This window comes from Panulirus ornatus, chromosome 56 (genome assembly GCF_036320965.1).
Source record: "Panulirus ornatus isolate Po-2019 chromosome 56, ASM3632096v1, whole genome shotgun sequence".
In the NCBI taxonomy this organism is placed as follows: Eukaryota; Metazoa; Arthropoda; class Malacostraca; order Decapoda; family Palinuridae; genus Panulirus; species Panulirus ornatus.
The window spans coordinates 31,706,274-31,850,452 of NC_092279.1; the positions used below are offsets into that span (position 1 = coordinate 31,706,274).

Here is a 144,179-nt window from a genome sequence, read left to right on the forward strand (position 1 = left end):
GTGAAGGGGGCTAATGGGGAAGTAATAACAGGTAGTGGTGAAGTGAGAAGGAGATGGAGTGAGTATTTTGAAGGTTTGTTGAATGTGTTTGATGATAGAGTGGCAGATATAGGGTGATTTGGTCGAGGTGGTGTGCGAGGTGAGAGGGTCAGGAGTAATGGTTTGATGAAAGCTTTGCGGAAGATGAAAGCCGACAAGGCGACGGATTTGGATGGTATTGCAGTGGAATTTATTAAAAATGGGGGTGACTGTTGTTGACTGGTTGGTAAGGATATTTAATGTATGTATGGATCATGGTGAAGTGCCTGAGGATTGGCGGAATGCATGCATAGTGCATTGTACAAAGGCAAAGGGGATAAGAGTGAGTGCTCAAATTACAGAGGTATAAGTTTGCTGAGTATTCCTGGGAAATTATATAGGAGGATATTGATTGAGAGGGTGAAGGCATGTACAGAGCACCAGACTGGGGAAGAGCAGTGTGGTTTCAGAAGTGGTAGAGGATGTGTGGATCAGATGTTTGCTTTGAAGAATATATGTGAGAAATTCTTAGAAAAACAGATGAATTTGTATGTAGCATTTATGGATCTGGAGAAGGCATATGACAGAGTTAGTAGAGATGCTCTGTGGAAGGTATTAAGAGTATTTGGTGTGGGAGGCAAGTTGTTAGAAGCAGTGAAAAGTTTTTATCGCGGATGCAAGGTATGTGTACGTGTAGGAAGAGAGGAAAGTGATTGGTTCTCAGTGAATGTTGGTTTGCGGCAGGGGTGTGTGATGTCTCCATGGTTGTTTAATTTGTTTATGGATGGGGTTGTTAGGGAGTGAATGCAAGATTTTGGAGAGAGGGGCAAGTATGCAGTCTGTTGTGGATGAGAGAGCTTGGAAAGTGAGTCAGTTGTTGTTCGCTGATGATACAGCGCTGATGGCTGATTCGGGTGGGAAACTGCAGAAGTTGGTGACTGAGTTTGGTAAATCTGGGAGTAAATATCAATAAGAGCAAGGTTATTAGTTTCAGTAGGTTTGAGGGACAAGATAATTGAGAGTTCAGTTTGAATTGAAAAAAACCGGAGGAAATGAAGTATTGTAGATATCTGAGAGTGGACTTTGCAGCGGATGGAACCATGGAAGCGGAAGTGAGTCACAGGTTGAGGGAGGGGGCGAAAGTTGTGGGAGCGTTGAAGAATCTGTAGTAGGCGAGAAAGTTACCTCGGAGAGCAAAAATGGGTATGTTTGAAGGAATAGTGGTTCCAATAATGTTATATATGATGTGAGATGGTTTGATCGAGTAAGTAATGAAAGGGTAAGGTAATGTCTGGTAATAATAAGAGTGCATTTGAGAGAGCAGAAGAGGGTATATTGAAATGGTTTGGTCACATGGAGAGAATGAGTGAGGAGGATGGATGTGCTGGAAATGAGATGTTTGAGGACAATGTGTGGTGTGAGGTGGTTTGATCGAGTAAGTAACGTAAGGGTAAGAGAGATGTGTGGAAATAAAAAGAGCGTGGTTGAGAGATCAGAAGAGGGTGTTTTGAAATGGTTTGGGCACATGGAGAGAATGAGTAAGGAAAGATTGACCAAGAGGATATATGTGTCGGAGGTGGAGGGAACGAGAAGTGGGAGACCAAATTGGAGGTGGAAAGATGGAGTGAAAAAGATTTTGTGTGATCGGGGCCTGAACATGCAGGAGGGTGAAAGGAGGGCAAGGAATAGAGTGAATTGGATCGATGTGGTATACCGGGGTTGACGTGCTGTAAGTGGATTGAATCAGGGCATGTGAAGCGTCTGGGGTAAACCATGGAAAGCTGTGTAGGTATGTATATTTGCGTGTGTGGACGTATGTATATACATGTGTATGGGGGTGGGTTGGGCCATTTCTTTCGTCTGTTTCCTTGCGCTACCTCGCAAACGCGGGAGACAGCGACAAAGAAAAAAAAAGTATATATATATATATATATATATATATATATATATATATATATATATATATATATATATATACGTTGAAATGTATAGATATGTATATGTGCGTGTGTGGGCGTTATAGTATATACATGTGTATGTAGGTGGGTTGGGCCATTCTTTGGTCTGTTTCGTTGCGCTACTTCGCTAACGCGGGAGACAGCGATTAAGTATAATGAAAAACAAAATAATTATATATATATATATATATATATATATATATATATATATATATATATATATATATATATATATATATATATATATGTGTGTGTGTGTGTGTGTGTGAGTGGATGAGTCTATCTTCGTCTGTTTTCTGGCGCTCTCTCGCTAACGTGGGAAACGGTGATTAAGTATAATAGAAATTATATTTTTTGTTCATAATAATTGCTGTTTCCCGCGTTAGTGAGGTAGCGTCAACAGTGGATTGAGACTGAGAGGTAATATCCTCACTTGGCCCCCTTCTGTGAAAACTGGAGGGAAGGATTTCCAGCCTCCTGCTCCCATTGCAATTTCTTTCCATACTTTATTCCTGTTTTGTCACCTTGTTATTGTTTTGTTTTATTATCATTTGCTTAATCTTTTTATTTCATATGTGACGTCATAATATTACGTCATCCCTCCCGACCCCTCGCTGGTCCTGCACACGTCACCCACCTGGGTCAGGTCAAGCACTTTGCTGGGTCAGTGTGGGGGGGTCGTCCTCGTCTTCCCCCAAGGTGTCCCTCGCCTCCACCCTAACCTAACATGACCTTGACCCCACTCCGGGCACCATGAGCCTTCCCCTCCCTGTCATGACCCCCAGTTTGACCTCTGCCCTCTGGACGCAGGCATCAAGATCGCCCTGGCGCTGGCCGAGACGCGAGCCTTCAAGAAGTTTGGGACGAGGTTTTACTCACGACCGATGCCCGGGTGTGAGTACGCTGCCCTCTGGACGGACGCCTACTGGGAGTGTCTGGCTCGCCACTACACCTCCACCATCTACCACCCGGTCGGCACCTGCAAGATGGGTCCATACTGGGACCCAGGAGCCGTGGTGGATCCACAACTCAAGTGAGTTACACCGCCTGAAACACTGACTTGATTTCCCATTTTCTGTGACCTGCTCGTTGTAGATGGTCGTCGATTTCTTGATTGTAAGTCGACTTTGTCTCTATGATATATTCTGTAACGGTGTATTTCTTTTTTTGTTTCTTTTTTGACATTCTGTGTTCACAGGGTCGTAACTGCCTTTTGAACTGGATGTGAAACACTTGTAAAAATTCCCGTTGTTTAAGTTTAGAGGCACCAGACTACCCTGACTACAACACTCACTCTCCATCACAGACGGAACACTTCTGTATACAACACAACATTTTACCGCCACTTTCTCTTCAGTTTCAGTCTGTATAAATCGTGAATAATAATCATTCAATATAAACCTTTCTATCGTCTAGATTTCTGGCATTTGTGTACGAAACTTATATAGATGTTCCTAGGTTGAATAATAATGAAAATACTTATTATTATACCTATTATTATTATTATTATTATTATCACTATTATTATTATTATTATTATTATGATTAAACTAGTATGTCACTTCCTTGCTAATTTCCATTAGCTTCCAATAATTGTCCGGAACCTCCGAACTGGCGGAAATACTGACTGGAGGAAAATTCAGGAAACACCTTCCATATCACTGGGCTACTGGTACTAAACGCTTGGCTCAGTACATCTTACATATATATATATATATATATATATATATATATATATATATATATATATATATATATATATATATATATATATATATATATACATTTTTTTTTTTTTTTTTTTTGCCGCTGTCTCCCGCGTTTGCGAGGTAGCGCAAGGAAACAGACGAAAGAAATGGCCCAACCCACCCCCATACACATGTATATACATACGTCCACACACGCAAATATACATACCTACACAGCTTTCCATGGTTTACCCCAGACGCTTCACATGCCCTGATTCAATCCACTGACAGCACGTCAACCCCGGTATACCACATCGATCCAATTCACTCTATTCCTTGCCCTCCTTTCACCCTCCTACATGTTCAGGCCCCGATCACACAAAATCTTTTTCACTCCATCTTTCCACCTCCAATTTGGTCTCCCACTTCTCGTTCCCTCCACCTCCGACACATATATCCTCTTGGTCAATCTTTCCTCACTCATTCTCTCCATGTGCCCAAGCCATTTCAAAACACTCTCTTCTGCTCTCTCAACCACGCTCTTTTTATTTCCACACATCTCTCTTACCCTTACGTTATTTACTCGATCAAACCACCTCACACCACACATTGTCCTCAAACATCTCATTTCCAGCACATCCATCCTCCTGCGCACAACTCTATCCATAGCCCACGCCTCGCAACCATACAACATTGTTGGAACCACTATTCCTTCAAACATACCCATTTTTGCTTTCCGAGATAATGTTCTCGACTTCCACACATTCTTCAGGGCTCCCAGGATTTTCGCCCCCTCCCCCACCCTATGATCCACTTCCGCTTCCATGGTCCCATCCGCTGCCAGAGCCACTCCCAGATATCTAAAACACTTTACTTCCTCCAGTTTTTCTCCATTCAAACTTACCTCCCAACTGACTTGACCCTCAACCCCACTGTACCTAATAACCTTGCTCTTATTCACATTTACTCTTAACTTTCTTCTTTCACACACTTTACCAAACTCAGTCACCAGCTTCTGCAGTTTCTCACACGAATCAGCCACCAGCGCTGTATCATCAGCGAACAACAACTGACTCACTTCCCAAGTTCTCTCATCCCCAACAGACTTCATACTTGCCCCTCTTTCCAAAACTCTTGCATTCACCTCCCTAACAACCCCATCCATAAACAAATTAAACAACCATGGAGACATCACACACCCCTGCCGCAAACCTACATCCACTGAGAACCAATCACTTTCCTCTCTTCCTACACGTACTCATGCCTTACATCCTCGATAAAAACTTTTCACTGCTTCTAACAACTTTCCTCCCACACCATATATTCTTAATACCTTCCACAGAGCATCTCTATCAACTCTATCATATGCCTTCTCCAGATCCATAAATGCTACATACAAATCCATTTGCTTTTCTAAGTATTTCTCACATACATTCTTCAAAGCAAACACCTGATCCACACATCCTCTACCACTTCTGAAACCACACTGCTCTTCCCCAATCTGGTGCTCTGTACATGCCTTCACCCTCTCAATCAATACCCTCCCATATAATTTACCAGGAATACTCAACAAACTTATACCTCTGTAATTTGAGCACTCACTCTTATCCCCTTTGCCCTTGTACAATGGCACTATGCACGCATTCCGCCAATCCTCAGGCACCTCACCATGGGTCATACATACATTAAATAACCTTACCAACCAGTCAATAATACAGTCACCCCCTTTTTTAATAAATTCCACTGCAATATCATCCATACCTGCTGCCTTGCCGGCTTTCATCTTCCGCAAAACTTTTACTACCTCTTCTCTGTTTACCAAATCATTTTCCCTAACCCTCTCACTTTGCACACCACCTCGACCAAAACACCCTATATCTGTCACTCTATCATCAAACACATTCAACATACCTTCAAAATACTCACTCCATCTCCTTCTCACATCACCACTACTTGTTATCACCTCCCCATTTGCGCCCTTCACTGAAGTTCCCATTTGCTCCCTTGTCTTACGCACTTTATTTACCTCCTTCCAGAACATCTTTTTATTCTCCCTAAAATTTAATGATACTCTCTCACCCCAACTCTCATTTGCCCTCTTTTTCACCTCTTGCACCTTTCTCTTGACCTCCTGTCTCTTTCTTTTATACATCTCCCACTCAATTGCCACACACACACACACACACACACACACACACATATATATATATATATATATATATATATATATATATATATATATATATATATATATATATATATATATATATATATACACGTCCACACACGCACATATACATACCTGTACATCTCAACGTATGCATGTATATACACACTCAGACATATGCATATATACACATGTACATAATTCATACTGTCTGCCCTCATTCATTCTTGTCGCCACCCCGCCACACATGATATTACTACCCCCTCCCCCAGCATATGCGCGAGGTAGCGCTAGGAAAAGACAACAAAGGCCACATTCGTTCACACTGTCTCTAGTCTCTATCAACCTAATAAGTCAGGATGGCTCAGAGCGTGACGTAACTTCTGTGTAGACCGCTAAAGTCTCCTTGAACTTCACCACATATTGATGTATGGGTTTCCCTCACCAGTTACCCAGAACAAGTGGAAATTTCATGTAACTAACCACCATTTATGAAAGTGTTTTGCCGCAACAGATTGCCTAACTTTGCCGCCATTTTCAGAGTGTACGGGATCTCGGGGCTGCGCGTGGCTGACGCGTCCATCATGCCCACGTTGGTCTCGGGCAACACCAACGCGCCCGTCATCATGATCGGGGAGAAGGTGTCGGACATGATCAAGCAGTACTGGTACGGCAGATGATGAAGGCCCACACGGGACACGACACCTTAGTGCTCATCCGCTGCCATCACTCTACAGGCATTAACCAGGAAGTGTTCCAGTAATATTCCTGGGGTTTATTTATACAGTGGACAGCTTCTAGGAAAAATAATTACTTTGAAAAAGTTAAACTTTCTGAAAGTTTTTATAGGTTAAGTGTGTCAAATCGAGTCTGTCACTGTACATATACGAATCAGATTTGTACAAATATATATACATACTGACCATGAAACATTCGCCAAAAGTGTTTTGCTCAATATGAAGACTTTGAAAGCCTCAGTCCCACCTGATGAATCATTGCGTGAGTCAAGTACGGTCATTGGTTAGTGAGCTGAACTGGAACATAATGTGGCACAATCCTCCAGGGTCCCACACACACACACACTCCGCGGGCCAGGCGTGTGAACATGACCCACCGCCTGGGTTTGCTACATGGTCATCACCAGAAGCAGCGCCTCCCGCCTGCCTGGTACACGTGTGACGGCTTACTGCTACAGGAAGATGGAGGGCGAGGTCAACACTGTTCCTAACATTCTTCATTGTGTAACATGAATGTAGACGTGTACTGTGCTGGTGGACGGTGGTGTGGGCGACCAGCTTCGTCAGGGGAGGTAAGGTAATGTTGGTAAGGATTGCTGTAAGAAGCAGGTGTGTTAACGTGTGATCAACACACACACGGTCACTTGTCACGCCCCGAGGTGAGGGGCTCAGGTGTGAGGCCAGGTGTATCAGACAGGCCTGAGAATAGGTTTACAGCCAGGTGTGATAAACATGGTGGCAGGTGTATGAAAGAACCAGAGGTGTACTGGTGCAGTTGACAGGTGTGAGGCAGACCAGCCCCTCATTCTAGTCATTGTTAAATAAGACTGTAACCAAGACTGTATCCAAAACTGTATCCAAGACTGTATCCAGGACTGTCATCCTGACCTCCAGTCTGACACAGGTCACTCCTGACAGTCAGTCATCAGCTCCTACGTCAGGTGTGCCAGTCAGGTCAGGACGTGTCAGCACACGCTGGTCTCTGTACTGATGACCGTGGACCACAGGATCACCCGCTTCTTAAACACCTTTTCATTCAGTGATGACTGTGTTCTTATTCCAGTAGGTGCTGCCACCTGCACGGCAGATGAGAGTCTGGTGTCCAGTAACCAGGCTCTAGTGATGGTGGTAACTGGTTACCTGATGGTGGAAAGGTAACGCACCATCGACACCACAAAGGATTGACAACAAGTGGCAGTAATACCAGGAGTGACTGCCAGTGGTGAGGAGAGACAACATCCAGACCACCATAACAACATGATTCGTGTGATAACGTCACATGTGTATTTGTACATTGCCATGACCCAGGACGCCACACACCATATGTTTTGTGTATAAACAGCCATAAGTCTGATATACACCGTAATTTCATTGTACTTTACTAGAAGCATTTTTCAGTCCAAAGATACCTAGACTGGAGTAAGATATTTGTAGAACGTATTTTGTGAAAGACTTTTGAGTGCTGATGGAGACTTAAGAAACAGGTTCCAAATATTTGCCGTGCCATCCTTAGAAAGTAAGAGTCATATGTAAACAAGTGTAAAACCATTGTGTTGTTCAAACTGTAATTGTTATCAGGTAATTGTCTTGTTATTAACAGGTAATTGTTACTTGTGAAGAATAATTTACTTATTTTCCGGTAGGATGAAATAAGTAAGAGGCTTTTAAACAACTACAAAAAAAAAAATATGGGAAGAATGTTTATTTGTGTTTTCTCTCATTAATATTTCAATCATTTCTTCTTGTTTTCTTTCCTTCAGTCCCTCCTCCTGTGTACTGCTGATAATGAAATACATTTCCTGTGTGATGCTTCCCTACCTCAGTGTTGTATATCTATTTATTTTGTTGTGATGCGACAAGATTATAGGACGCTTCCATATTATGGAACATTAAGTACTTCCCTGAAGGAAAACTTGGACTCTCTTGTTGATATAACTTTAAATTATTTAAGTTAATAAATGTTATTAACGTAAGTGGTATGTTATTTTACTGGCCTGTTGCTCTGCTTGATTACCTATTGCACGAAATTCTCGTGTTTAACCTTATCACTGTATGATATTCTCATGTTTAAACTTATTACTGCTTGAAATTCTCATGTTTAACCTTATTACTTCTTGAAATTCTCACGTTTAACCTTATTACTGCTTGAAATTCTCATGTTTAAACTTATTACTGCTTGAAATTCTCACGTTTAACCTTATTACTGCATGAAATTCTCATGTTTAACCTTATTATTGTATGATGTTCTCATGTTTAACCTTATTACTGCTTAAAACTCGCACGATTAACCTTATTACTGCTTGAAATTCTCATGTTTAACCTTATTACTGCATGAAATTCTCATGTTTAACCTTATTATTGTATGATATTCTCATGTTTAACCTTATTACTGCTTGAAATTCTCATGTTTAACCTTATTACTGAATGAAATTCTCATGTTTAACCTTATTATTGTATGATATTCTCATGTTTAACCTTATTACTGCTTAAAACTCGCACGATTAACCTTATTACTGCTTGAAATTCTCATGTTTAACCTTATTACTGCTTGAAATTCTCATGTTTAACCTTATTACTGCTTGAAATTCTCATGTTTAACCTTATTACTGAATGAAATTCTCATGTTTAACCTTATTACTGCATGCAATTCTTATGTTAACCTTATTACTGCTTAAAATTCTCATGTCTAACCTTATTACTGCATGAAATTCTCATGTTTAACCTTATTACTGCTTAGAATTCTCATGTTTAACCTTGTTACTGCTTGAAATTCTCATGTCTAACCTTATTACTGCATGAAATTCTCATGTTTAACCTTATTACTGCTTAGAATTCTCATGTTTAACCTTGTTACTGCTTGAAATTCTCATGTCTAACCTTATTACTGCATGAAATTCTCATGTTTAACCTTATTACTGCTTAAAATTCTCATGTTTAACCTTATTACTGCATGAAATTCTCGTGTTTAACCTTATTACTGCTTAAAATTCTCATGTTTAACCTTGTTACTGCTTGAAATTCTCGTGTTTAACCTTATTACTGCTTAAAATTCTCATGTTTAACCTTGTTACTGCTTGAAATTCTCGTGTTTAACATTATCACTACACGAAATTCTCGTGTTTAGCCTTATCACTGCACGAAATTTTCGTGTTTAACCTTATCACTGCATGAAATTCTCGTGTTTCTCTAACCTTGGACAAACAGGATAAAAGAGAGGGAAGTATTATGTGGAAACATCTAAAAAGGAACACGTTAGAAATGCTCGTGGACGACCCCTTCCTCCCCTGGTTATAGGTTGTGAATTATATTCTCCCACGGAAGTTCCATGGTCGAGAGCTATTTAGTTTTCAACATAACGACACCAAAGGCATCATAAGACGTCCACATGTTCTCAGGTTCGTCTGATGTGGACTAATAGCTTTGGAAGACCGTTTTCTGTAATAGGTTCACACTTGGACTGCAAAAAATTCAGCTAGAATGATAATAATGAATTATGTAAGTTGTAGTCATTCAATGGGGGAACTATTACATTTCTTGGTATTTCACAGTTTCCGGGCACCACAGAAGTATCTTTTGGGTACATGTGAAATGCATATCAACGGACGAATTAAGTTAAGTAAAACTGAATTTAGATCGGGTAAGTTTGCAATGGAGCATTATAGTTATAGACATCCTCTGATACGATATAACAGAACTATGAAGATCAAGTATGATGTGAGGTAAAAGTCAGAAAACTGGTAGAAATCAACAGAACTTATGAAAACCTCATACATCATCACCTTGGGGTCCAGATCTAGTAGAGTTATTCAGTATTATAGTCGTTATATATATATATATATATATATATATATATATATATATATATATATATATATATATATATATATATATATATATATATATATATATATATATATATATTGGAAAGTATTACAATTTTGCGCGTGATCAAGATATTCCTATGAGTCCACGGGGAAAATGAAACACGATAAGTTCCTAAGTGCACTTTCATGTAATAGTCACATCATCAGGGGAGACACAGAGAAATATAAGTTAGTTGATATATATCGAAGAGACGAAGCTAGGACGCCATTTGGTAAACATGCGATTGTCCAAGACATACAACGAGAGTTCATAAACTTATCATTTTACAAATTCTATCAACAATAAAGTTATCTAATTTGTATAATAGACCATCGCTACTATTAAGATTATAATTCTTTGTGTATCTAATGATAGAAATATTCTCGTGGTAATAGAGTTAGAGTTAATAACTGAGATGGCGTTACTCCAGTCAATACAATGATCATAGTTTTTAACGTGATTAAACAAGGCATTTGATTCTTGTCCCGTTCTTATACTATATTTATGTTGCTTAAGTCTAACAGAAAGATCCTTACCAGTCTGCCCAACATAAAATTTATTACAATTTCCACATGGCACTTTATAGATGCACCGAGGAGGATTTTCTGGTAAATTCCTGATTAAGATATTCTTTATAGTATAATTGTTGCTGAAGGCAACATTTACATTAAGGGATTTAAGCAACATGGGAAGTGAAGTAAAATTATTATTAAAAGGAAGAATTAAAAGATTCTTGGTGTCAGTGGGAGGTTTGGGCTCAACTCTATAAAATGATTTCTTTGCTAACTTAAGGGATTTATCAATGAAAGATCTAGGGTACTTTAACTTAGATCCAATAGAATATATCTTCTCAAACTCAACATCAATAAACTCTGGACTGCAAATACGTAATGCCCTAAGGAACATAGATTGAAATGATGATAATTCAACTGTCATGTTGAGATGAGTAATAATGGATATATGAGCATACATTGGTAGGTTTTCTGTATATGCTAAACTTAAACTTGTTTCCTTGCTTATGGATAATGCAATCTAAAAATGGTAACACACCATTATTTTCCTTTTCTTCAGTAAAGTTGATGGAAGGTACTAAATTGTTAAGTAAGGAGAGAAATATTTGTAAATTTTCATTTGTTGGCCAAACACGAAGAACATCATCTACATACCTAAAGCAAATTGCATTAGAAGGTAAGATATCCTTTAGAAATTTTGTTTCAAAAAATTCCATATAAAGATTACTTAGTACTGGTGAAAGAGGGTTACCCATTGCCATACCAAATTTTTGAGCATAGTAATCTCCACTGAATTGGAAAAAATTGTAAAATAAGTTTATGAACGCTCGTTGTATGTCTTGGACAATGGCATCTTTACCAAATGGCGTCCTAGCTTCGTCTCTTTGATGTATATCAACTGACTTATATTTCTCTCTGTGTCTCCCCTGATGATATGATTATTACACGAAAGTGCACTTGGGAACTTATCGTATATATATATATATATATATATATATATATATATATATATATATATATATATATATATATATATATATATACTTTGTCGTTGTCTTCCGCGTTAGCGAGGTAGCGCAAGCAAACAGACGACAGAATGGCCCAACCCACCCACATACACATGTATATACATACACGTCCACACACGCACATACACATACCTATACATTTCAACGTATGCATACATACACATACACAGACATGTACACATATGCACATGTACATAATTCATACTTGCTGCCTTTATTCATTCCCGTCGCCACCCCGCCACACATGAAATGACAACTCCCTCCCCCCGCACGCGCGCGAAGTAGCGCTAGGAAAAGACAGCAAAGGACACATTCGTTCACACTCAGTCTCTAGCTGTCATGTATAATGCAACGAAACCACAGCTCCCTTTCCACATCCAGGCCCCACAAAACTTTCCATGGTTTATCCCAGACGCTTCACATGCCCTGGTTCAATCCATTGACAGCACCTCGACCCCAGTATACCACATCGTTCCAATTTACTCTGTTCCTTGCACGCCTTTCACCTTCCTGCATGTTCAGGCCCCGATCGCTCAAAATCTTTTTCATTCCATCCTTCCACCTCCAATTTGTTCTCCCACTTCTCGTTCTCTCCACCTTTGACACATATATCCTCTTTGTCAATCTTTCCTCACTCATTCTCTCCATGTGACCAAACTCTTTCAATACATCCTCTTCTGCTCTCTCAACCACACTAATTTTATTAACACACATATCTCTTACTCTTTCATTACTTACTCGATCAAACCACCTCACACCACATATTGTCCTCAAACATTTCATGTCAAACACATCCACCCTCCTCCGTACAACCCCCCTATAGCCCATGCCTTGCAACCATATGATACTGTTGTAACCACTATTCCTTCAAACATATCCCTTTTTGCTCTTCGAGATAACATTCTCTCTTTTTATAAATTTTCAACGCTCCCAGAACCTTCGCCTCCTCCCCATCCTGTGACTCACCTCTGCTTCCATGGTTCCATCCGCTGCTAAATCCACTCCCAGATATCTAAAACACTCCACTTCCTCAAGTTTTTCTCCATTCAAACTTACCTCGCAACTGACTTGTCCCTCAACCCTACTGAACCTAATAACCTTGCTCTTATTCACATATACTCGCAATTTTCCCCTTTCACACACTTTATCTGTCACCAACTTCTGCAGTTTCTCACTTGAATCAGCCACCAGTGTTGTATCATTGGCAACTGACACTTCTCAGGCCCTCTCGCCCCTAACCAACCATCCATAACCATCCATAAACAAATTAAACAACCATGGAGACATCACACACCCTCTGCCGCAAAACGACATTCACTGGGAACCAATCACTCTACTTTCTTCCTACTTGTACACATGCCTTACATCCTCGACAAATATAAATTTCACTGCTTCTAGCAGCTTACCTTCCACACCATATATTATCAATACCATCCACAAAGCATTTCTACAAACCCTTTCATATGCCTTCTCTTGGTCCGCACATGCCAAATGCCAAACCATCTGTTTGTCAGTGCATCTCTCACGCATATTTTTCAAACCAAACACCTGATCCACACATCGTCTACCACTTCTGAAACCAAACTGCTCTGTCTGATGCTCTGTACCTGCCTTCACCCTCTCAATCAATACCCTTCCATACAATTTCCTAGGAATACTCAACAAACTTATGCCTTTGTAGTTTTGAACACTCACCTTTGCCTTTGTACAATGGCTCAATGCATGCATTCCGCCAATCCTCAGGCACTTCATCATGGTCTATACATACAGTGAATGTCCTTACAAACCAATCAACAACACAGTCACCCCCTTTCTTAAATAAATCAACTGCAATCCCACCCAAACCCGCCGCCTTGCAGGATTTCATATTACACAAGGGAAGGCTATCATCACCACCTCTTCTCTCTTAACCAGACCATTCTCCCTGACTCTCTCACTTCGCACACCACCCCGTGCAAAACACCCTACATCTGCCAATCTGTCATCAAACACATTCAACAAACCTTCAAAGTACTCACTCCATCTCCTTCTTGCCCCCTTCGCCGATGTTCCCATTTGTTCGTTTTGTCGTTTTACCTACTGCCAAAAAAAATCTTTTTATTCTCCCTGACGTTTAATGATACTCTCTCACCCCAACTCTCATTTGCCCTCTTTTTCAACCCTTGCACCTTTCTCTTGATCTCCTGCCGCTTTCTTCTACGTATCTCCCAGTCATGTGCACTCCTTCCTTGTATGTATCGTTCAAACGCCTCTCTTATCTCTTTCACTAACGGCTTTATTTCTTTATTCCACCACTTACTACCCTTTCTACTATGCCCTCCTCCCACCTCTTTCATGCCACGTGCACCTTTTGCACATGTCATCACTGCTTCCCTCAATACCTTCCACTCCTCCCCCACTTCCCTAACTTCATTTGTTCTCACCTTTTGCCATCTACACTCAATCTCTCCTGGTACTTCCTCACACAAGTCTCCTTTCCAAGCTCACTTACTCTTACCACTCTCTTCTCCCAAACATTCTCTCTTCTTTCTTGAAAACCTCTACCAATCTAACCCTCGCCTCCACAAGTGATCAGACATCCCTCCAGCTACCCCTCTCAGCACATTGACATCCAAAAGTCTCTCTTTTGCGCACCTATCATCTAACACGTAATCCAATGATGCCCTTTGACCATCTCTGCTACTCACATTCGTTATTCATTTATCATACGTAGTCGCTGTCTCCCGCGTTAGCGAGGTAACGCAAGGAAACAGACGAAAGAATGGCCCAACCAACCCAAATACACATGTATATACATAAACGCCCACACACGCATATATACATACCTATACATTTCAACGTATACATAATATACATTGACATATACATATTCATACTTGCTATCTTCATCAATTTCCGTCGCCATCCCGCCAACATGAAATGGCACCCCACTCCCACACGTGTGCGCGAGGTAGCGCTAGGAAAAGACAACAAAGGCTACATTCGATCACACTAAGTCTCTAGCTGTCATGTGTAATGCACCGAAACCACAGCTCCCTTTCCACATCCAGGCCCCAAAAAAACTTTGCATGGTTTACCCCAGACGCTTCACATGCCCTGCTTCAATCCACTGACAGCACGTCGACCCCGGTATACCACATCGTTCCAATGCACTCTATTCCTTGCACGCCTTTCACCCTCCTGTGTGTTCAGGCCGATCGCTCAACATCTTTTTCACTCCATCTTTCCACCTCCAATTTGGTCTCCCACTTCTCCTCGTTCGCTCCACCTCTGACACATATATCCTCTTTGTCAATCTCTCCTCACTCATTCTCTCCATGCGACCAAACCATTTCAATACACTCTCTTCTGCTCTCTCAACCACACTCTTTTTATTATCACACATCTCTCTTACCCTTTCATTACTTACTCGATCAAACCACCTCACACCACATATTGTCCTCAAACATTTCATTTCCAACACATCCATCCTCCTCCGCACAACCCTGTCTATAGCCCATCCCTCGCAACCACATAACATTGGTGGAACCACTGTTCCTTCAAACATACTCATTTTTGCTCTCCGAGATAACGTTCTCGCCTTCCACACATTCTTCAACGCTCTCAGAAAATTCAACCCCTCCCCAACCCTGTGAGTCACATTCGTATACTTTTGTATATCTCTCTTTTTAAACCAGGTATTCCTAATCGCTAGTTTTTTGTCAGCACACAAATCCAAAAGCTCTTCACCAATTCCATTCACAACACTGAATACCCAATGTACACCAACTGCCGCGTTACTTACCTTCGCATTCAAATCACCACCTACAACCTTACATCACATATAGCACCCACCTACAACCTTACATCACATATAACACCCACCTACAACCTTACATCACATATAGCACCCACCTAAAACATTACATCACATATAGCACCCACCTACAACCTTACATCACATATAGCACCCACCTACAACCTTACATCACATATAGCACCCACCTACAACCTTACATCACATATAGCACCCACCTACAACCTTACATCACATATAACACCCACCTACAACCTTACATCACATATAGCACCCACCTACAACCTTACATTACATATAACACCCACCTACAACCCTACATCACATATAGCACCCACCTACAACCTTACATCACATATAGCACCCACCTACAACCTTACATCACATATAGCACCCACCTACAACCTTACATCACATATAGCACCCACCTACAACCTTACATCACATATACCACCCACCTACAACCTTACATCACATATAGCACCCACCTACAACCTTACATCACATATAACACCCACCTACAACCTTACATCACATATAACACCCACCTACAACCTTACATCACATATAGCACCCACCTACAACCTTACATTACATATAACACCCACCTACAACCTTACATCACATATAGCACCCACCTACAACCTTACATCACATATAACACCCACCTACAACCTTACATCACATATAGCACCCACCTACAACCTTACATCACATATAGCACCCACCTACAACCTTACATCACATATAGCACCCACCTACAACCTTACATCACATATAGCACCCACCTACAACCTTACATCACATATAACACCCACCTACAACCTTACATCACATATAACACCCACCTACAACCTTACATCACATATAACACCTACCTACAACCTTACATCACATATAACACCCACCTACAACCTTACATCACATATAACACCCACCTACAACCTTACATCACATATAGCACCCACCTACAACCTTACATCACATACAGCACCTACCTACAACCTTACATCACATATAGCACCCACCTACAACCTTACATCACATATAGCACCCACCTACAACCTTACATCACATATAGCACCCACCTACAACCTTACATCACATATAGCACCCACCTACAACCTTACATCACATATAGCACCCACCTACAACCTTACATCACATATAGCACCCACCTACAACCTTACATCACATATAGCACCCACCTACAACCTTACATCACATATAGCACCCACCTACAACCTTACATCACATATAGCACCCACCTACAACCTTACATCACATATAGCACCCACCTACAACCTTACATCACATATAGCACCCACCTACAACCTTACATCACATATAGCACCCACCTACAACCTTACATCACATATAGCACCCACCTACAACCTTACATCACATATAGCACCCACCTACAACCTTACATCACATATAGCACCCACCTACAACCTTACATCACATATAGCACCTACCTACAACCTTACATCACATATAGCACCCACCTACAACCTTACATCACATACAGCACCTACCTACAACCTTACATCACATACAGCACCCACCTACAACCTTACATCACATATAGCACCCACCTACAACCTTACATCACATATAGCACCCACCTACAACCTTACATCACATATACCACCCACCTACAACCTTACATCACATATAGCACCCACCTACAACCTTACATCACATATAGCACCCACCTACAACCTTACATCACATATAGCACCTACCTACAACCTTACATCACATATAGCACCCACCTACAACCTTACATCACATATAGCACCCACCTACAACCTTACATCACATATAGCACCCACCTACAACCTTACATCACATATAGCACCCACCTACAACCTTACATGACATACAGCACCCACCTACAACCTTACATCACATATAGCACCTACCTACAACCTTACATCACATATAGCACCCACCTACAACCTTACATCACATATAGCACCCACCTACAACCTTACATCACATATAGCACCCACCTACAACCTTACATCACATACAGCACCCACCTACAACCTTACATCACATATAGCACCCACCTACAACCTTACATCACATACAGCACCCACCTACAACCTTACAACAACAGAAATGTTCCACCAAGATGTGAAGCATCAATTGTAACAACAGACCACCCGCTCATACAGTACATGAACTATTACAAAAAGAGGAAAAGTTGAGAACATTATTTGATGAAAAAGAAAATGAACTTCATCACACACACAATCTCCTTGATGATGACATAGATATGATGAACAACTTGATTATCTTTCTCAAGGAAACGGAAATAATCAAGATGATAGAAAGTGGTTCACAGGTTCGACTCTGTGCCGGAGCTGGCTTCATGGTGTGGCTGCTTCTGCTTTGGGCTGGTTGTGTGGTGGGCAGAGCGTTTTCCTCACTACGTTGCTGGCTTGGATCGTGGGTGGCTGGGTTTGAGGCTGGTTCCGTTATGGTATCGGGCTGATGAAGTGCCGATGTTATGTTATGATTTATATATGTGTTTCATGTTATGGTGAAGGACTATCTCTCATCTGTCCTAGCTTTATGACAGTGCTTCTGGCAGCTGCACCACTGGATGTGGTGACGACTAGCTTGTGTTTGCTGCCACGTTGACATAATATCCACTTACCAACTTTATGTTTCGATATCTATATTTTGCATCTTTATTGGTATTCATATTTATTCATTATGTTCCCCCACTTTAGGTTTAGATAGCACTTATAGGATCATTATATAGCGACTTGATACAGTCTAAAATGAAACAGGGTTACAGGCCTATTGACCCTTCTCATAGGTCACTGGCCATTAGACCTAACAAGCAATGAAGATGGTCGTATGTTTCTATAATTAGTTTATCTGATAAAAACTGATTTTGGGGATGAGTTGATCAATCGCTTATATACCAGGGAGATGAAGCGATCCCTTAATTTCAGTTATTATAATTATTTCAATTATGTATTTGGTACTTCCTATGTGTTGAATATTTACCTTGTGTCGTCATATATCTTAAATGTATTATGAGGAGCACATTCATGTGTTATCCGGTAAAATATCAATATATTCCAATGTGTGAATTTTTACCCAACCATTTCAGTCAGTCTGTAGCAATGAATTAACAAAAATGTTTACTTCTTTTGTTCCACAAATTAAAATAGATGAACAATATTATATACTTGTTACTCTGAATTCGAATCTGTATTTAGAATTGTTCTATCATCATGGTTGTTAAGTGACAGAGCAATTAAACTGTACAATCAATGTATATTATTCATAAATAAGTCTGGTATTACGATTAAAAACTTACTTACAAAATGTGTAAGTATGTGATTTTCGGTTATATTTGGCCTTAGGAACCCACCTGCTTAGTGTCCAGCAGTTATCTGCTACCACAGAGGGAGTGGCAACACTTTCTTCAGAACCGCTTTTCTATGTCCAAAATGTTGTGGTGAAATCTCCCTCCACCTGCTCATCACTGACTGACCCAAGATTTACCGGGAAGAAGTCTAAGTGCGAGTGTATAAAGTGGAGTTTTGGACTTATATTGCACGCCAGAGCTTTATATGAACTCCATAGATCTTTTACATCACAGTAGTTTTCTGATCTGTGATTCCCAAAATATCTTTGCAAACTCTCTTAAATGACAGCCAGACAGTTTTTTAAACTTCATTTAGGTTTTCATGAAACTTTTCATCTTGAAGCAGTCCCCTGATCTGTGGTCACACAAAAATACCCTACTTAATTTTTGCATCACTGACTCTGGGCAATTTATTCCTCAAATATGTGAATCCATGACCAGTTTTATCCATACCATTGACGAAGTTCTTCATCAACCCGAGCTTAATGTGCACAGGAGGCAGATACATTTTCTCAGGATCAACAACAGAAAGATTAATGACATTTCTCTTACATGGAGTCAGTGACGCTCGTTTTGGCCACAGTTTCTTTGCATAATGATTGTTCTTGTCCCGGCTGTCCCGCTCACAAAGGAAACAACACAACTTCATGAAACCAAGTTGCATTCCCAGTAGAAGTGCCACAATCTTTAGGTGACCACAAACATTCCACTTAAAATCCCTATACTTAATTCTTTCCAGCAGAAGCTACGAGTTATCATACAATCCTTCATGTTAGCTGGGTGAGCCAGAGGGACGGACGGGAACTTACTTCCGTTGTGGAGTAGAATCATTTTCAAACTTACTTTTGATGAGTCAATAAACAAGCGCCACTCGTCTGTGTTATATTCGTGACCAAGTGCCTCCATAACAGAACAAACTTCATTGCAAAACACCAGACCATATTCAAGGGAGAAAAATTCTTTGAAAACGACATGGCCATCATGATAAAAACAAACTAGTTTCATTCTAGAGAAGATTCCAACCCTTTAACCTGGAACCTAAATGTTCAGATTGCTTATAACATAAATCTAAACCGTGGACGAGATCATTAAGATCATCTTGACTCAACCAATGTGGTTCACTTGAGGAACAACTTCAAATGTTGGATCCATATTGTCCTCTACTTGGTCTACTTCCTCATCACCAGACTCATCATCACTCACTATCATGTTTCTTGGTGGCTCTGGCACAGGTCACTCCCAACTGTGAGGACCTGGCCTCATAGCTGATGGTACATTGGGACATTCAACAGTATGATTGGGTTCTGATGTTGTACCATTTATATTTGTCAGGCAGAGGTAGCCATCCGAAGCGTGATCTCTGGGTTCTCTCCAAACCATAGGAATAGCAGAAGACATACGACGTGAACCATTTTGCCCCCATACTGTGGTAAGCCTGACCCATGCGACTCAAGAAATATGTGGACCTGAATTTTATCCTGGTGACCCACTTTACAACCAAGGTCATGCTCACAGCATTTATTGATGAGGGATGTGAATATATATGAATGTTGATCCACTACAGATGTAGAAGGAAGGATACGGAGTGTTTACACAGTTTCTGGTCATTATCATAATGGATGGGGTATCAACACAACACTTGAATACACAAAAGCACAATTTCTCAACAGCGGAAAAGACACTGTTTACACATTCAGTCCCAGTCTACAACTGATGGAGAACTGCCACTCAGGACCAGGTGGCCGGTGTTGGAATGTCCCAACATTACCAGTCGTGTTTCTGCAGACCTCTGGTGGTCACTCATCTATCCAGTCTTGTGCTTACATAAAGAAGTTATTGCACTTCACAAACAATGATAATAGTTGTGTTTGTTAAACTTTTTGTTACAAATGCTCTGTAGATCAGTGGGACTTATATACTGTACTTAATGATATGTGAGGTTGCTGGAACAAAAAAAAAAAGATAACATCGGTAATAAAAAAATTTTGAAAAACATACTTGGATTCAGTGTGCAGCAAAACTACATAAGAAACATCTTTCCAATGAGACAAAATCTATTGACCAGTGCAATGTGTGTGTGTGTGTGTGTGTGTGTGTATGTGGTCAGGTGGCCTCGACTTGTGGTTGTAACTTGACCCTGACGACCTTAATGACCTCATCTATGCTCAAATTACCAACCCACATATTCTTATCATTCATCATTTATGTAATCACTTATATATGATTTTGGTATCTTTATGTAAGACACCTTTGAAAACATATTTCTTTGATTTAGTAAACGAATTTACCTCGTCAATTTCCGTCCTACAATATAAGATCCAAGATAGTAGGGTGAATCATATCAAATATAACAACATTAGATATAAAGGAATGTGGCGAAACAGAAGCTGACATCAGATGAAGGATGACAAAACACATCATTTCCATTTCCTAAATAAACCTTAAGAACCAAGACGCAGCATATAACCCTTGTTCCTCAGTGACCATTACTCGTAAATATGAGTAACTAACACTATAACGAAATTATTAGAAATATCAACAAATTCAGTAACTTAATAAATAATAAACAAGTGTAAAACATCAGAACATCTGTACAGGAGGATCACGTCCACATCAGAGGAATCAGGAATATGTACAACACGTCATTGTTTCTGACAAAACAGACCAATGTATTTTGTACTGAGGAGGCACATTCTACATGTACGTTACATATATGTTACATATACAAGAGAACATTTCTGATGGTACAGTTTTCTGTGTGGCAACGTCTTACACATAAATGCCAAGTAATGCGACTGTACGTTTATACTACCACCATACTGGACTGTACACACGTCTTCCTATATTGTATATCACAAACCCTATTCAAAAGAATATTTTCATATATATATATATATATATATATATATATATATATATATATATATATATATATATATATATATATATATAATTTTTTTCTCCATATTATACTTTATGGCCGTCTCCCGCGTTAGCGAGGTAACGCAAGAAAACACGAAAGAATGGCCCACCCACCCACATACACATATATGTACATACGCACTTACATATGCACATATACATACCTATACATTGCAATGTATACATATATATACATACACAGACAAATACATATACACACATGTACATATTCATACTTGCTGGCCTCACCCATTTCCATCGCCACCCCGCCACACATAAAATGGCACCCCTCTGCCCCCGCGCGCGTGTGAGGTAGCGCTAGGAAAAGACACAAAGGGCACATTCGTTCATACCAAGTCTCTAGTTGTCATGTAATAATGCACCGGAAACCACAGCTCCCTTTCCACATCCAGGACCCACAAAACTTTCCATGGTTTACCCCAGACACTTCACATGCCCTGGTTCAATCCATTGACAGCACGTCGACCCCGGTATACCACATAGTTCCAATTAATTTTGTTCCTTGCACGCCTTTCATCCCCCCTGCATGTTCAGGCCCTGATCACTCAAAATCTTTTGCACTCCATCCTTCTACCTCCAATTTGGTCTCCCACTTGTCCTCGTTCCCTTCACAACTGACACATATATCCTCTTTGTCAATCTTTCCTCACCCATTCTCTCCATGTGACCAAACCATTTCAATACACCCTCTTCTGCTCTCTCAACCACGCTCTTTTTATTATCACACACCTCTCTCACCCTTTCATTGATTACTCGATCAAATCACCTCACACCACATGTGCTCAAACATCTCATTTCCAACACATCCACCCTCCTCCGCACAACTCTATCTATAGCCCACGCCTCGCAACCATATAACATTGTTGGAACCACTATTCCTTCAAACATACCCATTTTTGCTTTCCGAGATAATGTTCTCGCCTTCCACACATTCTTCAACGCTCCCAGAACCTTCACCCCCTCCCCCACCCTCTGACTCACTTCCGCTTCAATGGTTCCATCCGCTGTTAAATCCACTCCAAGATATCTAAAAAACTTAACTTCCTCCAGTTTTAATCCATTCAAACTCACCTCCCAATTGACTTGTCCCTCAACCCTACTGTACCTAATAACCTTGCTCTTATTCACAATTACCCTTAACTTTCTTCCTTCACACACTTTACCAAACTCAGTCACCAGCTTTTGCAGTGTCTCACCCGAATCAGCCACCAGCGCTGTATCATCAGCGAACAGCAACTGACTCACTTACCAAGCTCTCTCATCCACAGCAGACTGCATACTTGCCCCTCTCTCCAATATTCTTGCATTTACCTCCCTAACAACCCCATCCATAAACATTTTTAACAACCATCACGCACCTCTGCCGCAAACCGACATTCACTGGGGGAACCAATCACTTTCCTCTCTTCCTAATCGTACACATGCCTTACATCCTTGATGAAAACTTTTCACTGCTTCTAACAACTTTGCCTCCCACACCATATATTCTAAATACCTTCCACAGATCATCTCTATCAACTCTATGATATGCCTCCTCCAGATCCATAAATGCTACATACAAATCCATTTGTTTTTCTAAGTATTTCTCACATACATTCTTCAAAGCAAACACCTGATCCACACATCCTCTACCACTTCTGAAACCACACTGCTCTTCCCCAATCTGATGCTCTGTACATGCCTTCACCCTCTCAATCAATACCCTCCCATATAATTTACCAGGAATACTCAACAAACTCATATCTCTGTAATTTGAACACTCATCTTTATCCCCTTATCCTTTATACTATGGCACTATGCATGCATTCCCCCAATCCTCAGGTACTTCACCATGAGCCATACATATATTGAATGTCCTCACCAACCAGTCAACAACACAGTCACTCCCCTTTTTTAATAAATTCCAGTGCATTACCATCCAAACTCGCCGCCTTGCCGGCTTTCATCTTCCGCAAAGTTTTCACTACCTCTTCTCTGTTTACCAAACCATTCTCCCTGACCCTCTCATACTCTCACACACACTCTCATTTGCCCTCTTTTCACTTCTTGCACCTTTTATACATCTTCCAGTCATTTGCACTATTTCTCTGTAATTTCGTCCAAATACCCCTCTCTTCTTTTTTACTAATAATCTTACTTTACCCACCACTACACCACCCTTTCCAATCTGCCCAATTGAGAGAATAATTGGTGTACATGGGGTGTTCAGTGTTCTAAATGGAAATGGTGAAGAGCTTATAGATTTGTGCGCTGAAAAAGGACTGGTTATTGGGAATACCTGGTTTAAAAAGAGAGATATACATAAGTATACGTACGTAAGTAGGAGAAATGGCCAGAGAGCGTTATTGGATTACGTGTTAATTAATAGGCGCGCGAAAGAGAGACTTCTGGATGTTAATGTGCTGAGAGGTGCAACTGGAGGGATGCCTGATCATTATCTTGTGGAGGTGAAGGTGGAGATTTGTAGAGGTTTTCAGAAAAGAAGAGAGAATGTTGGGTTGAAGAGAGTGATGAGAGTAAGTGAGGTTGGGAAGGAGACTTGCTTGAGAAAGTACGAGGAGAGACTGAGTACAGAATGGGAAAAGGTGAGAAAAAAGAACGTAAGGGCAGTGGGGGAGGAATGGGATGTATTTAGGGAAGCAGTGATGGCTTGCGCAAAAGATGCTAATGGCATGAGAAGCGTGGGAAGTGGGCAGATTAGAAAGGGTAGTGAGTGGTGGGGTGATGAAGTAAGATTATTAGTGAGAGAAGAGAGGCATTTGAACGATTTTTGCAGGGAAATAATGAAAATGAGTGGGAGATGTATAAAAGAAAGAGGTAGGAGGTCAAGAGAAAGGTGCAAGAGGAGAAAAAGAGGGCAAATGAGTGTTGGGGTGAGAAAGTATCATTAAATGTTAGGGAGGATAAAAAGATGTTTTGGAAGGAGGTAAATAAAGTGCGTAAGACAATGCAACAAATAGGAACATCAGTGAAGGGGGCTAATGGGGAGGTGATAACAAGTGGTGGTGATGTGAGAAAGAGATGGAGTGAGTATTTTGAAGGTTTGTTGAATGTGTTTGATGATAGAGTGGCAGATATAGGGTGTTTTGGTCGAGGTGGTGTGCAAAGTAACAGGGTTAGGGAGAATGATTTGGTGAACAGAGAGGAGGTAGTAGAAGCGTTGCGGAAGATGAAAGCGGGCAAGGCAGAGGGTTTGGGTGGTATTGCAGTGAAATTTATTAAAAAAAAAAAAAGGGGGTGACTGTGTTGTTGACTGGTTGGTAAGGTTATTTAGTGTATGTATGACTCATGATGAGGTGGCTGAGTATTGGCGGAATGCTTGCATTGTGCCATTGTACAAAGGCAAAGGGGATAAAGGTGAGTGCTCAAATTACAGAGGTACAAGTTTGTTGAGTATTCCTGGGAAATTGAATGGGAGGGTATTGACTGAGAGGGTGAAGGCTTGTACAGAGCATCAGATTGGGGAAGAGCAGTGTGGCTTCGGAAGTGGTAGAAAATGTGTGGATCAGGCGTTTGCTTTGAAGAATGTATGTGAGAAATACTTAGAAAAGCAAATGGATTTGTATGTAGCATTTATGGATCTGGAGAAGGCATTAGATAGAGTTGACAGAGATGCTCTGTGGAAGGTATTAAGAATATATGGTGTGGGAGGCAAGTAAGAAGCAGTGAAAAGTTTTTATCGAGGATGTAAGGCATGTGTACGTGTAGGAAGAGAGGAAAGTGATTGGTGCTCAGTGAATGTAGGTTTACGGCAGGGGTATGTGATGTCTCCATGGTTGCTTAATTTGTTTATGGATGGGGTTGTTAGGGAGGTGAATGCAAGAGTTTTGAAAAGAGGGGCAAGTATGCAGTCTGTAGTGGATGAGAGAGCTTGGGAAGTGAGTCAGTTGTTGTTCGCTGATGATACAGCGCTGGTGGCTGATTCGGGTGAGAAACTGCAGAAGCTGTGACTGAGTTTGGTAAAGTGTGTGAAAGAAGAAAGCTGAGAGTAAATGTGAATAAGAGCAAGGTTATTAGGTACAGTAGGTTTGAGGGACAAGTCAAATGGGAGGTAAGTTTAAATGGAGAAAAACTGGAGGAAGTGAAGTGTTTTAGATATCCAGGATGGATTTGGCAGCGGATGGAACCATGGAAGCTGAAGTGAATCATACTGTGGGGGAGGAGGCGAAAGTGCCGCGAGCGTTGAAAAATGTGTGGAAGGCGAGGACATTATCTTGGAAAGCAAAAATGGGTATGTTTAAAGGAAAAGTGGTTCCGACAATGTTATATGGCTGCGAGGCGTGGGCTATAGATAGAGTTGTGCAGAGGAGGGTGGATGTGTTGGAAATGAGATGTTTGAGGACAATATGTGGTGTGAGGTGGTTTAATTGAGTAAGTAATGAAAGGGTAAGAGAGATGTGTGGTAATAAAGAGAGTGTGGTTGAGGGAGCAGAAGAGGGTGATTTGAAATGGTTTGGTCACATGGAGAGAATGAGTGAGGAAAGATTGACCAAGAGGATGTATGTGTCAGAGGTGAAGGGAATGAGGAGAAGTGGGAGACCAAATTGGAGGTGGAAAGATGGAGTGAAAAAGATTTTGAGTGATCGGGGCCTGAACATGCAGGAGGGTGAAAGGTGTGCAAGGAATAGAGTGAATTGGAACGATGTGGTATACCGAGGTCGACGTGCTGTCAATGGATTGAACCAGGGCATGTGAAGCGTCTGGGGTAAACCATGGAAAGTTTTGTGGGGCCTAGATGTGGAAAGAGAGCTGTGGTTTCGGCGCATTATACATGACAGCTAGAGACTGAGTGTGAACGAATGTGATCTTTGTTGTCTTTTCCTAGTGCCACCTCGCGCACATGCGGAGGGAGGGGGTTGTCATTTCATGTGTGGCAGGGTGGAGATGGGAATGAATAAGGGCAGACAGTATGAATTATGTACATGTGTATATATGTATATGTCTGTGTGTGTATATATATATATATATATATATATATATATATATATATATATATATATATATATATATATATATATATATATATATATATATATATATATATATATATATATACATATTACTAATAACTTGTTAGGTATCATTAGTACGATCAATCACTTCACAACTTAACTAGTGTTAAATCATCACCAAAAGTGTCTTTACTGATGTTTAATATGTTACTTCCATCATCCAACACACAAAGGCAGACAATACCATTTTCTACGTTTAGTTATGATAATCATCCACAAAGTTGTATACAAACTGACTCTCCCACCGAGACACTAGCACGTCACACCACCTGGTCACCTGTGCATGGTATAGAAGTCAGGGCAACTCATCTTCTGTTTCTTTGTTCTTTTGTCAGTGATCTGTATAATTCATAATTTAGTAATAGTTCCTGACTGACTTTCACTGCTTCGTGACAGTGAAATATTCACTTACACACGTTTTTCACTAATGTTGTTACTGTGTCTATACACTCTCTCTCTCTCTCTCTCTCTCTCTCTCTCTCTCTCTCTCTCTCTCTCTCTCTCTCTCTCTCTCTCTCTCTCTCTCTCTCTCTCTCTCTGTAACGTGTGTGCCGCAGTGGAGCGAGCGCTCGTGTGCCCTTCATCTGCAGCCAGGCAGGCACAGGCTGAGCGTGTCGCCTCACCGTCGCTTCATGTTACCTGCGTCTTTATCATCTTTTCTCCTCAGTTCCTTCTCATGTTGGCTCGTTATTCTTCATCGTATGTGCTTCCCCGTCGTCGCCCTGTGCCTCGTCCTGGCCCTCCTCACCCCAGCCCCTGGTCCTCCTGCCCACTACCAGCCTGGAAGTAGGTGGTGGTGAGGTAGGTGGCCATCCTGGAGACCTGGGCCTCCTGGCTGGCCTCCAGCTGCCTCAGTGTATCCAGACCTCCGCAAGCCTCGGTCACTCGCACAATCGACTCCTCGTCCTCCGTTTTCTGTGGCATCATCATTATCATCAACAGCAACAACATAAATAACAAAGCCTTACAATATCAGTACAATGTTCATAACATTATAATGCAAGATGCAACCGACAACGGCCGTACCTTGAAGTTACTACTGACACCGTGCCTTGAAGTTACTACTGACACCGTGCCTTGAAGTTACTACTGACACCGTGCCTTGAAGTTACTACTGACACCGTGCCTTGAAGTTACTACTGACACCGTGCCTTGAAGATACTACTGACACCGTGCCTTGAAGTTACCACTGACACCGTGCCTTGAAGTTACCACTGACACCGTACCTTGAAGTTACTGCTGACACCGTACCTTGAAGTTACTACTGACACCGTACCTTGAAGTTACTGCTGACACCGTACCTTGAAGTTACCACTGACACCGTGCCTTGAAGTTACTACTGACACCGTACCTTGAAGTTACTACTGACACCGTGCCTTGAAGTTACCACTGACACCGTGCCTTGAAGTTACCACTGACACCGTGCCTTGAAGTTACTACTGACACCATGCCTTGAAGTTACCACTGACACCGTGCCTTGAAGTTACCACTGACACCGTGCCTTGAAGTTACCACTGACACCGTGCCTTGAAGATACTACTGACACCGTACCTTGAAGTTACGACTGACACATTACCTTGAAGTTACTACTGACACCGTGCCTTGAAGTTACTACTGACACAGTACCTTGAAGTTACGACTGACACCGTGCATTGAAGTTACGACTGACACAGTACCTTGAAGTTACGACTGACACCGTACCTTGAAGTTACGACAGACACAGTACCTTGAAGTTACGACTGACACCGTACCTTGAAGTTACTCCTGACACAGTACCTTGAAGTTACGACTGACACCGTACCTTGAAGTTACGACTGACACAGTACCTTGAAGTTACTACTGACACAGTACCTTGAAGTTACGACTGACACCGTACCTTGAAGTTACGACTGACACAGTACCTTGAAGTTACTACTGACACAGTACCTTGAAGTTACTACTGACACAGTACCTTGAAGTTACGACTGACACCGTACCTTGAAGTTATGACTGACACAGTACCTTGAAGTTACGACTGACACAGTACCTTGAAGTTACGACTTACACCGTACCTTGAAGTTACGACTGACACCGTACCTTGAAGTTACGACTGACAGTACCTTGAAGTTACTACTGACACAGTACCTTGAAGTTACTCCTGACACAGACCTTGAAGTTACGACCTGACACCGTACCTTGAAGTTACTCCTGACACAGTACCTTGAAGTTACGACTGACACAGTACCTTGAAGTTACGACTGACACAGTACCTTGAAGTTACTACTGACACAGTACCTTGAAGTTACGACTGACACAGTACCTTGAAGTTACTCTGACACAGTACCTTGAAGTTACTACTGACACCATCCAAACACCATACCTTCAAGTTACTGCTGACACCATCTGGTCACCATACCTTCAAGTAACTGCTGACACCATCTGGTCACCATACCTTCAAGTTACTGCTGACACCATTAGGTCACCATACCTGCAAGTAACTGCTAACACCATCTGGTCACCATACCTTCAAGTTACTGCTGACACCATCTGGTCACCATACCTTCAAGTTACTACTGACACCATCCAAACACCATACCTTCAAGTAACTGCTGACACCATCCGGTCACCATACCTTCAAGTTACTGCTGACACCATTAGGTCACCATACCTTCAAGTAACTGCTGACACCATCTGGTCACCATACCTTCAAGTTACTGCTGACACCATCTGGTCACCATACCTTCAAGTTACTGCTGACACCATCTGGTCACCATACCTTCAAGTAACTGCTGACACCATCTGGTCACCATACCTTCAAGTTACTGCTGACACCATTAGGTCACCATACCTTCAAGTTACTGCTGACACCATCTGGTCACCATACCTTCAAGTTACTGCTGACACCATCTGGTCACCATACCTTCAAGTTACTGCTGACACCATCTGGTCACCATACCTGCAAGTTACTGCTGACACCATCTGGTCACCATACCTTCAAGTTACTGCTGACACCATCTGGTCACTATACCTTCAAGTAACTGCTGACACCATCTGGCCACCATACCTTCAAGTTACTGCTGACACCATCTGGCCACCATACCTTCAAGTAACTGCTGACACCATCTGGTCACTATACCTTCAAGTAACTGCTGACACCATCTGGTCACTATACCTGCAAGTTACTGCTGACACCATCTGGTCACCATACCTGCAAGTTACTGCTGACACCATCTGGTCACCATACCTTCAAGTTACTGCTGACACCATCTGGTCACCATACCTGCAAGTTACTGCTGACACCATCTGGTCACCATACCTGCAAGTTACTGCTGACACCATTAGGTCACCATACCTGCAAGTTACTGCTGACACCATCTGGTCACCATACCTTCAAGTTACTGCTGACACCATCTGGTCACTATACCTGCAAGTTACTGCTGACACCATCTGGTCACCACACCTTTAAGTAACTGCTGACACCATCTGGTCACCACACCTGCAAGTAACTGCTGACACCATCTGGTCACTATACCTTCAAGTAACTGCTGACACCATCTGGTCACTATACCTGCAAGTTACTGCTGACACCATCTGGTCACCACACCTGCAAGTAACTGCTGACACCATCTGGTCACCATACCTGCAAGTTACTGCTGACACCATCTGGTCACCACACCTGCAAGTAACTGCTGACACCATCTGGTCACCATACCTGCAAGTTACTGCTGACACCATCTGGTCACCACACCTGCAAGTTACTGCTGACACCATCTGGTCACCATACCAGCAAGTTACTGCTGACACCATCTGGTCACCATACCTGCAAGTTACTGCTGACACCATCTGGTCACCATACCTTCAAGTTACTGCTGACACCATCTGGTCACCATACCTGCAAGTTACTGCTGACACCATCTGGTCACCATACCTGCAAGTTACTGCTGACACCATCTGGTCACCATACCTTCAAGTTACTGCTGACACCATTAGGTCACCATACCTGCAAGTTACTGCTGACACCATCTGGTCACCATACCTGCAAGTTACTGCTGACACCATCTGGTCACCATACCTTGAAGACATTACTGAGGGCGTCAAGGGCGACTAGGACGAGGCCGGTGTTGTGTTGGTCGGCCATGACGGTACACAAGCAGGCCACCACACCGAAGCTCACCAACACAGCCACCTGCTCAGTCGTGCACCCGCACGTCAAGTTCGCCAGCGCCCACGTCGCCTCCTTCCGGAGCTCCACGTCCTTCTGCTGGTAAGGTCAGGCGTGCACGAGGGTAATGTTTGGTCATATGTACTACGTGGTGTTGTAGGGGGAGGGGGGATTGTGCCTTCTACGGGAGATGTGGCGGCCCTGTACACTAGGTGGTGTACCTTCCTGTACACCAGGTGCCGTCCCTTCCTGTACACGAGGTGGTGTACATTCCTGTACACCAGGTGGCGTGCCTTCCTGTACACGAGGTGGCGTGCCTCTCTGTACAACAGGTGGCGTGCCTTCCTGTACACAAGGTGGCGTGCCTTCCTGTACACGAGGTGGCGTGCCTTTCTGTACAACAGGTGGCGTGCCTTCCTGTACACAAGGTGGCGTGCCTCTCTCTACACCAGGTGGCGTGCCCTCAGTGAGAACTCATATGGAATTCCACGTTCCTAAGCATAAGCCTCAGAGTAATACGCCTATCATTTGCCTGAATATATATATATATATATATATATATATATATATATATATATATATATATATATATATATATATATATATATATATATATATATATATATATATATATATCGCAAAAGCTGAATGCAAATGACGTGAGGAGAGTGGGTGAAGAATGGGATGTATTTAAGAAAGTAGTGATGGCTTGCACAAAAGATGCTTGTGGCATGAGAAAGGTCGGATGTGGGCAGATTAGAAAGGGTAGTGAGTGGTGGGAAGGCGAAGAAGTAAAGTTGTTAGTGAAAGAGAAAAGAGAGGCGCTTGGACGACACTTGCAAGGAAGGAGTGCAAATGCCTGGGAGATGTATAAAAGAAGGTGGCAAGAGGTCAAGAGAAAGATGCAAGGGTTGAAAAGGAGGGCAAATGAGAGTTGGTGTGAGAGAGTATCATTAAACTTTAGGGAGAATAGAAAGATGTTTTGGAAGGAAGTAAATACCGTGCATAAGACAAGAGAATAAATGGGAACATCGGTGAAGGGGGCAAATGGGGAAGTAATGACAGGTAGCCATGAAGTGAGAGAGGGAGATGGAGTATTTGAAAGGTTTATTGAATGTGTTTAATGATAGAGTGGTAGATGTAGGGTGTTTTGGTCGGGTTAGTGTACGAAGTGAGAGCGTCAGGGAAAATGATTTGGTAAACAGAGAAGATATGGTGAAAACTTTGCGGAAGACGAAGTCCCGCAAGGCGGCGGGTTTGGATGGTATTGCAGTTGAATTTATTAAGAAAGGGTGTGCCTGTGTTATTGATTGGTTGGTAAGGGTATTCAGTGTATGTATGGACCAAGGTGAAGTGCCTGGGGATTAGTGAATGCATGCATAGTGCCACTGTACAAAGGCAAAGGGGATAAAGGTGAGTGTTCAAACTACAGAGGTATACGTTTGTTGAGTATTCCTGGGAAATCATATGGGAGGGAATTGATTGAGAGGGTAATGGCATGTACAGAGCATCAGATTGGGGAAGAGCAGTGTGGTTTCTAAAGTGGTAAAGGATGAGTGGATCAGGTTTTGCTTTGAAGAATGTGTGTGAGAAATACTTAGAAAAACAGATGGATTTGTATGAAGCATCTATGGATCTGTAGAAAGCATATGATAGGGTTAATAGAGATGCTTTGTCGAAGGTCTTAAGAGTATATGGAGTGGGAGGTAAGTTTGCTAAAAGCAGAGAAAAGTCTTACGAAGGATGTAAGGAATGTGTACTAGTAGGAAGAGAGGAGAGTGATTGGTTCCCAATGAATGTCGGTTTGCGGCAGGGGTTGTATAATTTGAATATGGATGGGGTGGTGAGGGAGGTAAATGTAAGAGTTTTGCAGAGAAAGGCGAGTATGAAGTCTGTTGGGGATGAGAGGGCCTGGGAAGTGAGTCAGTTGTTGTTCGCCGATGATACAGCTCGAGTGGCTGATTCGAGTGAGAAACTGCAGAAGCTGGGGACTGAGTTTGGAAAAGTGTGTGAAAGGAGAAAGTTAAGAGTAAATGTGAATAAGAGGAACGTTATTAGGTTCAGTAGGATTGAGGGACAAGTTAATTGGGATGTAAGTTTGAATGCGCGAGAGGTAGCGCTAGGAAAAGATAACAAAGGCCACATTCGTTCACACTCAGTCTCTAGCTGTCATGTATAATGCACCGAAACCACACCTCCCTTTCCACATCCAGGTCCCACAAAGATTTCCATGGTTTACCCTAAACGCTTCACATGCCCTGGTTCAATCCATTGACAGCACGTCGACCCCGGTATACCACATAGTTCCAATTCACTCTATTCCTTGAACGCCTTTCACCCTCCTGCATGTTCAGGCCCCCATCGCTCAAAATTTTTTTCACTCCATCTTTCCACCTCCAATTTGGTCTCCCACTTCTCCTCGTTCCCTCCACCTCTGACACAACTATCCTCTTTCTCAATCTTTCCTCACTCATTCTCTCCATGTGACCAAACCATTTCAAAACACTTTCTTCTGCTCTCTCAACTACACTCATTCTATTACCACACATCTCTCTTACCCTTTCATTACTTACTCGATTAAATCACCTAACACCACATATTATCCTCAAACATTTCATTTTCAACACATCCACCCTCCTCCGCACAACTCTATCTATAGCCCACGCCTCGCAACCATATAACATAGTTGGAACCACTATTCCATCAAACATACCCATTTTTGCTTTCCGAGATAACGTTCCCGCCTTCCACACATTATTCAACTCTCCCGAACCTTCGCCCCCTCCCCCACCCTGTGAATCACATCCGCTTCCATGGTTCCATCCGCTGCCAAACCCACTCCCAGATATCTAAAACACTTCACTTCCTCCAGTTTTTCTCAATTCAAACTGACCCCCCAATTGACTTGTCCCTCAACCCTACTGAACCTAATAACTTTGCTCTTATTCACAATTACTCTCAGCTATCTTTCCCACACTTTAGCAAACTCAGTCACCAGCTTCTGCAGTTTCTCACACGAATCAGCAACCAACGCTGTATCATCAGCGAACAACTGACTCACTTCCTAAGCTCTCTCATCCACAACAGACTGCATATTTGCCCCTCTCTCCAGAACTCTTGCATTCACCTCCCTAACAACCCCATCCATAAACAAATTAAACAGCCATGGAGACATCACGCACCCCTGCCGCAAACCGACATTCACTGAGAACCAATCACTTGCCTCCCTTCCTACTCATACACATGCCTTACATCCTCGATAAACACTTTTTTGCTGCTTCTAGCAGCTTACCTTCCACACCATATACTCTTAATACCTTCCGCAGAGCATCTCTATCAACTCTCTCATATGCCTTCTCCAGATCCATAATTGCTACACAAAAATTCATCTGTTTTTCTAAGTATTTCTCATATACATTCTTCAAAGAAAACACCTGATCCACAAACCCTCAACCACTTCCGAAACCACAATGCTCTTCCCCAATCTGATGCTTTGTACATGCCTTTACCCTTTCAATCAATACCCTGCCATATAATTTCCCTGGAATACTCATCAAACTTATACCTCTGTCTTTGCCTTTGTACAATGGCAATATGCATGCATTCCGCCAATCCTCAGGCACCTCACTATGAGCCATACATACAATGAATATCCTTACCAACCAGTCAACAACACAGACACCCCCTTTTTTAATAAATTCCACAGCGATACAATCCAAACCCACCGTCTTGCCGGCTTTCATCTTCCGCAAAGCTTTCAATAACTCTTCTCTGTTTACCAAATCATTCTCCCTGACCCTCTTACTTCGCGCACCACCTCGACCAAAACACCCTATATCTGCCAATCTATCATCAAACACATTCAACAAACCTTCAAAATATTCACTCCATCTTCCTCTCACTTCACCACTACTTGTTATTACCTCCCCATTTGCCCCCTTCACCAATGTTCCCATTTGTTCTCTTGTCTTACGCACTTTACCTCCTTCCAAAACATATTTTTTTCTTCTCCCTAAAATCTATGATACTCTCATCCCAACTCTCATTTGCCCTCTTTTTCACCTCTAAACCTTTCTTTTGACCTCTTGCCTCTTTCTTTTATACATCTCCCAGTCATTTGTACTATTGCCCTACAAAAATCGTCAAAATGCCTTTCTCTTCTCTTTCACTAATAATCTTACTTCTTCATTCCACCACTCACTACCCTTTCTAATCTGCCCACATCCCACGCTTCTCATGCCACAGGCATCTTTTGCTCAAGCCATCAGTGTTTCCCTAAATACATCCCATTCCTCCCCAACTCCCCTTACGTCATTTGCTCTCACCTTTTTCCTTTCTGCACTCAATCTCTCCTAGTACTTCCTCACACAAGTCTCCTTTCCAAGCTCACTTACTCTCACCATTCTCTTCACCCCAACATTCTCTCTTCTTTTCTGAAAACCTCTATATATCTTCACCTTCGCCTCCACAAGATAATGATCAGACATTCCTCCAGTTGCCCCTCTCAGCACATTAACATCCAAAAGTCTCTCTTTCACGCGCCTATCAAGTAACACGTAATGTGGCGGTTGAGGGTATAATTGGTGTACATGGGGTGTTCAGTGTTGAAAATAGAAATGGTGAAGAGCTTGTGGATTTGTGTGCTGAAAAAAGGACTGGTGATTGGGAATACCTGGTTTAAAAAGAGAGATATACATAAGTATAGGTATGAAGTAGGAGAGATGGCCAGAGAGCGTTATTGGATATATATATATATATATATATATATATATATATATATATATATATATATATATATATATATATATATATTTTTTTTTTTTTTTATACTTTGTCGCTGTCTCCCGCGTTTGCGAGGTAGCGCAAGGAAACAGACGAAAGAAATGGCCCCCCCCCCCATACACATGTATATACATACGTCCACACACGCAAATATACATACCTACACAGCTTTCCATGGTTTACCCCAGACGCTTCACATGCCTTGATTCAATCCACTGACAGCACGTCAACCCCGGTATACCACATCGCTCCAATTCACTCTATTCCTTGCCCTCCTTTCACCTTCCTGCATGTTCAGGCCCCGATCACACAAAATCTTTTTCACTCCATCTTTCCACCTCCAATTTGGTCTCCCTCTTCTCCTCGTTCCCTCCACCTCCGACACATATATCCTCTTGGTCAATCTTTCCTCACTCATTCTCTCCATGTGCCCAAACCACTTCAAAACACCCTCTTCTGCTCTCTCAACCACGCTCTTTTTATTTCCACACATCTCTCTTACCCTTACGTTACTCACTCGATCAAACCACCTCACACCACACATTGTCCTCAAACATCTCATTTCCAGCACATCCATCCTCCTGCGCACAACTCTATCCATAGCCCACGCCTCGCAACCATACAACATTGTTGGAACCACTATTCCTTCAAACATACCCATTTTTGCTTTCCGAGATAATGTTCTCGACTTCCACACATTCTTCAAGGCCCCCAGAATTTTCGCCCCCTCCCCCACCCTATGATCCACTTCCGCTTCCATGGTTCCATCCGCTGCCAGATCCACTCCCAGATATCTAAAACACTTCACTTCCTCCAGTTTTTCTCCATTCAAACTCACCTCCCAATTGACTTGACCCTCAACCCTACTGTACCTAATAACCTTGCTCTTATTCACATTTACTCTTAACTTTCTTCTTCCACACACTTTACCAAACTCAGTCACCAGTCACAGTGCATAGAAACGAGCACTTACATAGACCATACAAACCTCCAACAGCCAGGATCGAACCCGGGACCCCTGTGCAAGAGGCGGGAATGTAACCGCTAGGTTATGTGTCTGGCTAATAGGAAATAACTATTCAAATAGTAAGCACTCGAATACCCTTCGTCTCACGTTGGTGAGCAACGGGATCTACACCAGTCATTTCCCAACAGGCGCACATAGCCTGCAGATAGCATTTTACCGAACCTAACTGTACAACGCGGAGGTATATGAATACAAACATAGTGCATAGAAACGTGCAGTTTCATAGAACATACAAACCTCCAACAGCCAGGATCGAACCCGGGACCCCTGTGCAACAGTCGGGAATGCTACCGCTAAGCTATGGGCCTGGCTAATAGGAAATAACTATTCGAATACTATGTACTCGAATACCCTTCGTCTCACGTTGATGAGCAACGGGGTCTACACCGGTCATTTCCCAACAGGCGCACATAGACAGCAGATAGCATTTTACCGAACCTAACTGGCTGTCAGAGGTTTGTATGTTCTATGAAGGTGCGCGTTCCTATGCACTTAGTTCGTATTCATATACCTCCGCATTATCATACTTAAAGTTTCAAGTTATATAACAAACCTGATTAAACGCTATCAGGTTTCTCTTGATGAAGAAGTTTGGTAGTTAGATCCGGAAACCCACATACGAGTTGTACGTTATCACACAGGAGACGTGTTGGTAGTGTGAGGCACCAGTCATCATCGTACACAAACCTTGCTTGACTGGTCTCCCCAGACACACATCCGACACCTCTGCTGGTATAGCCATGACAGCTGTACGTACTGACCTGGTCCACGGCGGCTATGAGGGCTGGGACGACCTGTACTGACCTGGTCCACGGCGGCTATGAGGGCTGGGACGACCTGTACTGACCTGGTCCACGGCGGCTATGAGGGCTGGGACGACCTGTACGTCTATGACCAGCTGGATGTGGTTGGTGGTTCCAGCTGTGATGTTGGAGAGGATCCAGGCGGCCTCCCGGGCGATGCCTGGGTTGGTGTGGGTCAACAGCTCACGGTAGATGGGCAGCGCGCCCGCCTGCACCACAGCGTCCGTCTGTACCAGCCACCACCACAACAACAACAACAACCAAATTAATGTTCATGTGTATACTAACGCCAGGTAGACTGGCAGCGCCTCCAGTTATGTGATCTTTTTTTTGGTCAAGAATTTTATGCAATCAGTAATCAAGATGTCAAACAATAACCACAATTATATTTAGTAAATCTAAAACCAAACTTTATGAAATTATTTACATATCACCAAAATGCTATTCATTATATTTCCAGGGAACTTTATCAGTCAATATTTGAGCCCATCAATGAGCACTGATACTTGTCTCACTTAACGCAAGTAAAAAGTAGAGTTCCTGCTTACAAGTTCTCACTTAAAGGATTAGCGTGTGGTCATCACTTATGATCAGCACTCCCGGGGAAATCATGATTCTGACCACTTGTTGGTCATGTTGTTATCAACACCTGACGGTACAACCCGCCCTTACTAACTACATGATTTTATCTGACAACCCATCTGTCCCTCCCTCAGTGGCCAGACGACCCATCTGTCCCTCCCTCAGTGGCCAGACGACCCATCTGTCCCTCCCTCAGTGGCCAGACGACCCATCTGTCCCTCCCTCAGTGGCCAGACCACCCATCTGTCCCTCCCTCAGTGGCCAGACCACCCATCTGTCCCTCCCTCAGTGGCCAGACGACCCATCTGTCCCTCCCTCAGTGGCCAGACGACCCATCTGTCCCTCCCTCAGTGGCCAGACGACCCATCTGTCCCTCCCTCAGTGGCCAGACCACCCATCTGTCCCTCCCTCAGTGGCCAGACCACCCATCTGTCCCTCCCTCAGTGGCCAGACCACCCATCTGTCCCTCCCTCAGTGGCCAGACCACCCATCTGTCCCTCCCTCAGTGGCCAGACCACCCATCTGTCCCTCCCTCAGTGCTGTGTGAGTCACTAGTGAGGGCCATACGACCCATCTGCCTCTTCCTCAGTGCCGTGTGAGTCACTGGTGTGGGCCAGACAACCCATCTGTCCCTCCCTCAGTGGCCAGACCACCCATCTGTCCCTCCCTCAGTGGCCAGACGACCTATCTGTCCCTCCCTCAGTGGCCAGACGACCCATCTGTCCCTCCCTCAGTGCCGTGTGAGTCACTGGTGAGGGCCGTCCTACCTGCAGGTTGGTGCCAGCTGCGACGCTACCGGTGGCCCTCAGGGCCGAGGTGATGACCCTCTCATAGTCTGAGTACAGACGCTGCACCATGTCGCTCACCAGACCCACCTCCACCAGCTCGTCCACCGCCTCCGCACCCATGTCCGCGAAGTGCGCCGTCCCCCACAGTGCGTCGGCTGCGGCCAAGCCACGCACGCGTTATACACACGTAGGTCAGTCACGACCGCTCCAACAACACCTTCCTTTACGTCAGAGCTACAACCATAATCTTAAGCATTACAACAGGCTACAACCATAGTCTTAAGCACTACAACAGGTAAACAGACACACACACACTCATAACTGATAGGTCTGAACTGTTATAATAACTTACCTTCACATCTTGTGTTACAAGCTTCTGTGATTGGTAACTGAGCAACTGGGTTGAGCCCCCAGGACCAGCAGTGTTAGGTACGGCCTTCAGTCACCTTGAACAGCTGCAGATGGTGTTCTAGTTAACTGGTAGTTACAAGCTGATGTTGACGACCTTAATGACCCACTCAGCAGTTGCAAGGTCAAGATATATCCCACATAACTAACCCACCTAACTACTGTGTCCTGAGTGAAGGTTAACCTGAACTGTGATTATGGTATATATGTCTCCTCACGTGGAACATCATACATTTATCTGTAAAGAGGAACTTCTCCCTTGTGTCTATAATACCTTGGACCTGTACTATGTCCCTGGACTATAATACTTCACCTTGGACCTGTACTATGTCCCTGGACTATAATACTTCACCTTGGACCTGTACTATGTCCCTGGACTATAATACTTCACCTTGGACCTGTACTATGTCCCTGGACTATAATACTTCACCTTGGACCTGTACTATGTCCCTGGACTATAATGCTTCACCTTGGACCTATACTATGTCCCTGGACTATAATGCTTCACCTTGGACCTGTACTATGTCCCTGGACTATAATGCTTCACCTTGGACCTGTACTATGTCCCTGGATTATAATGCTTCACCTCGAGCCTGTATTATGTCCCTGGACTATAATGCTTCACCTTGGACCTGTACTATGTCCCTGGACTATAATGCTTCACCTTGGACCTGTACTATGTCCCTGGACTATAATGCTTCACCTTGGACCTGTACTATGTCCCTGGACTATAATGCTTCACCTTGGACCTATACTATGTCCCTGGACTATAATGCTTCACCTTGGACCTGTACTATGTCCCTGGACTATAATGCTTCACCTTGGACCTGTACTATGTCCCTGGATTATAATGCTTCACCTCGAGCCTGTATTATGTCCCTGGACTATAATGCTTCACCTTGGACCTATACTATGTCCCTGGACTATAATGCTTCGCCTTGGACCTGTACTATATCCCTGGATTATAATACTTCACCTTGGACCTGTGCTATGTCCCTGGACTATGATACTTTACCTTGGACCTGTACTATGTCCCTGGATTATAATACTTCACCTTGGGCCTGTACTATGTCCCTGGACTATAATACTTCACCTTGGACCTGTACTATGTCCCTGGACTATAATACTTCACCTTGGACCTGTACTATGTCCTGACTATTATACTTCACCTTGGACCTGCAATATGTCCCTGGACTATAATACTTCACCTTGGACAATACTGTAAGCCTGGACTATAATACTTCACCTTGGACTTGTACTATGATCCATGGACTATAATACTTCACCTTAGACGTTTACTATGTACCAGGACTATAATACTTCACCTTTGACCTGTACTATGACCATAGACTATGATACTTCACCTTAGACGTAATATTCCTGGACTACTATTTCACTGGACCCTGTGTCCTATATAATACTTCACTTGGACCTGTACTATGTCCTGGTACTTATATACTTATCCTTGGACTTCTACTATATACAACTTAAACTTCACCTTGGATTGTAATACTTGTCCTGAGTAATTTTACTTTCCACTATGACCGTAAGGTCTAATAAACTTCACTTGGCACTGCTGAAACTATGAATTCCCAGGTATAATAGCTTCAACTGGGACGTGTACTATGTCCTTGGACATAATACTTCACCTTGGACGTCTACTGTATTCCTGGACTATAATACTTCACTTGACCGTACAGTTTCTGGATTATACATCACCTTGGACCGACTATGTTTCTGGACTATAATACTACACCTTGACCTGTATATGTCATGGCATGATCTTCACCTTGCCTTAAATTATAATCTGCACTTGGACTGTCATGCCTGACCTATAATACTTCACCTTGGACCCATATCATACACTTAGATTATAATATTCACCTTGACATGTGCTATTTCCCTGGAATATAGTACTTCACCTTGGACCTGTACATATGTCCCTGACTATAATACTTTAATAAGGACATGAATTATATCCCTGAACTGTAATATTTCAATTTGGACGATAATATGTCCCTGGACCTGCACTGTGTATCTGGATTATAATACTTCACCGTGGACCAGTACTATGACTTTCGACTATAATACTTCATCTTGGACTGTCTATGTCCCTGATATATACTTCACCTTTGATTACTGCTATATATGTCCCTTGGACTATTACTACAACCTTGACCTTGCTTGTTCCCTGACTATAATACTTCACCTTGGCCCGAAATATGAACCTGGACTATAATACTTCACCTTGGACCTGTACTGTGTCCTGGACTATAATACTTCACCTTGGACATGTATTATGTCACTTGACTATTACTCACCCTGGACTGTACTATGTCCCTAGGACTATAATACTTCACCTTGTCCTGTACTATGTCCTGGACTATATACTTCACCTTGGACCTGTATATGTATTCTGGACTATGATACTTCACCTGGACCTGTACTATGTCCCGACTATAATTTACCTTGGACTGTATATATCTTCTCAATATACTTCTACCTTGGACTCTGTCACTATGTCCGGACTATAATAATTCACCTTGGATCGGTAGTATGTCACTGGACTATAATACTTTACCTTGGACCTGGATGACTATGTCCCTGGACTAAATTACTTGCCTTGAATTTTGCGGAATAATACTTCACCTTGACATTCTATAGCCTGGCTAAATTCTTCATTGGACCTTGTATTGTCCCTGGACTATGAATACTTCACTTAGACCTGTACTATGTCCTGGACTATATACTTCACCTTGGACCTGTCTATTTTCCTGCTATAATGTACTTCACTTGACCTGTAGTATGTCTGGTCTTGATATTCACCTTGGACCTGTCACTATGTCCCTGGACTATAATACTTCACCTTGGACCTGCACTATGTTCTTGGACTATAACATGCCTTGGACATATCCCTGAATTTATCACCTTGGACTGTACTGTCCCTGGACTATAATACTTCACCTTGGACTTGTACTATGATACTGGACTACAATACTTCACCTTGGACCTGTGCTATGTCCCTGGACTATATTACTTCATTTTGGATCCTTACTATGTCCCTGGACTATATACTTCACTTAGACGTACTGATGTTCTGGACTATATACTTCACCTTGGAAATGTATTAGGTCCATGGACTATGGTACTTCACCTTGGGACTGTATTATGTCCATAGGATCATTCACTTCGCCTTGAGCCTGTAGTATGTCCCTGGACTATATTACTTCACCTTGGATCTGAACTAAGTTGCTAGACTATAATACTTTGTCTTGGACCCGTATTGTGCAGATGGAATACAATACTTCACCCTTGGAAAGTTACTATGTTCCTGGACTATAATACTTCACCTTGAACCTGTACTATGTCCCTACTAAGCACCTTAGATCTGTGTTATGTCCCTGGATTATAACATTTCACTGGACCTGTAGTATAACCCTGGCCTATGATATTAAATCTTGGACTTGTACTGTGTCTTTGGTCTATGATACTTCACCTTGGACCTGTACTATATCCCATGACTGTAATACTTCACATGCAACATGCACTATGTCCCTGGACCATAATACTTTACCTTAGACTGCCATGTCTTGAAGCATAATACTTCACTTGTACTACAATACTTCACGTTGGACCAGACCATGTCCTTGAACTACAGTACTTCACCTTGGACCTGTACCGTGATATTGGACTATAATACTTCACCTCGGACCTGTACTATGACTCTGAACTTTTATACCTTAACTAGGACCTGAACTATGTCCCTGGACTATAATACTTCACCTTGGACTTGTCCTGTGTCTCTGGGCTATAATACTTCATCTTGGACTGGTACTGTGTCTCTGGGTTATAATACTTCAACTTGGACTTGTACCATGTCTCTGGGCTATAACACTTCATCTTGGATTTCTACTATGTCCCTGGCTATGATACTTCACCTTGGACCTGTGCTATGTCACTGGACTATATTACTTCACCTTGGACCTGTACTATGTTCCTGGACTATATTACTTCACCTTATACTTGTAGTATGTCTCTGGACTACAAGTACTTCACCTTGGACCTGTACTATGTTCCTGGACTATATTACTTCACCTTCTACTTGTAGTATGTCTCTGGACTACAAATACTTCACCGTGGACCTGTACTATGTTCCGGGACTATAATACTTTACCTTGGTCTTACACTATGTCCCTAGACTATAATACTCACCTTGAACGTGTTGTGTCTCTGGACTATATTGCTTCATTTTAGGCCTGTACTCTGTCTTTGGATTATAATACTTTACCTTGAATCTTTATTGCGTCTGTGGACTGTAATACTTCACCTTGGACCTTTAGCATGTCCCTGGACTATAATTCTTCACCTTGGACCTTTAATGTCGCTTGACTATAATGCTTCACCTTGGATCTGTAGTATGTTTCTCGGCTATAATACTTTACTTCGTACCTGCATTATGTCTCTGGACTATGATACTTCCCCTATTACCTGTACTCTGTCCCTGTGCTATTATACTTCACTTTGGAACATTAGTGTGTCCCTGGACTATAATTCTTCACCTTGAACCTATAGTAAGTCCCTGGACTACGACACATCACCTTAGACCTGCAGCATGTCCCTGGACTATGATACTTCACCTTTGACTTATAGTATGTCCCTGGACAACGACACATCATCTTAGACCTGCAGCATGTCCCTGGACTATAATACTTCACCTTGGACCTGTAGCATGTCCCTGGACTATAATACTTCACCATTGACTTATAGTATGTCCCTGGACTACGACACATCATCTTAGACCTGCAGCATGTCCCTGGACTATAATACTTCACCTTGGACCTGCAGCATGTCCCTGGACTATAATACTTCACCTTGGACCTGTAGCATTTCCCTGGACTATAATACTTCACCTTTGACTTATAGTATGTCCCTGGACTACGACACATCATCTTAGACCTGCAGCATGTCCCTGGACTATAATACTTCACCTTGGACCTGCAGCATGTCCCTGGACTATAATACTTCACCTTGGACCTGTAGCATGTCCCTGGACTATAATACCTCACCTTGGACCCGTAGCATGTCCCTGGACTATAATACCTCACCTTGGACCTGTAGCATGTCCCTGGACTATAATACTTCACCTTGGACCTGTAGCATGTCCCTGGACTATAATACTTCACCTTGGACCTGTAGCATGTCCCTGGACTATAATACTTCACCTTGGACCTGTAGCATGTCCCTGGACTATAATACTTCACCTTGGACCTGGGTGTCGATGGAGGCGACAAGTTCCTTGAGGGCGAGAGCACACTGACGTCTTTCCTCGGGGGAGATGTGGGGCTCCTTGAAGCGGAAGAGGTTAGTGATGACCCAACACACCTGACGACGTAGTGACACCTGTGGTGGTGGTGGTGGCGGACGTGAGTGTACCACCCTACTGACTGACAGCCACGACACCCTTCTGACCTGGCTCACACGCATGGGACCTTACTGACTCTCCTGGGTCACATGGAGGGAACCTTACTGATGCTCCTGGGTCACATGGAGGGAACCTTACTTACTCTCCTGGGTCACATGGAGGGAACCTTACTTACTCTCCTGGGTCACATGGAGGGAACCTTACTGACTCTCCTGGGTCACATGGAGGGAACCTTACTGACTCTCCTGGGTCACATGGAGGGAACCTTACTGACTCTCCTGGGTCACATGGAGGGAACCTTACTGACTCTCCAGGGTCACATGGAGGGAACCTTACTGACTCTCCAGGGTCACATGGAGGGAACCTTACTGATGCTCCTGGGTTACATGGAGGGTACCTTACTGACTCTCCTGGGTCACATGGAGGGAACCTTACTGACTCTCCTGGGTCACATGGAGGGAACCTTACTGACTCTCCAGGGTCACATGGAGGGAACCTTACTGATGCTCCTGGGTTACATGGAGGGAACCTTATTGATGCTCCTGGGTCACATGGAGGGAACCTTACTGATGCTCCTGGGTCACATGGAGTGTACCTTACTGACTCTCCTGGGTCACATGGAGGGAACCTTACTGACTCTCCAGGGTCACATGGAGGGAACCTTACTGACTCTCCAGGGTCACATGGAGGGAACCTTACTGATGCTCCTGGGTTACATGGAGGGAACCTTATTGATGCTCCTGGGTCACATGGAGGGAACCTTACTGATGCTCCTGGGTCACATGGAGGGAACCTTACTGATTCTCCTGCGTCACATGGAGGGTACCTTACTGACTCTCCTGGGTCACATGGAGGGAACCTTACTGACTCTCCTGGGTCACATGGAGGGAACCTTACTGACTCTCCTGGGTCACATGGAGGGAACCTTACTGACTCTCCTGGGTCACATGGAGGGAACCTTACTGACTCTCCTGGGTCACATGGAGGGAACCTTACTGATTCTCCTGCGTCACATGGAGGGTACCTTACTGACTCTCCTGGGTCACATGGAGGGAACCTTACTGACTCTCCTGGGTCACATGGAGGGAACCTTACTGACTCTCCTGGGTCACATGGAGGGAACCTTACTGACTCTCCAGCGTCACATGGAGGGAACCTTACTGACTCTCCTGGGTCACATGGAGGGAACCTTACTGACTCTCCAGCGTCACATGGAGGGAACCTTACTGACTCTCCTGGGTCACATGGAGGGAACCTAACTTACTTTCCTGGTTCACAGGGAGGGAACCTTACTAACTCTCCTGGGTAACAAGGAAGGATAATCCTGACTCTCCTGGATCATAAATAGGGGCTCGTACTGACTCTCTTGGGTCAAAGGAAGACGACCTTACTGTAGTCTCCTGAGTCAGACAGATGGGTTCTTACAGACTCTTTTGAGCCACTGGGATGGGACGTTACTGAGCCACTGGGATGGGACCTTACTGAGCCACTGGGATGGGACGTTACTGAGCCACTGGGATGGGACCTTACTATCCTGGGTCGTTGCATGGGGACTTCACTGACTTTCCTGGGTCACAGGGAGGGGACCTCACTGGCTCGTCTTAGTGAAACAGACGTAAGCTTACTAATGCATCTGGATGACAAAGATTGGACTCTAATGGATGATTTGGGAGAGACTTTACAGACATGGATGGGTCATCTTCAGTGTGATATATATAAACATGTGACAACAATATTGACAAACATTTCTGGTGATGAAAACAAGGAGGACTCCCGAGCCTGAGGCAGGCGGCGGTGCTGGTGCTTACCGGCATAGTGAGGTGGATCAGGTTGGTCAGGGGTCGGACGATACCCGCCCGCAGAGCCGCGTCCCGGCACTCGGCCCCGTCGCCCACGATGTTACCCAGCGCCCACACCGCCTGCTCCTTCACGCCCATATTGGGAGATGACAGGAGCCGAACTAACACTGCTACTGCACCGGCCTCTGTAACAACAACCATACAGATGCTTATGTATACAAACAAATAAATAAATGAATATATATGAATTTTTTTTTTTTTTTATACTTTGTCGCTGTCTCCCGCGTTTGCGAGGTAGCGCAAGGAAACAGACGAAAGAAATGGCCCAACCCCCCCCCCCCCATACACATGTATATACATACGTCCACACACGCAAATATACATACCTACACAGCTTTCCATGGTTTACCCCAGACGCTTCACATGCCTTGACTCAATCCACTGACAGCACGTCAACCCCGGTATACCACATCGCTCCAATTCACTCTATTCCTTGCCCTCCTTTCACCCTCCTGCATGTTCAGGCCCCGATCACACAAAATCTTTTTCACTCCATCTTTCCACCTCCAATTTGGTCTCCCTCTTCTCCTCGTTCCCTCCACCTCCGACACATATATCCTCTTGGTCAATCTTTCCTCACTCATTCTCTCCATGTGCCCTACACATGGGGATAGGGGAGAAACAATACTTCCCACGTATTCCTCACGTGTCGTAGAAGGCGACTAAAGGGGACGGGAGCGGGGGGCTAGAAATCCTCCCCTCCTTGCATTTTAACTTTCTTTTTAAAAGGGGAAACAGTAGAAGGAGTCATGCAGGGAGTGCTCATCCTCCTCGAAGGCTCAGATTCGGGTGTCTAAATGTGTGTGGATGTAAACAAGATGAGAAAAAAAGGAGAGATAGTAGTGTGTTTGAGGAAAGGAACCTGGATGTTTTGGCTCTGAGTGAAACGAAGCTCAAGGATAAAGGGGAAGAGTCGTTTGGGAATGTCTTGGGAGTAAAGTCAGGGGTTAGTGAGAGGACAAGAGCAAGGGAAGGAGTAGCTCTACTCCTGAAACGAGTGGTGGGAGTATGCGATAGAGTGCAAGAAAGTAAACTCTAGATTGATATGGGTAAAACTGAAAGTTGATGGAGAGAGATGGGTGATTGTTGGTGCATATGCATCTGGGCATGAGAAGAAAGATCATAAGAGGCAAGTCTTTTCGGAGCAGCTGAGTGAGTGTGTTAGTAGTTTTGATGCACGAGACCGGGTTATAGTGAAGGGTGATTTGAATGCAAAGGTGAGTAATGTGGCAGTTGAGGGAATAATTGATGTACATGGGGTGTTCAGTGTTGTAAACGGAAATGGTGAGGAGCTTGTAGATTTACGTGCTGAAAAAGGACTGGTGATTGGGAATACCTGGTTTAAAAAGAGAGATATACATAAGTATACGCATGTAAGTAGAAGAGATGGCCAGAGAGCGTTATTGGATTACGTGTTAATTGATAGGCGCGCGAAAGAGACACTTTTGGATGTTAATGTGCTGAGAGGTGCAACTGGAGGGATGTCTGATAATCATCTTGTGGAGCCGAAGGTGAAGATTTATAGAGGTTTTCAGAAAAGAAGAGAGAATGTTGGGGTGAAAAGAGTGGTGAGAGAAAGTGAGCTTGGGAAAGAGACTTGTGTGAGGAAGTACCAGGAGAGACTAAGTACAGAATGGAAGAAGGTGAGAGCAAAGGACGTAAGGGGAGTGGGAGAGGAATGGATTGTATTTAGGGAAGCAGTGATGGCTTGCGCAAAAGATGCTTGTGGCATGAGAAGCGTGGGAGGTGGGTTGATTAGAAAGGGTAGTGAGTGATGGGATGAAGAGGTAAGATTATTAGTGAAAGAGAAGAGAGAGGCATTTGGACGATTTTTGCATGGATAAAAATGAAAATGACTGGGAGATGTAAAAAAGAAAGCGGCAGGAGGTCAAGAGAAAGGTGCAGGAGGTGAAAAAGAGGGCAAATGAGCGTTGGGGTGAGAGAGTATCATTAGATTTTCGGGAGAATAAAAAGTTTTGGAAGGAAGTAAATAAAGTGCGTAAGACAAGGGAACAAATGGAAACTTCAGTAAAGGGGGCTAATGGGGAGGTGATAACAAGTAGTGGTGATGTGAGGAGACAGAGTGAGTATTTTGAAGGTTTGTTGAATGTGTTTGGTGACAGAGTGGCAGATATAGGGAGTTTTGGTCGAGGTGATGTGCAAAGTGAGAGTGTTAGGGAGAATGATTTGGTAAACAGAGAAGAGGTACTAAAAGCTTTGCGATGAAAACCGGCTAGGCAGCGAGTTTGGATGGTATTGCAGTGGAATTTATTAAAAAAGGGGTGACTGTATTGTTGACTGGTTGGTAAGGTTATTTAATGTATGTATGAATCATGGTGAGGTGCCTGAGGATTGGCGGAATGCTTGCATAGTGCCATTGTACGAAGGCAAAGGGGATAAAAGTGAGTGCTCAAATTACAGAGGTATAAGTTTGTTGAGTATTCCTGGTAAATTATATGGGAGGGTATTGATTGAGTGGGTGAAGGCATGTACAGAGCATCAGATTGATGAAGAGCAGTGTGGTTTCAGAAGTGGTAGAGGATGTGTGGATCAGATGTTTGGTTTGAAGAATGTGTGAGAAATACTTAGAAAAGCAAATGGATTTGTATGTAGAATTTATGGATCTGGAGAAGGCATATGATAGAGTTGATAGAGATGCTCTGTGGAAGGTATTAAGAATATGTTGTGTGGGAGGCAAGTTGTTAGAAGCAGTGAAAAGTTTTTATCGAGGATGTAAGGCATGTGCACGTGTAGGAAGAGAGGAAAGTGATTGGTTCTCAGTGAATGTAGGTTTGCAGCAGGGGTGTGTGATGTCTCCATGGTTGTTTAATTTGTTTATGGATGGGGTTGTTAGGGAGGTGAATGCAAGAATTTTGGAAAGAGGGGCAAGTATGCAATCTCTTGTGGATGAGAGGGCTTGGGAAGTAAGTCAGTTGTTGTTCGCTGATGATACAGCGCTGGTGGCTAATTCGGGTGAGAATCTGCAGAAGCTGGTGACTGAGTTTGGTAAAGTGTGTGAAAGAAGAAAGCTGAGAGTAAATGTAAATAAGAGCAAGGTTATTTGGTTCTGTAGGGTTGAACGACAAGTCAATTGGAAGGCAAGTTTAAATGGAGAAAATCTGGAGGAAGTGAAGTGTTTTAGGTATCTGGGAGTGGATTTAGCAGCGGATGGAACCATGGAAGCGGAAGTGAGACATAGGATGGGGGAGGGGTCGAAGGTTCTGGAAGCGTTGAAGAATGTGTGGAATGGATGGATGGAGTGAAAAAGATTTTGAGTGATCGGGGCTGAACATACAGGAGGGTGAAAGGCGTGCAAGGAATTGAGTGAACTGGAACGATGCAGTATACCGGGATCGACGTTCTTTCAGTGGATTGAAACAGGGCATGTGAAGCGTCTGAGGTAGCCCGTAGAAAGTTTTGTTCAGCCTAGATGTGGAAAGGGAGCTGTGATTTCGGTGCATTACACATGGCAGCTAGAGACAGAGTATGAACGAATGTGGCCTTTGTTGTCTTTTCCTAGCGCTATCTCGCGCGCGCACGGGGGGAGGCGGGTGCCATTTCATGTGTAGCGGGGTGGCGACGAGAATGGATGAAGGCAGCAAGTATGAATATGTACATTTGCATATATGTATATGTCTGTGTATGTATGTGTATGTATGCGTTGAAATGTATAGATATGTATATGTGTGTGTGTGTGGGCGTGTATGTATATACATGTGTATGTGGGTGGGTTGGGCCAATTTTTTATCTGCTTCCTTGCGCTACCTTGCTAACGCAGGAGACAGCTAAGTATAATGAATGATATATATATATATATATATATATATATATATATATATATATATATATATATATATCATACAAACCTCCAACAGCCAGGATCGAACCCGGGACCCCTGTGCCCCAGGCGGGAATGCTACCGCTAGGCTATGGGCCTGGCTGATAGGAAATAACTATTCGAATACTATGTACTCGCATACCCTTCGTCTCACGTTGGTGAGCAACGGGGTCTACAACGGTGATTCCCAACAGGCGCACACAGCCAGCAGATAGCATTTTGCCGAACGTAACCGTACAACGCGGAGGTATATCAATACGAATAAAGTGCATATGAAGGTGAGCGTTCATAATATATATATATATATATATATATATATATATATATATATATATATATATATATATATATATATATATATATATATATATATATATATATATATATATATCATTACATGAAAATAGTAACTTTAGTTGTGCATATAAGGCAGGCATGAGTGTACGAGGTAGAGGACCTTACCCACGACAGCTCGTGTGTGCTGGGATGTGCCTGAGGCGATGTTGGTCACCGCCCACGATGCCTCCTGCTGCAGCTCGGGCCTGCAGGAGGAAGACACAGGTTACCCAGGGAATGGCCAGGTGTCTCCCCCACTCATGACCCTGGTCGTCGTGTCTCACTCATGTCCAGACCACACCTGTCCTTGTTGGTCCGCCTTAAGTCCACATCTGTCGTTGTGGATCCATATGAAGACCATACCTGTAGTTTCTGACCTCTTCTATGCCTTTAGTTTCGTACCCGTATCAACCCCATCCCTATCGTTCCTGATCCATCTCAAAGCCATGTTTACCATTTCTAACCTCTATCAGCCCATCACTATCGTTTTGTTTGTGCCTTTTTAAACCCAGTCATACCGTTTCTGACCTTACCAAGTCCATTTACTGGTTCAGTATGCCTAATACGAAAATCCGAAGTACGAAATGCCACAAAATTCCACACCTAAACACATTATTTTTTTTCACTGAATTAATGATATTTCATATATTCTTTTCTTTTCTACTGTTAAGTGCTTATGTGTGGATAGGTGTACGAAAATGAATGTTTATCAGTAGCGTATAAATTCAGAGTCAGGGATGAAGGTGACATAATCACAGGTTGTCCAACATGGGCGACTGAAGCAGTAACACCAGAGCTTTCTCATGGTTCACTGTTACACAAACTTTGTTTCCTGCACAAAATTATTAGGTGTATATGATTACCCTCATGCTGTGTGTATTAGGTGTATATGATTACCCTCATGCTGTGTGTATTAGATGTATATGATTACCCTCATGCTGTGTGTATTAGGTGTATATGATTACCCTCAAGCTGTGTGTATTAGGTGTATATGATTACTCTCAAGCTGTGTGTATTAGGTGTATATGATTACCCTCATGCTGTGTGTATTAGGTATATATGATTACCCTCATGCTGTGTGTATTAGATGTATATGATTACCCTTATGCTGTGTGTATTAGGTGTATATGATTACCCTCATGCTGTGTGTATTAGATGTATATGATTACCCTCATGCTGTGTGTATTAGGTGTATATGATTACCCTCATGCTGTGTGTATTAGATGTATATGATTACCCTCAAGCTGTGTGTATTAGATGTATATGATTACCCTCATGCTGTGTGTATTAGATGTATATGATTACCCTCAAGCTGTGTGTATTAGGTGTATATGATTACCCTCATGCTGTGTGTATTAGATGTATATGATTACTCTCAAGCTGTGTGTATTAGGTGTATATGATTACTCTCAAGCTGTGTGTATTAGGTGTATATGATTACCCTCATGCTGTGTGTATTAGATGTATATGATTACCCTCAAGCTGTGTGTATTAGATGTATATGATTACCCTCATGCTGTTTGTATTAGATGTATATGATTACCCTCATGCTGTGTGTATTAGATGTATATGATTACCCTCATGCTGTGTGTATTAGATGTATATGATTACCCTCATGCTGTGTGTATTAGATGTATATGATTACCCTCAAGCTGTGTGTATTAGATGTATATGATTACCCTCAAGCTGTGTGTATTAGATGTATATGATTACCCTCATGCTGTGTGTATTAGATGTATATGATTACCCTCATGCTGTGTGTATTAGGTGTATATGATTACCCTCATGCTGTGTGTATTAGGTGTATATGATTACCCTCATGCTGTGTGTATTAGATGTATATGATTACCCTCAAGCTGTGTGTATTAGATGTATATGATTACCCTCATGCTGTGTGTATTAGATGTATATGATTACCCTCAAGCTGTGTGTATTAGGTGTATATGATTACCCTTATGCTGTGTGTATTAGATGTATATGATTACCCTTATGCTGTGTGTATTAGATGTATATGATTACCCTCAAGCTGTGTGTATTAGATGTATATGATTACCCTCATGCTGTGTGTATTAGATGTATATGATTACCCTCAAGCTGTGTGTATTAGATGTATATGATTACCCTCATGCTGTGTGTATTAGATGTATATGATTACCCTCATGCTGTGTGTATTAGATGTATATGATTACCCTCATGCTGTGTGTATTAGGTGTATATGATTACCCTCATGCTGTGTGTATTAGGTGTATATGATTACCCTCATGCTGTGTGTATTAGGTGTATATGATTACCCTCATGCTGTGTGTATTAGATGTATATGATTACCCTCATGCTGTGTGTATTAGGTGTATATGATTACCCTCATGCTGTGTGTATTAGATGTATATGATTACCCTCATGCTGTGTGTATTAGGTGTATATGATTACCCTCATGCTGTGTGTATTAGATGTATATGATTACCCTCAAGCTGTGTGTATTAGATGTATATGATTACCCTCATGCTGTGTGTATTAGATGTATATGATTACCCTTATGCTGTGTGTATTAGGTGTATATGATTACCCTCATGCTGTGTGTATTAGGTGTATATGATTACCCTCATGCTGTGTGTATTAGGTGTATATGATTACCCTCATGCTGTGTGTATTAGATGTATATGATTACCCTCATGCAGTGTGTATTAGGTGTATATGATTACCCTCATGCTGGTGTGTATTAGATGTATATGATTACTCTCAAGCTGTGTGTATTAGGTATATATGATTACCCTCATGCTGTGTGTATTAGATGTATATGATTACTCTCAAGCTGTGTGTATTAGGTATATATGATTACCCTTATGCTGTGTGTATTAGATGTATATGATTACCCTTATGCTGTGTGTATTAGGTGTATATGATTACCCTCAAGCTGTGTGTATTAGGTATATATGATTACCCTCATGCTGTGTGTATTAGATGTATATGATTACCCTCAAGCTGTGTGTATTAGGTATATATGATTACCCTTATGCTGTGTGTATTAGATGTATATGATTACTCTCAAGCTGTGTGTATTAGGTATATATGATTACCCTCATGCTGTGTGTATTAGATGTATATGATTACTCTCAAGCTGTGTGTATTAGGTATATATGATTACCCTTATGCTGTGTGTATTAGATGTATATGATTACTCTCAAGCTGTGTGTATTAGGTATATATGATTACCCTCATGCTGTGTGTATTAGATGTATATGATTACCCTCATGCTGTGTGTATTAGATGTATATGATTACCCTTATGCTGTGTGTATTAGATGTATATGATACATAAATGGGTTCTGTGTTCAGACTTGGGTCCCATCTCTAAGACTTCTCATCATGTATATGAAAAAATTCCAAATTTCGCAATAATCCAAAATCCGAAACTTCTGGTCCCAAGAATTTCAGATAAGGGATAATCAACCAATATATCTACTGACCTAAGCCCATCCCTATCGCTTCAGACTCATCTCAACCCCATCCCTATCGCTTCAGACTCACCTCAACCCCATCCCTATCGCTTCAGACTCATCTCAACCCCATCCCTATCGCTTCAGACTCACCTCAACCCCATCCCTATCGCTTCAGACTCACCTCAACCCCATCCCTATCGCTTCAGACTCATCTTAACCCCATCCCTATCGCTTCAGACTCACCTCAACCCCATCCCTATCGCTTCAGACTCATCTCAACCCCATCCCTATCGCTTCAGACTCACCTCAACCCCATCCCTATCGCTTCAGACTCACCTCAACCCCATCCCTATCGCTTCAGACTCACCTCAACCCCATCCCTATCGCTTCAGACTCATCTTAACCCCATCCCTATCGTTTGTGAGCGCATTCTTTAGTCTCTTTCTTTTATTCCATGCGTCTGCTGCCTCACCTCTCGGTCTTGGTCATGCAGTGGACGAGGGGCTTGAGTAACCCTGCCTGGATGAGCTGGGTGATGGGCGGTCTGCTCGAGGACAGCAAGACCCGGGCCCGCTCGGCGCACCTCAGCTGGCGCCGCGCCTCGCTGCTGCTGACGCCCTCCACAATGTAGGCCACCTCCCCAGAGATGTCCTCCTCACCCTCGTCTCCTGCCTGATTGATCCAGGAGGAGGAGGAGGGGGAAATGAGGTGGTTAATAATGGTATTACTATCTTCTCCTCGTCCTGCCCAGTCATTTTCCTCCACTTATCACCAAAATTAAAGGAAATCATATAACAAGTTTTCACTATCAACAAATAAGTCATACTTCCTTTACTGAAATTCAGGGAAGATTTAACAAGTAACGAAGGTTGACATAGAAAAAGCATATTGATGTTCATATCTATGGAACATTACAAACACGACCATACGCCACTGTTGTAGCGGAAGGTCATCATATACAATGACTGGGTTGTCTGAAAATATAAGTGAAGAATGTAGATATTGTCTTGGTCAGGTACAGGTGAAGGTAGATATTGTCTTGATCAGGTACAGGTGAAGGTAGATATTGTCTTGGTCAGGTACAGGTGAAGGTAGATATTGTCTTGATCAGGTACAGGTGAAGGTAGATATTGTCTTGGTCAGGTACAGGTGAAGGTAGGTATTGTCTTGGTCTGGTACAGGTGAAGGTAGGTATTGTCTTGGTCAGGTACAGAGGAAATGTATATAAACTTCTCTGACTTATGAAGAAAGACACCTCCTCCAGAAATATTATCATTGTCCACTTAACATTATCGTTCGATTCGCCAAGTGTACAGCAAACACTGACTCTTGCCTTTTGACAGCCCGTTTTCTGTATACAAGTAGAGTAGAACAGATCACAGATATTGAGTTTTATAAATGACTTCATGATTATTATTTTGAGCATATTATATGATAAGTGTTTAACAATACAGTTATGATATAGTGTGGTCATTGTTTAATACGTTATGTTGATGTTTCCTGGTACAGACATAAGTACATTTGAGTTTAATGTTATAGATGGCTGTTACTATTATATAGCTAAACGTGAGAACATTTGTACAAGGCACAAAAAGAAAGGTGAGGGAAAACGGTGAAAGAAATAATGTAAAAGATCAGGAACTGAACTACAAAGAAAGTGGAATGCTGGTGGGCTGTCCAACTTATGGAAACGACTCTACCCACAACTAGTTATCATTGTCCTTTTAACTTAAGTGGTAAGATCTTAATGAATGCTTAAGATACATGAATTTATGGTATTTCTGAATTACTAGATCATTCTTTTTAATTACATATGTATCATCAGTTTCATGTAGCCATGTCATAAGACTGACATGTGCAATCACCTCTCCCGTGTTGACGTAACCTTTTAAAAATAAACAAAAAATCCACATTTTTCGTTCTGAATCTAGTTTTAAGAAGCAGTCAACCGTGTGAACACTGCCACTGTTTATAATCCTTCAGTATGATGAAGTCTGTGTCGTCTGACCACAAAATATAGATACACATATGATGGTGTTGCAAGACCTCTCTTACCAGTAGATGGAGGATCGGTCGAGACCTGCCCGTCACACATGATCTTTGTTTACAATGAAGAACAGCAAAATGAAGCCAAGGTTTGTTACTGCCTCACATGATGTGGTGCTGAACACCAGCTTTAACACAGGAGTAATACTAGGTAGTGTAACGCACGGGTCCGGCCAGTGTTGATACGGTGTTTCATGTTTACGTTTCTTTCGTGTGTGTTGCACTGGATGATACAGCCAAGGTACACAGATTACACTGAAGTTTGGATCTGATTTCTTACTCCGTCACACGTGACACATACAACTCAGTCATTACCTCAACGACCATTAGGGTTATGACCAAACTGTTCAGTAGGGAAGTACTCACATTTGTCGCCTCCACGTCCGTAGTGTCCTTGTTCGCTGGGTGGTTGGAGTGCTGGTGGTTCTGGTCGGCGGAAGATCCTGCGTCAGGCGACGTGTTCTCCGTCGTCGACAGATTAACCTCCTCCTGAGCGGCTCGCTGTCAACACAAAGATTATAACGTTGTCTCTACTTCAACTTTAGTGATAACTATTACCATTCAGTGGATTAAATGGGATTAATATCGGGATTAATATCTAATCTTTCATGATGATTATTCTTGAATGTACTGTAATTGCAAGCAGTGAAAACCTCTTTATACAAAGCCTTACTCAATATGACCATCGGTCATATTTCTCTTAACTATTCAACAAAATGTTGACGTATTGGTAGAATTTTAAGGACGACTGAGAGACAGCCACACCCAAGATCATATGTCCAGCCTTTTTGGCATCCAGACGCAGTATGGCCAGGGTATCACGTCTGTGGCAGCCAGCCTCACATGAAACCCTCACACATACTGCCAAGTGCAGAGGGAGAAGGTGGGTGGGCAGTCATCCCTCACACATACTGCCAAGTGCAGAGGGAGAAGGTGGGTGGGCAGTCATCCCTCACACATACTGCCAAGTGCAGAGGGAGAAGGTGGGTGGGCAGTCATCCCTCACACATGCTGCCAGGTGCAGAGGGAGAAGGTGGGTGGGCAGTCATCCCTCACACATACTGTCAGGTGCAGAGGGAGAAGGTGGGTGGGCAGTCATCCCTCACACATACTGCCAGGTGCAGAGGGAGAAGGTGGGTGGCCAGTCATCCCTCACACATGCTGCCAGGTGCAGAGGGAGAGGGTGGGTGGGCAGTCATCCCTCACACATGCTGCCAGGTGCAGAGGGAGAGGGTGGGTGGGCAGTCATCCCTCACACATACTGCCAGGTGCAGAGGGAGAAGGTGGGTGGGCAGTCATCCCTCACACATGCTGCCAGGTGCAGAGGGAGAAGGTGGGTGGGCAGTCATCCCTCACACATACTGTCAGGTGCAGAGGGAGAAGGTGGGTGGGCAGTCATCCCTCACACATACTGCCAGGTGCAGAGGGAGAAGGTGGGTGGCCAGTCATCCCTCACACATGCTGCCAGGAGCAGAGGGAGAGGGTGGGTGGGCAGTCATCCCTCACACATACTGCCAGGTGCAGAGGGAGAGGGTGGGTGGGCAGTCATCCCTCACACATGCTGCCAGGTGCAGAGGGAGAGGGTGGGTGGGCAGTCATCCCTCACATAGTGTCGGTGGTTCACATACTGATCTACTTGTCTAGATATCACTAAAATGATTGAGGAGAACGTATTCCATCATGACACAACATCTTCCTGTTGATTCTGGCGGCATTGTGACCATACATAGCTTACATCCAACATGGAACATCTAAGGGCAAATCTAGGCTACTTTAGAAGAGTGAAGTCTTTCAAAAAAGTAATTTTGAGAGATTACAAAAAAGTAATTTTAAGAGATTACAAAAAGTAGCTTTAAGACATTACAGAAAAGCGTCGTTAAGAGATTACAAAAAAGCAACTTTAAGGATTTCATAAAAGTAACTTTAAGAGAATACAAAAGGTAACTTTAAGAGATTACGAAAAAGTAACTTTACGAGATTACAAAAAGTAATTTCAAGAGATTACAAAAAAGCAATTTTAAGAGAATACAAAAAGTAACTTAAGAGATTACGAAAAAGTAACTTGAAGAGAATACAAAAGTAACTGTAAGAGATTCGAAAAAGTAACTTTAAAAGATTACAAAACGTAATTTTAAGAGATTACGGAAAACTTTAAGAGATTACAAAAAAAATCAACTTTAAGAGATTACAAAAAATCAACTTTAAGAGATTACAAAAAGTAACTTTAAAAGATTACGAAAAAGTAACTTTAAGAGATTACGAAAAAGTAACTTTAAGAGATTACAAAAAATCAACCTTAAGAGATTACAAAAAGAGCAATTTTAAGAGGTTCCGGAAAAGTTACTTTAAGAGATTACAAAAAATCAACTTTAAGAGAATACAAAAAGTAACTTTAAGAGATTACGAAAAAGTAACTTTAAGAAATTACATAAAAGTAACTTTAAGAGATTACATAAAAGCAACTTTAAGAGATTACATAAAAGTAACTTTAAGAGATTACATAAAAGTAACTTTAAGAGATTACAGAAAAGCAACTTTAAGAGATTACATAAAAGTAACTTTAAGAGATTACATAAAAGTAACTTTAAGAGATTACATGAAAGCAACTTTAAGAGATTACATAAAAGTAACTTTAAGAGATTACATAAAAGTAACTTTAAGAGATTACATAAAAGTAACTTTAAGAGATTACATAAAAGTAACTTTAAGAGATTACATAAAAGTAACTTTAAGAGATTACATAAAAGTAACTTTAAGAGATTACATAAAAGTAACTTTAAGAGATTACATAAAAGTAACTTTAAGAGATTACATAAATAAACCAGAAGATTAATAAATACAGACCTGCGATCATATGAAGAAAATCTGAAGTTTCTGAATATGATCATATTCGAGCGTAGGGCCATTCCCGTGAGCCCCTGTAGCCTACCAGAACATATAAACATTTACTTTAAAATTATCTTATTAAAATCATTACTCAAAATTTCGTAATATAAAATGTGTTGAATAATGTGAAGTGTTTTCTATAAATAACTACCCATAGTATTTTTATCACATAGTAAAAACCTCCATGTTTACCTGTGCTCACTCGTCGCTTTCATGTTCGATCACCTGGAAGTCACTGTTGCTTTACCTGACCTCGAGGTCGTGAAAACATTAGTGAATTGGGAAGATAATGAAGACGATATGGCTGAGGGAAAAACTCCTCTTGCGGAAGATTGGTCGCATTAACAAGTTAGTAACCTCATTACAGAATATGACTTTCAAAACAGATCATCCATCATTAGTGAAGAAGACAATATTAGACATTGTGAACACTACAGCAGCTCTGGATGAACTCATTAATTACAAAAAGATGTTGTCATACATTCATGAGTTTGGGAATGATCTCAATACTGGAATAAGAAATGCTTTACAAATTATAATTTTTTTATTGAATTCTTTCGCATGCCAGATTTTTTTCTTTGTAAGCCAACAGTCACTAATATTGTGAGCCAATTGTTTTTTTTTTCCGAATTAGGTCATTTGTGAGCCAAACTTTTTGTGAGCTAGGCGCTTCGTGAGCTGAGTGGTTTATGAATCAACAAATTTCTAAGCCAGCTGCTCTGCGTGCTAGTCATTGGAGGTTGATATGTAGAAACTTATTTGTCCCATATCATGTTGTAACATCTAGCTTAAGGAATAGTTATTCATTTTTTACATTTTTGTAATGTAACTTCTGGAACTTGCCGGTCGATTGTTCGCTCGTCGGTTGTTCGTTGCGCGCCAGAGGACGTTTGTAACGCGTGACGTATGACAACAACTTCTACTGACCTTTTTATTCTCCTCGGCTTGAGCTTCCTGGGCTCTCTGCTGCATCAGCTGTTGCTCCAGCTGTTCCTGCCGCTGCTTCTTCCGCAGCTGCTGCTCCTTCTTCTGCTGCAAGAGTTGCTGCATCTTCTGCATTTGCTGCTGCATCAGCTGCTGCATCTCGAGGGTCATCTGCTGGTGGATCTCCTGCAGGAACTGCCCGGTCGGTGGTCGGGAGTCCTCCTCGTCTTCATCCCTCTGCTCCTGCTTGATCTCCGGCAGTGGGTCGTGTCCGCCGCCCCGGGACCTGCCCACACCAACCGAGGAGGGCGAGAGGTCGTTACTGGTCGGTGCCCGTATGTTGGCGAGTCGTGTTTAACCCCTTGAGGACGACTGTACGACCCTTTCGTCTGATGGCCAGGTCCTCTTCCAAGGTCAGAAACAGGTGAAAGGCCAGGCCATCATATGGTCATGCTCAAGGGTCGTATTGTCGTGCTCAACGGGAAGAAAGAAGGGCGTAATAATATATGAACACATACATTTAGCATACAATACACTAGGTATGCCAACATGAGTATAACATATTCATGTATTGGCTTATGATACACTAAGTATGTCAACATGAGTATAGCATTCCTTTCTTACTCCAGCGAAATGAAACACGATAAGTTCCCAAGTGCACTTTCGTGTAATGATCACATCATCAGGAGAGACACAAGAGAAATATAACTGGCTATTGATATACAACGTAGAAAAGTAGCAAGGACGACGTTCAGTAAACAAGTGACTACCCGAATGGAGGTCGGGGTTCAAGTCTGGCGACATGCGTATCATAAATCTATCATTTGGACAAGAAAGGGAACTGATTGCAAATTTCATCAACTTAGTAAATATATATATATATATATATATATATATATATATATATATATATATATATATATATATATATATATATATCTATTATACTTAATCATCGTCTCCCGCGTCAGCAAGGTAGCTTAAGGAAACAGACGAGGAATAGGCCCAACTCACCCACACACATATGTATATACATAAGCGCCGATACACGCACATTTACATACATATACATTTCAACGTATACGTACATATACATACACAGACATATACATATATACACATTCCTATGAGTTCACGGGGAAAATGAAACACGATAAGTTCCCAACTGCACTTTCGTGTAATAATCACATCATCAGGGGAGACACAAGAGAGAAATATAACAGTCAGTTGATATACAACGAAGAGACGAAGCTAGGACGCCATTTGGTAAACATGTGATTGTCCAAGACAGACAACGAGAGTTCATAAACTTATCATTTTACAAATCTTATCAACAATAAAGTTATCTAATTTGTATACCATCACTAATATTAAGATTATAATTCTTTGTGTATTTTATAATGAAAGATTCAATGATGTTTCTCGTGGTAATAGTAATGCCATCTCAGTTATTAACTCTAGTTAGAGTTAATAACTGAGATGGCATTACTCCAGTCAATACAATGATCATAGTTTTTAACGTGATTAAACAAGGCATTTGATTCTTGTCCTGTTCTTATGCTATATTTATGTTGCTGAAGTCTAACAGAATGATCCTTACCAGTCTGACCAACATAAAACTTAAAACAATTTCTACATGGCACTTTATAGATGCTTCCAAAATTTTCTGGTGAATTCCTGATTAAGACATTCTTTATAGTATTATTGATGCTGAAGGCAACATTTACATTCAAGGATTTAAGCAACATGGGAAGTAAAGTAAAATTATCATCAAAAGGGAGAACTAAAAGATTCTTGGTGTCAATGGGAGGTTTGGGCTAACTCTATAAAATTATTTCTTTGCTAACTTAAGGGATTTATCAATGAAAGATCTAGGGTACTTTAACTTAGATCCAATAGAATATATCTTCTCAAACTCATCATCAATAAACTCTGGACTGCAAATACGTAATGCCCTAAGGAACATAGATTGAAATGATGATAATTTAACTCTGTCATGTTGAGATGAGTAATAATGAATATATGAGCATACATTGGTAGGTTTTCTGTATATGCTAAACTTAAACTTGTTTCCTTTCTATGGATCATGCAATCTAAAAATGGTAACATACCATTATTTTCATTTTCTACAGTAAATTTGATGGAAGGTACTAAATTGTTAAGTAAGGGGAGAAATATTTGTAAATTTTCATTTGTTGGCCAAACACAAAGAACATCATCTACATACCTAAATCAAATTGCATTAGAAGGTAAGATATCCTTTAGTAATTTTGTTTCAAGAAATTCCATATAAAGATTACTTAGTACAGGTGAGAGAGGGTTACCCTTTGCCATACCAAATTTCTTAGCATAATCATCTCCATTTAATTGAAATACACAGTCTTTTATACACAATTTTATCAGTTCAATGGAAACAGACTTTGAAACAGGTAAATGAATATCATCCAAGACATCAAATGAATATTCTAAAAGGTCATCAACTGGAACTTTTGTGAAAAGTGAGGAAACATCAAAGCTAACTAGTTTGAAATCAAAATTAACATTGATATTGCTTAGCTTGTTGACTAAATTTACATTGTTCATGATATTAGAATTTGATACCTTACCCACTAAAGGGCTTAATAAAGAAACTAACCATTTTGACAATCTATATGTGATGGAGCCTACTGAACTAGCTATAGGTCTTGCTGGAAAATTCTGTTTATGTGTTTTGATAAGTCCATACATATTTGGCAATGAAGGGGACAAAGATGACGAACTTTTGATAAGAGAACCATTACCTTTCAACTACAACTTCATTTCTTTATTGAAATGGGAATTAACTGCTTCTAAGGGATTTCACTGAGTTTAGAATATGTTGTGTCATCATTCAAAAGATCATTCATTTAGATAAATAGTTACTTTTGTCTAAAATCACAACAGTGTTAGCCTTATCTGCTTTAGTAATATGTATATCCTTGTCTTTTTGTAATTTAGAGAAATACAGTAATTTAACTAATGATGAAATTAATATCTGTAAGGGTTTAGTGTATGCCAGTTTGTCAAAACCAGTGGAACCTAATTGCTCTTAAAGATTTATAAGAGATATTAACACTTTAAAAAGAGACAAGGATATACATATTACTAAAGCAAATAAGGCTAACACTGTTGTGATTTTAGACAAAAGTAACTATTTATCTAAGATAAAAAGGTAAAAAGGTAATGGTTCTCTTATCAAAAGTTTGTCATCTTTGTCCCCTTCATGCCCATATATGTATGGACTTATCAAAACACATAAACAGAATTTTCCAGCAAGACCTATAGTGAGTTCAGTAGGCTCCATCACATATAGATTGTCAAAATGGTTAGTTTCTTTATTAAGCCCTTTAGTGGGTAAGATATCAAATTCTAATCTCATGAGAAATGTAGATTCAATCAACAAACTAAACAATATCAATGATAATTTTGATTTCGAAAACGTTAGCTTTGATGGTTCCTCACTTTTCATAAAACTTGCAGTCGATGACCTTTTAGAATATTTATTTGATGTCTTGGATGATATTCATTTACCTGTTTCGAAGTCTGTTTTCACTGAATTGTGTACTTCAATTCAATGGAGATTATTATTCTCAGAAATTTGGTATGGCAATGGGTAACCCTCTTTCACTTGTACTAAGTAATCTTTATATGGAATTTCTTGAAACAAAATTACTAAAGGATATCTTACCTTCTAATGCAATTTGGTTTAGGTATGTAGATGATGTTCTTTGTGTTTGGCCAACAAATGAAAATTTACAAATATTTCTACCCTTACTTAACAATTTAGTGCCTTCCATCAAATTTACTGTAGAAAATGAAAATAATGGTATGTTACCATTTTTAGATTGCATGATCCATAGGCAAGGAAACAAGTTTAAGTTTAGCATATACAGAAAACCTACCAATGTATGCTCATATATCCATTATTACTCATCTCAACATGACAGAGTTAAATTATCATCATTTCAATCTATGTTCCTTAGGGCATTACGTATTTGCAGTCCAGAGTTTATTGATGATGAGCTTGAGAAGATATATTCTATTGGATCTAAGTTAAAGTACCCTAGATCTTTCATTGATAAATCCCTTAAGTTAGCAAAGAAATAATTTTATAGAGTTGGCCCAAACCTCCCATTGACACCAAGAATCTTTTAGTTCTCCCTTTTGATGATAATTTTACTTTACTTCCCATGTTGCTTAAATTCTTGAATGTAAATGTTGCCTTCAACAACAATAATACTATAAAGAATGTCTTAATCAGGAATTCACCAGAAAACTCTCCTGGCTGCATCTATAAAGTGCCATGTAGAAATTGTGACGAGTTTTATGGAGGGCAGACTGGTAAGGATCTTTCTGTTAGACTTCAGCAACATGAGTATAGTATAAGAACGGGACAAGAATCAAATGCCTTGTTTAATCATGTTAAAAACTACGATCATTGTATTGATTGGAGTAATGCCATCTCAGTTATTAACTCTAATTCTATTACCAAGAGAAACATCATTGAATCTTCTATTAATAGATACACAAAGAATTATAATCTTAATATTAGTGATGGTCTATACAAATTAGATAACTTTATTGTAGATAAATTTTGTAAAATGATAAGTTTATGATACGCTCGTTGTCTGTCTTAGACAATCGCATGTTTACCAAATGGCGTCCTAGCTTCGTCTCTTCGATGTATATCAACTGTGTTATATTTCTCTCTTGTGTCTCCCCTGATGATGTGATTATTACACGAAAGTGCAGTTGGGAACTTATCATGTTGCTTTTTCCCCGTGGACTCATAGGAATATCTTGATCACGCGCAAAATTGTGATCCTTTCCAGTATATACACATGTACATCCATTCTCGTCGCCACCCCGCCACACATGAAATAGCATCCCCCCCCCTCCCTCCCTCCCTCCCTCCAGCGAGGTATCCCAAGAAAAGACAAAAGACACCACATTTGTTCACACTCAGTGTCTAGCTGTCATGTATAATGCACTGAAACCACAGCTCTCTTTCCACATCCAGGCCCCACAGACCTTTCCACCGTTTACCCCAGACGCTTCACATGCCTTGGTTCAATCAAGTGACAGCACGTCGTCCCCGGTATATCACATCGTTCCAATTCACTCTATTTCTTGCACGCCTCTCGCCCTGCTGTATGTTCAAGCTCCGATCGCAAAAAATCTTTTTCACTCCATCCTTCCATCTCTGTATTAAGAGCATTGATTGGCCTTAGAAGCTCCAGTGCTTGGCTAATAAGCCCAAATTGTATAATGCAATCCAATCCAACAATAAAGCTATCCAATTTGTATTGACCTGTGGTAAGAAAGGAATTTAGTTGATCACGCGCTCAATTGCGATCTCTTCCAACATGGATACCACACGGCTCTTCTACTACATTTCTATTAGCTCTCCTGGAGTTTCCCTCCTTCGTTACTGCTTCGTCCAAATTGTTAACCAAGGCACACAAACTGAAGTTGCAATTTGGATTCCAGATGACATGCCTTGATGAACAAGTGATGCCAAGATCTATCCTAACCCAGCGATTATTGCAGTTGTATGGTCGACCATTTGACGATTTTCAAAACAGCATTTTGAAGAAACGCATCAAACTTAAGAAGATGGAAATGGAGGAAGCCACTCGCGTTTCAAGAGAGAAGAAACATGCCTTTCAAGTGGCTATACCGACACAGTGGAAGAACCGTATGTTGGAGTACTGTTATAATAGATTAAGAAGTGAACGAATAGACTTCAATGGAAACTGAACTGTAAGTCAGATCAGATCATCGACAACAGCAACTGGACTAAGAACACAAGCCCTTCCTTTGAGGTAAACTGTCACATAGATAACTGGACAAGGATTCTTTGTGTGCTCTAGGCTACGGATTAAGTTTTGTGTGCTCTCACAAGGAAGCCAACTGTATTGATATCACAAGGTCTTTCTGCAATTTAGAAAATCACAGTAAATTATCTAATGATGAAATTAACATCTATAAAGGTTTATTGTATGCCAGTTTGTCAAAACTAGTGGATCCGAATTGCCCTAAAAGGTTTATAAATGATTGACACTTCAAACAATGTCTGTAATATACATATTATTAAAGCAGATAAGGCTAACACAGTTGTGATTATAGACAAAAGGGATTATTCACCTAATATGAATGATCTTTTAAGTGATGATACAACATACTTTAAACAAGCAAACAAAAAGTAGAAGCAGCTAATTCTCATTTCAATAAAGAACCGAAGTTGTTGTTGAAAGGTAACATTTCTCTTATCAAAAATTTGTCATCTTTGTCCCCTTCATTGCCATATATGTATGGACTTATCAAAACACATAAACAGAATTTTCCAGCAAGACCTATAGTGAGTTCAGTAGGCTCCATCACATATAGATTGTCAAAATGGTTAGTTTCTTTATTAAGCCCTTTAGTGGGTAAGGTATCAAATTCTAATATCATGAACAATGTTGATTTAGTTAACAAGCTTAACAATGTCAGTGTTAACTTTGATTTCAAACTTATTAGCTTTGATGTTTCCTCACTTTTCACAAAAGTTCCAGTTGATGATCTTTTAGAATATCTATTTGATGTTTTGGATGATATTCATTTACCCGTTTCAAAGTCTGTTTTCATTAAACTGATAAAATTGTGTATAAAAGACTGTGTATTTCAATTCAATGGAGAATATTATGCTCAAAAATTTGATATGGCAATGGGTAACCCTCTTTCACCTGTATTAAGTAATCTTTAAATGGAATTCTTTGAAACAAAATTACTAAAGGATATCTTACCTTCTAATGCAATTTGGTTTAGGTATATAGATGATGCTCTTTGTGTTTGGCCAAGAAATGAAAATTTACAAACATCTATCCCTTTACTCAACAATTCATTACCTTCCAACAACTTTAACGTAGATATTGAAAATAATGAAGTGTTATCATCCTTAGATTGCATGATCCATAGGGATGGAAACAAGTTTAAGTTTAGGATATAATGAAAACCTACCAATGTATGCTCGTATAGCCATTATTACTCATCTCAACATGACAGTTAAATTATCATCATTTCAATCTATGTTCCTAACGGCATTACGTATTTGCAGTCCAGAGTTTATTGATGATGAGTTTGAGAAGATATATATTATTGGATCCAAGTTAAAGTATCCTAGATCTTTCATTGATAAATCCCTTAAGGTGGCAAAGAAATGATTTTATGGAGTTAAACTTTCCCTTGACACCTAGAACTTTTTAGTTCTCGCTTTTAGTTATGATTTTACTTTACCTCCCATGTTGCTTAGATCTTTTAATGTAAATGTTGCCTACAGCAAAAACAATACTATTGAAAGTATCTTAATCAAGAACTCACCAGAAAGTTCCGCAGGGTGCATTTATAGAGTGCAATGTAAAAACTGTGGTTTATATTGGGCAGATTGGTAAGGATCTTTATGTTTGACTTAAGCAACACAAACATAGTATAAGAACAGGACAAGAATCAAATGCCCCGTTTAATCATGTTAGAAATTATGATCATTGTACTGACTGGAGTAGTGCCATCTCAGTTATTAACTCTAACTCCAGTAGCACGAGAAATATCATTGAATCTTCTATCATCAAATGTACCAAGAATTGTAACGTTGATATTAGTGAAGGTATATACAAACTGGATAGCTTTATTGTTGATGAAATTTGTAAACATTTCCTTTCTTGTCCACATGATAGAATTTATGATACGCTTTTTGCCAGACTTGAACGCACCCAACCTGTCCATCGGGTAGTCATTTGTTTACCAAATGGCGTCCTAGCTACGTCTCTTCGTTGTATATCAACTGACTGTTATATTTCTTTCCTGTGTCTCCCCTGATGATGTGATCATTATACGAAAGTGCATTTGGGAACTCATCGTGTTTCATTTTCCTGTGTGTCTGAGTCTGTGTGTTTATGTGTGCGTATGCCCTAGCCTGAGCCAGGTACCCATTTTTTTCGACCAGCCCTCAAGGTAGGATAAACAGCTAGGTTAAGTGTGGACCGACTGCCGCAACTAGGATTCGAACTCATGCCCTCGACTCTAAGCGGCCTATGAGTGCGTCACGGTTAGAAATGCTAACCGCTACACCACAGCCTTCCTTCCTCTGTTCCTGGCGCTACCTCGCCAACGTGGGAAACATTGATCAAGTATGAAAAAAAAAATTGAGTAAAAACTTGATACGTACATACAGCTTCTGGTCACCCCAGTGTACCGCACTGTACCTGCTTTGCGCTGGAGATGTAATGGAGGTGTATTTAACCACTCTGTTACCCAGCAACTTGAGGCAAAACAGACCACTGGCGTGAGTGACCCATCACGTCACGGGGCAAATCAATACACATTAAGGAGGAACAGGAGTGACAACACTGATCTCGACCTGGTTCTGTGTTCACGTCTTCCCGTCTTCCATAAGTCTGAGCAATAAAGACAACAGGAGGAGGAAGATAAAGTGTCGGGAGGAAGATACGATGCGTTCCCTGCGATGGGGCCGGTATGGCGTCGCGTGCGTCCGGCTCTTAAAATATTGACCAGTGTTGAGGGTGGCGGACGTATGGAGGGGCCGGTCTGCTAGGCTACTGTATTGATTAAGTCAGCGTCCGGCCTACAGCCGTTCCCTGGCCGGTCGTGCACTCCAGCGTTATATACTGTCAATATAGTTCCACATGACACGTTCACTTTGACACTGATATAAACTTAAAGTTTACTTTCGTGAACTTGTTGATCAACTAAGAATAATGAGTTCTGTACAGTGTGACCTCGAGTTAACGGACAGCTAGGGTGAATGGCCCTCTGTTAATGCCGGTTGTCCGTTAAATCCGGGTGGTCTATTATGACGTATTACACACAGTACAGTGAACAGCGGAGCCAAGGTCAGCCCCACGAACGTTTACTCCACCACAACGTTGTGCAACACGTTATCCATATTCACCTTCCACGAACGTTTACTCCACCACAACGTTGTGCAACACGTTATTCACCTTCCTCAAAGTTGACCTTGTGTCGCTGTCATGTGCTCACTGCCACAGACTGAGGGATGACCCGCTGGTCAGATAGCTCTGAAGATCTTGTGTTCTGGAGAACATCTCATACATTGTTTCCTGACACATGTGAGCAACCGGTACACCACACTCTGGCTTCTCAATGAACTTTAACTCTTGAGCAATTATCAGAAACTCTCGTTTTCTTTTTACACCATTATCTTCAGGGTTCATGGTTGTTTACTGAACGTTATACCATCATAAACAACAAACAATGACGTAAGAGCAAGACCTGAGCAGTGTCCAGAACGGTGTTGTTAACTGGTCTCCGGGAGGACGTTACTGGTCGACTCAGTGGGAGGACGTTACTGGTCGACTCAGTGGGAGGACGTTACTGGTCGACTCAGTGGGAGGACGTTACTGGTCGACTCAGTGGGAGGACGTTACTGGTCGACTCAGTAGGAGGACGTTACTGGTCGACTCAGTGGGAGGAATATATGAGCGCTTCCCCAGCACAACAACGACCACTTTCTCGAGATGGTTGAGGTGTTATGCATCAACGACTGAGGCTAACACTATGATGTGGAGACGACCATCTCTGGTGGAGAGAAGGAACGATCAAGAGTGTGGAGGAGCAGGTGGTGATAACCTGGCCACATATGACCGTAAATGTCCGGTGGATCAGCAAGATAACCTGCAAGTAACGGGTCCTGGTAGGAAATAAATATTTGATGATTACAGCTTGTGGTGGAAGCAGGTCAGATGAAAAACACAGATAAGTGCGTGTGTGTGTGTGTGTCTGCCTCTGTGTCTGGGCATGGATGTAGGTCAGGAAGATATGTATTTCTCAAAGTCTTTGAGTTACACTACAATATTTCAGTGATTCGCCTGTTACCATCACGTGTGGACCATGTGGTACTGATAGATAAGTAGATGTGGTCAGCCCTGGTGAGTGCAGGTCCTACTGTTCCTTCAGCAGCCTTGCCAAGCTTGGGGTCATGACCCCACACACCAGGACATGACTGGTACACGTTGTGTCATAGTCAGGGTTGACCTGCTCATGACGGTGTGGTGGATGAATGGACTGAACTAACAGAGGACGTGGTTAATACAGACAAGGACAGACAAGTTTAGAAGGTTGTATTATGATAGATAACGTTCAAGAGCTGACGCCCCACGAGTGAAAGACTCCCACCCCGTACAATACCAATACATAATTACACACACACACACACACACACACACACACACACACACACACACACACACACACACACACACACACACACACACACACACATAAGACAGAGGGGAGTAGTGAGATGTAGTGAGGACGTACGGCATAGGTGTGAGGCGGACGGAGGATCTATTGGGCTTGGGTGTTGGCTGCCGCTCGGCCCGCGCCTGCTGGTCACTTTCCTTCCAGTGAGGCGAGAGCGACATCCTAGAGGAGCGCTGACTGCTTCTGCTGCTGCTGCTGCCCCGGTTGGCGCCTGCGGGAGCCAGCGGCGGCAGACGACGGCTCTGGATCATGGCCTCCAGCCGCTCCCGACGCTCGCGGATGGACTTGAGCTGCAGGAAACACGAGGCTGAATATGGCTTAGATGGTAAGAAATGCTTAGAAAAACAAATGAATTTGTATATAGCATTTATGGATCTGGAGAAGGCATATGATAGGGTTGATAGAGATGCTCTGTGGAAGGTATTAAGAGTATATGGTGTGGGAGGTAAGTTGCTAGAAGTAGTGAAAAGTTTTTACCAAGGATGTAGGCTTGTGTACGAGTAGGAAAAGAGGAAAGTGATTGGTTTCCAGTGAATGTCGGTCTGCAACAGGGGAGTGTGATGTCCCCATGGTTGTTTAATTTGTTTATAGATGAGGTTGTTAGGGAGGTGAATGCAAGAGTTTTGGAGGGAAAGGAAAGTACGCAGTCTGTTGTGGATGAGAGAGCTTGGGAAGTGAGTCAGTTGTTGTTCGCTGATGATACAACTCTGGTGGCTGATTCGTGTGAGAAACTGCAGAAGCTGGTGACTGAGTTTGGAAAAGTGTGTGAAAGAAGAAAGTTTAGAGTAAATGCGAATAAGAGCAAGGTTATTAGCTTCAGAAGGGTTGAAGGATGGGTTAATTGAGATGTAAGTTTGAATGGAGAAAAATTGGAGAATTGAAGTGTTTTAGATATCTGGGAGTGAGTCACAGGGTGGGGGAGGGGGCGAAGGTTCTGGGACCTATGAAGAATGTGTGGAAGGCGAGAACGTTATCTCAGAGAGCAAAAACGAGTATGTTTGAAGAAATGATAGTTCGAGCAGTGGTATATGGTTGCGAGGCATGGGCTATAGGTAGGGCTGTGCGGAGGAGGGTGGATGTGTTGGAAATGAGATGTTTGAGGACAATATGTGGTGTGAGGTGGTTTGATCGGGTAAGTAATGTAAGGGTAAGAAAGATGAGTGGAAATAAAGAGTATGGTTGACAGAGCAGAAGAGGGTGCGTTAAGATGGTTTGGACACAAAGAGAGAATGAGTGAGGAAAAATTGACAAAGAGGATATATGTGTCAGAGATGGAGGGAACAAGAAGTGGGAGACCACATTGCAGATGGAATGATGGAGTGAAAAAGATTTTGAGTGATCGGGGCCTGAACATACAGGAGGGTGAAAGGCGTGCAAGGAATAGAGTGAATTGGAAGGATGTGGTATACTGGGGTCGACGTGCTGTCACCGGGCTGAACCAGGGCATGTGAAGCGTCTGGGGTAAACCATGCAAAGGTCTGTCGGGCCTGGCTGTGGATAGGGAGCTGTGGTTTCGGTACATTACACATGACAGCTTGAAACTGAATATGAATGAACGTGGCCTTTTTATCTGTATTCCTGGCGCTGCCTCGCTGAAACAAGGGATAGCGATGCGTTTTCCTGTGGGGCGGGGTAGCGAAAAAAGTGGATGAAGACAAGCAAGTATGAATATGTACATGTGTATGTATATAACGTCTGTGTATGTGTATGTATACGTATGTATATGTTGATATGTGTATGTATGTATATGAGCGTGTGTGGGCGTTTATGTACTTATATGTTATATGAGTGGATGAGCCATTCTTCGTCTATTTCCTGGCGCTACCTCGCTGACGCGGGAAACTGCGAATATATATATATATATATATGTATATATATATATATATATATATATATATATATATATATATATATATATATATATATATATATATATATATATATATATATATCCTTACAATATCTTCATATACGTAAAGTCTATTACAAAAATCGGTCTGGACCTAGTGACGTTGTACAGTTGGCTACATATGTCAGATCATTTCATCATTTCTTCTTATATAACATTACGATGCGATTTGGTGATATATAATTAAGTTGAGGACGATTGGTGCAAGATAGAGAGGCGTATGTGAGGAACCACGGAACCATCCACAGCTCTTGATGTCGTCAGTACAGAGCAACAAGTGGTACCAAAAGGTCAAGTCTTATATAAATTATACTCATGACTCTCCTGGAAGATCATGCTCCTAGGTATACACATTACTATTAAAGATAATACTAGGTATATACATTACCATTAAAGATAATACTAGGTATACACATTACCATTAAAGATAATACTAGGTATATACATTACCATTAAAGATAATACTAGGTATACACATTACCATTAAAGATAATACTAGGTATACACATTACCATTAAAGATAATACTAGGTATACACATTACCATTAAAGATAATACTAGGTATACACATTATCATTAAAGATAATACTAGGTATACACATTACCATTAAAGATAATACTAGGTATACACATTATCATTAAAGATAATACTAGGTATACACATTACCATTAAAGATAATACTAGGTATACACATTACCATTTAAGATAATACTAGGTATACACATTATCATTAACGATAATACATCTTGATAATCTTACACAGCATCATACCTGTTTAGTTATATGATAATCTTACACAGTATCATACCTGTGTTAGTGAGTTATATGATAATCTTACACAGTATCATACCAGTGTTAGTGAGTTATATGATAATCTTACACAGTATCATACCTGTGTTAGTGAGTTATATGATAATCTTACACAGTATCATACCTGTGCTAGTTATATGATAATCTTACACAGTATCATACCTGTGTTAGTGAGTTATATGATAATCTTACACAGTATCATACCTGTGCTAGTTATATGATAATCTTACACAGTATCATACCTGTGTTAGTTATATGATAATCTTACACAGCATCATACCTGTGATAGTTATATGATAATCTTACACAGTATCATACCTGTGTTAGTGAGTTATATGATAATCTTACACAGTATCACACCTGTGTTAGTGAGTTATATGATAATCTTACACAGTATCATACGTGTGTTAGTGAGTTATATGATAATCTTACACAGTATCATACCTGTGTTAGTGAGTTATGTGATAATCTTACACAGTATCATACCTGTGTTAATGAGTTATATGATAATCTTACACAGTATCATACCTGTGTTTGTGAGTTATATGATAATCTTACACAGTATCATACCTGTGTTAGTGAGTTATATGATAATCTTACACAGCATCATACCTGTGTTAGTTATATGATAATCTTACACAGTATCATACCTGTGTTAGTGAGTTATATGATAATCTTACACAGTATCATACCTGTGTTAGTGAGTTATATGATAATTTTACACAGTATCATACCTGTGTTAGTGAGTTATATGATAATCTTACACAGTATCATACCTGTGTTAGTGAGTTATATGATAATCTTACACAGTATCATACCTGTGTTAGTGAGTTATATGATAATCTTACACAGTATCATACCTGTGTTAGTGAGTTATATGATAATCTTACACAGTATCATACCTGTGTTAGTGAGTTATATGATAATCTTACACAGTATCATACCTGTGTTGGTGAGTTATATGATAATCTTACACAGCATCATATCTGTGTTAGTGAGTTATATGATAATCTTACACAGTATCATACCTGTGTTAGTGAATTATATGATAATCTTGCACAGTATCATACCTGTGTTAGTGAGTTATGTGATAATCTTACACAGTATCATACCTGTGTTAGTGAGTTATGTGATAATCTTACACAGTATCATACCAGTGTTAGTGAGTTATATGATAATCTTACACAGTATCATACCTGTGGTAGTGAGTTATGTGATAATCTTACACAGTATCATACCTGTGTTAGTGAGTTATGTGATAATCTTACACAGTATTATACCTGTGTTAGTGAGTTATATGATAATCTTACACAGTATCATACCTGTGGTAGTGAGTTATGTGATAATCTTACACAGTATCACACCTGTGTTAGTGAGTTATGTGATAATCTTACACAGTATCCTACCTGTGTTAGTCAGTTATGTGATAATCTTACACATTATCATACCTGTGTTAGTGAGTTATATGATAATCTTACACAGTATCATACCTGTGTTTGTGAGTTATATGATAATCTTACACAGTATCATACCTGTGTTAGTGAGTTATATGATAATCTTACACAGCATCAAACCTGTGTTAGTTATATGATAATCTTACACAGTATCATACCTGTGTTAGTGAGTTATATGATAATCTTACACAGTATCATACCTGTGTTAGTGAGTTATATGATAATCTTACACAGTATCATACCTGTGTTAGTGAGTTATATGATAATCTTACAAAGTATCATACCTGTGTTAGTGTTATATGATAATCTTACACAGTATCATACCTGTGTTAGTGAGTTATATGATAATCTTACACAGTGTCATACCTGTGTTAGTGAGTTATATGATAATCTTACACAGTATCATACCTGTGTTAATGAGTTATGTGATAATCTTACACAGTATCATACCTGTGTTAGTTAGTTATGTGATAATCTTACATAGTATCATACGTGTGTTAGTGAGTTATATGATAATCTTACACAGCATCATACCTGTGTTAGTTATATGATAATCTTACACAGTATCATATCTGTGTTAGTGAGTTATATGATAATCTTACACAGTATCATACCTGTGTTAGTGAGTTATATGATAATCTTACACAGTATCATACCTGTGTTAGTGAGTTATATGATAATCTTACACAGTATCATACCTGTGTTAATGAGTTATATGATAATCTTACACAGTATCATACCTGTGTTAATGAGTTATGTGATAATCTTACAGAGTATCATACCTGTGTTAGTGAGTTATGTGATAATCTTACACAGTATCATACCTGTGTTAGTGAGTTATGTGATAATCTTACACAGTATTATACCTGTGTTAGTGAGTTATATGATAATCTTACACAGTATCATACCAGTGTTAGTGAGTTATATGATAATCTTACACAGTATCATACCTGTGTTAATGAGTTATGTGATAATCTTACAGAGTATCATACCTGTGTTAGTGAGTTATGTGATAATCTTACACAGTATCTTACCTGTGTTAGTGAGTTATGTGCTAATCTTACACAGTATCATACCTGTATTAGTGAGTTATATGATAATCTTACATAGTATCATACCTGTGTTAGTGAGTTATGTGATAATCTTACACAGTATCATACCTGTGTTAGTGAGTTATATGATAATCTTACACAGCATCATACCTGTGTTAGTTATATGATAATCTTACACAGTATCATATCTGTGTTAGTGAGTTATATGATAATCTTACACAGTATCATACCTGTGTTAGTGAGTTATATGATAATCTTACACAGTATCATACCTGTGTTAGTGAGTTATATGATAATCTTACACAGTATCATACCTGTGTTAATGAGTTATATGATAATCTTACACAGTATCATACCTGTGTTAATGAGTTATGTGATAATCTTACAGAGTATCATACCTGTGTTAGTGAGTTATGTGATAATCTTACACAGTATCATACCTGTGTTAGTGAGTTATATGATTATCTTACACAGTATCATACCTGTGTTAGTGAGTTATGTGATAATCTTACACAGTATCAAACCTGTGTTAGTTATATGATTATCTTACACAGTATCATACCTGTGTTAGTGAGTTATGTGATCATCCGCACGCACTACACTAGACTTTCCCTGATTATATCATGATGATGACCCCTGATACCATCATCCAGGTCAGTCCTCATTAACTACACGTGATATATCGCTCCTTGTTACTCTGGTTAATTACTAATGATATTTCTTAATAGAAGAATCGTTGTCACTAGTCCGTACCACAGTGTACCGTCAGTATCAGGGTGTACCATCATGTACCGTCAGTGTTAGTTTGTACCACAGTGTACCGTCAGTATTAGTGTGTACCACCATGTACCGTTAGTGTTAGTTTGTACCACAGTGTACCGTCAGTATTAGTGTGTACCATCATGTACCGTCAGTGTTAGTTTGTACCACAGTGTACCGTCAGTATTAGTGTGTACCATCATGTACCGTCAGTGTTAGTTTGTACCACAGTGTACCGTCAGTATTAGTGTGTACCACCATGTACCGTTAGTGTTAGTTTGTACCACAGTGTACCGTCAGTATTAGTGTGTACCATCATGTACCATCAGTGTTAGTTTGTACCACAGTGTACCGTCAGTATTAGGGTGTACCACCATGTACCGTTAGTGTTAGTTTGTACCACAGTGTACCGTCAGTATTAGTGTGTACCACCATGTACCATCAGTGTTAGTTTGTACCACAGTGTACCGTCAGTATTAGTGTGTACCACCACAAGGTACTGTCAGTGTAGCACACAGTACAGTCAATGTAGCAGATGTTACAGTCACAGTAGCACACACAGTATAGTACACGATACAATCAGTGTAGCACAAGCTACGGTCAATGTGGTACACGGTACGGTGAGTCAGTGTAGCACAAGGTACGGTCAGTCAGTGTAGCACAGTGTGTGGTCAGTGCAGCACAGGGTATAGTCACTGTGGCACACGGTAGTCAGTGTAGCACATGAATAGTCAGTGTAGCACAGGGTACAGTAGTGTAGCACAGGGTACAGTAGTGTAGCACAGGGCACAGCAGTGTAGCACAGGGTAAAGTCAATGTAGCAAATGGTACAGTCAGTGTAGCACAGGGTACGGTTAGTGCACCCCAGGGTACAGACAGCGGAACACATGGTACAGACGGTGTAGCATATGGTACAGTCAATGTAACACAAGGTACAGTCAGTGTAGCACGTTACAGTCAGTGTAGCACATGGTACAGTCATTGTAGCACAGCGTACAGTAGTGTAGCACAGGGCAAAGTCAGGGTAACACATGGTACGGTCAGTGTAGCGCAGGGTACGGTCAGGGTAGCACAAGTTAGGGTCAGTGTAGCACAGGGTAGAGTCAGTGTAGCACAGGTTAAGGTCAGTGTAGCACAGAGTACGGTCAGTGTAGCACAGGTTAGGTTCAGTGTAGCACGCTACAGTCAGTGTAGGAGAGGGTAGGGTCAGTGTAGCACAGGTTAGGTTCAGTGTAGCACGCTACAGTCAGTGTAGGAGAGGGCAGGTTCAGTGTAGCACGCTACAGTCAGTGTAGGAGAGGGTAGGGTGGTCAGTGTAGCACAGGGTAGGGTCAGTGTAGCACAGGGTAGGTTCAGTGTAGCACGCTACAGTCAGTGTAGGAGAGGGTAGGGTCAGTGTAGCACAGGGTACGGTCAGTGTAGCAAAGGTTAGGTTCAGTGTAGCACGCTACAGTCAGTGTAGGAGAGGGTAGGGTCAGTGTAGCACAGGGTACGGTCAGTGTAGCACAGGTTCAGTGTAGCACGCTACAGTCAGTGTAGGAGAGGGTAGGGTGGTCAGTGTAGCATGAGGGTGGGGTACAACTGTAAGGGTAGGGAGCAGTAGTGAGGTAAGACACCAACATCATGGTTCTCAGGGCCAGACTTGGACGCCTTCTTCTGCTCCCGGGTCAGCCTTTTCTGCACGGCTGGAGTCAACACGATGTGTGACGGCACGCGGGACATGCTGGCCTCGGAGATGGTGATGGTGGGGGTGTTGGAGATGGTGTTGGTGATAGTGTGGGGGGTAGTTAGCCTCTCTTGCTCCAGCCACATAGATAACAAAATGTCTTTTTCTCTTCACGGGAATGAGAGGATGTAAGTCTGGTTGCCTGATTCCACCAGACAGGGGGTCACATGGCCTCACCCTCGTTGTTCATATTGTCACTCCTCCTCATGTCTCTCTCTCTCTCTCAGTCACTCAATCACTGTAGTTATGAGTAGTTCTCTGACACTATACCAACTTCCTCCTCCTTCAGGAGGCTGGCTGGGTCAAGGGTAAGGCGTCGTCGTGAGCCTTGGCGACGTTTCTCATCCTGTTCCAGCAACATCTGGAAGAAAACGGAGAAGAATACAAATGATGTGTTCATTACAGATCAGTTCGGGACTCCATGCTGGGAACCACACACGTCCAGTGGGCTGAGGACGGCAATATCCTGTTGTGGAGAAATATTGGTGAAGTCTTGTATTCAATATCTGACGTTGTATGCAGCACACAGATGTGTTCATTGTGTTCCTATACAGATGTGTTCATGGTGTTCCTATACAGATGTGTTCATAGTGTTGCTATACAGATGTGTGCATAGTGTTCCTGTACAGAAGATGTGTTCATAGTGTTCCTATACAGATGTGTTCATAGTGTTGCTATACAGATGTGTTCATTGTGTTCCTATACATATGTGTTCATGGTGTTCCTATACAGATGTGTTCATAGTGTTGCTATACAGATGTGTGCATAGTGTTCCTATACAGATGTGTTCATTGTGTTCCTGTACAGAAGATGTGTTCATAGTGTTCCTATACAGATGTGTTCATAGTGTTGCTATACAGATGTGTTCATAGTGTTCCTATACAGATGTGTTCATAGTGTTCCTATACAGATGTGTTCATAGTGTTCCTATACAGATGTGTTCATAGTGTTCCTGTACAGAAGATGTGTTCATAGTGTTCCTATACAGATGTGTTCACAGTGTTCCTATACAGAAGATGTGTTCATTGTGTTGCTATACAGATGTGTTCATAGTGTTCCTATACAGATGTGTTCATAGTGTTGCTATACAGATGTGTTCATAGTGTTCCTATACAGATGTGTTCATAGTGTTCCTATACAGATGTGTTCATAGTGTTCCTATACAGATGTGTTCATAGTGTTCCTGTACAGAAGATGTGTTCATAGTGTTCCTATACAGATGTGTTCATAGTGTTCCTGTACAGAAGATGTGTTCATAGTGTTGCTATACAGATGTGTTCATAGTGTTCCTATACAGATGTGTGCATAGTGTTCCTATACAGATGTGTTCATAGTGTTCCTATACAGATGTGTTCATAGTGTTCCTATACAGATGTGTTCATAGTGTTCCTATACAGATGTGTTCATAGTGTTCCTATACAGATGTGTGCATAGTGTTCCTATACAGATGTGTTCATAGTGTTCCTGTACAGAAGATGTGTTCATAGTGTTCCTGTACAGATGTGTTCATAGTGTTCCTATACAGATGTGTTCATTGTGTTCCTATACAGATGTGTTCATTGTGTTCCTATACAGATGTGTGCATAGTGTTCCTATACAGATGTGTTCATAGTGTTCCTATACAGATGTGTTCATAGTGTTCCTATACAGATGTGTTCGTAGTGTTCCTATACAGATGTGTTCATAGTGTTCCTATACAGATGTGTTCATAGTGTTCCTATACAGATGTGTTCATAGTGTTCCTATACAGATGTGTTCATAGTGTTCCTATACAGATGTGTTCGTAGTGTTCCTATACAGATGTGTTCATAGTGTTCCTATACAGATGTGTTCGTAGTGCTCCTATACAGATGTGTGCATAGAGTTCCTATACATATGTGTTCATAGTGTTGCTATATAGATGTGTTCATAGTGTTCCTATACATATGTGTTCGTAGTGTTGCTATACATACGTGTTCATAGTGTTGCTATACACATGTGTTCATAGTGTTCCTATACAGATGTGTTCATAGTGTTGCTATATATACGTGTTCATAGTGTTACTATACAGATGTGTGCATAGAGTTCCTATACAGATGTGTTCATAGTGTTCCTATACAGATGTGTTCATAGTGTTCCTATACAGATGTGTTCATAGTGTTCCTATACAGATGTGTGCATAGAGTTCCTATACATACGTGTTCATAGTGGTGCTATGTAGATGTGTTTATAGTGTTCCTATACAGATGTGTTCATAGTGTTGCTATACAGATGTGTTCATAGTGTTGCTATACAGATGTGTTCATAGTGTTGCTATACAGATGTGTTCATAGTGTTCCTATACAGATGTGTTCATAGTGTTCCTATACAGATGTATTCATAGTGTTCCTATACAGATGTGTTCATAGTGTTCCTATACAGATGTGTTCATAGTGTTGCTATACAGATGTGTTCATAGTGTTGCTATACAGCAATCAGCCTCAGCTGATTGTTGACTTGTGTTGCGTGTTGCACATTGTGGTTGTGTGTGGAATTTCGAGAGGGTCTTTCAGTGTAGCATTTTGTTAGTGATGTACATGACAAGCAATACACTCTCCTTGCAGGTGAGCACACACACAGACACAGACACACACACACACACACGTACACACACACACACACACACACACACACACTACTAGGTCAATATATATATATATATATATATATATATATATATATATATATATATATATATATATATATATATATATATATTCTTTTTCTTTCTTTCATACTATTCGCCATTTCCCGCGTTAGCGAGGTAGCGTTAGGAACAGAGGACTGGGCCTTTGAGGGAATATCCTCACCTGTTCCTTCTTTTGGAAAATTAAAAAATAAAAAGAAAAGAGGGGAGGATTTCCAGCCCCGCGCTCCCATATATATATATTTTTTATTATTATCATTTTGCTTTGTCGCTGTCTCCCGCGTTAGCGAGGTAGAGCAAGGAAACAGACGAAAGAATGGCCTAACCCGCCCACATACACATGTATATACATACACGTCCACACACGCAAATACACATACCTATACATCTCAATGTACACATATATATATACACACACACAGACATATACACATATACACATGTACATAATTCATACTGTCTGCCTTTATTTGTTCCCATCGCCACCTCGCCACACATGGAATAACCCCCCCCCCCCCCCTCCTCCCTCATGTGTGCGAGGTAGCGCAAGCAAAGACACCAAAGGCCCCATTCGTTCACACTCAGTCTCTAGCTGTCATGTAGTAATGCACCGAAACCACAGCTCCCTTTCCACATCCAGGCCCCACACACTTTCCATGGTTTACCCCAGACGCTTCACAAGCAATGGTTCAATCCATTGACAGCACGTCGACCCCGGTATACCTCATCGTTCCAATTCACTCTATTCCTTGCACGCCTTTCACCCTCCTGCATCTTCAGGCCTCGATCACTCAAAATCTTTTTCACTCCATCTTTCCACCTCCAATTTGGTCTCCCACTTCTCCTCGTTCCCTCCACCTCCGACACATATATCCTCTTGGTCAATCTTTCCCCACTCATTCTCTCCATGTGATCAAACCATTTCAAAACACCCTCTTCTGCTCTTTCAACCACACTCTTTTTATTTCCACACATCTCTCTCACCCTTACATTACTTACTCGATCAAACCACCTCACACCACATATTGTCCTCAAACATCTCATTTCCAGCACATCCACCCTCCTGCGCACAACTCTATCCATAGCCCACGCCTCGCAACCATACAACATTGTTGGAACCACTATTCCTTCAAACATAGCCATTTTTGCTTTCCGAGATAATGTTCTCGACTTCCACACATTCTTCAAGGCTCCCAGAATTTTCGCCCCCTCCCTCACCCTATGATTCACTTCCGCTTCCATGGTTCCATCCGCTGCCAGATCCATTCCCAGATATCTAAAAACACTTTACTTCCTCCAGTTTTTCTCCATTCAAACGTACCTCCCAATTGACTCGACCCTCAACCCTACAGTACCTAATAACCTTGCTCTTATTCTTTCACACACTTTACCAAACTCAGTCACCAGCTTCTTACATGAATCAGCCACCAGCGCTGTATCATCAGCGAACAACAACTGACTCACTTCCCAAGCTCTCTCATCCACAACAGACTGCATACTTGCCCCTCTTTCCAAAACTCTTGCATTCACCTCCCTAACAACCCCTTCCATAAACAAATTAAACAACCATGGAGACATCACACACCCCTGCCGCAAACCTACATTCACTGAGAACCAATCACTTTCCTCTCTTCCTACACGTACACATGCGTTACATCCTCGATAAAAACTTTTCACTGCTCCTAACAACTTGCCTCCCACACCATATATTCTTAAAACCTTCCACAGAACATCTCTATCAACTCTATCATATGCCTTCTCCAGATCCATAAATGCTACATACAAATCCATTTGCTTTTCTAAGTATTTCTCACATACATTCTTCAAAGCAAACACCTGATCCACACATCCTCTACCACTTCTGAAACCACACTGCTCTTCCTCAATCTGATGCTCTGTACCCGCCTTCACCCTCTCAATCAATACCCTCCCATATAATTTACCAGGAATACTCAACAAATTTATACCTCTGTAATTTGAGCACTCACTCTTATCCCCTTTGCCTTTGTACAATGGCACTATGCAAGCATTCCGCCAATCATCAGGCACCTCACCATGAATCATACATACATTGAATAACCTTACCAACCAGTCAACAATACAGTCACCCCCTTTTTTAATAAATTCCACTGCAATACCATTCAAACCTGCTGCTTTGCCGGCTTTCATCTTCCGTAAAGCTTTTACTACCTCTTTTCTATTTACCAAATCATTTTCCCTAACCCTCTCACTTTCCACACCACCTCGACCAAAACACCCTATATCTGCCACTCTATCATCAAACACATTCAACAAACCTTCAAAATACTCACTCCATCTCCTTCTCACATCACCACTACTTGTTATCACCTCCCCATTAGCCCCGTTCACTGAAGTTCCCATTTGCTCCCTTGTCTTACGCACTTTATTTACCTCCTTCCAAAACATCTTTTTATTCTCCCTGAAATTTAATGATACTCTCTCACCCCAACTCTCATTTGCCCTCTTTTTCACCTCTTGCACCTTTCTCTTGACCTCCTGCCTCTTTCTTTTATACCTCTCCCATATATATATATATATATATATATATATATATATATATATATATATATATATATATATATATATATATATATATATATATATATATATATATATATATATATATATATATATTCTTTCTTTTTCTTTCATACTATTCGCCATTTCCCGCATTAGCGAGGTAGCGTTGAGAACAGAGGACTGGGCCCTTGAGGGAATATCCTCACCTGAGCCCCTTCTCTGTTCCCTCTTTTGGAAAATTAAAAAAAAAAAAAAAAAAAAAAAGTGAGAGGGGAGGATTTCCAGCCCCCGCTCCCTCCCCTTTTAGTCGCCTTCTACGACACGCAGGGAATACGTGGGAAGTATTCTTTCTCCCCTATCCCCAGGGATAAAACATCTTTGTATTCTCCCTCACCCCAACTCTCATTTGCCCTCTTTTCACCTCTTGCACCTTTCTCTTGACCTCCTGCCTCTTTCTTTTATACATCTCCCAGTCAGTTGCACTATTCCCCTGCAAAATTCGTGCAAAGGCCTCTCTCTTCTCTTTCACTAATAATCTTACTTCTTCATCCCACCACTCACAACCCTTTCCAATCTGCACACCTCCCACGCTTCTCATGTCACAAGCCATCACTGCGCAAGTCATCACTGCATCCCTAAATACATCCCATTCTCCCCCCACTCCCCTTACGTCCTTTGCTCTCATCTTTTTCCATTCTGCACTCAGTCTCTCCTGGTACTTCCTCACACAAAGTCTCCTTCCCAAGCTCACTTACTCTAACCACACTCTTCACCCCAACATTCTCTCTTCTTTTCTGGAAACCTCTACAAATCTTCACCTTCGCCTCTTTCGCACGCCGATCAATTAACATGTAATCCAATAATGCTCTCTGGCCATCTCCCCTACTTACGTGTAGTTATGTATATCTCTCTTTTTAAACCAGATATTCCCAATGACCAGTCCTTTTTCTGCACACAAATCTACAAGTTCTTCACCATTTCCATTTACAACACTAAACACCCCATGCGTGGTAAGTATTCTTTCTCTCCTGTCCCCAGGGATAGTGATTGGTTCTCAGTGAATGTCGGTTTGCGGCTGGGGTGCGTGATGTCTCCATGGTTGTTTAATTTGTTTATGGATGTGGTTGTTGGGGAGGTGAATGCAAGAGTTTTGGAAAGAGGGGCAAGTATGAAGTCTGTTGGGGATGAGAGAGCTTGGGAAGTGAGTCTGTTGTTGTTCGCTGATGATACAGCGCTGGTGGCTGATTCGGGTGAGAAACTGCAGCAGCTGGTGGCTGAGTTTGGTAAAGTGTGTGAAAGAAGAAAGCTGAGAGTAAATGTGAATAAGACCAAGGTTATTAGGTACAGTAGGGTTGAGGGACAAGACAATTGGAAGGTAAGTTTGAATGGAGAAAAACTGGAGGAAGTGAAGTGTTTTAGATATCTGGGAGTGGATTTGGCAGCGGATGGAACCATGGAAGCGAAAGTGAGTCACAGGGTGGGGGAGGGGGCAATGGTTCTGGGAGCGTTGAAAAATGAGTGGAAGTCGAGAACATTATCTCGGAAAGCAAAAATGGGTATGTTTGAAGGAATAGTGGTTCCAACAATGTTATATGGTTGCGAGGCGTGGGCTATAGATAGAGTGGTGCGGAGGAGGGTGGATGTGTTGGAAATGAGATGCTTGAAGACAATATGTGGTATGAGGTGGTTTGATCGAGTAAGTAAAGAAAGGGTAAGAGAGATGTGTGGCAATAAAAAGAGTGTGGTTGAGATGGTCTGGTCACATGGAGAGAATGAGTGAGGAAAGATTGACAAAGAGGATGAATGTGTCAGAGGTAGAGGGAACGTGGAGAAGTGGGAGACTAAATTGGAGGTGGGAAGATGGAGTGAAAAAGATTTTGAGCGATCGGGGCCTGAATATGCAGAAGGGTGAAAGGCGAGCAAGGGATATAGTAAATTCGAACGATTTGGTATACTGGGATCGACGTGCTGTCAGTGGATTGAACCAGGGCATTTGAAGCGTCTGGGGTAAACCATAGAAAGTTTTGTGAGGCCTGGATGTGGAAAGGGAGCTGTGGTTTCGGTGCATTATACATGACAGCTAGAGACTAAGTATGAATGAATGTGGCCTTTGTTGTGTTTTCCTAGCGCATGCTGGGGGAGGGGGTCGTCATTTCATGTGTGGCGGGGTGGCGACGAGAATGAATAAAGGCAGCAAGTGTAAATCATGTACATGTGTATATATGCATATGTCTCTGTATGCATATATGTGTATACGTTGAAATGTATAGGTATGTATATGTGCGTGTGTGGACGTGTGTGTATATACATGTGTATGTGGGTGGGTTGGACCATTCTTTCGTCTGTTTCCTTGCCCTACCTCGCTAACGCGGGAGACAGCGACAAAGCATGATAATAATAATAATAATAATAATAATAATAATAATAATAATAATAATAATAATAATAATAGTAATAGTAATAATAATAATAATAATAATAATAATAATAATAATAATATATATATATGAGTGATGTGTGTGTGGTTACCAGTATCTTGCCTGTGGTAAAATAAGTTTTCTCACCGAAGTACTTGAGTTAAATTGCCATTTGTCTATTGTATTACCAATCCGATATGCACATCATTGAGTTAATGGGACTGTTTAGTGTCCCGGGACGACGACGCTCTGTACAATAACCTTTCCTTATTGGTCATTACTGTTGCACCTGTCGATCCAGGAGGCTGCAGGGACCTTAGGGCAGGAAAGAAACCTTCGGCCAACGTAGGAGGCCTTAGAACTTCCTGGAAGGCCTTAGGATATCTTACAAGACTTTAGGAGAGCTTTGGTGGCCTTAGGGGAGCCAAGGAGAATGGCCACCTGCACTACGTCTTTCTTTTCTCTCAGTTGAGATCTTTCTTTATCTCTAATGATCCAATTGACCCGTTAGTGTTGGACGGGGAGGGAGTTCTACATTCGTGGGGGCCCACCTCTGAAACACTCGACTGTCGTTCAACTTTTTAAACTCTGGTTTGCTGCACATCCTCAGACTTATCACGGTTCATTTCATTCATCGTTTTCCATACAATATTTCCTCTAGGTCTGTACTAACACGTTCTTTGCCATCACCTCCGCTTCCTCTACATTTGCATGTTCCAGATAACTTTTCACCGGCGAGATCATTAATCTTGTATAGAAATTGGAAGGATATGGTCAACTCTCCCCTTAGTCTTGTGTTTGTCATGGTGGACAGATATATAATTTCTAACGTCTTACTTTCACTTTTTTCTTTTAAGGATTGATTGTTAATGATCTCCTCTGGACCTTCTATATTTGCTCTGTATTTTTTCTAGTGCAATGATCAAACTTGAGAAGCTTATCATGAATAGATTGCTGAACACATTATCATCCAGGAACTCCAAAGCAGTGTAAACATTGCCAGTAGACTGGTCGTCTCCTTGACAGTTCACCTAGCGAAGATCTGGCAACAGGGAAAGTAAAAACTTAAGCTATAATGTGTTTCTCAGACACAGTTTCCTGAAGCTTCTTCCCAACTCGGTTATATTGGATTCATATTGAGATTGTTTTTTCAGTGTTGTAAACTGGATCCTTTACATATACCTGTACTGAATTTCATCTGCTATGTGCCACAACAACTTTGGAACTTGTCTGGGTTCCCTTGTGTTGTAATGTAGTTTTCGTCATTGTTTACTCCTCTCACAATTCCTGTATCATATGGAAACACATTTAGGTTATAAGTCTGGTACTTTTGCCAAGTCAGTAGATCATAAAGAGAAACAGTTCCAAGATTAAGTCGCCATGCTACAACAAGCTGGTAACCTCACGCTATTACGAAAAGGTTTCTCACTCATCCTTCCTCCCTCCTCTTCCACTTATATAATTCTATATCTATTGAAGGAGTGTCTCCTCCATATTGTGGCGTGAAAACCTTTCTTCTTTCTTAATCTCCTGTATGGTATAATGTTATTCCCTCCTGACAGTCCTGGAACACACAATCCACACCTCTTATTCAAGCGGAATCAACTCTTCCACAGAACTGTAAGGAGATTCCGAACTCACGACCTCCTTTCTCTAAACCCGTGTTGTCTCTTAGTTATGAAGTCCTTCTTTTGCAAATTATCATCCAAATGCTCCCTGATTATCTTACAATATTTTTTAGACTCCACTTGTCAACGAGATTAACCTGTAATGTAGGATAGTTTCTTAATAATCTTCCTTTAAATAATGCGCCACCTTTGCTTTCTTCCAGTCTCCCGCCAGTGGAGCCTCTTCCAGTGATTTATTGTGCATTTCAAGTGGTCTGACGAGCGTGTAGCAACACTTAGCACGTACGAGAGATTTCATTTGGGTCATGTGCTTTCCGTGGATCGAGAGCCTTTAGTAACCTACTGGTGTCATTTCCATCAGTTCCAGTTCTCTCCCATTCCTCTTCCCCAATCCCCCCCCCCCCCTCTCCCATCATCTCTCGCTGATGTCGAGGTTTATGGAGTCCTCCACTGTGAATGCACTTTTGAAGTTGTCATTTAAGTGCCTTACAATTTCTCATCATCCTTCGCAATCTCTTTGCCTGACGAGCTGCTCTTTAATCAATACGCACCTTAGACATTTATATATAAAAAAAAAAAGATTGTCTCCTGCCTAGGAATAGGTAAGTGATGAAAGCATACAGAAGTCTGAGAAAGTTGTATGATACATTAGAACGTTCATGGGTTTTGGCCGCACGAGAACTCCCTGCCCATACTGTACATATAATTAAGCTTTAACTACACACAAACTCACAGTTACCAAACATGTAACAACGCTTGTCATCACTTCTCATTGTATCATTAATTATTTTCTGTTTATTCTTGTCTATGTTTACATAACTAAGGAAAATCTGAAAAATGTAGAAATTTGCTTTCGTTATTCCACTGAGTCTTTGTAACCCCGACTCACGTTAGTTATTTCTTAAACATCAAGTTTTTAAACGTTTACTATTAAATGCAAACCACTATTGCCCAAGTCATCACTGAGAACGAGACTGAAATACGACCTATTTGCCGACGAGTGTTGAAAATTAATACTCTTTTACTCAATACGTATTTACGTGGCGAGTAACTTTGTTTATATACGAGAGTTATAAACAAACAGGTTGCGTTGCCGACAATCACCAAGCAAGAAGGATCGTTTAGTTGCTTTGGATTACGAATCTGCTGTCGTGGTTCAGAGTACGTACGACGAAAGTTTGTCAAATGATAAGGCTAGAGCACAGCGCTGGCCACAGGAAAAGCTAGAACTACGAAGAATGCGTCTTCCGTCAAGTGTTATATGTGAGGCGGAGAGACTGTATGCCAGCAGCCAGCGTGTGGAGGAGGAAGAAAGTAAAATATAGTTACCTTGGCCAAAGGAGATAAACCAGATAGCCATTTTAAGTGCTGGCAGCCGTCACCAAGCGTCCCGATACTCAGGAAGGTAATCTAGGTAATGTGTATCTAACTGGTCGATGGCTGCCTACCACCTGAGAGAGACAGAGGTTTCTAATGGTAACATAAAGAGTACAAGAAAGAAAGCGATTCGTATGTTCATAATAATGTAACCTAAAAAGAAAAACAAAATAGGTGATATCCTTACGGGGAAAAATGTTTATTCCATTTTACCAATAATTTTCATTTCTGTGTCATTATCCATCCATTGATTCTGTTTGCGATAACCATGTTCATAGGACACTTAGGAAATTATAGAGTATTTCCTGTAAACGAAAAAACTCTCAAAAACGATACACAGACGAACTGAACATTTAAGAAAAAACGTACTGCCAGCAAGAACGCAATAAGCCACTGAATTACTGATAACCTGAATTATCTTTTACATGGTCAAAGCAAACCTGTTACTGCAGGAAATTATCAACGTGCCTTACAATATTCTGTTGCTTGTTTATGTATGCTGATAAAGTTTAGTGAATTGTCACCTGACATGGTTAACAAATATCTTATATATATATATATATATATATATATATATATATATATATATATATATATATATATATATATATATTTTTTTTTTTTTTTTTTTTTTTTTTTGCTTTGTCGCTGTCTCCCGCGTTTGCGAGGTAGCGCAAGGAAACAGACGAAAGAAATGGCCCAACCCACCCCCATACACATGTATATACATACGTCCACACACGCAAATATACATACCTACACAGCTTTCCATAGTTTACCCCAGACGTTTCACATGCCCCGATTCAATCCACTGACAGCACGTCAACCCCGATATACCACATCGCTCCAATTCACTCTATTCCTTGCCCTCTTTTCACCCTCCTGCATGTTCAGGCCCCGATCACACAAAATCTTTTTCACTCCATCTTTCCACCTCCAATTTGGTCTCCCTCTTCTCCTCGTTCCCTCCAACTCCGACACATATATCCTCTTGGTCAATCTTTCCTCACTCATTCTCTCCATGTGCCCAAACCATTTCAAAACACCCTCTTCTGCTCTCTCAACCACGCTCTTTTTATTTCCACACATCTCTCTTACCCTTACGTTACTTACTCGATCAAACCACCTCACACCACACATTCTCCTCAAACATCTCATTTCCAACACATCCATCCTCCTGCGCACAACTCTATCCATAGCCCACGCCTCGCAACCATACAACATTGTTGGAACCACTATTCCTTCAAACATACCCATTTTTGCTTTCCGAGATAATGTTCTCGACTTCCACACATTCTTCAAGGCTCCCAGAATTTTCGCCCCCTCCCCCACCCTATGATCCACTTCCGCTTCCATGGTTCCATCCGCTGCCAGATCCACTCCCAGATATCTAAAACACTTCACTTCCTCCAGTTTTTCTCCATTTAAACTCACCTCCCAATTGACTTGACCCTCAACCCTACTGTACCTAATAACCTTGCTCTTATTCACATTTACTCTTAACTTTCTTCTTTCACACACTTTACCAAACTCCGTCACCAGCTTCTGCAGTTTCTCACATGAATCAGCCACCAGCGCTGTATCATCAGCGAACAACAACTGACTCACTTCCCAAGCTCTCTCATCCCCAACAGACTTCATACTTGCCCCTCTTTCCAAAACTCTTGCATTCACCTCCCTAACAACCCCATCCATAAACAAATTAAACAACCATGGAGACATCACACACCCCTGCCGCAAACCTACATTCACTGAGAACCAATCACTTTCCTCTCTTCCTACACGTACACATGCCTTACATCCTCGATAAAAACTTTTCACTGCTTCTAACAACTTGCCTCCCACACCATATATTCTTAATACCTTCCACAGAGCATCTCTATCAACTCTATCATATGCTCTATCATCTCTATCAACTCTATCATATATATATATATATATATATATATATATATATATATATATATATATATATATATATATTTATATATGAGGGGGTAGGGGGATGGTATTCCATGTGTGGCGAGGTGGCGATGGGAGTGAATGGGGGCAGACAGTGTGAATTGTGTGCATGGGTATGTATATATGTATGTGTCTGTGTATGTATATATATGTGTACATTGAGATGTATAGGTATGTACATTTGCGTGTGTGGACGTGTGTGTGTGTATACATTGTGTTTGGGGGTGGGTTCGGCCATTTCTTTCGTCTGTTTCCTTGCGCTACCTCGCAAACGCGGGAGACAGCGACAAAGCAAAATAAATAATAAATAATATATATATATATATATATATATATATATATATATATATATATATATATATATATATATCCCTGGGGATAGGGGAGAAAGAATACTTCCCACGTATTCCCTGCGTGTCGTAGAAGGCGACTAAAAGGGGAGGGAGCGGGGGGCTGGAAATCCTCCCCTCTCAATTTTTTTTTTTTAATTTTCCAAAAGAAGGAACAGAGAAGGGGGCCAGGTGAGGATATTCCCTCAGTGGCCCAGTTCTCTGTTCTTAACGCTACCTCGCTAACGCGGGGAATGACAAATAGTTTGAAAAAAAAAAAAGAAAAAAAAAAAATATATATATATATATATATATATATATATATATATATATATATATATATATATATGTTTGAAAGGATCAAAATTCTGCGCGTGATCAAAATATTCCTGAGTCCAAGAGGAAAATGAAACACGATAAGTTCCCAAGTGCACTTTCGTGTAATAATCACATCGTCAGGGGAGAGACAAAAGAGAAATATAACAGTCAAATAATAAACATCGAAGAGACGAAGCTAGGACGCCATTTGGTAAATGTTTACCAAATGGCGTCCTAGCCTCGTCTCTTCGATGTATATCAACTGACTTATATTTCTCTCGTGTCTCCCCTGATGATGTGATTATTACACAAAAGTGCACTTGGGAACTTATCGTGTTTCATTTTCCCCGTGGACTCATAGGAAAATATATATATAAAGATATATTTTTTTTCACAGTCTCCCGCGTTAGCGAGGTAACGCAAGGAAACAGACGAAAGAATGGCCTAACCCACCCACATTCACATGTACATACATACACGTCCACACATGCACATATAAGTACCGATACATTTCAACGTATACATATATATACATACACAGACATATACATATATACACATATACATGATTCATACTTGCTGCCTTTATTCATTCCCGTCGCCACCCCGCCACACATGAAATGACAACCCCCTCCCCCAGCACGCGCGCGAGGTAGTGCTAGGAAAAGAGAACGAATGCCACATTCGTTCACACTCAGTCTCTAGCTGTCATGTTTAATTCACCGAAACCACAGCTCCCTTTCCACATCCAGGCCCCACAAAAATTTACATGGTTTACCCCAGACGCTTCACATGCAATGGTTCAATCCATTGACAGCACGTCGACACCGGTATACCACATCGTTCCAACTCACTCTATTCCTTGCACGCCTTTCACCCTCCTGCATGTTCAGGCCCCGATCGCTCAAAATTTTTTTCACTCCATCCTTCCACCTCCAATTTGGTCTCTCACTTCTCCTCGTTCCCACTACCTTTGACACATATCCTCTTTGTCAATCTTTCCTCACTCATTCTCTACATGCGACCAAACCACTTCAGTACACCCTCTTCTGCTCTCTCCACCACTCTCTTTTCATTACCACAAATCTCTCTTACCCTTTCATTACTTACTCGATCAAACCACCTCACACCACATATTGTCCTCAAACATCTCATTTCCTCCACACCCACCCTCCTCCTGTTTTTCTAAGTATTTCTCACATATATCCTTCAAAGCAAACACCTGACCCACACATCCTCTACCAGTTCTGAAACCACACTGCTCTTCCCCAATCTGATGTTCTGCACATGCCTTCACCCTCTCAGTCAATATCCTCCCATATAATTTCCCAGGAATAGTCAACAAACTTATACCTCTGTAATTTGAGCACTCACCTTTATCCCCTTTGCCTTTGTACAATGGCACTATGCATGCAATCCGTCAATCCGCAGGCACTTCACCATGAGCCATACATGCATTGAATATCCTCACCAACCAGTCAACAACACAGTCACCCCCTTTTTTAATAAATTCCACTGCAATGCCATCCAAACCCGCTGCCTTGCTGGTTTTCATCTTCCGCAAAGCTTTCCCTACCTCTTCTCTGTTTACCAAACCATTCTCCCTGACCCTCTCACTTCGCATACCACCTCGACCAAAACACTCTATATCTGCCACTCTATCATCTAACAAATTCAAGAAACCATCAAAATACTCACCCCATCCCCTTCTCACATCACCACTACTTGTTAATTACCTCCCTATTAGCCTCTTCACCGATGTTCCCATTTGTTCTCTTGTTTTACGAACTTTATTTACCTCCTTCCAAAACATCTTTTTATTCTCCCTAAAATTTAATGACACTCTCTCACCCCAACTCTCATTTGCCCCCTTTTTCACCTCTTGCACCTTTCTCTTGACCTCTTGCCTCTTTCTTTCATAAATCTCCCAGTCATTTGCACTTTTTCCCTGCAAAAATCGTCCAAATGCTTCTCTCTTCTCTTTCACTAATAATCTTATTTCTTCATCCCACCCCTCACTACCCTTTCTAATCTGCCCACCTCCCACACTTCTCATGCCACAAGCATCTTTTGCGCAAACCATCAATGCTTCCCTAAATATGTCCCATTCCTCCCCCACTTCCCTTACGTTCTTTCCTCTCACCCTTTCCCATTCTGTACTGTCTCTCCTGGTACTTCCTCACACAAGTCTCCTTCCCAAGCTCACTAACTCTCACAACACTCTTCACCCCAACATTTTCTCTTCTTTTCTGAAAACCTCTCCAAATCTTCACCTTCGCCTCCACAAGATAATGATCAGACATTCCTCCATTTGCACCTCTCAGCACATTAACATCCAAGTCTCTCTTTCACGTATTTATCAATTAACACGCAATCCAATAACGTTCTCTGGCCATCTCTCCTACTTACATACGTATACTTGTGTATATCTCTCTTTTTAAACCAGGTATTCCCAATCACCAGTCCTTTTTCAGCCCATAGATCTACAAGCTCCTCACCATTTCCAATTACAACACTGAACACCCCATGTACTCCAATCATTCCCTTAACTGCCACATTATTCACCTTTGCATTCAAATCACCCATCATTATAACAAGGTCTCGTGCATCAAAACTGCTAACATACTCACTCAGCTGCTCCCAAAACATTTGCCTCTCATGATCTTTCTTATGCCCAGGTGCATATGCACCAATAATCACCCATCTCTCTCCATCCACTTTCAGTTTTACCCATATCAATCTCGAATTTACTTTCTTACACTCTACCACATACTCCCACAACCCCTGTTTCAGAGTAGTGCTCCCCCTTCCTTTGCTCTTAGCCTCTCACCAACCCCTGACTTTACTCCTAAAACTTTCCCAAACCACTCTTCCCCCTTACCCTTGAGCTTCGTTTCACTCAGAGCCAAAACACCCAGCTTCCTTTCCTCAAACATACTACCTATCTCTCCTTTTTTTTCATCTTGGTTACATCCACATACATTTAGACACCCCAATCTGAGCCTTCCAGGAGGATGAGCATTCTCCGCGTGACTCCTTCTTCTGTTTCCTCTTTTAGAAAGTTAAGATACAAGGAGGGGAGGGTTTCTCGCCCCCTGCTCCAGTCGCCTTCTACGACACGCGGGAAATGCGTAGGAAGTATTTTTTCTCCCCTATCCTTCGGGATATATATATATATATATATATATATATATATATATATATATATATATATATATATATTATCCTGGGGATAGGGGAGAAAGAATACTTCCCACGTATTCCCTGCGTGTCGTAGAAGACGACTAAAAGGGGAGGGAGCGGGAGGCTGGAAATCCTCCCCTCTCGTTTTTTTTAATTTTTCAAAAGAAGGTACAGAGAAGGGGGCCAGGTGAGGATATTCCCTTAAAGGCCCAGTCCTCTGTTGTTAACGCTACCTCGCTAACGCGGGAAATGGCGAATATTATGAAAGAAATATATATATATATATATATATATATATATATATATATATATATATATATATATATATATATATATATATATGTATATATATATATGAGGAGGAATGGGATGTATTTAGGGAATGGGATGTATTTAGGGAATCAGTGATGGATTGCGCAAAAGATGCTTGTGGCATGAGAAGAGTGGGAGGTGGGTTGATTAGAAAGGGTAGTGAGTGGTGGGATGAAGAAGTAAGAGTATTAGTGAAAGAGAAGAGAGAGGCATTTGGACGATTTTTGCAGGGAAAAAATGCAATTGAGTGGGAGATGTATAAAAGAGACAGGAGGTCAAGAGAAAGGTGCAAGAGGTGAAAAAAAGGGCAAATGAGAGTTGGGGTGAGAGAGTATCATTAAATTTTAGGGAGAATAAAAAGATGTTCTGGAAGGAGGTAAATAAAGTGCGTAAGACAAGGGAGCAAATGGGAACTTCAGTGAAGGGCGCAAATGGGGAGGTGATAATAAGTAGTGGTGATGTGAGAAGGAGATGGAGTGAGTTTTTTGAAGGTTTGTTGAATGTGTTTGATGATAGAGTGGCAGATATAGGGTGTTTTGGTCGAGGTGGTGTGCAAAGTCAGAGGGTTAGGGAAAATGATTTGGTAAACAGAGAAGAGGTAGTGAAAGCTTTGCGGAAGATGAAAGCCGGCAAGGCAGCAGGTTTGGATGGTATTGCAGTGGAATTTATTAAAAAAGGGGGTGACTGTATTGTTGACTGGTTGGTAAGGTTATTTAATGTATGTGTGACTCATGGTGAGGTGCCTGAGGATTGGCGGAATGCGTGCATAGTGCCATTGTACAAAGGCAAAGGGGATAAGAGTGAGTGCTCAAATTACAGAGGTATAAGTTTGTTGAGTATTCCTGGTAAATTATATGGGAGGGTATTGATTGAGAGGGTGAAGGCATGTACAGAGCATCAGATTGGGGAAGAGCAGTGTGGTTTCAGAAGTGGTAGAGGATGTGTGGATCATGTGTTTGCTTTGAAGAATGTATGTGAGAAATACTTAGAAAAGCAAATGGATTTGTATGTAGCATTTATGGATCTGGAGAAGGCATATGATAGAGTTGATAGAGATGCTCTGTGGAAGGTATTAAGAATATATGGTGTGGGAGGAAAGTTGTTAGAAGCAGTGAAAAGTTTTTATCGAGGATGTAAGGCATGTGTACGTGTAGGAAGAGAGGAAAGTCATTGGTTCTCAGTGAATGTAGGTTTGCGGCAGGGGTGTGTGATGTCTCCATGGTTGTTTAATTTGTTTATGGATGGGGTTGTTAGGGAGGTAAATGCAAGAGTTTTGGAAAGAGGGGCAAGTATGAAGTCTGTTGGGGATGAGAGAGCTTGGGAAGTGAGTCAGTTGTTGTTCGCTGATGATACAGCGCTGGTGGCTGATTCATGTGAGAAACTGCAGAAGCTGGTGACGGAGTTTGGTAAAGTGTGTGGAAGAAGAAAGTTAAGAGTTAATGTGAATGAGAGCAAGGTTATTAGGTACAGTAGGGTTGAGGGTCAAGTCAATTGGGAGGTGAGTTTGAATGGAGAAAAACTGGAGGAAGTGAAGTGTTTTAGATATCTGGGAGTGGATCTGGCAGCGGATGGAACCATGGAAGCGGAAGTGGATCATCGGGTGGGGGAGGGGGCGAAAATTCTGGGGGCCTTGAAGAATGTGTGGAAGTCGAGAACATTATCTCGGAAAGCAAAAATGGGTATGTTTGAAGGAATAGTGGTTCCAACAATGTTGTATGGTTGCGAGGCGTGGGCTATGGATAGAGTTGTGCGCAGGAGGATGGATGTGCTGGAAATGAGATGTTTGAGGAGAATGTGTGGTGTGAGGTGGTTTGATCGAGTGAGTAACGTAAGGGTAAGAGAGATGTGTGGAAATAAAAAGAGCGTGGTTGAGAGAGCAGAAGAGGGTGTTTTGAAGTGGTTTGGGCACATGGAGAGGATGAGTGAAGAAAGATTGACCAAGAGGATATATGTGTCGGAGGTGGAGGGAGCAAGGAGAAGAGGGAGACCAAATTGGAGGTGGAAAGATGGAGTGAAAAAGATTTTGTGTGATCGGGGCCTGAACATGCAGGAGGGTGAAAGGAGGGCAAGGAATAGAGTGAATTGGAGCGATGTGGTATACCGGGGTTGACGTGCTGTCAGTGGATTGAATCAGGGCATGTGAAGCGTCTGGGGTAAACCATGGAAAGCTGTGTAGGTATGTATATTTGCGTGTGTGGACGTATGTATATACATGTGTATGGGGGTGGGTTGGGCCATTTCTTTCGTCTGTTTCCTTGCGCTACCTCGCAAACGCGGGAGACAGCGACAAAGTATAAAAAAAAGAAAAAATATATATATATATATATATATATATATATATATATATATATATATATATATATATATATATATCTTTTCTTTTTCTTTCAAACTATTCGCCATTTCCCGCGTTAGCGAGGTAGCGTTAACAACAGAGGACTGGGCTTCTTGAAAGCTAGAAAGTTGTCTTTCTTAAGGTTTAGTTAGAGACCATCTTGTCTGGAAATCGTATATAGCTGAGCCATCAAAGCCTTATCTGTGTAGGGAGCATAACCAAAGACCAGTCTAACCTGTATAGAGAACACCACCAGAGACCAGCCTATGAAATTCATATAATCTAGCATGACTGGAAAAGGTGCAACCTAATATTTAAACACTAAGATTACAGAATCATTTTGACCTATATTCTATTGCTCACATTGTTTAGAAACCTTATATCATCCTAGGCCATTTTACACCACAAAGTCTTGAAAACATGGAATATAAACTCAACCCATTTATGAAACATATAAACCTGTCAGTAAAGCTGAGCCTGTGTAGAGAACATTATCCAGCCGTCAGAAACCAGATTTACCCAGTTGTCTCGAGTCAAGAGAACAAATTTACCTAGTTGTCTCCTGAGTCATCCCGGAGAACAACTCGACCTAACCTACCCTAACCTAGCCTAGCCTAACCTTGCCTACCCTAACTACCCTAACCTAGCCTAACCTAACCTAACCTAGCCTACCCTAACCTAACCTAACCTACCCTAATCTAAACGGTAATGTTATTCGATCTCAATCCTCACTCACCGTGGGATACTCGCTCATGATACTATCCTAGGATCTTCCTGGAGCCTTACGATTACATCTCATCTTCTGGTAATATGTGAACCTCGGAGAAGATTCATAATGCCATAAGAACGAATTTACAGACATGATGAGAGGCCGAGCACGACGCTGCAATGTGGGTGACGTGAGGTGCGTGCTGGCTAGGCTGCCGCCTGCACTGGTGATGAAAACTTGCACCAACGTTGTCTCGTCCAGCCTGGGAGCTGATCAAACCGTAGACTCATGTAGATAATGGAATGTACAGGAGAGAGAATGTGTTTGTGTGTGAATAAATAACCTCCAAATTTGTATTGTTATTTACACATAATTTGAAATAGTTAGTATCATAAGCATTAAAACAAATAATGATAACCAGACTTACCACCATCTTGCACTCAAGATGAATTACATTATGATCGCAACGTTTATTTTGGTCCTGTTTATCCAGCATACTTCAAGCAAGTCACCCATATTTTTTTCACTTTTTTCTAACGTGTACAACAAATTCTGGCATGAACACATAGCAGACAGTGGTCATCAAATGCAACCCTCGCATACTTAAATGCAATGTTAATATCTTTAATATTTATGAGATATGATGAAATAATATTTAGTTATCAGTAATAGCCAATTCTCTGTTAGCCGATGGAAAATAGAAGCATTATTTGCTTTTCTTAGAAGTGTTGTTCAGAACACTACTTGAAAAATGGTAGTATTTAGTTTAAGATTACGAAATAATATCAAGGAAATATGACCTTACTTATATTTCCTCTGGCAAATTCTGTGGATTACTGTAGATATTACTGTTAATCGGGAAGGTCATTCAGTTTTGAGGAACTATTCAACATTTATTCCCCGTAACATATTATATATCTTCTGGTTTCATATACCTCCAAAGTGAATTATCAAAAGTCAATAAATCTATCGCATTTTATCTTATCCACGCGTCATGCAATTTGCACGAAATATGAATACAAGGAACGTAAGAAATATTCCAGTAACCTACCAAGCAACCGCCTCCCTGACTGGTCTGTCTCAGGTGGTGTGTTGTGACGTGGAGGGTGTGTGTGTTGTGACGTGGAGGGTGTGTGTGTTGTGACGTGGAGGGTGTCTGTGTTGTGACGTGGAGGGTGTGTGTGTTGGGACGTGGAGGGTGTGTGTGTTGTGACGTGGAGGGTGTGTGTGTTGTGACGTGGAGGGTGTGTGTGTTGCGACGTGGAGGGTGTGTGTGTTGTGACGTGGAGGGTGTGTATGTTGTGACGTGGAGGGTGTGTGTGTTGTGACGTGGAGAGTGTCTGTGTTGCGACGTGGAGGGTGTGTGTGTTGCGACGTGGAGGGTGTCTGTGTTGTGACGTGGAGGGTGTGTGTGTTGTGACGTGGAGGGTGTGTGTGTTGCGACGTGGAGGGTGTGTGTGTTGTGACGTGGAGGGTGTGTATGTTGTGACGTGGAGGGTGTGTGTGTTGTGACGTGGAGGGTGTCTGTGTTGCGACGTGGAGGGTGTGTGTGTTGCGACGTGGAGGGTGTCTGTGTTGTGACGTGGAGGGTGTGTGTGTTGTGACGTGGAGGGTGTGTGTGTTGCGACGTGGAGGGTGTGTGTGTTGCGACGTGGAGGGTGTGTGTGTGTTGGGGTGGACCCTCGGCCTGGATGACTTAGTTATTTTTACGCTTAGTATTACGTAATTTAAATACCAAAGTTGATAACCTGATTCACCTGAAGGGATTATGGGTAGGGGAATGCGCGCATGTACGTATGTTTGCATGCAACTGCATATGTGCATTGCAACATCTGTGTGTGTGTGTGTATACGTAATTGTGGTTTTAAAACAATATTTAGTAGTCTTTCAGCATGACCATGTGAATTTCCCAGACATGATTCCATGGGACTTTGTCCTGTTCACTAAGCCCAAGGTTTAGCTGTAGGTATGCGAAAACATAGATTTTGGTGTTATTCTTATTGAATTCAAATATATTGCTAGAAGACACATATTTTTAAGTACATTTTTTTTGTTAAATCAGATGATCTTTCTGTTTCTGTCTGTGTGTGCATGTGTGTTGGTCTGTATGAATACGTCTGTATTATATGTTAAGCGGTAACAAAAGGAATTGCTCAGCTGAATATTGAAATGTGTGATGACGAGACGCACATTCTGTCTGACATTCCCTAGTATACTTATCTTCTGTTTCCCCCTTCCTTTCCTCCAACCTCATCTACCACCCTCACCCACAACATACAACTCACACCTAACTTAGCTACGTCTCTGCCTTGAATATCAACTGACTGATCTACGTCTTCTGTCTCATTCTTGTATCTCCCCTGACGATGTGATCATTACACGAAAGTGCACTTGGGAACTTATTGTGTTTTATTTTCCCCATGGTTATCAACAAATACTATATCACGCGCACCACTGTAAATTTTGCGATGTTTTTATTATATCTAATCGCCGTCCCCCGCGTCAACGAAGTAGCGCAAGGAAACAGACAAGGAATAGCCCAACCCACCCACATGCACATGTATATACACAAACGCCCATACACGCATATATACAAACATATACATTTCAACGTATACATACATATACATAGACAGACTTATATATATATATATATATACATATATATATATATATATATATATATATATATATATATATATATATATATATATATATATATATATATATATATATATATCTTTCAAAATATTCGCCATTTCCCGCATTAGCGAGGTAGCGTTAAGAACAGAAGACTGGGCCTTTGAGGGAATATCCTCACCTGGCCCCCTTCTCTGTTCCTTCTTTTGGAAAATTAAAAAAAAACGAGAGGGGAGGATTTCCAGCCCCCCGCTCCCTCCCCTTTTAGTCGACTTCTACAACACGCAGGGAATACGTGGGAAGTATTCTTTCTCCCCTATCCCCTATATATATATATATATATATATATATATATATATATATATATATATATATATATATATATATATATATATTATACTTTGTCGCTGTCTCCCGCGTTAGCGAGGTAGCGCAAGGAAACAGACGAAAGAATGGCCCAACCCACCACGTACACATGTATATACATACACGTCCACACACGCACATATACATACCTATACATCTCAACGTATGCATATATACATATACACACACAGACACATACATGCATACACATGTACATAATTCATACTGTCTGCCCTTATTCATTCCCGTCGCCATCCCGCCACACATGAAATGAAAATCTCCTCCCTCCGCATGTGCGCGAGGTACCGCTAGGAAAAGACAACATAGACCACATTCCTTCACACTCAGTCTCTACCTGTCATGTACAATGCACCGAAACCACAGCTCCCTTTCCACATCCAGGCCCCACAGAACTTTCCATGGTTTACCCCAGACGCTTCACATCCCCTGGTTCAATCCAATGACACCACGTCGAACCCGGTATACCACATCGTTCCAATTCACTCTATTCCTTGCACGCCTTTCACCCTCCTGCATTTTTAGGCCCCGATCACTCAAAATCTATTTTACTACATCTTTCCACCTCCAATTTGGTCTTCCACTACTCCTCGTTCCCTCCACCTCTGACACATATATCCTCTTTGTCAATCTTTCCTCACTCATTCTCATGTGACCAAATCCATTTCAAAACACCCTCTTTAGCTCTCTGAACCACACTCTTTTTATTACCACACATCTCTATTGCCCTTTCAGTACTTACTCGACCAAACCACCTCACACCATATACTGTCCTCAAACATCTCATTTCCAGCACATCCACCCTCCTCCGCACAACTCCATCTATAGCCCACGCCTCGCAACCATATAACATTGTTGGAACCACTATTCCTTGAAACATGCCCATTTTTGCTTTCCATGATAACGTTCTCGACTTCCACACATTTTTCAACGCTCACAGAACTTTCATTCCCTCCCCCACACTATGATTCGCTTCCGCTTCCATGGTTCAATCCGCTGTCAAATCCACTCCCAGATATCTAAAATACTTCACTTCCTCCAGTTTTTCTCCATTCAAACTTACCTCCCAATTAACTTGTCCCTCAACCCTACAGTACCTAATAACCTTGCTCTTACTCATATTTCCTCTCAGCTTTCTTCTTTCACACACTTTACCAAATTCACTCACCAGCTTCTGCAGTTTCTCACCCGAATCAGCCACTAGCGCTGTATCGTCAGCGAACAACAACTGACTCACTTCCCAAGCTCTCTCATCCACAACAGACTGCATACTTGCCCCTCTTTCCAAAACTCATGCATTCACCTCCCTAACAACCCCATCCATAAACAAATCAAACACCCATGGAGACATCACGCACCCCTGCCGCAAACCAACATTCACTGAGAACCAGTCACTTTCCTCTCTTCCCACACGTACACATGCCCTACATCCTCGATAAAAAAATTTCACTGCTTCTAACAACTTGCCTCCCACACCATATATTCTTAATACCTTCCACAGAGCATCTCTATCAACTCTGTCATATGCCTTCTCCAGATCCATAAATGTTTCATACAAATCCATCTGTTTTTTTAAGTATTTCTCACATACATTCTTCAAAGCAAACACCTGATCCACACATCCTCTACCACTTCTGAAACCATACTGCTCTTCCCCAATCTGATGCTCTGTACACGCCTTCACCCTCTCAATCAATGCCCTCCCATATAATTTCCAAGGAACACTCAATAAACTTATACCTCTGTAATTTGAGCACTCAGTCTTATCCCTTTGCCTTTCTACAATGGCACTTTGCAAGCATTCAGCCAGTCCTCATGCACCTCACCATACATGCCTTCACCCTCTCAATCAATACCCTCCCATATAATTTCCCAGGGACACTCAACAAACTTATACCTCTGTAATTAGAGCACTCATTCTTAACACTTTGCCTTTCTACAATGGCACTATGCAAGCATTCCGCCAGTCCTCATGCACTACACCATACATACATTAGATAACCTTATCCACCAGTCAACAATACAGTAACCCCCTTTTTTGATGAATTCCACTGCAATACCATCCAAATCCGCTGCCTTGCCAGCTTTCATCTTCCGCAAAGCTTTTACTAACTCTTCTCTGTTTACCAAATCATTCTCCCTGACCCTCTCACTTTGCACACCACCTCGATCAAAACACCCTATATCTGCCACTCTATCATCAAACACATTCAACAAACCTTCAAAATACTCACTCCATCTCCTCACATCGCACTACTTGTTATCACCTCCCAATTTTCCCACTTCACTGATGTTCCCATTTGTTTCCTTGTCTTACGCACTTTGTTTACCTCCTTCCAAAACATCTTTTTATTCTCCCTAAAATTTAATGATACTTTCTCAACCTAACTCATATTTGCCCTCTTTTTCACTCTTCCTCCTTTCTCTTGACCTCCTGCCTCTTTCTTTTATACATCTCCCGGTCATTTGCATCATTTCCCCGCAAAAATCGTCCAAATGTCTCTCTCTTCTCTTTCACTAATAATCTTACTTCTTCATCCCACCACTCACTACCCTTTTTAATCTGCCCACCTCCCACGCTTCTCATGCCACATGCATCTTTGCACAAGCCATCACTGCTTCCCTAAATACATCCCATTCTTTTACCACTCTCCTTACGTCTTTTGTTCTCACCTTTTTCCATTCTGTACTCAGTCTCTCCTGGTACTTTCTCATACAAGTCTCCTTCCCAAGCTCATTTACTCTCACCACGCTCTTCACCCCAACATTTTCTCTTCTTTTCTGAAAACCTCTACAAATCTTCACCTTCGCCTCCACAAGATAATGATCAGACATCCCTCCAGATGCACCTCTCAGTACATTAACATCCAAAAGTCTCTCTTTCGGACGCCTATCAATTAACACGTAATCCAATAACGCTCTCTGGCCATCTCTCCTGTTTACATATGTATACTTATGTATATCTCTCTTTTTAAACCAGGTATTCCCAATCACTAGTCCTTTTTCAGCACATAAATCTACAAGCTCTTCACCATTTCCATTTAAAACACTGAACACCCCATGTAAATCAATTATTCCCTCAACTTCCACATTACTCACCTTTGCATTCAAATCACCCATCACTATAACCCGGTGTCGTGCATCAAAATTACTAACACAATCACTTAGCTGCTCCCAATACACTTGTCTCTCATGATCTTTCTTCTCATGCCCAGGTGCATATGCACCAATAATCACCCATCTCACGCCATCCACTTTCAGTTTTACCCATATCAATATATATATATATATATATATATATATATATATATATATATATATATATATATATATATATATTTGGACGATTTTTGCATGGAAATAGTGCACACGACTGGGAAATGGATAAAAGAAAGAGGCAGATGGTCAAGAGAAAGGCGCAAGTGGTGAAAAAGAGGGCGAATAACAGTTGGGGTGAGAGAGTATCATTAAATTTTAGGGAGAATAAAAAGATGCTTTGGAAGGAAGCTAATGGGGAGGAAATAAAAAGTAGTGGTGATGTGAGATGAAGTGAGTATTTTGAAAGTTTGTAGAATGTATTAGATGACAGAGTGGCAGATATAGGGTGTTTTGGTCAAGGTGGTGTGCAAAGTGAGAGGGTTAAGGAGAATGATTTGGTAAACAGAGAAGAGGTAGTGAGAGCTTTGCGGAAGATGAAAGCCGGCACGGCAGCGGGTTAGGATGGCATTGCAGTGGAGTTTAGTAAAAAAAAAAAAAAAAAAGGGGGGGTGACTGTTTTGTTGACTGCTTGGTAAGGATATTTAATGTATGTATGGCTCATAGTGAAATGCCTGAGGATTGCGGAATGCATGCATAGTGCCACTGTATAAAGGCAAAGGGGATAAAGGTGAGTGTTCAAATTACAGAGGTATAAGTTTGTTGAGTACTTCTGGGAAATTATATGGGAGGGTATTGATTGAGAGGATGAAGACATGTACAGACCATCAGATTGGGAAAGAGCAGTGTGGTTTCAGAAATGGTAGAAGTGCTTTGAAGAACGTATGTGAGAAATACTTAGAAAAACAAATAGATTTGTATGTAGCATTTATGGATCTGGAAAGGGCATATGATAGAGTTGATAGAGATGCTCTTTGGGAGATAGTAAGAATATATGGTGTGGGAGGCAAGTTGCGAAAATCAGTGAAAAGTTTTTATCGAGGAAGTAAGACGTGTACGAGTAGGATTAAAGGAAAGTGATTGGTTCTCAGTGAATGTCGGTTTGCGGCAGGGGTGCGTGATGTCTCCATGATTGTTTAATTTTTTTATGGATGGGGTTGTTAGGGAGGTGAATGCAAGAGTTTTGGAGAGAGGGGCAAGTATGCAGTCTGTTGTGGATGAGAGGGCTGGGAAAGTGAGTCAGTTGTTGTTCGCTGATGATACAGCGATGGTGGCTGATTCGTGTGAGAAACTGCAGAAGCTGATGACTGAGTTTGGTTAAGTGTGTGAAAGAAGAAAGCTGAGAGTAAATGTGAATAAGAGGAAGGTTATTAGGTACACTAGGCTTGAGGGACAAGTCAATTGGGAGGTAAGTTTGAATGGAGAAAAACTGGAGGAAGTGAAGTATTTTAGATATATGGGAGTGGATTTGGCAGCGGGTGGAACCATGGAAGCGGAAGTGAGTCACAGGGTGGGGGAGGGGGCGAAAGTTCTGGGAACGTTGAAAAATGTGTGGAAGGCGAGAGCATTATCTCGGAAAGCAAAAATGGGTATGTTTGAAGGAATAGTGGTTCCAACAATGTGATATGGTTACGAGGCGTGGGCTATGATAAGGTTATGTTTAGGAGGGTGGATGTGTTGGTATTGAGATGCTTGAGGAGAATATGTGGTGTGAGGTGATTTGTTCGAATAAGTAATGAAAGGGTAAGAGGTATGTGTGGTAATAAAAAGAGTGTGGTTGAGAGAGCAGAAGAGGGTGTTTTGAAATGGTTTGGTCACATGGAGAGAATGAGTGAGGAAAAATTGACCAAGAGGATATATGCGTCAGAGGTGGAGGGAACGAGGAGAGACCAAATTGGAGGTGGAAAGATGGAGTGAAAAAGATTTTGAGTGATCGGGGCCTGAACATGCAGGAGGGTGAAAGGCGTGCAAGGAATAGAGTGAATTGGAATGATATGGTATACCGGGGTCGACGTGCTGCCAATGGATTGAACCAAGGCATGTGAAGCGTCAGGGGTAAACCATGAAAGTTTTGTGGGACCTGGATGTGGAAAGGGAACTGTGGTTTTGATGCATTATATGTGACAGCTAGAGACTGTGTGAACGAATGTGGCTTGTGTTGTCTTCCTAGCGCTACCTCGCGCGCATGCGGGTGGAGGGGTTTGTCATTTCATGTGTGGCGGGGTGGCAACGGGAATGAATAAAGGCAGCAAGTATGAATTATGTACATGTGTATATGTGTATATGTCTTTGTATGTATATATGTATACGTTGAAATGTATAGGTACGTATATGAGCAAGCGTGTGGACGTGGATGTATATACATGTGTATGTGGGTGGGTTGGGCCATCCTTTCGTCTGTTTCCTTGCGCTACCTCGCTAACGCGGGAGACAGCGACAAAGTATAATATAAACAATATATATATATATATATATATATATATATTGCTACCTCGCAAACGCGGGAGACAGCGACAAAGTATAATAAATAAAAAAAAAAAAAAAAAAATATATATATATATATATATATATATATATATATATATATATATATATATATATATATTGATTGAGAGGGTGAAGGCATGTACAGAGCATCAGATTGGGGAAGAGCAGTGTGGTTTCAGAAGTGGTAGAGGATGTGTGGATCAGGTGTTTGCTTTGAAGAATGTATGTGAGAAATACTTAGAAAAGCAAATGGATTTGTATGTAGCATTAATGGATCTGGAGAAGGCATATGATAGAGTTGATAGAGATGCTCTGTGGAAGGTATTAAGAATATATGGTGTGGGAGGAAAGTTGTTAGAAGCAGTGAAAAGTTTTTATCGAGGATGTAATGCATGTGTACGTGTAGGAAGAGAGGAAAGTGATTGGTTCTCAGTGAATGTAGGTTTGCGGCAGGGGTGTGTGATGTCTCCATGGTTGTTTAATTTGTTTATGGATGGGGTTGTTAGGGAGGTAAATGCAAGAGTTTTGGAAAGAGGGGCAAGTATGAAGTCTGTTGGGGATGAGAGAGCTTGGGAAGTGAGTCAGTTGTTGTTCGCTGATGATACAGCGCTGGTGGCTGATTCATGTGAGAAACTGCAGAAGCTGGTGACTGAGTTTGGTAAAGTGTCTGGAAGAAGAAAGTTAAGAGTAAATGTGAATAAGAGCAAGGTTATTAGGTACAGTAGGGTTGAGGGTCAAGTCAATTGGGAGGTGAGTTTGAATGGAGAAAAACTGGAGGAAGTGAAGTGTTTTAGATATCTGGGAGTGGATCTGGCAGTGGATGGAACCATGGAAGCGGAAGTGGATCATAGCGTGGGGGAGGGGGCGAAAATTCTGGGGGCCTTGAAGAATGTGTGGAAGTCGAGAACATTATCTCGGAAAGCAAAAATGGGTATGTTTGAAGGAATAGTGGTTCCAACAATGTTGTATGGTTGCGAGGCGTGGGCTATGGATAGAGTTGTGCGCAGGAGGATGGATGTGCTGGAAATGAGATGTTTGAGGACAATGTGTGGTGTGAGGTGGTTTGATCGAGTGAGTAACGTAAGGGTAAGAGAGATGTGTGGAAATAAAAAGAGCGTGGTTGAGAGAGCAGAAGAGGGTGTTTTGAAGTGGTTTGGGCACATGGAGAGAATGAGTGAGGAAAGATTGACCAAGAGGATATATGTGTCGGAGGTGGAGGGAACGAGGAGAAGAGGGAGACCAAATTGGAGGTGGAAAGATGGAGTGAAAAAGATTTTGTGTGATCGGGGCCTGAACATGCAGGAGGGTGAAAGGAGGGCAAGGAATAGAGTGAATTGGAGCGATGTGGCATACCGGGGTTGACGTGCTGTCAGTGGATTGAATCAAGGCATGTGAAGCGTCTGGGGTAAACCATGGAAAGCTGTGTAGGTATGTATATTTGCGTGTGTGGACGTATGTATATACATGTGTATGGGGGTGGGTTGGGCCATTTCTTTCGTCTGTTTCCTTGCGCTACCTCGCAAACACGGGAGACAGCGACAAAGTATAATAAAAATAAAATAATAATGTATATATATAAATAACAGGAAAATGAAACACGATAAGTTCCCAAGCGCACTTTCGTGTAATGACCACAACGTCAAGGGTGATACGAGAATGAGATAGAAAGCGTAGATCTGATATATAAGGAAGGGACTTAGCTAAGACGCCTTTGGTAAACAAGTATTGGCGGATGGTGTTCGGGTATGACATCATGAGTGTCATAAAATTTTTAGGTTACCATTTTTAGATTGCATGATCCATATGGATAGAAACATGTTTGAGTGTAGCATAGACAGAAAACCTACCAATGTTTGTTCTTATATACATCATTACTCAGCTCAACATGACAGAGTTAAATCATCATCATTCCACTCGATGGTCCTTAGGGCATTATGTATCTGCAGTCCGGAGTTTATTGATGATGAGTTTGAGAAGATATATTCAAATGGATCCAAGTTAAAGAATCCTAGATCTTTCATTGATAAAACCCTTAAGCTGGCAAAGAAATCACTTTATAGAGTTAAACCCAAAACTCCCCTTGATAACAAGAATCATCTGGTTCTCTCTTTTCGTGATGACTTTACATTACTTCCCATATTGCGGGAAACCTTCAATGTAAATGTTGCCTTCAGCAACAAGAGTACCATAATCCATTTCTTAAACAAAAATTCACCAAAAAATTCTGTGATGTGTTTATAGAATACCTTATAAAAATTTCAATATATTTTATGTTGGTCAGACTAGTAAGGATCTTTATCGTAGACTTAAGCAACATAAACATACTATAAGAACAAAACAAGAATCAAATGCCTTGTTTAATCATGTTGAAAATTATGACCATTGTATTGACTGGAGTAATGCCATTTCAGTTATTCACTGTAACTCCTTCGCCACGAGAAATATCATTGAATCTTCTATTAATAATTACACAATGAATTGTAACATGAATATTAGTGAAGGTCTAGGCAAGGTCGATAGTTTTGTCGTAGGCAAAATTTGAAAAAAGTTCCCTTTCTTGTCCACATAATGAAGATTTTATGCCAGGTATGATGCCAGACCGAACACCACCATCCGGTAACGCTTGTTTACCAATGTCGTTTTGGTTACGTCTCTTCCTTGTATACCAGCTGACTGTTCTACGTGTTCTATCTCATTCTTGTATCTCCTTTGACGATGTGATCATTACTCGAAATTACACTTGGGAACTTATCGTGTTTCATTTGCCTGTGGCTTTATGCATACATACATATGCATATATACATACATACACACACACACACACACACACACACAGTCCTCTGTTCTTAACGCTACCTCGCTAATGCGGGAAATGGCGAATAGTTTGAAAGAAAGAAAAAAGAATATATATATATATATATATATATATATATATATATATATATATATATATATATATATATATATATATATATATATATATATATCCCTAGGGATAGGGGATATAGAATACTTCCCAAGCATTCCTTACGTGTCGTAGGAGGCAACAAAAGGGGACGAGAGCGGGTGGGCTAGAAACAATTCCCTCCTTGTATTTAAACTTTCTAAAAGGGAAAAAAGAAGAAGGAGTCACGCGGGGAGTGCTAATCCTCCTCGAAGGCTTAGATTGGGGTGTCTAAATGTGTGTGGATGTAACCAAGATGAGAAAAGGAGAGATAAGTAGTATGTTTGAGGAAAGGAACCTGGATGTTTTGGCTCTGAGTGAAACGAAGCTCAAGAGTAAAGGGGATGAGTAGTTTGGGAATGTCTTGGTAGTAAAGTCAGGGGTTGGTGACAGGACAAGAGCAAGGGAAGGAGTAGCACTACTCCTGAAACAGGAGTGGTGGGAGTATGTGATAGAGTGTAAGAAAGTAAACTCTAGATTGATATGGGTAAAACTGGTGCATATGCACCTGGGCACGAGAGGAAAGATCATGAGAGGCAGGTCTTTCGTGGAGCAGCTAAGTGAGTGCGTTTGTAGTTTTGATGCACGAGACCGGGTTATAGTAATGGGTGATTTGAATGCAAAGGAAAGTAATGTACCAGTTCAGGGAATAATTGGTGTACATGGGGTGTTCACTGTTGTAAATGGAAATGGTGAAGAGCATGTGGATTTCTGCGCTCAAAAAGGACTGGTGATTGGAAATATCTGGTTTGAAAAGAGAGATATACATAAGTATACGAATGTAAGTAGAAGAGATGGCGGAGAGCGTTATTGGATTACGTGTTAATTGATATACGCGCGAAAGAGACTCTTGGATGTTAATGTGCTGAGAAGTGCAACTGGAGGGATATCTGATCATTATCTTCTGGAGGCGAAGGTGAAGATTTAAAAAAGTTTTCACAAAAGAACAGAGAATGTTGGAGTGAAGAGAGTGGTGAGACTAAGTGAGCTTGGGAAGGAGACTTGTGTGAGGAAGTACCAGGAGAGACTGAGTACAGAATGGAAGAAGGTGAGACCAAAGGAGGTAAGGGGAGTGGGGAACAAATGGGATGCATTTAGGGAAGCAGTGATGGCTTGCGCAAAAGATGCTTGTGGCATGAGAAGCGTGGGAGGTGGGCAGATTAGGAAGGGTAGTGAATTGTGGGATGAAGAAGTAGGATTATTAGTAATAGAGAAGAGAGAGGCATTTGGATGACTTTTGCAGAGAAATAATGCAAATGACTCGGAGAGGTATAAAGAAAGAGAACGGTGCACGATGTGAAAAAGAGGGTAAATGAGAGTTGGGGTGAGAGAGTATCATTAAACTTTAGGGAGAAGAAAAATATGTTTTGGAAGGAGGTAAATAAAGTACGTAAGACAAGGGAACAAATGGGAACTTCAGTGAAGGGGGGTAATGGAGAGGTGTTAACAAGTAGTGGTATTGTGAGAAGGAGATGGAGTGAGTATTTTGAAGGTCTGTTGAATGTGTTTGATGATAGAGTGGCATATATAGGGTATATTGATCGAGGTGGTGTGCAAAGTGAGAGGTGTTAGGGAGAATGATTTGGTAAACGGAGAAGAGGTAGCAAAAGCTTTGCGGAAGATGGAAACCGGCAAGGCAGCGGGTTTGGATGGTATTGCAGTGGAATTTATCAAAAAAGGGGGTGACTGTCTTGTTGACTGGTTGGTAAGGTTATTTGATGTATGTATGACTCATGGTGAGGTGCCTGAGGATTTGGCGGAATGCTTGCATACTGCCATTGTACAAAGGCAAAGGGGACAAAGGTGAATGCTCAAATTACAGAGGTATAAGTTTGTTGAGTGTTCGTGGGAAATTATATGGGAGGGTATTGATTGAGAGGGTGAAGGCATGTACAGAGCATCACATTGGGGGAGAGCAGTGTGGTTTCAGAAGTGGTAGAGGATGTGTGGATCAGGGTTTACTTTGAAGAATATGTGTGGGAAATACTTAGAAAAGCAAATGGATTTGTATGTAGCATTTATGGATTTGAAGAAGGCATATGATAGAGTTGATAGAGATGCTCTGTGGAAGATATTAAGAATATATGGTGTGGGAGGCAAGATGTCAGAAACAGTGAAAAGTTTTTATCGAGGATGTAAGGCATGTGTACGAGTAGCAAGAGAGGAAAGTGATTGGTTCTCAGTGAATGTCGGTTTCCGGCAGGGGTGCGTGATGTCTCCATGGTTGTTTAATTTGTTTATGGATGGGGTTGTTAGGGAGGTGAATGCAAGAGTTTTGGAGAGAGGGGCAAGTGTGCAGTCTGTTGTGGATGAGAAAGCTTGGGAAGTGAGTCAGTTATTGTTCGTTGATGATACGGTGCTGGTGGCTGATTCGGGTGAGAAACTGCAGAAGCCGGTGAATGAGTTTGGTAAAGTGTGTGAAAGAAGAAAGTTAAGAGTAAATGTGAATAAGAGCAAGGTTATTGGTACAGTAGAGTTGAGGGACAAGTCAATAGGGAGGTAAGTTTGAATGGAGAAAAACTGGAGGAAGTGAAGTGTTTTAGATGTCTGGGAGTGGATTTGGCAACGGATGGAACCATGGAAGCGGAAGTGAGTCATAGGGTGGGGGAGGGGGCGAAAGTTCTGGGAGCGTTGAAAAATGTGTGAAAGGCGGGAACGTTATCTCGGGAAACAAAAATGGGTATGTTTGAAGTAACAGTGGTTCCGACAATGTTATATGGTTGCCAGGCGTGGGCTATAGATAGAGTTGTGTGGAGGAGGGTGGATGTGCTGAAAATGAGATGTTTGAGGACAATATGTAGTGTGAGGTTCCCTCCAACTCTGACACATATATCCACTTGGTCAATCTTTCCTCACTCATTCTCTCCATGTGACCAAACCATTTCAATACACCCTCTTCTACTCTCTCAACCACACTCTTTTATTTCCACACATCTCTCTTACCCTTTCATTACTTACTCGATCAAACCACCTCACACCACATATTGTCCTCAAGCATTTCATTTCTAACACATCCCACCCTCCTCCGCACAACCATCTCTATAGCCCATGCCTCGCAACCATATAACATTCTTGAACCACAATTCCTTGAAACATACCCATTTTTGCTCTCCGAGATAACGTTTTCGCCTTCCACACATTCTTCAACGCTCCCAGATCCTTCGCTCCCTCCCCCACCCTATGACTCACTTCCGCTTCCATGGTTCCTATCCGTTGCTGAATCCACTCCCAGATAGTTAAAACATTTCACTTCCTCCAGTTTTTCTCCATTCAAACTTACCGCCTAATTGACTTGTTCCTCAACCCTACTGAACCTAATAACGTTGCCCTTATTCACATTTACTATCAGCTTTCTTCTTTCACACACTTTACCAAACTCAGTCACCAGCTTTTGCAGTTTCTCACACGAATCAGCCACCAGCGGTGTATCATCAGCGAACAACAACTGACTCACTTCCCAAGCCCTCTCATCCACAACAGACTGCATACTTGCCCCTCTCTCCAAAACTCATGCATTCAGTTCCCTAACAACCCCATCCATAAAGAAATTAAACAACCATGGAGACATCACGAACCCCTGACGGAAACCTACATTCACTGGAACCAATCACTTTCCTCTCTTCTTACTTGTACACATGCCTTACATCCTCGATTAAGACTTTTCACTGCTTCAAGCAACTTACCTCCCACACCATATATTCTTAATACCTTCCACAGAGCATCTCTATCAACTCTATCATATGCTCTCTCCAGATCCAGAAATGCTACATACAAATCCATCTGTTTTTTTTAAGTACTTCTCTCATACATTCTTCAAAGCAAACACCTGATCCACACATCCTCTACCACTTCTGAAATTACACTGCTCCACCCCAATCTGATGTTCTGTACATGCCTTCACCTTCTCAATCAATACCCTCCCATATAATTTCCCAGAAATACTCAACAAACTTATAACTCTGTAACTTAAACAGTACTCACCTTTATCCCTTTTGCCTTTATACAATGGCACTATGCATGCATTCCACCAATCCTCAGGCACTTCACCATGAATCATACATACATTGAATATTCTCACCAACGAGTAACAACAGTCACCCCCTTTTTTAATAAATTCCACTGTAATACCATTCAAACCCGCCGCCTTGCCGGCTTTCATCCTCCGCAAAGCTTTCACTACTTCTTTTCTGTTTACCAAACCATTATCCCTGAACCTCTCACTTCGCACACCACCTCAACCAAAACATCCTGTATCTGCCACTCTATTATCAAACCCATTCAACAAACTTCAAAATACTCACTCCATTTCCTCACATCACCACTACTTGTTATCACTTCCCCATTAGTCCCTTTCACCGATGCTCCCATTTGTTCTCTTTTTTTACGCACTTTATTTTCTTCCTTCCAAAACATCTTTTTATCCTCCCTAAAATTTAATGATACTCTCTCACCCCAACTCTCCTTTGCCCTCTTTTCCTCCTCTTGCACCTTTCTCTTGACCTCCTGCCTCTTTCCTTGATACATCTCCCACTCATTTGCATCATTTCCCTGCAAAAATCGTTCAAATGCGTCTCTCTTCTCTTTCACTAACTACCTTACTTCTTCATCCCACCACTGACTACTCTTTCTAATCTTCCCACCTCCCCCCTTTCTCATGCCACAGGCATGAGAAAGGTGTAATCATCTTACTCTTCTTCATTGCAAACTTCGTTACTAGAATCTTAGCAGTGCCTTGGTTAATCCATTTATGTATTTTCTCATTTTCGCGTTTTTTTTTTTTTTTCTGATCAGTATTTTCATATTTGAACGATCTTGGTCTATGACGTTAGAAATTCCTCCTTCGCGTTCCCCGTAACATTCAATATTCGTCTTGTCAGTCGTCTTGTATTATTGAGGGACCGCTAAAAGGTATTTCTTCCAGTTCCCAATTTTTGTTGGTGTAAATCTTATTCAGATACTCTAAATTTCTCAGTGGTATACTGTTATCATGGTTATGACTACTTAGATCTAGGCTTAATAATCCAGACATACAGACGTGTACACAAATTTCTTTCACGAATGCAAAGCATACACGAACATACACTTGCAAACACATTCACACACGAACACATAAAAATTCAATACAACAAAAATCTTACATAAACTTTCACTCATTAACAAACATACACATATATGCACGTACACAAACTAATGCATACCTACTTAAAACTAAAAAAAAAATTGATACGCTTCACAAAATTTGTACAGCAACTAATTATATATTCCGGAACATACCTTAAAAACGGCTAATTAATTTGGCTTCTTTTTCCCGAAACTATATCAAAACATGTCCAAACTTCGTGAGCTTTACAACCTGCATATGTCTGGTATCTGTAGGTCAACAGTCGACATGGTTCAGCACAAGTAAGAGGAACACAGTCTCCTGTACCGCCACCAGCCACGGTAGGTGGTGACGGGCCGAGCAGTGGTGCCACACTGGAGGGGTCGATCACTCGCGGCTCACGTCTCTCACACCGCCAGCCTAGCATGGCCTGGCCAGGCCGGGCCGGGCGGGATGGCTAACTTGTTGCAGACTTGTGAAGCGAATGTGCAAACTGTCATGTGTGGTGGTTACAATCTCTCTCTCTCTCTCTCTCTCTCTCTCTCTCTCTCTCTCTCTCTCTCTCTCTCTCTCTCTCTCTCTCTCTCTCTCTCTCTCTCTCTCTCATTGCTGAATGAACTGCTTAATATAGATCAGATCAACCGATAGTGCATGGAAATTACCTGAAAACGAGAGAAAACACGAATTGTAAAATTTAGAAACAATACACACACACACACACACACACACACACACACTCCTCAGCGTGTGCCTCTGGTGATAAGGATCAAAGGACAAATGATAAAAGAAGACTCTGGATTATCTATGCAAGTAGAGCAGCACAAATACTGAGACATTCCATAATGATAATAATGCATACCTTAGCTAGCATTCGCTACGTCAACTACCAAGAAAACTGACAAACAAACAGTAAATACTGAAATGATGTTTACAGTACACTTTCCTTATTGATGCAGTCTGGAAAATCACTCACAGATACCAAACGCAGTCGGTGGCATGCGCTAGCCGCTAGCGTATGAATTTCTTTTGATAAGATCTTTGATAATACATTATGCAGACATTGGTGCCAGTTCATGCTACACTGATTTCCCCAGGCAGCGATAAGCCTAAGGAATGAGGGCGAACTTGTTGTGGCAACACTGTGCCGTTGCCTCACCACGGATTGTAAACATTAAACAGCTGATCGATCTTGACCGGTCCCAACTTCTCCAGATGTTCTCTTATATTGTCCTTACGGCCTCCTGTTTATGCAACTATAACGACATGTCTTGAGCAGTGTTCAGTGAGTAGATATTGTAAGTTAGTTCAATGTCTGCTTTTATTTAGAAGGAAAACAACAACATATCACAGCGTAATTAGGATTATGGATTACCTCACTATTACCAGATCTACTCAAACGTTGACACTTTTAAGTCCTCGAATGCCATTGCATATTTCTAACCGCTTTTCTTCTTTCTCCAGTCCTCATCATGGTCAGTTCTCATACTAGTTATCTGTTCTATATACAACAATCATCACTGTCCTATGATGCACTGGGAGAAAGTTTCTGTACGCGAGAGAAAAAAAAAAGCGAAGTTTAAAGATGGAGTGAAGGAAGACGAGAAAGTAACACAGCACATAACAGTACACAAGGTTTATACTCGTATATACATATATATATATATATATATATATATATATATATATATATATATATATATATATATATTATATATATATATATATATATTATCCCTGGGGATAGGGGAGAAAGAATACTTCCCACGTATTCCCTGCGTGTCGTAGAAGGCGACTAAAAGGGGAGGGAGCGGGGGGCTGGAAATCCTCCCCTCTCGTTTTTTTTTTAATTTTCCAAAAGAAGGAACAGAGAATTGGGCCAGGTGAGGGTATTCCCTCAAGGCCCAGTCCTCTGTTCTTAACGCTACCTCGCTAATGCGGGAAATTGCGAATAGTTTGAAAGAAAAAAGAAAAAAAAAAAAAAAATATATATATATATATATATATATATATATATATATATATATATATATATATATATATATATATATATATCCTTGAACGCGCACTTCCATAAAACATACAAATCTCCAACAGCCAGGCTCGAACCCCTTCGTGGTATTCGGGAGCGATACAGCTAGGCTATGATCACCCTCTAACAGGGAAATGACTAATTGAATACTACGTAATCGAATACCCTTCGTCTCACGTTGGTGAGCAACGGGGTCTACACTGGTCAGATCCTATCAGGCTCACAACCAGCAGATAGTATTTTATAGAACCTAACTGTACAACACAGATATATGAATGAATACAAAAATAGCGTACATGAACGCGCACCTCCATAGAACACACAAACATCCAACAACCAGGCTCGAATCCGAATTTGTAAATGTCACCATGGCTATTTAATTTATTGATGGATTAGAGACGGGCAGTTATGCAGTCTGAAGGAGGGTGACATGAACTTGGTAAATAAGTCAGTTGGTGTTTGCTGATGGCACGGAACTAGTAGGTAGATTCGAGTAAGAAACTTCAGAAGTTGGTAACTGAGTTTAGGAGGGTGTGTGAAAGGAGAAAGTTGAGAGTAAATGTGAATAAAAGCAGGGTTGAGGGACAGGTTGGCTGAGGTGCGAGTTTGAAAGGAGAAAAATTAGAAGTATTTAGCCTTTTAGATACCCTGGGAGTGGACGTGGCAGCAAATGGAATCATGAGGGCTGAGTGAGTCATAGGGTGGGTGAGGGGGCGAAGGCTCCGGGAGCATTGAGGAATGGGTAGAAATGTTCACTATGTGGGAGAGCGAGAATAGGAATGTTTAAAGGTATGATAGTCCTAACGGTGTTGTTCGGATGCGAGGCATGGTCTATAAATGATGATGTGTGGAGGAGGGTGGATGTGTTGGAAATCAAATGTTTGAGGACAATATTTGGTGTGAGGTAGTTTGATCGAGTAAGTAATAGAAGGATAGCAAAGAAATATGGTGATGAAAAGAGTGTGGTTGAGAGAGCTGAAGAGGGCGTGTTGAAGTGGAGAGGACTTATGGAGAGAATGAGTGAGAAGTTGACAAGGAGAACGGGAAGACCAGCCTGGAGATGGAGAGATGAAGCGCAATTGATTTTTAATGCTCGAGGGCCTTAACATACAGGAAGGTGAACGTGATAGAGTGACTTGGAACGATGTGGTATACGGGGATCGACTTGCTGAGTAAAGTGAACCAGGGTGTATGATGAACAAACCTTGGGGGGGGGGGGGGGGGGGCATAAAAATGACTGTGAGGCCTAGATGTGGATATGCAGCTGTGGTTTCGGTGCATTACACATGACAGTTGGAGAATGGACGTAAGCGGATGCGGCCTGACGCTTCCTCAATCCACTGACAGCACGTTGACCCCGGTATACCACATCGTTCCAATTCACTCTATTCCTTGCACGCCTCTCACCCTCCTGTATGTTCAAGCCACGATCACTCAAAATCTTTTTCACTCTATCCTTCCATCTCCAATGTGGTCTCCCACTTCTCGTTCCCTCCACCTCTGACACAGACATCCTCTTTGTCAAACTTTCCTCACTCATTCTCTCCATATGTCCAAACCATTTCAGCACTTCCTCTTCTGCTCTCTCAACCACACTTTTTATTACCACACATCCCTCTTACCCTTTCACTACTTACTCGATCAAACCACCTCACACCGCATATTATCCTCAAACATTTCATTTCCAACACATCCACCCTCCTCCGCACAACCCTATCTACAGCCCGTGCCTCACAACCATATAACATTGTTGGAACTATTATTCCTTTAAACATACTCAGTTTTGCTCTCCAAGATAACGTTCTCTCCTTCCATGCACTCTTCATTGCTCCCAGAATCTTCGCCCTCTCCCCTACCCTTTAACCCACTTTGGCTTCCATGGTTCCGTCCGCTGCTAAATCCACTCCCAGATATCTAAAACACTTCACTTCCTCTAATTGACTTGTCCCTCAACCCTACTGAACCTAATAACCTTGCTCTTATTCACATCTGCTCTCAGCTCTCTCCTTTCACACACTTTTCCAAACTCAGTCACCAACTTCTGCAGTTTCTCCCTCGCATCAGCCACCAGAGCTGTATCATCGGCGAACAACATCTGACTCACTTCCCAGGCCCTCTCATACCCAACAGACTGCACACTCGCCCCTCTCTCCAAAATCGCATTCACCTACCTAACCACCTCCTCCATAAACAAATAAAACAACCAAAGGGACATCACGCACCCATTCTACAGAACGACATTTACTGGGAACCAATCACTCACCTCTCTTGGTAAAAACTTTTCACTGCTTCTAGCAGCTTACCTCCCACACCATATACTCTTAAGACCTTCCACAAAGCATCTCTATCAACCCCATCATATGTCTTCTCCAGATCCATAAATGCTACATACAAATCCATTTGCTTTTCTAAGTATCTTTCGTACACATTCCTCAACACAAACACTCAATCCACACATCCTCCACCACTTGTGAAACTACACTGCTCTTCCCCAATCTGATGCTCTGTACATGCCTTCACCCTCTCAATCAACACCCTCCCATACAATATCCCAGGAATACTCAACAAACGTATGCCTCTGAAGTTTGAACACTCACTTTTATCCCCTTTGCCTTTGTACAATGGCGCTATTCGTGCATTCCGCTAATCCTCAGGCACTTCACTATGATCCATACATATGAATATCCTTAACAACCAATCAACAACAAAGTCAATCCCTTTCTTAATAAATTCTTACCGCAATACCATCCAAACCCGCCGCCATGCTGGATTTCATTCTCTGCAAAGCTTTCGCTACCTCTTCTCTCTTAACCAAAACATTCCCCCTTACCCTCTCGTTTCGCACAACACCCCGACCAAAGCACCCTACATCCGCCACTCTATCACCAAACACATTCAGAAAGCCTTCAAAATACTCACTCCATCTCCTTTCTTCATCACTACCTGTTATTTCTTCCCCCTTGCCCCCTTCATCGATGTTCCCATTTGTTTTCTTGACTTGCGCACGGTGAAGTGAACAGAGAAGGGGCCAAGTGAGGATTTTCCCTCTTAGGCTTAGTACTCTGTTGTCAGCGCTACCTCGCTAACGCGGGAAATGGCGAATATGTATAAGATATATATATATATATATATATATATATATATATATATATATATATATATATATATATATATATATATATATATGTATATATATTTTTTTTTTCTTGCTTTGTCGCTGTCTCCCGCGTTTGCGAGGTAGCGCAAGGAAACAGACGAAAGAAATGGCCTAACCCACCCCCATACACATGTATATACATACGTCCGCACACGCAAATATACATACCTACACAGCTTTCCATGGTTTACCCCAGACTCTTCACATGCCCTGATTCAATCCACTGACAGCACGTCAACCCCGGTGTACCACATCGATCCAATTCGCTCTATTCCTTGCCCTCCTTTCACCCTCCTGCATGTTCAGGCCCCGATCACACAAAATCTTTTTCACTCCATCTTTCCACCTCCAATTTGGTCTCCCACTTCTCCTCGTTCCCTCCACCTCCGACACATATATCCTCTTGGTCAATCTTTCCTCACTCATTCTCTCCATGTGCCCAAACCATTTCAAAAGACCCTCTTCTGCTCTCCTCGTTCCCTCCACCACCTCCACCTCTTGGTCAATCTTTCCTCACTCATTCTCTCCATGTGCCCAAACCATTTCAAAACACCCTCTTCTGCTCTCTCAACCACGCTCTTTTTATTTCCACACCTCTCTCTTACCCTTACGTTACTTACTCGATCAAACCACCTCACACCACACATTGTCCTCAAACATCTCATTTCCAGCACATCCATCCTCCTGCGCACAACTCTATCCATAGCCCACGCCTCGCAACCATACAACATTGTTGAAACCACTATTCCTTCAAACATACCCATTTTTGCTTTCCGAGATAATGTTCTCGACTTCCACACATTCTTCAAGGCTCCCAGGATTTTCGCCCCCTCCCCCACCCTATGATCCACTTCCGCTTCCATGGTTCCATCCGCTGCCAGATCCACTCCCAGATATCTAAAACACTTCACTTCCTCCAGTTTTTCTCCATTCAAACTTACCTCCCAGTTGACTTGACCCTCAACCCTACTGTACCTAATAACCTTGCTCTTATTCACATTTACTCTTAACTTTCTTCTTTCACACACTTTACCAAACTCAGTCACCAGCTTCTGCAGTTTCTCACATGAATCAGCCACCAGCGCTGTATCATCAGCGAACAACAACTGACTCACTTCCCAAGCTCTCTCATCCCCAACAGACTTCATACTTGCCCCTCTTTCCAAAACTCTTGCATTCACCTCCCTAACAACCCCATCCATAAACAAATTAAACAACCATGGAGACATCACACACCCCTGCCGTAAATCTACATTCACTGAGAACCAATCACTTTCCTCCCTTCCTACACGTACACATGCCTTACATCCTCGATAAGAACTTTTCACTGCTTCTAAGAACTTGCCTCCCACCCCATATATTCTTAATACCTTCCACAGAGCATCTCTATCAACTCTATCATATGCCTTCTCCAGATCCATAAATGCTACATACAAATCCATTTGCTTTTCTAAGTATTTCTCACATACATTCTTCAAAGCAAACACCTGATCCACACATCCTCTACCACTTCTGAAACCACACTGCTCTTCCCCAATCTGATGCTCTGTGCATGCCTTCACCCTCTCAATCAATACCCTCCCATATAATTTACCAGGAATACTCAACAAACTTATACCTCTGTAATTTGAGCACTCACTCTTATCCCCTTTGCCTTTGTACAATGGCACTATGCACGCATTCCGCCAATCCTCAGGCACCTCACCATGAGTCATACATACATTAAATAACCTTACCAACCAGTCAATAATACAGTCACCCCCTTTTTTAATAAATTCCACTGCAATACCATCCAAACCTGCTGCCTTGCCGGCTTTCATCTTCCGCAAAGCTTTTGCTACGTCTTCTTTGTTTACCAAATCATTTTCCCTAACCCTCTCACTTTGCACACCACCTCGACCAAAACACCCTATATCTGCCACTCTATCATCAAACACATTCAACAAACCTTCAAAATACTCACTCCATCTCCTTCTCACATCACCACTACTTGTTATCACCTCCCCATTTGCGCCCTTCACTGAAGTTCCCATTTGCTCCCTTGTCTTACGCACTTTATTTACCTCCTTCTAGAACATCTTTTTATTCTCCCTAAAATTTAATGATACTCTCTCACCCCAACTCTCATTTGCCCTCTTTTTCACCTCTTGCACCTTTCTCTTGACCTCCTGTCTCTTTCTTTTATACATCTCCCACTCAATTGCAATTTTTCCCTTGCAAAAATCGTCCAAATGCCTCTCTCTTCTCTTTCACTAATAATCTTACTTCTTCATCCCACCACTCACTACCCTTTCTAATCAACCCACCTCCCACTCTTCTCATGCCACAAGCATCTTTTGCGCAATCCATCACTGATTCCCTAAATACATCCCATTCCTCCCCCACTCCCCTTACTTCCATTGTTCTCACCTTTTTCCATTCTGTACTCAGTCTCTCCTGGTACTTCCTCACACAAGTCTCCTTCCCAAGCTCACTTACTCTCACCACCCTCTTCACCCCAACATTCACTCTTCTTTTCTGAAAACCCATACAAATCTTCACCTTAGCCTCCACAAGATAATGATCAGACATCCCTCCAGTTGCACCTCTCAGCGCATTAACATCCAAAAGTCTCTCTTTCGCGCGCCTGTCAATTAACACGTAATCCAATAACGCTCTCTGGCCATCTCTCCTACTTACATACGTATACTTATGTATATCTCGCTTTTTAAACCAGGTATATATATATATATATATATATATATATATATATATATATATATATATATATATATATATATATATATATATATATATATATATATATATATATAGCCTTGAAGAATGTGTGGAAGTCGAGAACATTATCTCGGAAAGCAAAAATGAGTATGTTTGAAGGAATAGTGGTTCCAACAATGTTGTATGGTTGCGAGGCGTGGGCTATGGATAGAGTGGTGCGCAGGAGGATGGATATGCTGGAAATGAGATGTTTGAGGACAATGTGTGGTGTGAGGTGGTTTGATCGAGTAAGTAACGTAAAGGTAAGAGAGATGTGTGGAAATAAAAAGAGCGTGGTTGAGAGAGCAGAAGAGGGTCTTTTGAAATGGTTTGGGCACATGGAGAGAATGAGTGAGGAAAGATTGACCAAGAGGATATATGTGTCGGAGGTGGAGGGAACGAGGAGAAGAGGGAGACCAAATTGGAGGTGGAAAGATGGAGTGAAAAAGATTTTGTGTGATCGGGGCCTGAACATGCAGGAGGGTGAAAGGAGGGCAAGGAATAGAGTGAATTGGAGCGATGTGGCATACCGGAGTTGACGTGCTGTCAGTGGATTGAATCAGGGCATGTGAAGCGTCTGGGGTAAACCATGGAAAGCTGTGTAGGTATGTATATTTGCGTGTGTGGACGTATGTATATACATGTGTACGGGGGTGGTTTGGGCCATTTCTTTCGTCTGTTTCCTTGCGCTACCTCGCAAACGCGGGAGACAGCGACAAAGCAAAAAAAAAAAAAGTGGATTGAAGCAAGGCGTGCAAGGCGTGTGAAGCGTCTGGGGTAAACCATGGAAAGCTGTGTAGGTATGTATATTTGCGTGTGTGGACGTGTGTATGTACATGTGTATGGGGGGGGGGGGGTTGGGCCATTTCTTTCGTCTGTTTCCTTGCGCTACCTCGCAAACGCGGGAGACAGCGACAAAGTATAAAAAAAAAAAAAAAAAAAAGAAATATATATATATATATATATATATATATATATATATATATATATATATATATATATGTGTGTGTGTGTGTGTGTGTTTTTTTTTGTGTGTGTGTGTGTGTGTCGCTGAGAAGAACTACCTGATATGGTCAAGTAAGGAAGATATACAGATGTCTGGTCTTATACACTGGATCGATAGATTTCATGTATTTTCATCCAAATTGTGAAAAACGTCCCAATATATCTTGTTGAAAGCAACTTGAAATTTTGTGTTCTCCTTTTACTTATACTCAATCATATCAGAAAGTCATTCAGTCTATTGATCCGATAAATAATTCAAATAAACGGTCTTGGTAAACAATCAAAAATTATGTCGGAAAAATACAAGAATATGTGATTTACTCTTGTTGTCATCATGATCCTACCACAGTCGTAACCAGTGATGGTCGTAACCATAGAACATGAAGGTCGGTGTGGACGTGGGCAAGGGGAAGGGGGTTAGCTGTGTTCTGGCTGGCCTGAGGCAGGTGGAGCCGGGCTGGGCCTGTGGGTCATGGTGGATGTAAATATATGAATTTGGTTCACCGGGTCTTGGTCGTTGTGGCCGCGTATGATGCGGGAAGGAAGGTGAGGTATAGACAGGGAAGGAAGCCACTCTAATGCAAGAACACACACACACACACACACACATATGTAGCACTAATGGACACTGTGGCATTACCAGTAAACTTTGCATAGCCCTGCAAAGGTAGGGAGCAGAAGCGGGACTTAACGTTGGCAAGGCCAGTCCTCTGGTGTCAGGCATACAAGTGTATTTATCTATTATAGGTACAAGAGGATCTTGGTGTTACGTCGAACATAAGGATCATAAAGTGATTGGACGTGATTAACTCTCCTAGTAATGAGTGTTGACAGCGAGGTTGTTATTTAAGAAGTTAACAGGAAGTCGTCCCTGTGGAGGGAGATGAAGAATTATGCTTGTGTGTGAATGAATCTACTGCCTCTCCAGCTGGTGGAAGGTGTAGCCTGTGTAGCCTCCCCAGCTGGTGGAAGGTGTAGCCTGTGTATCCTCTCCAGTTGGTGGAAGGTGTAGCCTGTATAGCCTCTCCAGCTAGTGGTAGGTGTGGCCTGTCTATCCTCTCCAGCTGGTCGTAGGTGTATCCTGTGTATCCTTTCCAGTTGGTCGTAGGTGTATCCTGTGTAGCCTCTGCAGCTGATGGTAGGTCTAGCCTGTGCAGATTCTCCAGCTGATGATAGGTGTATCCTATGTAGTCTCTCCAGCTTGTGGTAGATGTGGCCTATGTAGGCTTTCCAGCTGGTGGTAGGTGTAGCCTGTGTATATTCTCCAGCTGGTGGTAGGTGTATCCTGTGTAGACTCTCAGCTGGTAATAGGTGTATTATGTAAAACCTCTCCAGTTGGTGGCAGGTGTAGCATGTGTAGCCTCTCAAGCTAGTGGAAGGTGTAGCATGTGCAGGTGTAGTATGTGTAGCCTCTCCAGTTGGTGGCAGGTGTAGCCTGTGAAGCCAATCCATCTGGTGACAGGTGTATCATGTGTAGCCTCTCGAGCCAGTAGCAGGTGTAGCATGTGTATGAATGTTGTTTCACAATTTTTAGGTCTTGTGTTAATGACATAACTTTTGTATGTTACTGAGTAACTGAAGGTTATCATGATCACTGGTAACGTTACGTCATACAGTGAAGGTTATCATCATCTATGGTGACGTTACGTCATACAGTGAAGGTTTCAGAAGTGGTAGAGGATGTGTGGATCAGGTGTTTGCTTTGAAGAATGTTTGTGAAAAATACTTAGGAACTCAGATGGATTTGTATGTAGCATTTATGTTTCTGGAGAAGGCTTGTGATAGGGTTGATAGAGATGCTTTATGGAAGGTTTTACTCTATGTTGTGGGAGGTAAGCTGCAATGAGAAATTATCATCAAGCGTGTAGGGCGTGTGTACAAATAGGAAGAGAAGAGTAAATGGTTCCCAGGTAAAGTCAGTCTACGGCAAGGGTGGGTGATGTCCCCATGGTTGTTTAATTTGTTTATGGATAGGGTGGTTAGGGAGATGAATGCAAGAGTTTTGGAGAGTGGGGTGATCATGCAGTCTGTTGGGGATGAGAGAGCTTGGGAAGTGAGTCAGTTGTTGTTCGCCGATGATACAACTCTAGTGGCTGATTCGAGTGAGAAACTGCTAAAGTTTGTGACTGAGTTTGGAAGTGTGTGAAAGGAAAAAGTTGAGTGTAAATGTGAATCAAAGCAAGGTTATTAAGTTTAGCAGGGTTGAGGGACAAGTTGATTGGGATGTAAGTTTGATTAGAGAAAAAATTGGAGGAAGGGAAGTGTTTTAGATTTCTGGGAGTGGACTTGACAGTGAATGGAACCATGGAAGTGGAAGTGAGTCATATGGTGGAGGAGGGGGCGAAGGTTCTGGGAGCGATGAAGAATGCATGGAAAGAGAAAAGGTTATCTCGGAGAATAAAAACGGGTATGTTTGAAGGAATAGCAGTTCCAACAATAATGTATGGATGCGAAGCATGGGCTGTAGATAAAGTTGTACGGAGGAGAATGGATGTGTTGGAAATGAAATGTTTGAGGACAATATGTAGTATGAGATGGTTTTATCGAGTAAGTAATGAAAGGATAAGAGAGATGTGTGGTAATAAAAAGAGTGTGGTTGAGTGAGCAGAAGATGGTGTGTTGAAATGTTTTGGACATATGGAGAGAATGAGTGAGGAAAGGTTGACAAAGAGGATATATGTGTCAGAGGTGGAGGGAACGAGAAGTCGGAGACCAAACTGGAGGTGGAAGGATGGAGTGAAAAGAATTTTGAGCGATTGGGACCTGAACACGCAGGATTAAAGGCGTGCACAGAATAGAGTGAATTGGAACGATGTTGTATACAGAGGTCGATGTGCTGTCAATGGACTGAACCAGGGCATGTGAAGCGTCTGGGGTAAACCATGGAAAGTTTTGTGGGGCCTGGATGTAGATAGGGGGCTGTGGTTTCGGTGCATTATACATGACAGCTAGAGACTGTGTGAGCGGATGTGGCCTTTTTTTCGTCTGTTTCCCGGCGCTACCTCGCTGACGCAGGCCATGAATTTGAATTTGTGCCAATGTCCCCGGCAAATGTATTGTGCCGTCCATGCTCATCCTGTAAGCGGTAGCGCAAAAGGATTGCAGAGGTCACAAAGGGTTTTAGTCAGACCCCAGTGGGTTGATATTACATTAGATGTTACATTAAATAGTTTCAAATGGTACGTTTCCCGACTAGATGCAAATAGTGGATACAAACTTCAAATTTCAGGTATCTTGTTATTAACAATAAGGTGTTGTGACATTTCTTGCAGGGTTTGTTTACATCTAGCCTATAAAAGGCTCTATTTTTTCACATTCTTATGACACAGTGTTCTAGTTTGTGTCCAAATCTTTGACCACAAACTTTACAGTTCACACGGTTAACATCTCCAGTTAGGCCAAAGAGCCAATTGTACCTGTAACCTAGCCTTAGTCCAGCAGTTACAACATCACGTAATCTGCTGATCTTAATACTTTCTCCATATACAGGTTTTACTTTACACATTTCACTGTGATGGAAAATGTTTCTACTTATGCTTATTTGAACTCGTCTTCGTGCTTCAAAGAAGTCAGTTAGTTCCTTTCTAATTATAGTTTTGAGGCTTCTCATTGACAATGTTGTTTTCAACATCACCTTTTACTAAGTGCAAGTTTGGCTAAAGCATCAACTTTGTCAAGCTCACGGAGGCCTATATGGGAAGGAATGCATAACAATTTAATCTGAATCACTTGAGCATTAATGTCTGAGTATTTGTGTCTGGCCTCAGAAACCAACATGTTACATTTCTTAAAACTATTACCATTGGGCTGGATCACAATGGCAACACTGCCTGCCCTCCCAGTGGCAGAGTCGTGAGAGCCGTCAGTATAGATGCACTGGACTATGTTAGTGTCAGTCTGGAGTTCCTGTATATGTTCAAGAGCAGTGGTCTTAGCTAAGTGTTGAAGGTGAAGATCATAAGTGATTATTATCTTCGGTGGGTGTGGGTGTAATGACGTCAAAGTCAGTTATCTGCCAGGGAGGCAGGGAATGCTGCTGCTTCCTAATTTTATACACATTATGTACACCAAACATTGTCATATGGTTGGCTGTTATTAGGATCCATTTAGATTAACTTATGCCATGACATATATGGTTTAACAGTTCTTTAGACACAAGAACACTATCTGGATCACCACGCAGAAGTTTGTCTTAGCATAAGATGGATTTCAAGTATTGTGTCTTCACTACTGGGAATACCAAGTTCTTTCTGCATGTTGAGTCCTTTAGTGGACCTCGGGCAACCAAGTATGATTCTTAAGGCTTCATTTTGCTTTTTTTTCAAGTCTGTTGATGCCTTTGCTGTTGTGTAAGACCAAAACTGGGGCGTGATAATTATTAGAGATCTATTATAAGCTAATTTTTTCATTTTAACAATTTTGATATTTGCACCATAGTTACGATTGTTCCCTCCAACAGCTCTAAGTCTGTACATTGTCGACTTAGTTTTCACACACTAGCTGTAGCACATGGGACTGAGACACCAGGATATTTCAAGGAGGAGACATAGTCAATCGGGTTTCCACCAACTGTCAGCTTAGATGGTCCGTTTCTGCCATTGCCAGTTCGCTTACTGAGGACCTTAGTTTTATCTACAGATATGATGAAGCCAAGGCTTTCACATGCTATGTGTATGCGGTTCACAACAGTTTGCATTTCACGGTATGTTTTGGTATACACAAGAATATCACCAGCATAACTAATAGTGACTATCTGGGACACTGTGAAATCGATCTCAGTAATGCATTGATTGGCACATTGAACAAAGCGGTGCTAAGTACTCCACCTTGAGGAGCGCCAAGTAGCATGTCCTTAACTTCACTTTTGTAGCCTTGGAACAACACTTACTATTAGACATAGCCGAGTATCCAGTTCAGGAGACGGACACCTATATCCATTTTTGCAAACTCATAGAAGATAACTTGTCTATTGGCAATATCACATGAAGCTTTTAGGTCATGAAAAATGGTATTTTATGTCTTCTGTCCCAAATCACTGTTAGGAAAGTAGTGATACACTTGTGTGCACTTTTGTCATGTGTTAAACCATTGATATTAGGTGACTTATGATCTTTGTGTGTAGTTTCACACAGGCAACTCGTCCGAGAGATGGGGCGAAATTCATCAGGTGGATTATGTTAAGGCATTGGTACAATTAGGCCGTTGGTCCATGTGGCGGGTAGATGACCCGTGGCATAACTCATGTTATAGGAGATGGTGATGTAGATTCCTGAGGCGGAGTGGCACCGAAAATGGATGAAGGCGAGCAAGTATATATATATATATATTTTTTTTTTTTCATACTATTTGCCATTTCCCGCGTTAGCGAGGTAGCGTTAAGAACAGAGAACTGGGCCTTAGAGGGAATATCCTCACCTGGCCCCCTTCTCTGTTCCTTCTTTTGGAAAATTAAAAAAGAAAAAAAAAACAAGAAAGGGGAGGATTTCCAGCCCCCCGCTCCCTCCCCTTTTAGTCGCCTTCTGCGACACGCAGGGAATACGTGGGAAGTATTCTTTCTCCCCTATCCCCAGGGATATATATATATATATATATATATATATATATATATATATATATATATATATTTTTTTTTTTTTTTTTTTTTTTTTTTCATACTATTCGCCATTTCCCGCGTTTGCGAGGTAGCGTTAAGAACAGAGGACTGGGCCTTAGAGGGAAAATCCTCACCTGGCCCCCTTCTCTGTTCCTTCTTTTGGAAAATCAAAAAAAAAAAAAAAAAAAACGAGAGGGGAGGATTTCCAGCCACCCGCTCCCTCCCCTTTTAGTCGCCTTCTACGACACGCAGGGAATACGTGGGAAGTATTCTTTCTCCCCTATCCCCAGGGATATATATATATATATATATATATATATATATATATATATATATATATATATATATATATATATATATATATATATATATCCTTCCTTCATACTATTCGCCATTTCCCGCGATAGCGAGGTAGCGTTAAGAACAGAGGACTGGGCCTTTGAGGGAATATTCTCACCTGACCCACTTCTCTGTTCCTTCTTTTGGAAAAAAAAAAAAAAGAAAAATGAGAGGGGAGGATTTCCAGCCCCCCGCTCCCTTCCCTTTTAGTCGCCTTCTACGACACGCAGGGAATACGTGGGAAGTATTCTTTCTCCCCTATCCCCAGGGATATATGAATATATATATATATATATATATATATATATATATATATATATATATATATATATATATATATATATATATATATATATATATATATCATTGAATACACAAAAAATCATAACAGTATTACTAAAGTTCTATACAAATTGGATAACTTTATTGTTGATAAAATTTGTAAACAATTCACCTTGTCCACATAATAAGCTTATGATACGCTCGTTGTCTGTCTTGGACAATCACTTGTTCACCAAATAACGTCCGAGCTACGTCTCTTCGTTGTATATCAACTAATTGTTATATTTCTGTCTTGTATCTCCCCTGATGATGTGATTATTACACGAAAGTGCACTTGGGAACTTATCGTGCTTCATTTTCCCGTGGATTCATAGGAATATACCTGATCACACGCAAAATTATGATCCTTTCCTATATATATATATATACATATATATATATATATATATATATATATATATATATATATATATATATATATATATATATATATATATACATATATATGTGTGTGTGTGTACTTCTTTATCTTTTATTATACTTAGTTGCTGTCTCCCGCGTTAGCGAGGTAGCGCAAGGAATCAGACGAAAGTATGGCCCAACCCATCCACATACATATGTATATACATACACGCCCACACACGCACATATACATACCTATACATTTCAACGTATACATTCATATACATACACGGATATATACATACATACGCATGTACATATACATACTTGCTGCCTTCATCCATTTTCGTCGCCACCTCGCCACACATGAAACAGCACCCCAACCCCCACCCCACGCGCGCGAGGTAGCGATAGGAAAAGACAGCAAAGGCCACATTTGTTCACACCCAATCTCTAGTTGTCATGTGTAATGCACCGAAACCACAGCTCCTTTCCACATCCATTCCCCACGTAACTTTCCATGGTTTACTCCAGACGCTTCACATGCCCTGGTTCAATCCATTGACAGCATGTCGATTCCGGTATACCAAATCATTCCAATTCACTCTATTGCTTGCACGCCTCTCTCCCTCCTGCATGTTCAGTCCTCGATCGCTCAAAATCTTTTTCACTCCATCTTTCCACCTCCAATTTGGTCTCCCACTTCTCCTCGTTCCCACCACCTCTGACACATACATCCTCTTTGTCAATCTTTCCTCACCCATTCTCTCCATGTGACCAAACCATTTTAATACACCCTCTTCTTCTCTCTCAACCACACTCTTTTTATTACCACACATCTCTCTTACCTTTTCATTACTTACTTCATCAAACCACCTCACACCACATACTGTCCTCAAACATTTCATTTCCAACACATCCACCCTCCTCCGCACAACCCTATCCATAGCCCATGCCTCGCAACCATATAACATCGCTGGAACCACTATTCCTTTATACATATCCATTTTTGCGCCCCGAGATAACGTTCTCACCTTATATACAGTTACGAACTCAATACTTGTTGGGGCAATATCGCCAGTAACATATATATGTTACAAATACTGTACTGATCCTCGTCTTTGCAAGGACGTTAGATTTGTTAAGTTGCACAAGTCAGGATAACACTGTCTGAAAGTTATGGGATTGAATTAAAGACCAGCATTACATTAAATCTACTTATAATGAAAAAATTCAAGTGTACAAAGATAGGCACATAAATCAGGCATGAATCATTTACGTTAACACTGAACATGAGTTTAACGTTGAACATGAGTTAACATTGAACATGAGGTAACATTGAACATGAGTTAACATTTGAACATGAGTTAACATTAAACATGAGTTAACATTCGTACATGAGTTATCATTGAACACGAGTTAACATTCGTACATGAGTTAACATTCCAGATAAGATTTCGAGGCAGGAGATCTCTTTCCTTTATGACAGTTCTTCGATAACATTACACTGATAATTATAACGGGCTTACAGGCTTACAGTACAGTACCCGGGTAACGGGCTTACAGGCTTACAGCAGGGGGTACCACTTACCTCGCTGAGAGAGAGAGAGAGAGAGAGAGAGAGAGAGAGAGAGAGCTCAGTGGGTGTCATGGGTATATATTACAAAGACGAGTCTCCGCCCTGCTAGCTATAACGCCACCCTTGATTGGCTATGGGACTCAGAGCACTTGTGATTGGTTGGGGTATTCTAGCGACGCACATTCTGGGCAGCTCACACTCCTCTTCATTGACAGCTCAAGGACAAATGACCATCTGGCTTAAAAATTGAATTATTAAGCCTAATGCTTGGTGGGAAGAGAAGCTCCGAGCCATTCTCAGAGGAAGACATCTCTATACACAAGGACACACACACGTTATATACACGAACATGTTGGCACACGCGCACACGTTCGTAACAATATATATTTTCCAAAAGAAGGGACAGAGAAGGGGGCCAGGTGAGGATATTCCCTCAAAGGTCCAGTCCTATGTTCTTAACGCTACCTTGCTGACGCGGGAAATGGCGAATAGTTTGAAAGAAAAAAGGATATATATATATATATATATATATATATATATATATATATATATATATATATATATATATATATATATATTATTTACTTCCTTTGTCGCTGTTTCCCGCGTTAGCGAGGTAACGCAAGGAAACAGACGAAAGAATGGCCCAAACCACCCACATACACATGTATATATATACACGTCCACAAACGCACATATACATACCTATACAACTCAATGTATACATATATATGCACACACAGACATATACATATATACACATGTACATAATTCATACTGTCTGCCTTTATTCATTTCCATCGCCACCCCGCCACACATGGAATAACAACCCCCTCCCCCGCATGTGTGCGAGGTAGCGCTAGGAAAAGACAACAAAGGCCCCATTCGTTGACACTCAGTCTCTAGCTGTCATGTAATAATGCACCGAAACCACAGCTCCCTTTCCACATCCAGGCCCCACAGAACTTTCCATGGTTTACCCCAGACGCTTCACATGCCCTGGTTCAATCCATTGACAGCACGTCGACCCCGGTATACCACATCGTTCCAATTCATTCTATTCCTTGCACGCCTTTCACCCTCCTGCATGTTCAGGCCCCGATCACTCAGAATCTTTTTCACTCCATCTTTCCACCTCCAATTTGGTCTCCCACTTCTCCTCGTTCCCTCCACCTCTGACACATATATTCTCTTGGTCAATCTTTTCTCACTCATTCTCTCCATGTGACCAAACCATTTCAAAACACCCTCGTCTGCTCTCTCAACCACTCTTTTTATTACCACACATCTATCTTACCCTATTATTACTTACTCGATCAAACCACCTCACACCACATATTGTCCTCAAACATCTCATTTCCAGCACATCCACCCTCCTGCGCAAAACTCTATCCATAGCCCATGCCTCGCAACCATACAACATTGTTGGAACCACTATTCCTTCAAACATACCCATTTTTGCTTTCCGAGGTAATGTTCTCGACTTACATACATTCTTCAGCGCTCCCAGAACTTTCGTCCCCTCCCCCACCCTATGATTCACTTCCGCTTCCAATATATATATATATATATATATATATATATATATATATATATATATATATATATATATATATATATATATATATGTGTATATATATGTATATATATATATATATATATATATATATATATATATATATATATATATATATATATATATATATATATATATATGTGTATATATATGTATATATATATATATATATATATATATATATATATATATATATATATATATATATATATATATATATATATATATATATATATATATATATATATATATATATAAGATGAAAGCCGGCAAGGCAGCAGGTTTGGATGGTATTGCAGTGGAATTTATTAAAAAAGGGGGTGACTGTATTGTTGACTGGTTGGTAAGGTTATTTAATGTATGTATGACTCATGGTGAGGTGCCTGAGGATTGGCGGAATGCGTGCATAGTGCCACTGTACAAAGGCAAAGGGGATAAGAGTGAGTGCTCAAATTACAGAGGTATAAGTTTGTTGAGTATTCCTGGCAAATTGTATGGGAGGGTATTGATTGAGAGGGTGAAGGCATGTACAGAGCATCAGATTGGGGAAGAGCAGTGTGGTTTCAGAAGTGGTAGAGGATGTGTGGATCAGGTGTTTGCTTTGAAGAATGTATGTGAGAAATACTTAGAAAGGCAAATGGATTTGTATGTAGCATTTATGGATCTGGAGAAGGCATATGATAGACTTGATAGAGATGCTCTGTGGAAGGTATTAAGAGTATATGGTGTGGGAGGAAAGTTGTTAGAAGCAGTGAAAAGTTTTTATCGAGGATGTAAGGCATGTGTACGTGTAGGAAGAGAGGAAAGTGATTGGTTCTCAGTGAATGTAGGTTTGCGGCAGGGGTGTGTGATGTCTCCATGGTTCTTTAATTTGTTTATGGATGGGGTTGTTAGGGAGGTGAATGCAAGAGTTTTGGAAAGAGGGGCAAGGATGAAGTCTGTTGGGGATGAGAGAGCTTGGGAAGTGAGTCAGTTGTTGTTCGCTGATGATACAGCGCTGGTGGCTGATTCATGTGAGAAACTGCAGAAGCTGGTGACTGAGTTTGGTAAAGTGTGTGAAAGAAGAAAGTTAAGAGTAAATGTGAATAAGAGCAAGGTTATTAGGTACAGTAGGGTTGAGGGTCAAGTCAATTGGGAGGTGAGTTTGAATGGAGAAAAACTGGAGGAAGTAAAGTGTTTTAGATATCTGGGAGCGGATCTGGCAGCGGATGGAAACATGGAAGCGGAAGTGGATCATAGGGTGGGGGAGGGGGCGAAAATTCTGGGAGCCTTGAAGAATGTGTGGAAGTCGAGAGCATTATCTCGGAAAGCAAAAATGGGCATGTTTGAAGGAATAGTGGTTCCAACAATGTTGTATGGTTGCGAGGCGTGGACTATGGATAGAGTTGTGCGCAGGAGGATGGATGTGCTGGAAATGAGATGTTTGAGGACAATGTGTGGTATGAGGTGGTTTGATCGAGTAAGTAACGTAAGGGTAAGAGAGATGTGTGGAAATAAAAAGAGCGTGGTTGAGAGAGCAGAAGAGGGTGTTTTGAAATGGTTTGGTCACATGGAGAGAATGAGTGAGGAAAGATTGACCACGAGGATATATGTGTCGGAGGTGGAGGGAACGAGGAGAAGAGGGAGACCCAATTGGAGGTGGAAAGATGGAGTGAAAAAGATTTTGTGTGATCGGGGCCTGAACATGCAGGAGGGTGAAAGGAGGGCAAGGAATGGAGTGAATTGGAGCGATGTGGTATACCGGGGTTGACGTGCTGTCAGTGGATTGAATCAAGGCATGTGAAGCGTCTGGGGTAAACCATGGAAAGCTGTGTAGGTATGTATATTTGCGTGTGTGGACGTATGTATATACATGTGTATGGGGGTGGGTTGGGCCATTTCTTTCGTTTGTTTCCTTGCGCTACCTCGCAAACGCGGGAGACAGCGGCAAAAAAAAAAAAAAAAAAAAATATATATATATATATATATATATATATATATATATATATATATATATATATGTATATATATATATATATATATATATATATATATATATATATATATATATATATATATATATATATATATATATATATATATATATATATATATATATATATATATATATATATATATATATATATATATTATCCCTTGGGATAGGGGAGAAAGAATACTTCCTACGTATTCCCTGCGTGTCATAGAAGGCGACTAAATGGGGAGGGGAGCGGGGGGCTGGATATCCTCCCCTCTCGTTTTTAATTTTCCAAAAGAAGGAACAGAAAAGTGGGTCAAGTAAGGCTATTCACTCAAAGTATAGTATCTTTCACTCCTAGTTGTTATCTGATATGTTGGGAATATTATGTTTTGCAATAATTTTTTTCTATTATTATACTTTGTCGCTGTCTCCCGCGTTTGCGAGGTAGCGCAAGGAAACAGACGAAAGAAATGGCCCAACCCCCCCCCCCCCCATACACATGTATATACATACGTCCACACACGCAAATATACATACCTACACAGCTTTCCATGGTTTACCCCAGACGCTTCACATGCCTTGATTCAATCCACTGACATCACGTCAACCCCGGTATACCACATCGCTCCAATTCACTCTATTCCTTGCCCTCCTTTCACCCTCCTGCATGTTCAGGCCCCGATCACACAAAATCTTTTTCACTCCATCTTTCCACCTCCAATTTGGTCTCCCTCTTCTCCTCGTTCCCTCCACCTCCGACACATATATTCTCTTGGTCAATCTTTCCTCACTCATTCTCTCCATGTGCCCAAACCACTTCAAAACACCCTCTTCTGCTCTCTCAACCACGCTCTTTTTATTTCCACACATCTCTCTTACCCTTACGTTACTCACTCGATCAAACCACCTCACACCACACATTGTCCTCAAACATCTCATTTCCAGCACATCCATCCTCCTGCGCACAACTCTATCCATAGCCCACGCCTCGCAACCATACAACATTGTTGGAACCACTATTCCTTCAAACATACCCATTTTTGCTTTCCGAGATAATGTTCTCGACTTCCACACATTCTTCAAGGCCCCCAGAATTTTCGCCCCCTCCCCCACCCTATGATCCACTTCCGCTTCCATGGTTCCATCCGCTGCCAGATCCACTCCCAGATATCTGAAACACTTCACTTCCTCCAGTTTTTCTCCATTCAAACTCACCTCCCAATTGACTTGACCCTCAACCCTACTGTACCTAATAACCTTGCTCTTATTCACATTTACTCTTAACTTTCTTCTTCCACACACTTTACCAAACTCAGTCACCAGCTTCTGCAGTTTCACACATGAATCAACCACCAGCGCTGTATCATCAGCGAACAACAACTGACTCACTTCCCAAGCTCTCTCATCCCCAACAGACTTCATACTTGCCCCTCTTTCCAAAACTCTTGCATTTACCTCCCTAACAACCCCATCCATAAACAAATTAAACAACCATGGAGACATCACACACCCCTGCCGCAAACCTACATTCACTGAGAACCAATCACTTTCCTCTCTTCCTACACGTACACATGCCTTACATCCTCGATAAAAACTTTTCACTGCTTCTAACAACTTTCCTCCCACACCATATACTCTTAATACCTTCCACAGAGCATCTCTATCAAGTCTATCATATGCCTTCTCCAGATCCATAAATGCTACATACAAATCCATTTGCTTTTCTAAGTATTTCTCACATACATTCTTCAAAGCAAACACCTGATCCACACATCCTCTACCACTTCTGAAACCACACTGCTCTTCCCCAATCTGATGCTCTGTACATGCCTTCACCCTCTCAATCAATACCCTCCCATATAATTTACCAGGAATACTCAACAAACTTATACCTCTGTAATTTGAGCACTCACTCTTATCCCCTTTGCCTTTGTACAATTTTGCAATTAAGAATATATATTATTACTAGAGCCACTATATGGGGGAGGGAGATCATATGTTAGCAACCCCACAGTGTTGATCGGTGCCCAGGGTCAACAGTGAGGGGCCTTATCTCATCCCTCCCGCGGGGCTAAGAGGTCTCATATGGGTTCTCTTCAAATATTGTTTAGCCAGTAAGGGACAAAGTATCATACAGTAAGAGTAATGTAAGGAAGCAGTACGTACAATAACTCGTGGCATGTATCTGGAGTATAGCTGTAGGTTGATTGTAGAAATCAAATTGTACGGGACATGTCATCATAGCAGTTTCCATATACCATTACTCCATATGCAAAGTTTATTATTTACGGTGCTCAATTAAGTACATACAGTGATGCAGTTTCAGATAAGGTCACCACGAGAACGTATCGAATGTAGGAGTGCCAAAGTGAAGTGGGAAGTTGACAAAGTTACATAGCTAAGTAATTAGCCAGGGAAACTGAAATGATCACCTTGGCAACCCAACGTGATTTCAAGTCATGCAATATACTGACGAGACTCAGTGTTGGTCAGTCCAGTACTACCTACTTCATTGGAGGCAGAGGTACCTAGCCGAGGGGCATAGCATTCAACATCCACTAAGATATCCCGGGAAGCTAACACCTCGAAATGCTACAAAAGGTGTCTGTACAGTGTGCATGGCTCGCCCACTGGGAGGGCAAGGAGGCAATAATATGTCTACAAGAGACACTGAGAAATTCGATTCCAACAGGGCAGCAGCAGGTGAAGCGCGGAAAGCAGCTGGTGTGTGTGTCCCGTGCAGCCTGTGTGAATATTGAGGATGTGCTTCTGGTGTGATTGACTCAACGCTGTTGTAGGAAACGCGACCACGGACGGCCTGACCTGACGTGGAGGACGTGGAGGCCATTGCTTGGCCAGACACTCCCATAGACCTGGCTGCCGTCCAGCTTCTAAAAATCCAGCTAAGACTATGTGTTACACACGCAAGTGAACTTTCAGCACCAGCAGCCCTGTGTGTAATTGAGAATTAGGATGTTTATTTACCATTAGCATTTGTGTTAGAATGCGTACCACATTACGAGTAGTTAGATATGTAATATTAAGTAAACGTCCGCGGACCCATACATAATGATTACGTTAGTAGTGTTGCAACCAGTTACATATTAAGATTCCAGGAACTGCGTGCTTACCCACATTTAATTGTCAGATTATGTGTACCCATGTCATTGTATTTAGGTATTATATGTAAGAAGATTATTGGCTTTTCCTTAGCCTACAAGGAAGTGAGTAGTCAAAGTATGCTTGGCAGTCCATTGGCCTAGTTGGGTCATTGTTGTCTAAATTAAGTGGTTTTTACTTAGTTTGAGATGGGCTCCCATGGTCATCTCACTTCCACAGCAAATATCGATTAATAATCTCTAGTTAGTACTACTAGCAATAATAACGCAACGACACTAGTCTTGTATTCTCTCTATTGTCCTATATTGTTTTCTACAGTATTATTGTATTTCCATTTTCTTTCTTTTTTTCTAACCCCCTGCATATATATATATATATATATATATATATATATATATATATATATATATATATATATATATATATATATATATATATATATATATATATATATGAAAGCCGGCAAGGCAGCGGGTTTGGATGGTATTGCGGTGGAATTTATCAAAAAAGGGGTGACTGTATTGTTGACTGGTTGGTAAGGTTATTTAATGTATGCATGACTCATGGTGAGGTGCCTGAGCATTGGCGGAATGCTTGCATACTGCCATTGTACAAAGGCAAAGGGGATAAAAGTGAGTGCTCAAATTACAGAGGTATAAGTTTGTTGAGTATTCTTGGTAAATTATATGGGAGGGTATTGACTGAGCGGGTGAAGGCATGTACAGAGCATCAGATTGGGGGAGAGCAGTGTGGTTTCAGAAGTGGAAGAGAATGTGTGGATCAGGTGTTTGCTTTGAAAAATGTATGTGAGAAATACTTAGAACAGCAAATGGATTTGTATGTAGCATTTATGGATCTGGAGAAGGCATATGATACAGTTGATAGAGATGCTCCATGGAAGGTATTAAGAATATGTGTGTGGGAGGCAAGTTGTTAGAAGCAGTGAAAAGTTTTTATCGAGGATGTATGACATGTGTACGTGTAGGAAGAGAGGAAAGTGATTGGTTCTCAGTGAATGTTGGTTTGCGGCAGGGGTGCGTGATGTCTCCATGGTTGTTTAATTTGTTTATGGATAGGGTTGTTAGGGAGGTGAATGCAAGAGTTTTGGAAAGAGGGGCAAGTATGCAGTCTGTTGTGAATGAGAGAGCTTGGGAGGTGAGTCAGTTGTTGTTCGCTGATGATACAACGCTGGTAGCTGGTGACTGAGTTTGGTAAAGTGTGTGAAAGAAGAAACCTGAGAGTAAATGTGAACAAGAGCAAGGTTATTAGGTACAGTAGGGTTGAGCGACAAGTCAATTGGGAGGTAAGTTTCAATGGAGAAAAACTGGAGGAAGTGGTTTTAGATATCTGGGAGTGGATTTGGCAGCGAATGGAATCATGGAAGTGGAAGTGAATCATAGGATGGAGGAGGGGGCGAAAGTTCTGGGAGCGTTGAAAAGTGTGTGGAAGCCGAGAACATTATCTTGGAAAGCAGAAATGGGTATGTTTGAAGGAATAGTGGTTCCAACAATGTTATATGGTTGCGAGGCGTGGGCTATAGATAGAGTTGTGCGGAGGAGGATGGATGTGCTGGAAATGAGATGCTTGAGGAAAGTAAATGGTGTGAGGTGGTTTGATCGAGTAAGTAATAATAGGGTAAGAGAGATGTGTGGTAATAAAAAGAGTGTGGTTGAGAGAGCAGAAGAGGGTGTTTTGAAATGGTTTGGTCACATGGAGAGAATGAGTGAGGAAAGATTGACAAAGAGGATATATGTATCAAAGGTGGAGGGAACGAGGAGAAGTAGGAGACCAAATTGGAGGTGGAAAGATGGAGTGAAAAGATTTTGAGTGATCGGAGCCTGAACATGCAGGAGGGTGAAAGGCGTGCAAAGAATAGAATGAATTGGAACGATGTGGTATACCAGGGTCGACGTCCTGTCAATGGATTGAACTAGGGCATGTGAAGCGTCTGGGGTAAACCATAGAAAGTTTTGTGGGGCCTGGATGTGGAAAGGGAGCTGTGGTTTCGGTGCATTATACATGACAGCTAGAGACTGAGTGTGAACGAATGTAGCCTTTGTTGTCTTTTCCTAGCGCTGCCTCGCGCATATGCGGGGGGAGGGGGTTTTCATTTCATGCGTGGCGGGGTGGCGACGGGAATGAATAAGGGCAGACAGTATGTATATATATATATATATATATATATATATATATATATATATATATATATATATATATGTCTGTGTGTGTGTGTATATATATATATATATATATATATATATATATATATATATATATATATATATATATATATATATATATATATATATATATATACATACATACATTTGTATACGTTGAGATGTATAGGTATGTATATGTGCGTGTGCGGGCGTGTATGTATATACATGTGTATGTGGGAGGGTTGGGCCATTCTTTCGTCTGTTTCCTTGCGCTAATATATATATATATATATATATATATATATATATATATATATATATATATATATATATATATATATATATATATATATATATATATATCCCTGGGGATAGGGGAGAAAGAATACTCCCCACGTATTCCCTGCGTGTCGTAGAAGGGGACTAAAAGGGGAGGGAGCGGGTGGCTGGAAATCCTCTCCTCGCGTTTTTTTTTTTTTTTTTTTATTTTCCAAAAGAAGGAACAGAGAAGGGGTCTAGGTGAGGATTTTCCCTCTAAGGCCCAGTCCTCTGTTCTTAACTCTACCTCGCAAACGCGGGAGATGGCGAATAGTATGAAAAAAAAAGAAAATATATATATATATATATATATATATATATATATATATATATATATATATATATATATATATATATATATTGGTGTGTGTGTGTGTGTGTGCGTGTGTGTGTGTGTGTGTGTGTGTGTGTGTGTGTGTGTGTGTGTGTGTGGTTATAGTGAGGTTGTGTGGTCATAGTGAGGGTGTGTGTGGTCATAGTTGGGGAGTGTGATCACAGTGAGGGTGTGTGTGGTCATAGTGAGGGTGTGTGTGGTCATTGTGAGGTTGTGTGGTCATAGCGAGTTTGTGTGGTCATAGTGAGGTTGTGTGGTCATAGTGAGGGTGTGTGTGGTCATAGTGAGGGTGTGTGTGGTCATTGTGAGGTTGTGTGGTCATAGTGAGGTTGTGTGGTCATAGTGAGGGAGTGTGTGGTCATTGTGAGGTTGTGTGGTCATAATGAGGTTGTGTGGTCATAGTGAGGGTGTGTGTGTTCATAGTGAGGGAGTGTGATCACAGAGAGGGTGTGTGTTATCATAGTGAGGGTGTGTGTGGTCATAGTGAGGGTGTGTGTGGTCATAGTGAGGTTGTGTGGTCATAGTAAGGTTGTGTGGTCATAGTGAGGGTGTGCGTGGTCATAGTGAGGGTGTGTGTGGTCATTGTGAGGTTGTGTGGTCATAGTAAGGGTGTGTGCGGTCATAGTGAAGGTGTGTGTGGTCATAGTGAGGGAGTGTGTGGTCATTGTGAGGTTGTGTGGTCATAGTAAGGGTGTGTGCGGTCATAGTGAAGGTGTGTGTGGTCATAGTGAAGTTGTGTAGTCATAGTGAGGGTGTGTGATCACAGTGAGTGTATGTGTGGTCATATTGAGGGTGGGTGTGGTCATAGTGAAGGTGTGTGTGGTCATAGTGAGGAAGTGTGATCACAGGGAGGGTGTGTGTGGTCATAGTGAGGTTGTGTGGTCATAGTGAGGTTGTGTAGTCATAGTGAGGGTGTGTGTGGTCATAGTGAGGAAGTGTGATCACAGGGAGGGTGTGTGTGGTCATAGTGAGGGTGTGTGATCACAGTGAGTGTGTGTGTGATCACAGTGAGTGTGAGTGTGTGGTCACAGTGAGTGTGTGTGTGGACACAGTGAGGGTGGGTGTGGTCACAGTGAGGGTGGGTGTGGTCATAGTGAGGGTGGGTGTGGTCACAGTGAGGGTGGGTGTGGTCACAGTGAGGGTGTGTGGTCATGGACCGATCCTTAACACATGAAGATGGTAAAGATTCTTATGCGTGACTGACGAATCTTGAGGTAGAAAACTCTAATGCCAACTTACCAACCAGCCAACCAGCCAGGATAGGTTAGGATAAAGTAAAAATGTAAAATAGAAATACCATATTGGAGTATTTCTATCATTTATTCAATAATTCTGTCTTTATAAACCTTCAAAATGATCGAGACAAAATATATTTCTTCTCTTTAATTTTGTTAATTTTTCTCATTATGGTGTATGTTATTCATCGTTGGTTACATATATCAATTAACGCTCCTCTGTATGAATTAATAAAACATGATATCCAGCCAAACTATCCATCTCAATACAGAGAATGTATTAATGGTAGTTATTCAACAAAGTCGTCCCAGTGTTGTGGTATGACCAGAGGGGCGATGGTTGCCACGGTATGAGGTGATGTGGGGATTAGGAGTGTGTCAGGGGATGATCCGTCAGGTGACATACCACCACAGTGCCAGTCGGCTGCACCCAGCCAGCGCGCGCCACACTGGCCCTCCCTCACCACACTAGCTGATCGGCTTCATGTGGTCGTCCAGGCAGCAGATGCCACCCTCGCTACACTTGCAGTGTCTGGTGCCCACCGTCCACGTCCGTCCCTCCTCAGGTCGGACGACCTTCTCCTCGACCCAGCAGTTGACGTCAGCCGAGGTCAGTCTGTCCGGGACCTACTGCATGACCTTGACCAGGAAGGTTTTTCGTGGAGTAAGACGGGTGAGGGTTAGTGCATGACGTCACGAACGAATCATACGCTCATGTGCTCTACCGAAAATGTCTGATATGAATATATGATCACACAAACCATTTTGTTTTACTTCTTGATAACCAGAGATAAATCTATATGACCTGTTTAACTACGCGTCAAAACTCGCATTACATATTAAGTGATTTTCGTCATCAGAGCGAAGGTTTAGGTCATGGTTTACTCTAAGATATAAATTGATATAACATTAATCCATAGTTGTCAGAATTATGAAAAATCTGAGAAAATGCAGGTGGCGGGAACGGCCGATCACTCTGTCGTCAGCAATCGTCGTCTGTCGTCAGCAACCGTCGTCTGTCGTCAGCAACCGTCGTCTGTCGTCAGCAATCATCGTCTGTCGTCAGCAATCATCGTCTGTCGTCAGCAACCGTAGTCTGTCGTCAGCAATCATCGTCTGTCGTCAGCAACCGTCGTCTGTCGTCAGCAATCGTCGTCTGTCGTCAGCAACCGTCGTCTGTCGTCAGCAATCGTCGTCTGTCGTCAGCAACAGTCGTTTGTCGTCAGCAATCGTCGCTCTGTCGTCAGCGACCGTCGTCTGTCGTCAGCAATCGTCGCATGCTATAACGGACACGACATGCTATAACGCTTCGTTTTACCTTCCACAACTGTTATTATGTTGGTTACAGATTATACAACCAACACAGATCAAAGTTACTTACTTATGATCTAAAGTTCGGCGGGAGGAGTAGCTAGACTGGTGATGTGCAGAACTC

At 41.6% G+C, this 144,179-nt stretch overlaps 2 protein-coding genes across 4 annotated transcripts in view; one reads left to right on the plus strand and one right to left on the minus strand.

Moving 5' to 3' along the window:
• LOC139766053 (glucose dehydrogenase [FAD, quinone]) overlaps nucleotides 1-8,535 on the plus strand; it is a 178,576-nt gene extending 170,041 nt beyond the window's left edge. For both annotated transcript variants that reach the window (XM_071694200.1, XM_071694199.1), the window contains exons 10-11: nucleotides 2,787-3,009; nucleotides 6,373-8,535. In XM_071694200.1, the coding sequence (XP_071550301.1) occupies nucleotides 2,787-3,009; nucleotides 6,373-6,511 (362 nt within the window). In that variant the 3' untranslated portion in view covers nucleotides 6,512-8,535. The remainder of the gene's footprint in view (nucleotides 1-2,786; nucleotides 3,010-6,372) is intronic.
• Nucleotides 8,536-26,966: 18,431 nt separating this feature from the next.
• LOC139765785 (uncharacterized) lies at nucleotides 26,967-115,251 on the minus strand. Of its 2 annotated transcripts, none has more exons than XM_071693578.1 (13): nucleotides 115,070-115,251; nucleotides 78,303-78,769; nucleotides 70,755-70,987; nucleotides 60,402-60,684; nucleotides 56,955-57,089; nucleotides 55,015-55,214; nucleotides 51,233-51,312; nucleotides 46,882-47,057; nucleotides 44,913-45,051; nucleotides 39,223-39,398; nucleotides 37,918-38,100; nucleotides 31,172-31,357; nucleotides 26,967-28,035 (listed from the first exon to the last, which is right to left on the minus strand). In XM_071693578.1, exons 2-13 carry the CDS (start codon nucleotides 78,492-78,494, stop codon nucleotides 27,865-27,867), a joined length of 2,154 nt encoding a protein of 717 aa, XP_071549679.1. In that variant the 5' UTR covers nucleotides 78,495-78,769; nucleotides 115,070-115,251; the 3' UTR covers nucleotides 26,967-27,864. The 2 variants fall into 2 exon arrangements, with proteins under 2 accessions (XP_071549679.1, XP_071549678.1); XM_071693577.1 differs by having other exon boundaries at nucleotides 31,172-31,360.
• Nucleotides 115,252-144,179: the final 28,928 nt, after the last annotated feature.

What these genes read in the sequence shown, in the direction of transcription:
- LOC139765785 (XM_071693577.1), bottom strand. Translation starts at nt 78,494, where the DNA reads ATGTGGCTGGAGCAAGAGAGGCTAACTACCCCCCACACTATCACCAAC. An exon ending in GTCCGCCTCACACCTATGCC is followed by an intron (nt 60,685 to 70,754) that starts GTACGTCCTCAC and finishes TGGTGTGGGCAG; the next exon opens with GTCCCGGGGCGGCGGACACG. An exon ending in TCATAGCCGCCGTGGACCAG is followed by an intron (nt 31,361 to 37,917) that starts GTCAGTACAGGT and finishes TGACCTTACCAG; the next exon opens with CAGAAGGACGTGGAGCTCCG.